General features: G+C 41.1%; 2 protein-coding genes across 3 annotated transcripts; one reads left to right on the top strand and one right to left on the bottom strand.

Annotated features, from left to right (window-relative positions):
• The first annotated feature begins 34,608 nt into the window (after positions 1-34,608).
• On the top strand, positions 34,609-105,205 carry LOC134737809 (uncharacterized). The gene is made up of 4 exons (XM_063648808.1): positions 34,609-34,742; positions 43,125-43,315; positions 84,941-85,026; positions 105,085-105,205. The coding sequence occupies exons 2-4, from the start codon at positions 43,191-43,193 to the stop codon at positions 105,141-105,143; spliced, it is 270 nt and encodes an 89-aa protein (XP_063504878.1). The 5' UTR covers positions 34,609-34,742; positions 43,125-43,190; the 3' UTR covers positions 105,144-105,205.
• A 12,377-nt stretch (positions 105,206-117,582) lies between these two features.
• On the bottom strand, positions 117,583-140,670 carry CDC42EP3 (CDC42 effector protein 3). Of its 2 annotated transcripts, none has more exons than XM_054475356.2 (2): positions 140,288-140,670; positions 117,583-119,570 (listed from the first exon to the last, which is right to left on the bottom strand). In XM_054475356.2, the coding sequence occupies exon 2, from the start codon at positions 119,333-119,335 to the stop codon at positions 118,571-118,573; it is 765 nt and encodes a 254-aa protein (XP_054331331.1). In that variant the 5' UTR covers positions 119,336-119,570; positions 140,288-140,670; the 3' UTR covers positions 117,583-118,570. The 2 variants fall into 2 exon arrangements, with proteins under 2 accessions (XP_054331331.1, XP_054331326.1); XM_054475351.2 differs by lacking the exon at positions 140,288-140,670 and adding an exon at positions 139,631-139,768.
• Positions 140,671-144,179: the final 3,509 nt, after the last annotated feature.

Raw genomic sequence — 144,179 nt, 5'->3', positions numbered from 1 at the left:
CCGGTCTGTTGTTCCTGATCTTAGTGAATTCCCCTTTCATTCTTACAGATTTGTGTAACAATTTGGAATAAACTTTAAAAAATTATTTTATAGAAAATATATATTATCTAGCACCCTTGTATGTCAGGATCCCTACTATGCCGTATTGCCAGAACCAGAAATCTTACATGTAAATTTTGTCCATGTTTAGACAGTAGCAAGTGTTACCATGAATAGTTTGACTCGTGGATTTTATTTTGCATTTTTAGATTTTTATGTACAACTTTCCTCAATAACCTGGTTAAAATATCCTTAGGAAGAAAATAGAAGAATTAAACAATTCCTGGAAGTACAAAATGTTGAGTTGAAAACTTTCTGATTTGGACTTAGGCCAATTATTTTAGTCCTAACTTCCTATCTGCAGTGAATGGTGCAGGGATGGGGATGTGATTTAAGCAGGCCAAGCCGAGTCCTTCTGTGGGATTTTAGAAAGAACACTAGGAAAGAGAAAAATATTCTCCTTTTCTTGCATCTTGAACTGCAAGGATGGGCTTTTCAATCTGCAGGTGATTGCATCCTTTGAAAGCCTGTTTGCATAGCAGACAATGAAGCTGAGCAGAGAAAAACAAGATGAGAGACAGATGGAGTAGGAGACCTGACAAGATGGCTTGAGTCCGTGAATTCTGGTGTTCCCTAGGCCACATTTGCCCCCATCCTTTCCAGGTATGTGAATCAATAACAACTTCCTCCATTTATTTGTTTATAATTTTTTTTTTCGCTTAAGCTGTTTTGAATTGAATTTCTGTGACTTGTAATAAAAAAGTCCTAACCAGTAGAGCTCACAGTCAAAATATAGAAAGGGGCATCTGCCTGTAGTCCCAGCTACTTGGGAGGCTGAGGTGGGAGGATTGGCTGAGCCTGGGAGGTCGAGGCTGCAGTGAGCTATGATCGCACTACTGCACTCCAGCCTGAGCGACAGAGTGAGACCCTGTCTTTATAAAAATCACCAAAAAGAAAAAAAAAAGAGAGCCAGATAGAGTGATATGCAACGGTGGATTAAGTGCTAACAGAGGTTTTGGGAAAGGCCTGTGGAAACAACTAGCCAGACGAGAGATTGGGGCTGGTGATACCATTTGATATAGTCTTGAAAGAAGACTCAGAGAGCTCCATACAGAATGCCAGGGCAGACTCTGAAGGCAGAGAAAACAATTGGGACAAAGGACTCAAAATGTAGAATGGTATGGTATATAAAAGATAGCACTGGTGGAGCATGGAATATTTAGTATTTAGATTAGTCGAATAATCAGAACTTTTGATATCAAACAATTGCTACTAGGAGAACCCAAAGTTGTCCTGAAGTATAAAGAGTTTTCTCCACTCTGCTTCATGTTCTTTAAGGGGAGTATTTTTGGCAGTAAAACAACTATGCACAGTTGGTGCTAGGAGCTGTACAGATGCTGTTTCAAACTGTAGGTGTTCGGGGCCTTGTTTAAGAGTATCTTGGAACACAATAGATATCTAGTTAATTTCAAGGATTGTACAGGGGAAAATGAATTGTCGTGCAGCCACTTGGAATTGGTCCTCATCAGCCTTAGTATTTTCCTATATTCTCCTTGAAATATCAAAGCAAAACAAGATGTGGCTTTATAACTGGTTGATTGAGAAATCGCCCCTCAGTGGAATATAAATACAAAATGATTTTGTTCTGGCACTGACTTCATCCATGCTCCACTGAATTTCTTTTCCCATCATTTGATGATATCTTAGGCAAGTTCTGTAACTTTCCAGTTATATTTTGTAAAAGCTCCAATCACAGTCCTGTGAAAGTCTCCCCTCGCTGCCTCCTCCCAGTGCAGGCTTTGCCCATGGTTCCTAGGGCTGTGCTGGGTATGAGGCATGCTCTGCTCACTCCCTTCTCGTGGCATTCCAGCATTGGCCCAATCTCTGTCAGGGCCACCTCCTCTGCCTTCCTCTTCTAGGCTACAATAGCTCAGCGCTTATGTGAAGAGGGGAGACTACAATAAAAGGGAAAATGTTGTTTTTCTTTTGCCCTGGATAGTGTGGATACCATCTTCTCTCTGATGGTTTTGCTTTTTATAAGTGGAACTTGTTCCAAAGCTGGTTTTCCGTGGAGATCATGGCTGGGGCCCCCACAATCACAATTTCTTGAGAGGGGGATCCAGCTTTTGCTTGAGCTTTTAAGTCTTCCTCAGCCCACTTGGTTGTATTCCCCAAAGCCTCTTTGGTGTCTCTTTGCCTCTCTGAAGTCCTTGAGAAGAAGGGGTGAGGGAGGCTTGGTATTGGACACTTATATTTGGTAACTCTAGAATGGGGGACTCTTGTTTTCAGTAATGAGTTCCAGTCTCCAGTTTTAGCACAACACAACAAAAAGTCCAATTAAACATACTTTCAACTGTTTTATTTCAGAGCATATTGTCCTTGGGTTATGTGAATGGGATTCTCCAATTCAACTGGGTTGTTGTTGTCAGTTCTGGTGCCATGTTTTAAAGGCGATATTAAAAAGGTCTAATCCCCCAACCCAATAAAATTAGAGAAACTAGTTAAGGTTGCTAGATAAACTAATGATAAGATTAGAAGCTTCATCATGGATGGGACATTTAGTAGAGTATTGAATATGCTTAGCCTGGAAAATAAAACATTCAAATGTATGATACATTTTTAGGTAGCATAAAGATTAGAATTTGTTTCCTGGTGATATGGTTTGGCTGTGTCCTCACCCAAATCTCATCTTTAATTATAGCTCCCATAATTCCCAGATGTCATGGGAGGGACTAGATGGGAGGTAATTGGATCATGGGTGTGGGTTTTCCCCATGGTGTTCTCCTGATAGTGAATAACTGTCTCAATAACTGATGGTTTTATAAAAGGGCAGCTCCCCTGCACATGCTCTCTTGCTGGCCATCGTGTAAGACGTGGCTTTGCTCCTCACTTGCCTTCTGCCTTGATTGTGAGACCTCTCCAGTCATGTGGAACTGTGAGTCATTTAAACCTCTTTCCTTTATAAATTACCCAGTCTCGGGTATGTCTTCATTAGCAGTGTGAGAACAGACTAATACACCTGGGAAGTTACAGGACATTAATTTTGTTCTATGTAAGAATTTCTAAAAATCAGAGCTTTCTAAAATAAACAATCTCAGGAGGTAGTGAGCTTTCTATTATTATATTAAGCATTATCTAAATACCACTTGATAGGGATGTTGTCAAGGAGTTTCAGTGACAGGATGGATTGTAAGTCAAGAGTTGAAACTTAAATATCTTTTTCAGTCTTTTGGTTCTTTTACTCCAGAGAATAACACAGAATAGCTAACTACTTTAGGCCATACTTACAATTTGGAAGGTTGGTGGGATCAACACTGATTAAGGTTCTGATTCTCAGCTTTTTATGGAGTCTCGCTCTGTCGCCAGGCTGGAGTGCAGTGGCATGATCTTGGTTTGCTGCAATCTCCACCTCCCGGGTTCAAGCGATTCTCTTGCCTCAGCCTCCTGAGTAGCTGGGACTACAGGTGCGCACCACCACGTCCAGCTAATTTTTGTATTTTTAGTAGAGACGAGGTTTCACCATGTTGGCCAGGATGGTCTCGATCTCTTGACCTCGTGATCTGCCTGACTTGGACTCCCAAAGTGCTGGGATTACAGGTGTGACCCACCACGCCCAGTCGATTCTCTGCTTTTTATCTTTTCAGTTAAGAAAAAACAATATTTGCTGCTTTTCTTATTTGGCAAAAAGACTTACAATATTTTGATTAGCTAGAATGTATATGTATTTATTTTTAACAGGCAATACTTTTTTTTCAGGAAGTATGCTCACTTAGGTCTACTTTTTAGAGCATCATTTTACTAACATCAAGGCATTCTGGAAACTAGTTCATAATCAAAAGTTTTTATTGGACAAAGCCTCAAAACCAAGATAATTTGATGGTTTCAGGAAGAACACTGAGAATTATTTTTCTTCCAATATATGCTATGCCTGGCTATTGGTATTTCAATGCTAATTCTTATGAAGCAGAGTACGATTAATATTCCATTTGGATTTTTTGAACCTGAAAAGTTATTTCAAAGGTTAATTAGAATAACAAACTAGAGACAATAAAAAAACTTTTTGAAAATGGAGAGTTTATAGCCCTATTTATTTATATTTTATTAAAATGCTCTAATAATTAAAACAGTATAAGGCCCGTATAAAGTAAAATGAAAGATGGACAGGAAAGAATAGCTAGCTCCCTTTTGTCTGTTTTGCAAAAGAACTGAATATATTCTTAAGGAAACATCACAAATCATAAAGGAGAAGACTTATTTGTAAATGCTACTTGCATATACCTACATTGCTAAAAATACAAGAAAGTAGAAAAAAAAGATTCAGGTCTGCATTTCATACCATGTCTCAAAATACATCCTATGTGAATTCATGATTACTTTAAAAACTGTAACAAATCTAGACTAAAATAGAATATTTTAAATCTGAGGATTAGGAAAGCTTTTAAATTAAAAAGTCATAGAAGAGATAACATAGGAAAAGAAAAATGTTTTTATTATGTAGAAATATAAAACATAAACAGCTTATGCAATAAAGAGGAAAAACTGGTAAAAATAATTGGCAATATGTGTGACAAATAAGTGCTTAATTTCGTTACCAAATAGAGGTCATTTAAATTCATAAGAAAAATTGCTAAAACTAACTAGACAGAAGGCATAAACACACAATTCGCAAAAGAGAAAAATCAAATGGCAAATAAACATGGAAAAATGTTCAGCCTCATTAAGTGATATGAATTAAAATGAGGTATAATTTTACCTTCTAAATTATCAAAGATTTAATCATTTTGAAGACTAATGATACTGATGAGAGAGAGAGCAGAGGAAAGCAGTTTGTTAGTATTTGTCAGGAGCTTTAAAATGTCAGTATCCGTTGGCCCTGTAATTTGATTTCCAGAAATTATCCTGAGAAAATAATACAAAGCGAGCAAATGTTTTGCACTTTTTGCAGAATATTGGCAATCATAAAAAAATTACAAACAACTAAGAAATTAGGCAATAGTTGAATAAATTATAGCATCTCCACATGAAGGAATATTATGCCAATACAATTCTTTCTGTGAACAGTTTTTAATAATATGGGAAAATGCTTATATTGTAAGGCTAAGCAAAAGGATAATATTATGTAAGTATTTGCAATATGCTTTACAAAAAAGACTAGAGGGAGAGTCATCAAAATATTATCAAAAAATTGTCATCAGTGCCAGAGACAATATCGCTCTACTTTGGACTATGTTGGATAAACCCAGCCAAATCCTTATTCTCTGGCTCTGTTTTCTCTCGACACCATGTGGCTTGCCACCCTTCTGTTAACTCATAATTTCCTCCATCAGATGATAATAAATTTAATTTGATTACCTCTTTCTTTCCATTAGTGATATCAGCAGGTAACCTTGATTATGTGTGAGACATTTTGGCTTCTTAATCAGTTTTGAGACTCTTTAGATTTTTTTAAAAAAACACATTTGCAAACTCTATTTGGATGAAGTTCCTCAGCAGATGACATTTTATTTTTACGTTGGTTCTACTAGCTTTAGTTTTATAGATTATCACCCTCTCGATTGGTCCCCAAATTCTGGGGTTGTGTTTATGTGGAGACAATATATTGCTTTGTGCTGAATACACCATCTGTTATCTCTTGTTCCCCCCACTCACCCACACAAGCTTGATTTTTCCTTGTATTGGCTGTTGTGTTGAATTTGGCTATTTGGAGGGCTACAAGTGTAGGAGGAAATTTTCAAGCAATATGACCTAGTTTAGAAATCTGGCTTTCGAATCAGAAGTGCAGGTGGGAAGATACTCTTGCTGTTTGCTCATGACATGCCATGGAATACATCACTTATCTTTTCCAAGACATTTCCTCTCCTAAGTGACATAGATAGGGATCATGGATACATAAGACCTGCCTCCATTTCCCTGATCCTAATAAGAATGAGGTTAGTTTGGCATGTCTTTTTCTTCGGAAACTCATGCTGACTTCTGGCACTGTGTCCTTTCCGAGTGCTCATAAACTTCTGTTTATGGATCCTGTTTACTAACATTTACCAGGTTAGTTACTAAGATGCAATTGTACTTTTTCCTTGTTTTTGAAAGTCAGGACATCTGCTCGTCTTCGGTTTTGTTCTTGATGTCTTACTCTTCAGATTTCTCAGGGTTATCATTATCACACCCGAGTGTTATTTTAGCCTACTGAAATGGAATTAACCTGGATGTAGAGAACTGAATCCATTTAGCATGATTAGGTGCTTCCTTTCAAATTTACCTTACATCTAGGTCTTCAGTTCCCTACTAATTATGTTTGTTCGCTCTGTCAGATGGAAGATCATACCCGATGGAAAAGATAAAGCCAAAGTGAATGAAGTAATTGTCTTCTTATGTAATCTGTTTACATTAAAATATATTCTCTAGTAGACAGAAGACCTATTATGTTCTTCTTAATCTAAACATAGTTTGACATTTTCTAGAACTCTTAGCTACTTAATGCTTCTCAGAGATTTGTGACAACTTTTTTCTGTGACCTTAGACAATTTGCTTAACCTTGATTTCCTTATCTTTAAAAAGGAAATAATAGTAGTGTTTTATATAATCAAGTGATTATGAAGAATGAATGAGTCAATATTTGTGAAAGGCTTTGAGAGTAAGCACCACCTATTTGTTAAATGATTATTCTTAAAAAAATAATATCTGTGTTCCTTAGAGAACCCTTGTCTCCATTTTGTATATACCATCTCTTATGTTCAGTCATTATAATTATCATAATTGAATGATCAGAATTTATTTCTTCATTAGTGAATGCTAGAGAGTAGCCTCAGGTGTTTATGAAGCACATAAAATGTATTTAATCGTTTGGTGCATTCCTCAGTAAACTCTTTAAATTGTTTAATCACTTTAATTGTAGCTCACTAAATCCTCAGTGGTGTTTATGAATTATAACTTTTGAAAATGTTTTTATAATCTTCATTTGGTCTGGCTTTTGAATACATTGTCTTAAAAATTTTTTTTAAATGATACTATTCACATTCTTAGAGAAAACAATAATGTTTAGTACAAGGCTTTTAAAAATTTTCCCCACTGATATATATTTGAATTATAACAGAATGATTTCACTTTTATTCCCTAGGTTGTATATGATTTATAGCCCTTATTTACAAAGTGATTAGTAAGTTTATGTGCTAGAAAGTTCTGATTTTTTCTGATTAAGTAATATCAATCAATTTCAACTTTTATGTGAAGCATATTTCTTGTCTGACTTTCAAAAACTGTTTATATGTTCCAAACTTTCATTCTTCTATGCTAATTTTCCAACCCTGATTAAATAACTTTATTTAATAACCAGCTTTGGTCCCTTTATTATCAACTTAGAAAAATAAGCTAAAATGTATATATTTAGTATTTATATATTTATAACATAATACCTACATGTCTAAATACAGAAATATACATTTTGTCTCTTTTTCCTTTACAGGATATATAAAACTCAATGCTTGTTCTGTAGAAGAATGCATACAATTTTTAGTGATTTAGAAAATGTATGTTTTCTTGAAGCCCTTCAGGTAGAATTTGGCCAAATAAAGAATAGAGTATCACATAAACTACTTAGGAAATGAATCATTCGGCTGTATAAAAGTAAGGGAGATATGTCTAATTCTAGTTAGGATGATGACATAGGGCAAAATGTGCCTCTTTCTGCTGGCGTTTCAAACCCATCCGAGTGAGCCACAGAGGGAAGGGTTAACTGCACTTAATACCTAACGCTCACTGCATGCTCACGGCCTCTGTGGAGAATTCGTGCAAAAGCAATCCAGGAGCACATTTAAAGGCCTCCTTTTCTTACTCTATTCTACCTCTCTAGTCTTATGTTCTGAGACCTCCCTGCAGGGGCCTGACATTTTGGCTAAAGTATTTCCTACTTTCTAAATCTATCCCATGCCTGCTGCTACCCATAACTTAATCAACAATGAAGCTTTACTAACTAGCGCACTAACGTCAAAAATTTTTTTTAATTGGTGAAACAGGTGACTTGTTAATTAGCATAACAAATGATGGAAAAGGGGGCTTACTGGTGAATTAAAAGTATTCAATATATGTAGATTGGCGAAAATACTTTAAAGACACTGTCTCTACCCTCCCATGAATAGAGTTTCAGAATCTGGCAAGGTTTGTCCTGTCCACTTTGAGATGGTGCCAAAGGCTTGCTCCATAATTGCTTCTGTGTCCAGCCATTGGTTTCAGATAGGGTTTCTCAACCTCAACACTACTGACATTTTGGGCTAGATAATTGTTTGTTGCAAGGGTGTTGTCCTGTGCCTTGTAGGATGTTTAACAGCATTTCTGGCCTCTACCCACTAGATACCAGTAGTATACTGCCTTTTTCTCCCCATGACAATGAAAAATGTTTCCAGACATTGCCAAATATACCCTGGGAGCAAAGTCACCCCAGTTGAAAACCACTTGTTTAAGAGGATTTCTGCTTGAATAATCCTGACTAGAAGAAATAGAATCCTGCCTGGGGTGTGTGGCCACCTTCCTGCAGGAATGTGTCACACAGGGATGGAGAACCTAAAGGATAGCTGTCCCTTCCCAAGTTGCAGAGTAGGTCATCTGATTAGTTTGTGCCTGCTATGTTTATGGATTCTTGTGTAGACCATCTCTGTCTGGCATACTAGATCTGAGCCTTGATTTAATTATAACCTACTAGTGAGGTTGATGGTAGCTAGCCAACCCTCTCCACCACAGACTTCTTTGGTGGCTTCTGTGATTTACCATAAAAAAAAAAAAAATCTAAGAGTGTTGACCAAATTGGCTTTGGTTGATTCACCAAAGACTGTCAATATCCACATAAGAAGTAGACAAGCACTATTTTATTGGAAAGAAATCTTAGTGGAGGCATGCTGGGCCATGGAGAGCCAATCAATGATGTGTTGAGATTTGGTAAACCCCATTCTCACCCACAAGAAGTGAAGGCAGTACAAGGGGACTCCCAGTGGTCTCCTCCAGACCAGGGACTGCACCAATCCAAACTTTGTAGATTCTGCAGATTTGGTGACTTTCCAACTGTATTAGTCCATTTTCATGCTGCTGATAAAGACATACCCCAGCCTGGAAAATTTACAAAAGAAAGAGGTTTATTGGACTTACAATTTCATGTCACTGAGACGGCCTCACAATCATGGTGGAATGTGAAAGGCACATCTCACATGGTAGCAGACAAGTGAAAAGAGAGCTTGTGTAGGGGAACTCCTCTTTTTTTTTTTTTTTTTTTTTTGAGACGGAGTCTTGCTCTGTCACCCAGGCTGGAGTGCAGCTGCATGATCTCAGCTCACTGCAAGCTTCGTGGGAACTCCTCTTTTTAAAACCATCAGATCTCTTGAGACTTATTCACTATCATGAGAGTAGCATGGGAAAGACTTGCCTCCATGATTCAATTACCTCCCATTGGTTCCTTCCCACAACATGTGGGAATTCAAGATGAGATTTGGGTGGGGACACAGCCAAACCATAATATTCCACCCCTGGCCTCTCCCAAATCTCATGTCCTCACATTTTATTTATTATTATTTTTTTTATTTTTTTTCCTTTACTCAAAATTTTAATATCAAAGATTGATAAATACGAATATATCAGTTATTGTAATGCAGCATAAGGTGGTACTATGGGATAAAAACACAGAATGTTATTCCAATATTTACAGCAGTATTTAGAAGCAATAGTAAGCACTTGAGATTGAAACTGACTCTAGACAAATTCTTTTGATGTAGATTAATTTAACTTCATTATTTACTTTAATTTTCCCAAAAAGCTTAGAGACATAATTTATGAATCATTCAATAATTTCTCAAATAATTTGTTTGGTATAAATATTTTGTGGAAGTGATTTTTCTCTTCTGAAAGGAAAGATAATGGAAAATATATTTGCACAAGGTAAAGTCATGTGCCACATAACATTTTGGTCAGATACAGACCACATGTACAAGAGTGGTCCCATTAGAGTATAGCAGAACTGAAAAATTCCTATGATCTAATGCTGTTGTAGCGAGGTAAGGTCTGAGCTCAACTCATTCCCAAAGTGTTTGTGGTAATGCTGGTATAAACAAATCTGCAGCACTGCCAGTTGTATAAAAGTCTAGCACACATAATTATGTGCAGTACATAATACTTGATAGTGATTATTATCGTTATAACTTTCTTTTTTTTTTCCTTTATTATTATTATTATTATTATACTTTAGACTGTATGGTACATGTGCGCAACGTGCAAGTAAGTTACATATGTATACATGTGCCATGCTGCTGTGCTGCACCCACCAACTCGTCATCTAGCATTAGGTATATCTCCCAATGCTATCCCTCCCCCCCTCCCCCCACCCCACAACAGTCCCTGAAGTGTGATGTTCCCCTTCCTGTGTCCATGTGTTCTCATTGTTCAATTCCCACCTATGAGTGAGAATATGCAGTGTTTGGTTTTTTGTTCTTGCGATAGTTTACTGAGAATGATGATTTCCAATTTCATCCATGTCCCTACAAAGGATATGAACTCATCATTTTTTATGGCTGCATGGTATTCCATGGTGTATATGTGCCACATTTTCTTAATCCAGTCTATCATTGTTGGACATTTGGGTTGGTTCCAAGTCTTTGCTATTGTGAATAATGCTGCAATAAACATACGTGTGCATGTGTCTTTATAGCAGCATGATTTATAGTCCTTTGGGTATACACCCAGTAATGGGATGGCTGGGTCAAATGGAATTTCTAGTTCTAGATCCCTGAGGAATCGCCACACTGACTTCCACAAGGGTTGAACTAGTTTACAGTCCCACCAACAGTGTAAAAGTGTTCCTATTTCTCCACATCCTCTCCAGCACCTGTTGTTTCCTGACTTTTTAATGATTGCCATTCTAACTGGTGTGAGATGGTATCTCATTGTGGTTTTGATTTGCATTACTCTGATGGCCAGTGATGGTGAGCATTTTTTCATGTGTTTTTTGGCTGCATAAATGTCTTCTTTTGAGAAGTGTCTGTTCATGTCCTTCGCCCACTTTTTGATGGGGTTGTTTGTTTTTTTCTTGTAAATTTGTTTGAGTTCATTGTAGATTCTGGATATTAGCCCTTTGTCAGATGAGTAGGTTGCGAAAATTTTCTCCCATTCTGTAGGTTGCCTGTTCACTCTGATGGTAGTTTCCTTTGCTGTGCAGAAGCTCTTTAGTTTAATTAGATCCCATTTGTCAATTTTGGCTTTTGTTGCCATTGCTTTTGGTGTTTTAGACATGAAGTCCTTGCCCATGCCTATGTCCTGAATGGTATTGCCTAGGTTTTCTTCTAGGGTTTTTATGGTTTTAGGTCTAACATTTAAGTCTTTAATCCATCTTGAATTAATTTTTGTATAAGGTGTAAGGAAGGGATCCAGTTTCAGCTTTCTACATATGGCTAGCCAGTTTTCCCAGCACCATTTATTAAATAGGGAATCCTTTCCCCATTGCTTGTTTTTCTCAGGTTTGTCAAAGATCAGATAGTTGTAGATATGTGGCATTATTTCTGACGGCTCTGTTCTGTTCCATTGATCTATATCTCTGTTTTGGTACCAGTACCATGCTGTTTTGGTTACTGTAGCCTTGTAGTATAGTTTGAAGTCAGGTAGTGTGATGCCTCCAGCTTTGTTCTTTTGGCTTAGGATTGACTTGGCGATGCGGGCTCTTTTTTGGTTCCATATGAACTTTAAGGTAGTTTTTTCCAATTCTGTGAAGAAAGTCATTGGTAACTTGATGGGGATGGCATTGAATCTATAAATTACCTTGGGCAGTATGGCCATTTTCACGATATTGATTCTTCCTACCCATGAGCATGGAATGTTCTTCCATTTGTTTGTATCCTCTTTTATTTCCTTGAGCAGTGGTTTGTAGTTCTCCTTGAAGAGGTCTTTCACATCCCTTGTAAGTTGGATTCCTAGGTATTTTATTCTCTTTGAAGCAATTGTGAATGGGAGTTCACTCATGATTTGGCTCTCTGTTTGTCTGTTATTGATGTATAAGAATGCTTGTGATTTTTGTACATTGATTTTGTATCCTGAGACTTTGCTGAAGTTGCTTATCAGCTTAAGGAGATTTTGGGCTGAGACAATGGGGTTTTCTAGATATACAATCATGTCATCTGCAAACAGGGACAATATGACTTCCTCTTTTCCTAATTGAATACCCTTGATTTCCTTCTCCTGCCTAATTGCCCTGGCCAGAACTTCCAACACTATGTTGAATAGAAGTGGTGAGAGAGGGCATCCCTGTCTTGTGCCAGTTTTCAAAGGGAATGCTTCCAGTTTTTGCCCATTCAGTATGATATTGGCTGTGGGTTTGTCACAGATAGCTCTTATTATTTTGAGATACGTCCCATCAATACCTAATTTATTGAGAGTTTTTAGCATGAAGGGTTGTTGAATTTTGTCAAAGGTGTTTTCTGCATCTATTGAGATAATCATGTGGTTTTTGTCTTTGGTTCTGTTTATATGCTGGATTACATTTATTGATTTGCGTATATTGAACCAGCCTTGCATCCCAGGGATGAAGCCCACTTGATCATGGTGGATAAGCTTTTTGATGTGCTGCTGGATTCTGTTTGCCAGAATTTTATTGAGGATTTTTGCATCAATGTTCATCAAGGATATTGGTCTAAAATTCTCTTTTTTTGTTGTGTCTCTGCCAGGCTTTGGTATCAGGATGATGCTGGCCTCATAAAATGAGTTAGGGAGGATTCCCTCTTTTTCTATTGACTGGAATAGTTTCAGAAGGAATGGTACCAGCTCCTCCTTGTACCTCTGGTAGAATTCGGCTGTGAACCCATCTGGACTTTTTTTGGTTGGTAAGCTATTGATTATTGCCACAATTTCAGCTCCTGTTATTGGTCTATTCAGAGATTCAACTTCTTCCTGATTTAGTCTTGGGAGGGTGTATGTGTTGAGGAATTTATCCATTTCTTCTAGATTTTCTAGTTTATTTGCGTAGAAGTGTTTGTAATATTCTCTGATAGTAGTTTGTATTTCTGTGGGATCGGTGGTGATATCCCCTTTATCATTTTTTATTGCATCTATTTGATTCTTCTCTCTTTTTTTCTGTATTAATCTTGCTAGCGGTCTATCAATTTTGTTGATCCTTTCAAAAAACCAGCTCCTGGATTCATTAATTTTTTGAAGGGTTTTTTGTGTCTCTATTTCCTTCAGTTCTGCTCTGATTTTAGTTATTTCTTGCCTTCTGCTAGCTTTTGAATGTGTTTGCTCTTGCTTTTCTAGTTCTTTTAATTGTGATGTTAGGGTGTCAATTTGGGATCTTTCCTGCTTTCTCTTGTGGGCATTTAGTGCTATAAATTTCCCTCTACACACTGCTTTGAATGCATCCCAGAGGTTCTGGTATGTTGTATCTTGGTTCTCGTTGGTTTCAAAGAACATCTTTATTTCTGCCTTCATTTCGTTATGTACCCAGTAGTCATTCAGGAGCAGGTTGTTCAGTTTCCATGTAGTTGAGCGGTTTTGAGTGAGATTCTTAATCCTGAGTTCTAGCTTGATTGCACTGTGATCTGAGAGATAGTTTGTTATAATTTCTCTTCTTTTACATTTATTGAGGAGAGCTTTACTTCCAAGTATATGGTCAATTTTGGAATAGGTGTGGTGTGGTGCTGAAAAAAATGTATATTCTGTTGATGTGGGGTGGAGAGTTCTGTAGATGTCTATTAGGTCTGCTTGGTGCAGAGCTGAGTTCAATTCCTGGGTATCCTTGTTGACTTTCTGTCTCATTGATCTGTCTAATGTTGACAGTGGGGTGTTAAAGTCTCCCATTATTAATGTGTGGGAGTCTAAGTCTCTTTGTAGGTCACTCAGGACTTGCTTTATGAATCTGGGTGCTCCTGTATTGGGTGCATATATATTTAGGATAGTTAGCTCTTCTTGTTGAATTAATCCCTTTACCATTATGTAATGGCCTTCTTTGTCTCTTTTGATCTTTGTTGGTTTAAAGTCCGTTTTATCAAAGACTAGGATTGCAACCCCTGCCTTTTTTTGTTTTCCATTTGCTTGGTAGACCTTCCTCCATCCTTTTATTTTGAGCCTATGTGTGTCTCTGCACGTGAGATGGGTTTCCTGAATACAGCACACTGATGGGTCTTGAGTCTTTATCCAATTTGCCAGTCTGTGTCTTTTAATTGGAGCATTTAGTCCATTTACATTTAAAGTTAATATTGTTATGTGTGAATTTGATCCTGTCATTATGGTGTTAGCTGGTTATTTTGCTCGTTAGTTGATGCAGTCTCTTCCTAGTCTCGATGGTCTTTACATTTCGGTATGATTTTGCAGTGGCTGGTACCGGTTGTGCCTTTCCATGTTTAGCGCTTCCTTCAGGAGCTCTTTTAGGGCAGGCCTGGTGGTGACAAAATCTCTCAGCATTTGCTTGTCTGTAAAGTATTTTATTTCTCCTTCACTTATGAAGCTTAGTTTGGCTGGATATGAAATTCTGGGTTGAAAATTCTTTTCTTTAAGAATGTTGAATATTGGCCCCCACTCTCTTCTGGCTTGTAGGGTTTCTGCCAAGAGATCCGCTGTTAGTCTGATGGGCTTCCCTTTGATGGTAACCCGACCTTTCTCTCTGGCTGCCCTTAACATTTTTTCCTTCATTTCAACTTTGGTGAATCTGACAATTATGTGTCTTGGAGTTGCTCTTCTCGAGGAGTATCTTTGTGGCGTTCTCTGTATTTCCTGAATCTGAATGTTGGCCTGCCTTGCTAGATTGGGGAAGTTCTCCTGGATAATATCCTGCAGAGTGTTTTCCAACTTGTTTCCATTCTCCCCGTCACTTTCAGGTACACCAATCAGACGTAGATTTGGTCTTTTCACATAGTCCCACATTTCTTGGAGGCTTTGCTCGTTTCTTTTTATTCTTTTTTCTCTAAACTTCCCTTCTGGCTTCATTTCATTGATTTCATCTTCCAGGGCTGATACCCTTTCTTCCATTTGATCGCATCAGCTCCTGAGGCTTCTGCATTCTTGCTGATACCCTTTCTTCCATTTGATCGCATCAGCTCCTGAGGCTTCTGCATTCTTCACGTAGTTCTCGAGCCTTGGTTTTCAGCTCCATCAGCTCCTTTAAGCACTTCTCTGTATTGGTTATTCTAGTTATACATTCTTCTAATTTTTTTTCAAAGTTTTCAACTTCTTTGCCTTTGGTTTGAATATCCTCCCGTAGCTCAGAGTAATTTGATCGTCTAAAGCCTTCTTCTCTCAGCTCGTCAAAGTCATTCTCCGTACAGCTTTGTTCCGTTGCTGGTGAGGAACTGCGTTCCTTTGGAGGAGGAGAGGTACTCTGCTTTTTAGAGTTTCCAGTTTTTCTGCTCTGTTTTTTCCCCATCTTTGTGGTTTTATCTACTTTTGGTCTTTGATGATGGTAATGTACAGATGGGTTTTTGGTGTGGATGTCCTTTCTGTTAGTTTTCCTTCTAACAGACAGGACCCTCAGCTGCAGGTCTGTTGGAGTACCTGGCCGGCCGTGTGAGGTATCAGTCTGCCCCTGCTGGGGGGTGCCTCCCAGTTAGGCTGCTCAGGGGTCAGGGGTCAGGGACCCACTTGAGGAGGCAGTCAGCCCGTTCTCAGATCTCCAGCTGCGTGCTGGGAGAACCACTGCTCTCCTCAAAGCTGTCAGACAGGGACATTTAAGTCTGCAGAGGTTACTGCTGTCTTTTTGTCTGTGCCCTGTCCCCAGAGGTGGAGCCTACAGAGGCAGGCAGGCCTCCTTGAGCTGTGGTGGGCTCCACCCAGTTCAAGCTTCCAGGCTGCTTTGTTTACCTAAGCGAGCCTGGGCAATGGCAGCCGCCCCTCCCCCAGCCTCGCTGCCGACTTGCTGTTTGATCTCAGACTGCTGTGCTAGCAATCAGTGAGACTCCGTGGGCGTAGGACCCTCTGAACCAGGTGCGGGCTATACTCTCCTGGGGCACCGTTTCCTAAGCCTGTCGGAAAAGCACAGTATTCGGGTGGGAGTGGCCCGATTTTCCATGTGCCGTCTGTCACCCCTGGAAAGGGAACTCCCTGACCCCTTGCGCTTCCCGAGTGAGGCAATGCCTCGCCCCTGCTTTGGCTGGCGCACGGTGCACTCACCCACTGACCTGCGCCCACTGTCTGGCACTCCCTAGTGAGATGAACACGGTACCTCAGATGGAAATGCAGAAATCACCAGTCTTCTGCGTCGCTCGCGCTGGGAGCTGTGGACCGGAGCTGTTCCTGTTCGGCCATCTTGGCTCCTCCAGACCTGTCCTCACATTTTAAAACCAATCATGCCTTCCCAACAGTCCCCCAGATTCTTAACTCATTTTAGTATTAACTCAAAAGTCCACAGTTCAAAGTCTCATCCGAGACAAGGCAAGTCCCTTCCACCTATGAGCCTGTAAAATCAAATGCAAGTTAGTTACTTCCTAGATACAATAGGGGTACGGGCAATGGATAAATACAGCCATTCTAAATAGGAGACATTGGCCAAAGCAAAGGGGCCACAGGCCCCATGCAAGTCTGAAATCCAGCAGGACAGTCAAATCTTAAAGCCCCAAAATGATGTCCTTTGACTCCATGTCTCACATCCAGTTTAAGCTGATGCAAGAGGTGGGTTCCCATGGTCTTGGGCAGCTCCACTCCTGTGGCTTTGCAGGGTACAGCCTCCCTCCCTGCTGCTTTCATGGGCTGGCATTGAGTGTCTGTGGCTTTTCCTGGCACATGGTGCAAGCTGTCAGTGGATCTACCATTCTGGGGTCTGGAGGACAGTGGCCCTCTTCTCACAGCTCCACTAGGTGGTGCCCCAGTAGGGACTCTGTATGGGGGCTCCAACCCCACATTTCCCTTCTGTACTGCCCTAGCAGAGGTTTTCCACAAGGGCCTTGCCCCTGCAGCAAACTTCTGCCTGGGCATCCAGGTGTTTCCATACATCTTCTGAAATCTAGGTGGAGGTTCTCAAACCTCAGTTCTTCTGTGTACCTGCAGGCTCAACACCACATGGAAGCTGCCAATGCTTGGGGCTTCCACCCTCTGAAGCAACAGGCCAAGTTGTACCTTGGGCCATTTTAGCCATAACTGGGGCAGCTGGGATGCAGGGCACCAAGTCCCTAGACTACACAAAACAGAAGGACCCTGGGCCTGGCACATGAAACCATATTTTCCGCCTAAACCTCCAGGCCTGTGATGGGAGGGGCTGCCGCAAAGGTCTCCGACATGCCTTGGAGGCCTTTTTTCCATTTTCTCGATGATTAACATTCAGCTCCTTGTTACTTATGCAAATTTCTGCAGCTGGCTTGAATTTCTCCTCAGAAAATGGGATTTTCTTTTCTATTGCATTGTCAGGCTGCAAGTTTTCCAAACTTTTATGCTCTGTTTCCCTTTTAAAACTGAATACCCTCAACAGCACCTAAGTCACCTCTTGAGTGCTTTGCTGCTTAGAAATTTCTTCCACTAGATACCCTAAATCATCTCTCTCAAGTTCGTAAGTTCCACAGATCTCTAGGGTGGAGCAAAATGCCACCAGTCTCTTTGCTAAAACATAACAATAGTCACTTTTGCTCAGTTCCCAATAAGTTCCTCATCTCCATCTGAGGCCACCTCAGCCTGAACCTTATTGTTCATATCATTATCAGCATTTTTGCCAAAGCTGTTCAACGAGTCTCCAGGAAATTCCAAACTTTCCCACATTTTCCTGTCTTCTGAGCCCTTGGAACTGTTCCAGCCTCTGCCTGTTACCCAGTTCCAATGTCACTCCCACATTTTTGGGCATCTTTTCAGCAGTGCCCCACTCTACTGGTGCCAATTTACTGTATTAGTCCATTTTCATGCTGCTGATAAAGTCATACCCGAGACTGGCAATTTACAAAAGAAGGAGATTTATTGGACTTACGGTTCCACGTGGCTGGGAAGGCCTCACAGTCATGGTGGAAGGTGAAAGACACGTTTCACATGACAGCAGACAAGAGAAAAGAGAGCTTGTGCAGAGGAACTCCTCTTTTTAAAACCATCAGATCTCATGAGACTTATTCATTATCATGAGAATAGCATGGGAAAGACTTGCCCCCATGATTCAATTACCTCCCACTGGGTCCCTCCCACAACATGTGGGAATTCAAGATGAGATTTGGGTGGGGACACAGCCAAACCATATCACCAATACTAGTTAATGGAAAGGACCTGTGTCTTTGAACAGGGCAAAGGGTCCTGGGAGCCAGTTGGCTGTGATTTGTAACCAGGAACAAGAGGAAAAGAATCCAAGGGAAAAGAGCTGGTGGGGCAGCAACAGAGAACTGAGCCCAGCTGAGAAAGGAAAAAATGCCAGAGTCCTCCTGGGCTTCCCCTCTAATTCTCTGCCACACATGAGATGGACTCAGTATCTCCAAGTTCAGTGCTCAAGCAGACTGAGATGCCAGTTTCCAGTTCTGGCAGGTTCTCCAAGTCCAAACCCCCATCACATTGCCTGGGTGATGAAGGTTGAAGGACAAGGGAGGGGACAGCCTCAGCACTTCCCCCAAGCCATCTGCCGCTTGCTCGAGCTTCTCTCATTATCTGCTGGGTAGAGATGAGGAGCAAACTGAGGTGGGGCCTGTCTGCCTCTCTGTATACCCTAGAGGATGAATCTAGACCTTCAAAGTTGATTGTTCTCTGTAGAAAGTAAGATCATTAGCACTTCTTGGTAGTTACTCAGCTTTAGGCCTAAGTTATGGATTTTAAAATAGCAGTTACATCCCATTCAACATCCTATTACAAAAATATCAGAGCAAAAGCTGAAATTCTCCTTCTTCACACACACTCCCCAATCTTACCTCCTTTACTTAACTTTCTTTTCTAAAAAGCTTTGAAAGAACTAAACAATGCAGAAAGTAACATAGTAGGCACTTGTGTACCAATTACCCACTACTGCTCAGAATGACCAAATGTAGCATATTTCCCATTCTCTCCCAATTTTCAAAATAAAAGGAATATAACATTATAGAGAAAGTTGAAATCTCTTTGTTCATCCTAAACCACGTCATATACCTCTTCCTGAAGGTAATTACTGTCATGAAGTTGGTATGTATCCTTTATGTTTTTTTAACTATGCATTAATTAACCAGCAAACCGTACATATTATTTATTTATATAAGTTATATGCTATGTGTTTTGTTCTGCAAATTTATTTTTACTCGTTGCTATGCTTTTGAGATCTTTGTTAATTAAAAAACCTCATTCATTTTAACTTCTATGTAGTAATCTATTGTATTAATATTCCAAATTTTATTTAAGCATTCCCTATTGATGGACAATTAGGTTATTTGTAATTGTCATTGTTACTGTTGTAAGCAAAGGTACAGTGAACATATTTATCTACATGACCCTGAACACACATGCGAGATTTCCTCTAGGACATACAGCTAAAAGAGAAATTATTTGGCCGGATATATGGCCAATTGATTTCTATATTTCAGTAGCAAACTTCTCTTGAATAGGAGTTGTGTGTGTGTGTGTGTGTGTGTGTCCTATTTCCACATGACCCATCTGGGTCCCCTGTGGTGAATACGGTCTCCCACTGGTGACTTGAGGTTCTCCTGCAGATCCTATTTGTGAGCCATTAGGCATCTTAGCTCAATTCATGGTGGGCTGACTGTCCATGTTTCCTTCAGCTACCCTGGACGGCAGCTGTGTGCTGGGTGAGTTAGAGCACGAATTGCAGCTCTGTAATGATCTGTTTTCGTTATCAGAGGAGTCCTTCTCAACTCTCGTTTCTCACTGACTGCTTCTCCTTTCCATAGCCTGACTTGAGTTCTTGCCTGCTTTGACCATTTCTTGTTGGGAAACCTTTTTCACCTCTTTGTGTTTCTGGCTCTTTTCTGCACCACAGGAATGTTTATTCTGTTTTTGAGTGTAGCCATGTCTTTGTAGTGCATTAAAAGTATTTATCTATTAACGCTGTGTGGATTTATTTTAAGGGGAGGGCAGCATATGTAGCTTATGGAGGTATTTTGGCCAGAAGTTTAACATAACCATTTAAAAAGTTTTGGAGTCTGTCTTTCTAGACCTTTGTCCATACATTTACAAACACACACACACACATAAAATACATGTATATATAGTCTTAAAATAAATGGAATTATGTTATACATATTGTCCAGTTTATTATAATAATATACTTTCATTTGGTGCATCTTCTTTTCTTCTGTCTCTTTCTTCTTTCCTTCATTTCTTACATAATATTCCTTGATATTCATATAATATAATTTGTTTAATCATTGCTTTATTTGTCAACACTTAGGTTGTTTTGAAGGCTTCACAATTAAAAACTATGCTAATAAGGAATACATGTTTTGAGTGTGTACTTGTGTATATATGTATATGTTTTTTCTGTATATATACAAGTAAAAATGCTTCTGCCATGTAGATTCTCCAAAGTGAAACTTCTGATATAAAAGTCATGACTATTTTAAATTTGATAAATCAACTAAACTGTCCTTCATGAAGGTGGCACTGTCTCATTTTCCCAAACCCTAGACCAGCCCTACCCAGACTTTATCAAAATGTGACATTCATATAAATGATATTTGTACAGCACCCTGGTATAAATAGAAGATGTTTCTGCACTAGGAAGCAACTGTCTGGGAGCTCTCTGGGCTGCAGGCTCCTCCTCATTGCTCCAAGAGTGGAGGGAGAAATATCTCAGCACCTGCAACCCATTTGTTTCTCACCCAATCATGGGTGAGAAACTCTAGTACAGACAACATATTAACATACATCTTTTAACTTTTGTCCATTTGATGAGTAAGTGTTATATGTCATTATTATTTTATTTTTCATCCTCCTCTTTACCAGTGAGATTGAGAGTCTTTTCATATGTCTTTTGGCTATTTGTATTTCTTCCTTTGTAATACCCGCTTTGCCTTCTCTTCTCTTCTCTTCTCTCCTCTCATCTCCTCTCCCCTTCCCTCCCTCCCTCCCTTTCTTTTTCTTTCTCTTTCTTTCTTTCTTTTTCTTTCTTTCTTTCTTTCTTTCTTTTTCTTTCTTTCTTTCTTTCTTTCTTTCCTTCTTTCTTTCTTTCTCTCTCTCTCTTTCTTCCTTCCTTCCTTCCTTCCTTTTCCTTTTTCTTTTCCTTTTCCTTTTCCTTTTTTTAAATAGAGAAAGGGTTTTGCCATTTTGCCCAGGCTGGTCTCAAACTCCTGGGCTTAAGCAATCTGCTCACCCCAATCTCCCAAAGTGCTGGGATTATGGGCATGAGTCACCATGCTTGGTCCCTATTTTTTATTTCTTATTGATTTGTAGGAATGCATTTTCATATAATAAATATAACTCTTTATCAGAGATATATATTTTTAGTCTGATACCTCTTAAAATTTGCACACAGTATATCTTGTCATAAAAATTTTGAATTTCTGAACCATAATCTTTTATGTTTTTGGCTTTGTTTGGGGATTTGGAAACTTTCCTCTACCATGATATTATTTAAAATAATTGTCATACTTTTAATATTTTTATAGTATTAGAACTTAAAGTCCAACTGAAATTTATTTTAGGGTCCAATTGGAAATTGAAATTTAAGTTAGCTTCTTTTGAAATGGATATCCCAAGATTATTTATCGGCCAACTTGAATTTTACCTTTATCATTCTAAATCTCCATAATTCAAGAGTCTGTTTTGGACTCCCTATTCTTTTCCAAAATCCACCACCTATTTTTTCACCAAGACCCCTAATTTTATAATATGTTTCGGAATCTTGTGACCACTAAGGCTTGTTTTTCTTCTCTTAAAACCATAATGTATTCCCTCTTTCCAAGCTAAGCTGCAGAGAATAAAGGCAGCACACGAGCCCATTTATTGGGATTAAATGGACAGGAGAGGTTTAGAGTATTGTGATTAAGCTGTAAATGGGATTGGTGAAGAGACCAGAACACCCTTCTGGAATGAGAACTGAAAATTGAGGACTAGTAAGTATAAGCCCTTCCTGGGGCTCCTATCACATGGCATGTGCCCATTGGAATGGTAAAATTGAGGACAAATGTAAAAGAAAACAAAACAACAAAACAAAACAAAACAAAACCTTTCTCTAGCACTAACAGCTGGTGGGCTTAAGGATTATTCAGGTTAAGTTGAATTGACTTCAAGTTTGAGCTGACTTGGCCCGTGAAGTTGTATGGACTTCTAATCACCAGAAATCCTCAGATCTGCCTCAATCTAAAATTACCCAGTCCCTTCCCTTGAGTCAAGAAGAGAAGTCAAACTATTCTAGAAAAACCACCATCCCTCTAGGACCTCACGTATTAATGTAGGGTATGGGCTGGGCTGCTGACTCAAACAATATATTCCTCTCCTGTGCAATAAGGCAAGTGGAAGCTTTTCCCCATGGGTTAATCCAGTCACATAATTTCTTCTATTGCATTCTCCCCTCACCACCCCTGTGGAGCACCAAGTCTCTATTCCAGCTCACACACACAGGAAATGGCAAAAAAAGAAGTGGGGAGTGAAAGCTTTCTTTGAAAAATGAGATGTGAAAGTTGCACATATCACTTCTGCTTCTATCCTTTTGCCAAAATTTAGTTATAAGGCCACCCCTTCATGCAAGGGATGCTGTGAAATGTACATTTAGCTGGGTAGCCACTGTCCTGCTAAAATCCAGTAGGAGGAGTGCTCCCTTTTTAAAATGAAGAAGGGAAAACGTATCTTGGGAATATTTAGCAATCTCTGCCTCATCTAGCACTATATTTTGATACCTGCACAGGTAAGAAAAATCCATTCACATAAGACAAAGTCAAACCATAACCTATCTACATATTTAGATCTATCTGTCTAGAGCTATCTATATTTCATCAATTCTAACGCACGTTTTACACTATAGCAGCTCAGCTCTCAAATTGGAATGTCTCTTCACAATTGATGGTGTCTTATGGTCTCTGCCAGCCAGAAAGCAGTAATGGTGTGGTTGTCATTGCCTGCACATTCATAAACTTAGCCATTTAAAGGATAAGCTCTCCACAGGTGAGAAAAAACCCCAAACATTTAATGACTATTTGAGAAAGGAATATGAGTGTTGGCCTCGCCTTGTAATCTTCTGTTGACACCTGAAAAAAATCAAGGATATTCCAGCATCAAAAGTTGCAGAATGGGTGTCAGCTTCTTGGAAGAAAATTCCAGAGAAAAGAGAGGAATGCTCAAAAGAAATGCTGCATCACCAATGCTCTTGATAGCATGAAGAACAGAAATACACAGAAAACTTATAAACTTTAATGATTCTGAGTTGAAAAATAAATTATAATCAAATGTAGATATATAAATTAAAATCAAATGTAGATATATAGAATACTCTATTTAGTGTATGTTTTATGCATGCACAAGACTGACATATGCTAAAAGTCTATTCTAAATAAGCCCAAAAGAGCTTTAAGTAATACAAAAACATTGAGGCTATCAAAATATCATCCCAAACTTGGAAATAGACAAGTGAGATTTATTTTGAGTGCAGTGCTAGGTTTGATGTTCTATTTACTTGGCTATTTTATAACTTTATAGAGGTAGAGTTTAGATTGTAGATTTAGTCCAGTAGAAATGCAAATCATTTCTATCCCATGAAATGGATAAGCCCAATGATATGGCTATAGCTTTGTCTAATATTAATCAGATTTTTGCTTTGTTTTCTTCAAATTTAACCCAACAATCTAGTAAATCACCTATATATACACCCAGCTTCTCAAATCCTATTTGGACTCGTTTAACATTATGCTTGTTCTCTCAATAATTAACAAGTTTAATAAAATCTTTGATGTGCTTACTTTAAATTTGCATGAGAGTTTTGTTCTTCCTTTAACAAATCATAGGACACTTGGCAGCATTTCTTTAGTGATACAGAAAATAATGGCATGACTTGCAATTGATGGCATGCTAAGTTCGATGGATTATGGTATTGCTGCTGCCTCAATTTCTATTTCATCAGCAAGCTAGTGAAAAGGAAATTAGGGTGACCAAATCACGAATGTTGTAGGCATGACATCTCAAAATGTTTTGATGAAGCTTTTGTCTGGAAACACTCTGCAATAGGCATATGTCATTATTTTGCCTGCTCAGCATCAGAAATGGATTCCTATGTTTGGGGAATTTCCTATCTGTGATATCTTGTGGCACATTGAGGTGCTTTCCCACTGCTGAAGCTAACCGTGGCGGATACTTGCTTCCCCAGCCTCCTTTGAAGCTGAGACATAGATATGTTTACACCATCCTAGACTATAAATTAGAAACTTGCCTCAGTCAAGCAGGTTCTTCAGGGAATCCTCTCCAGGGGTGGCACTAGCTGTCACAGACAGAGTTCTTAGGGTGGCCATCGCTGAAGTGGGAGCACTGGGCAAGTGCCTAGGGTGGGTAGTAAAGGCAGCATCAGTTTTTGGCCTGAGTTGATGATCTGAGTCCTCTGAGGTTGTGTGGCTGCTAAATTTGCTTCTCCAGCTACCTTGGAAATGCTGTGAGCCACTCAATCTCCTTTAATAGCTTCTCAATCTTCTTTAATCAGTGAGAGTCATTTGCATGAAACAGTGAACACCAATGGAACAGATATTGAGACTAGGAGAGTCCACAGGAAGCAGTGCTTCATGAGTAAATTTGGTTTTCTACCTGCCCAGTTGTGTTAGTTACTCACACTAATTGTATTTGAGATGACAGATATTTTAAAATTTAATGTAGATAAAGGATCCCAAAGACCTAGAGAGATAGGAATGTTGTAGAGAATTTATCACAGCAACCTGTTTTGCTGTTCCCCAACTATGGCCCTCAAGGTGGCCTGCAAGGCACTCCCTTTGCCAAAGCTTTGAGGGCCATCCTAGCACCTTTAAAAAACACTGCAGTGGGGGAATCAGAGATAGCTAATGTAGCCCGGTTGGGGCTAAAGACAGTGAAAAAACACTAGTTTCCTAGAGTTTTCTCCTGGTTCTCTAACTCTTCCTCTCCTTGATGATTGCTCTCTGGAGGCTGGTGATACAGGTGAAAGATGCTGTCTTTGAAATGGCTTCTTGGTCTCAAAAGGGATATCAGGATCCCCATGGTTCTGGCCTTGACCTAACGGATGATTCCTGGGGACTTGGAATGCTGCTGTATTTCCCTTAGGCAAGGAGTAAGGATTTCTTTGGTCATGTAATAAATGGAATATTTAGTCAAGTGCACTCCATAGTAGGCACAGGGGAGGGGAGAAGGGGAGAGTCTAGTTCTTTAGGGCATAACTGGATTAGGAGTAGTCAGCATCTGGCAGAATTTCCACATCAGCTCCCTGACCTATGGTAAAAGCCATTATGGTACGAAGGGCCAATGAAAAACCTCTGAAACTCCTCCACAGAGAAATTGTAAATCAAAAGGGATATTGGACCCCTGGGGAAATGGCATGAGTTTACGTGGTTGTCCAGCCTTCCTGACAATTCTTAAGCTGCCCTGTATCCTTTTTAAAAATTCTTGTTCTGTTTAAATCCTCTGAAGCCAGTTTCATTTGCAGTGCCCTGATACTGCTATATGTTTATTTTGCCAATGAATTGTATAATTAAACCTAAACATAAGAAAAAAAGAAGTTTTATTCTTGGCAGTTGTTATATCAAAGTTAGGTAACTGCACTTTGAACAGAGAAAACTAGCTCCTGTGATAAAATAGTCATGAGCTTCTGCAGGCACTTAGTAGTTTAAGAAGTAGCCAAGAGACAGATTGGACACCACCAACATATTTTACTTATTTGAACAATATGTGTGCACACCCATTTATTGGACCACAGGCAAAAGCCCTGAGGTTTGGTCAAAATCAGAATGCTACATTATGATGGAACAAGAATCTGGGGAAACATAAACAAATCCAAAATCTCTAGGATTGCCCTACTACAAACAAATACTCGAGCTTTACACTGCCATTTCTGGAAAAATAATAACTGGCTTCTAATAAGCAAATAGTTCTAGGAAGAACAGACATTTGGAAAATACAATTTGCAGAGAGACCAGCAGGCATATATTTAGGGAACCATAAAAGCCTCTGTATAATAAATGCAGTTTAGTTTTTTCAAAAGGCAAAATCAAATTATGCTAAAAGAATTAAAATAAAGTCTCTTGCTGCAGAAAAGACACTTTATCTTTGCTTGTATGATATTAATTTATATATTCCTGGGTAAAAGCAAAAATTGAGCTACAGAGGTTTTTTGTTTGTTTCTTTGGCTTGTTAGTTTGTTTTAAATCAGTCACCAGCAATTATAGATTCTTTCATATTCACACATTTGTTCATCCAACAGTTTTTTTCAGTGCCTCTCTGTGCTGGGCTAGGGAAAGCATGGGATAGGCTGGCATATGAGAAAAACATGGTAAATTTGGGCAGCTAAAAGCAGCCATTGGAGCACAGGAAACATAAAGGGCTACAGATAAGCAAGTATCAGAAGATAAAATCCTTTGAGATGGCATTAGAGAAACCTGACATTATACAGTGCACAATGGAAAGACATTAAAATCCTTTCATTAAGACATGGATGCAATCAGGTTTGGGTTTTAGAAAGATCACAGCTGCCACATGGAGAATGAATTGGAGGGTTCAAGAGTAGGTACACCCATGTTGCAGGAGCTTAGGAAAAGGAATGGAGGCAATAATTGGAAGGATTCAAGAGAAATATAGGCAGTAAAATTAACAGGAATTTATTAAGTAAGTATGTGTGTATAGGGGGAGGTATGAGGCCAGATTCTGACTTGAGAAATAAGATTGTTAGTGGTACCAATCTCAATTATAAATTACACAAGAAAAACAGAGTTGGGAGTGGTGTAAATGATGAAACTGGTGTGTTTTATTCCAAGTGCTTGTGGCACATGAAGGTTGAAATGTCCAAAAGGCTGCTGGATACATAAATCACAAAGAAGAGATCTGAGCTGAAGACATGGCCTCTGAAATCATCAGCATCATCCCACTAGTGGCTGAAACCAAGGGTTGATGGGAGAATAGCAAAGCACATAGAAGAGAACCTTGAGGAACAATAAACATAAGGGCTGTGGCTAGAAAGAGGGGACCATAAAGATGACTGAGAATCAGTCAGAACCAGAGATGTCATGAAGGCCGAGGAAAGAGACTTGCAGGAAGGGGTGGGTAACAAGTAAGTTACAGACTGAGAATTAGCCAATAAATTGAGCAATTATGCTCTTTTCTGTGAGTTTTTTCTGGGGAAGAGAGTTATGTTGCCTATCATAACAAGGCAGTGTTTCTTCTCCTTTTCTTTCTCCTCTACCATCTCTTCTTTCTCCTTCATCTTTTTCTTCCTCTTCATTCCCTTCTCCTCCTAACCCTCCCCTCCTCCTTACTCTTCTTCGCAGACCCCCCAAATTCTTAAGACCAACGGGAAATTTAAAAATTCAACTATGTAATTCACATCCTATAGTTGCTTTTGGTGGAAACACTTTCTCTAATATATTCAAGACAGACTTTCTCATCTAAGATAATTTGCCCTATCATCTGTAGGTGATTATTTGTTCTAGGGACAGAAGAGCTCCTGAATAACAGGAGTATTGGTAGGGAAAGAAAGAAGTCTGTTGCAGTGTTCTAAATGTGGGAGTTGGAGGGGATTCAGACATCAGGTTTTGGGAATAAAGAGTATTTGAGTGTTGATCTGAGAAAGAAGAGGTGAGAGGAAATAGAGGAGATGAGATTAAGAGCCAGGCAACTGAACACATGCAAAAGGAGGATGAATGTGCAGAAGTCTAGATCTTGAGAACAGGGGAGAAAGTTAAGTTTTGAGGGTGCTAGAGCAGAAACACTTGAGCAATAGATGCCAGGCTGGCGGCCATGGTTGGGTAGAAACCAAAGACCCATGGACTTTTGCTCCCCGAGGGCACTGACTAAAACTTCTCTCCTCTCACCTAGTTTCTCTTTGATCTTTGCTGTTTGGACTATCCACTACCTCATTTCAATTTGTTTATTCACTTATTTATTCAAAAAATGCTTGTTGAACATTCATACGCATTAAGAAGTGGTTGTTGAACATTCACTACGCGTTAAGTAGTAGATATACAGATGGAAAGACAGCATCCTTGGCCTCAAGCTATGCTGTTTAAAGTAGAAATTGGAAGACCCATGAACGAGACTTCCCCCTGACTGTGAAAAGTGGTATAGGGGAATTCAGTATAAGTTCTACTGAGATCCTCAACAGGAGGATACCTATGTCTTTCTGGGCCATCAGAGAAGCCCTCAGAGAGGAATGAACTTCTGTAGATCCTTCTTCACAGTTTCAGGTGCCTCTTACTTTGAGTAGCGTCTGGGATGCCCTTGCCTGGAGAAATGATCTCTCCTCTCTGCTGCCCTCTTTGTCTTATTGAGTCTTTAGGGATTATGTCTCTTGGAATTTTTATGTTGATTTTTTGACCTCTCATTTAGATCTCTCATTTTGGTATTTTGTTCTAGTTCTTTATTAGCAGGTTGCAAGTTTTGGATTAGATGATGTCTGCTCTACACCTACTTCTTGGGATATTCCATCTCAGGAACTCATTGCCTCACAACCAGAGAATGAATATTTCATCATTTTAAGTTTGTTTCATACTCGTGGTGGTGGTGGGGAATTCTAACCTCCTTGTCTCTGGCCAAACCTAATGACATTGATGATAAAGGACTTGGAAATAATAAATGAAATACGGTCACTCTGTGAACCAGGATAATGTCCTCCTAGGAATGTCTTCCTCCAGTTACACACAACAAGAATCTGGCTCTTAGAACTTCAAAATTAAACATCCAAGTCTACTGATAATGGAGCATTTTAAGTTAGAGGAAATAGTATTCTTGGAAACTAACCAAAATAGTTAGAAAATAAAATGGGTTTATTAGGTGCTTTCAAAGGGTGTACTACAGACATTAGTATAAATGAGCTTGGACAAAAATCTACTGTATCTGGTATGTGTATGTCACTCCACACTATCCCTTTCTTTCTCGACAAGGAGATTTTGTTATAGACTCTGCCTAATGAGAAAATCAGAAAAAGAAAAGGTGATGTTCTCATTTCAAAACAAAGCTTAAAAATTATATCAATGCATTAGAAAGATATGTTAGTGTACTTTAATAGATTTTATGTGATTCATTCACAGCTATGATTTTATTGTGAAACTGATTTCTTCATAAACTGGGTTCCTATGCAATTTTTCCCAGGAAAATGAAAATGGATGATCAAAATGATAAATACTATAAATTAGTGACAGCCTTCTGGGTAATCAAAATATTATTTTAAACATGTAGAAAATGCTAAAATGGGTCTTTTCATCTCTCAATTTCAAGTGAGGCAACAATATGATAGACATTAGACACCAAAATGGGTGTGAAACAGATTGTCATATGCAGACTTTACAAAAGGAATGCTCAAAGAACAGTTTCATAACTTTGAAACTCTTGAGTGCTTAATTTACTTTGAGAATATAAAAGTGTAAAGAAAGAGGAGACAGGCAGGGACATTATCAGCTGATATTCTGGGGAGAGAATTATGGCTGGCTGTGAGTTTCCACCTCTCTTCCCTACAGGAAAAGAGGGGTGTGGAGGGGCTGTCTTCTAATGTCAGGTTGCAGGAGAGGGAATTTCACGAGGTCATTTGGCAAGTTCTCTGTATACTCCCTTGCGGGGAACTGCAGTTGGAGGGGTCAGGGACTGGTGCCTGGGAAAGCTAAGGAGGCCAGTGGCAGCTAGAAGGAGGTGGTCACTTTGTCTCAGCGTTTGTCAGTAGGCGGGAAACACAAATGTTTCCGGTGGACCATATGTAGAGAGAGATGAGGCCAAACTGTTTTAAGTCTGTGATAGGCAGCTTTCAAAAATGGCCTACCATGATTCCTGTCTTCTGTTATTCATGCCCTTGTGCAATCTCCTCCCTTGGAGTGTACGCTGGACCTAGTGGCTTCTTTCTAATCAAGAGAATATGATAAAAGTGATGGGATGTCTCTTTCATGGTTAGGTTATAAAAGACTGTGATTTCTGTCTTGCTGGGCACTCTATTCCCTTCTCAGCTTGCATGCTTTGGTGAAGCAAGCTGCCATGTTGGAAAGGCCTACCTGACAAAGAACTGAGGGTGACCTCCAGCCAAAAGCCAGGAGGAGCTAAGGCCCTCTGTCCAGAAGTCTGTGAGGAGCTGAATCCTGATATCAACTATGTGAGTGAAGTGGGAAGCAGCTCCTTTTCAGTTCAGCCTTGTGATGACTGTGGCCCCAGCTTTATAAGAGACCCTGAAGCAGAGGACGTATCTAAGCCAGGCCTAGATTCTTGGCCTACAGAAACTGTCAGATAATAAGTGTGGATTGTTTTATTTAATTAATTAATTTATTTGTTTATTGAGACATGGTCTTGCTCTGTCACTCAAACTGGAGTGCAGTGGCACAATCATGGCTCACTACAGCCTTGATCTCCCAGGCTCAAGTGATCCTCCCACCTCAGCCTACTGAGTAGCTGGGACTATAGGCATGTACCACCACACCTAGCTAATTTTAATTTTTTAAAAATATAATACTAGAAATGAGACCCTGCTCTGTTGCCCAGGCTGGTCTCAAACTCCCGGACTCAAGAGATCCTCCTGCCTTGGCCTTCCAAAGTGTTGGGATTACAGGGATGAGCCACTGGGCCTGGCTGACTGTTTTAAGCCTAAAGTATTAATAGTATGGTAATTTGTTATCCAGCCATAGCTAATGAATACAAATTCCTATCCAAAAGGACACCCTGGGGAATGAGGAAGCTCTAACATAAGAGTCTGTGTAGAGTGGACAACTCAATAACCAGTACAGAGTGGGAAACAGCAGCGAGGGGGACAGAACATGTCACTCATGTCAAGAAAGCCCAGCAGAGGAGCCTCCAATGAGCTCTTAGAGGCACCCATGAGAGAAATGATGGATTGTAACATGTGTCAGGCTCAAAAAGAGCAAAGCCATCAGCAAAGAAGACTTCCCTTGGCCCTCTTTTCCTTCCTTCATCCCTCATACCACCCTCAGAGGGGCTGAGGCCCTGGTCAGCAAAGGAGAAGAAACAAAGAGGAAGTGAGTAAGTGGCAACCACACCCCTGGGCCCTTCTACAAGTGGTCTGCTTAAAGCAGCTCCCAGATGAGGAAGGGAAGAAGATTTTGCTCTAACTTCAGTTTAGATATCAATATTTGGGGCTGGCCAATTTCTGCTTGTGAATTGAGCTTGACTTTTGTGACTTAAAAAGACCGGAAAAGCCAGCGCTTTCTTTCAGGGACTGAGGAAAATCATCCCCACGGAGGATATATTTAAAGTTGTGTTTTGATATATCACTAGCTGTGTTGTTTGACATGCTGGTTACAAATATATTTTAAGTCTTTGAAAATTGGTAGATTAGTTATGCTGTCTATAGCAATATTCCTAACTATATCATTCCATTTTCCAATAATTTTAGGCAATAATTTACTATATTATTCTTTATTTTGTTTGTATACCAGGAACATACCAGAATTCTTTAAAGTTCAGGATACAATCTCTTGGGATTTTTAACATAATGTTTACAAATTAAAATCTGGATGAATGAGTGCACAGAGGATGTTTAAAGCAGTGAAACTTCTCTGTATGATGCTATAATGATGGATACAAGTAATTATAAATTTTTCAAAACCCACAAACTGTACAATACCAAAAGGGAACCCCCTGAAAATTATGGGCTTTGGGATGCAGGTCTATCAATTGTAATAAATGTACCACTCTGGTGTAGGGTTTTGATAGGCTGTGCATGTGTGGGGGCAGGGAGTATATGTGGACTCTCTGTACTTTCTGCTCAGTTTTGCTGTAAACCTAAAACTGCTCTAAAAAGTAAAGCCATAGCTGAGCATAGTGGCTCAAGCCTGTAATACCAGCACATTGGGAGGTTGACATGGGTGGGTCGCTTGAGCCTAGGAGTTCCAGACCAGCTTCGGCAACATGGTGAATCCCTGTCTCTACAAAAAATAAAAACAAATTAGCCAGGCATAGTGGCTTGTGCCTGTAGTCCCAGCTACTCAGGAGGCTGAGGTGGGAGGATCTCTTGAGTCTGGGAGTTTGAGGCTGCAGTGAGCCACAATCATACCACTGTACTCCAGCCTGGGTGATAGAGCGAGACCTTGTCTCAAAACAAAATTAAAATATAAAATAAAATAAAACCATAAAAATAAATTAAGATCTCTCCCTTCTTGGCTGTATATGGGACGAGTTACTAAATATGTAATAAATTTGTAATATCCCTAGAGAACAAAGAGAAAGAAGCTTATCTTACCATTGAGTTTATTTGGATTCAGCAATGAAAGTAAAGAGAAGTGAAATCTCTGAGGGGGAGTACTTAGGAAAAAGTAAACAGAACATAACTAGCCTGACAAAATAGAGGAGAAAAGAGAAAACATTTACACAGTTACAGACGGCATCTTTTAATTAGGTGAGGTGGTAAGCCAGCCCAATGCATTCTCTGTCCTCCTCTGCTCTGTGCCCCAAGAGACGGGCCTCACTGGACTCTATTGCCAAGATCCCTTGCACTTTGGTTTGCAGTTGGATTTGGCTAGTGGAGGAAGGTCACATGGCCACTTGTTGTCACACCCCCTTGCCCTGGCACTGTCTTAAGAGCAGCCATGTTCCTCTATGGTCACAGAGTCTGGTGGGCTTTCTTCTACGGTGGCTGCTCTTACCAAGCTCTGATAATATTATTTCCTGTCCCCTGCCTCTTTAGGCCTAGTGATAGCAGTGGCTTCTTGCCACTGGTAGTTTTTGGGTTCCTCAACATCCACTGTGGTTCCCTTAATCCTGCCCACACCTCTGTGAAGGATCCCACCGCTAAAAATGTCCTTCAAAATCCCAGCTGAATGTGCTGTTTCTTTCCTGCCAGGATCCTCATTGACACAGGAAGGAGCCAATTACATTACTGAAAGATCCAGAAACTGCAATGAAATAATCTAATCTGGTTAATAGTTTTATTATGTAGAAAGTATTTGCTTTCTACATCTATCCACATCTTAGAATTACACGACCTGCTTACTTTTGCTTTTCGTATTATTTGACAGCAAGTGCTCCCATAACCTTCTTTCAAGACCTTTTGATTAGAGGAGATTATTTTCAGTTTTTTTTTGCCAGAGTAGACTCCAATCCTTTCTTTCCTTATTGGACTCTTGTCGAGCTGACACTTGCTGTACACATTCCACAAAGGCCTTGAACCTGGCCTCTGACCTCCTGAGATCCTTGGCAGCGGCCACTTTTGTTCCACATGCACCTAACCCTGCCATGTTGGGGGGATTTTATGCTTTGAAGTCTGGATTCAGCAACTCTAAGCTGGCTGTAGGAAATTAATTATATGAAAATAAAGTTGAAACCACAAAATCACCTGCTAACCAAAATTTGCTAAAATGAAATTTCCTTAAAACACCAGTGTTAATTCATTCCGCAGATGAATGCCAGGTGTGACAAATGAATCCTCTATGCTGTGGAGGTTGACAGATTCAGACCTTATGGAAAGAGGAACTATAGCCAATCCCAAACCTGGGTCCTTTCCAGAAAGGAAAGCTGTGCCTTCTGGCACAAGACCAAATTACCCAACCTGGGATCTGTTTGTAGGATTTTGTCTTATTAATTTTTATGGCATTTTGCCTAAAACGAAGGGCACACACAAAAAATCTGTATTTGGTTGATGTTTCAGATGAATGGAAGTTTAAATTAATAGATTAAAATCCATACTTAGAATTCTAACACTGTAAAGATGCAGCTGGTTAATAGCTAATTTAATGTAGCTAAAAGAATAAAACTTGTTTAAAAACAGGAGGCTCTACTTTCCAAAACAAATTTTGGTGGTCACTAGTGTTAGTTACGAATTTTCTCTCTCTTCTTCAGGATTGCACTTCCTGCCTCTTTGAGATTAGGTATGGTCACATGGCTTGCTTTGGCCAATGAAATGTGAGAGAAAGTGTCAGGTGTCAGTCCTGGGTGAAAACTTTATGTATGAGTGTGCTATGAGTCACACTTTCTTTCTTTCTGCTGTTATATCCAGAAAGGCTTGTGATAGTGGCTACTGCATTGGCCTGAATCCCTGAGTAAGGGCTGGGGAAGTAGAGTCCCTATCAACCCAAGGTGATCATGTAGCATGAATGAGCAATATGGCTTTGTTGTTTGAGGCCAGTGAAATTCTGGGATTATTTTTCCCCCATGTAACTGAGCCCATGCAGCAGTGACAAGTTCCTGATAACCTCATGCTAAAACACAAAAAGAATAGTCTCACAAAAATACTACATGAGGAATACAGTACTCCCCCCTCGTCTCTGGGAGATACATTCCAAGACCCCCTGTGAATGCTTGAAACCATGGATAGTACCCAACCCTGTATATGCTATGTTTTTTTCCTATACATACCTACTTATGATAAAGTTTAATTTATAAATTAGGCACAGAGATGAAAAACTAATAAAATAGAACAATTATAACAAGATGCTACCATAATCAATCTTGTGCTTTGGGGCCATTATTGAGTAAAATAAGGGTTCCTCGAAGACAAGCACTACAATACAGTGACAGTTGAGCTGATAATCTAGATGGCTACAAAGTGACTAATGGGTGGGGAGGCAGACAGCACGGATCCCCTGAACAAAGAGATGATTCACATCCTTGGTGGGACGGAGCAGGATGGCTAGAGATTTCATCAAGCTACTCACAGCAGCATGCAATTTAAAATTCATGAATTATTTATTTCTGGAATTTTCCATTTAATATTTTTGGACCACAATTGACCTCAGGTAACTGAAACTGTGGGTAAGGGGGCCTACTATATTATATTTGGGAGTTGCATTTCTGATCAAGGACTAAGCAACAAATAAACCTAACAATCATACATATAACCTGTAGGTGTTATAGTGAAACAATTTTACGTTAGAATAGATATATTTATAAAATAGAAATTCAACAGCTATAAAATTTCATTATAATTTAAAAGTCTTTTTTATTTTTTTGAGACAGAGTCTCACTTTGTAACCCAGGTTGGAGTGCAGTGGTACGATCTCAGCTCACTGCAACCTCCACCTCCCGGGTTCAAGTGATTCTCCTGCCTCAGCCTCCTGAGTACCTGGGATTACAGGCATGCACCACCACAACCAGCTAATTTTTGTATTTTTAGTAGAGATGGGGTTTCACTATGTTGGCCAGGCTGGTCTCAAACTCCTGACCTCAAGTGATCCAGCAGCCTCGGCCTCCCAAAGTGCTGGGATTACAGGTATGAGCCAGCATGTCAGGACATAATTTAAAATAGTCTTATGCAATGCACACTGATTCTGTAAGAAACCCCAACTATGCTGTGTCATTAGTTTTACCTACCAGAAATAATAGAATTTTAGAAACTTGATTTTGTTGTTGTTGTTTCTTTTTGTTGTTTGCCTTGCTTTCCTGAGCTTTGAGGAGCTCTGGTGGAGAGCAGGGAATGGAGGTGGCAGGAGGGGAAATGAGTTGATGCCTTTTTTATCTTGTGACAAATATTCCTGCTAGGTTCTAAAATCATTCAAACTACTCTCAAAATTGCATTTGTCTGTTTCAAGAAGTCATGGCATCCAAATAGTTGAAGACCTCTTTGAGTATTTTCATCCTGCACACTTGTAGGGCAGGGATTCTCGACTTGGATTTGTCTGGTCCACTTTCTTAGCAGGTTTGTTTTCCTCTTTCTTTTTCCCATTAAACAACAGTGGGTTACATTTAAGGTAAAGAAATTGGATCACAGAGTGTCTGAGGGCTGTGGGAAGGAGGGAGATAGCGGCCGTTGCACCTCTGCTTTGAGGATAATTTTGTGTATTTATCAAAAAACCGTTCCGTTTATTTTTTAGCACTAGGTGGTAAAGACTTAGCTCCCACAAGCCTCCCTGAGTTGGTTCCTAGTTCTGGCAGCAGTGGCCTCTCAGGAAGTTACCAGAAACTTCAAAACAGCCAAAAGAGAGTCCTAAGTGTTCTTCAGTGAAGTAAGAGGTTTAATTTTCCATGGGTTGCCTATTTTAAAACTATGCAGACAAGATTAACTTGTGTATTTTTTCCAAAAGAAGATGCAAAAAATTTCTGTCTCATGGAAGAATCATCCCTGAAAATGTTCTTGCCTGATAAGACATGGACCAGTTATTTTTTTTAAATAGATACCCAGATTCTCAAAATTTTTTTAAAAAATGAGTCCTAACATCTTACTGTTTACCTTATTAATTAGTAAGTTAAATAACATATTTGAGTATTCTTTTTATATTTATCTAAGAGTCATGATTGCAGCAAAGGCAGGCAGGGAAACTGCATTGTCCATCTTCTTGCTGGACCATGGCAGAAATTTAAAGCCAACAAAGCCAAATTAAAAGCTGGATTTAAAGCCAACATCGATATATAATTCACATGCCATAAACTTCACCTGTCTTCAGTCTTTTAGGACTGGAAGTAGTTTTCAAATGATCAAAAAACATTCTAGGAAGAGAAAAACTAAGCTATTCGAGAGCAGTTTTGCTCAGTGTCTCAGGACGGTAACACCACCGCTAGGTTTCTGATGGTCATTGGATTAAGGAAGGTGTTTGTGAATCTTTGTTTCCCATAAATGTCATCAGGACTCTTCTTCACACAGGGATTGTATCCAACCAGAGCGTTCTGTTTTATTTGGTCTGAGTTTGCTGATGTTCTGTGACAACCAGCTCCGGATGTTTTATAAACAATTAACCCGACAGTTTGATGGATGAGGGTAACATTTGGGTATCATCTGCACTACAATGAAAGACAGATGATTATTTTTGACAGAAACGATCACCACTCACAATGTGGAAATGGGGAAGCCAGATCCCCGAGTCTCACACTGTCTATATAATTAGGGCCAGGTCAAAACCCACTTGAGAGTAGGCCCAATAGCCTGGGTGACGGACCTGATTTGGGCATTGGATGTGAGCTGCAAAGGCACACAATGTATTTTAGAAAAGCCTATGTTTGCAGTTCCAAATGTGAGTGAAACAAAGAGAAAGAAAGGCAAGTCCAGCTCTGGCAACACTAGAATCAACAGGCCACCATTGGCCCTGGGATTCATTTTAATTCACAACGTAGTTTTTAAGGTTCTTTAAGTTTTGTGTCCTATTTTATTCCTTAATCAGTTTTTAAAAATTGACATGTAATTCACATACCATAAACTTCATCTGTTAAAATGTACAATTCAGTGGTTTTTAGTATTTTCGTAGATATGTGCAACCATCACTCTCTTTCCAGAATATCCTTTCCATCACCCCAAAAGGAAAGCCTGTACTTATTAATAGCCATTTTCCCCCAAACCCTGGCAACATGAATCTACTTTCTATCTCTATGGATTTGCCTATTCTGGAGTTTCATGTAAATGGAATTATCTAATATGTGGTACTTCGTGTTTGGCTTAATTGATGTAGAATAATGTTTTTGTGGTTCATCCATGTTGTCACATGTATCAATATTTTATTCCTTTTTATGGCCAAATAATATTCCATCATATGGATAGACCCTATTTTGTTTATCCATTCATCAGCTGATGGACATTGGGCTTGTTTCTACTTTTTGGCTCTTATGAGTAATGCTGCTACAATTATTCATGCACAAGTTTTTGTGTGAGCATATGTTTTTCCATTCTCCTGGGTACATGCCTGGAAGAGAAATTGCAGTATAAATGGTAACTCTATGTATAACTTTTGAAGGAACTATCCATTAGATTTTTAAATAAATCAGGTGAGTATCAGTGTGTCTTCTCATCTCTGTAAAAAATCTGAATTCTTCAGGAAGAAGATGGTGATAGTAGAAAAATGCATAGACCAAGTGGTTTGTGGAATGCAGTGAGTGGGAACTGTCCCTGCAGGTGTCTGAGTCTATGACAGCAGCAGAGATACTGGTTTCTTTTTGGGAGGGAAGCATATCCATGTCGCAGCCAAGGAGCAGGCACATCTGCCACTAGCCAGTGGGGATGGGTGGGATGACTGATTTTTCCTTTTTTCTTTTTCTTTTTTTTTTTGACAAAGTCTTGCTCTTTCAAACAGGCTAGAGTACAGTGGCACAATCGTGGCTCACTGCAACTTCCACCTCCCAGGTTCAAGCAATTCTCCTGCCTCAGCCTCCCAAGTAGCTGGAATTACAGGCATAAGCCACCATGCCCAGTTGATTTTTGTATTTTTAGTAGAGATGGGTTTTACCATGTTGGCCAGGCTGGTCTCAAACCCTTGACCTCAGGTGATCTGCCCGCCTTGGCCTCCCAAAGTGCTGAGATTACAGGCGTGAGCCACTATGCCCAGCCGATTTTCCCATTTTTTTAAATAAAACATCAGCCAATCCAGAGAAATACATTTTGTACCTACTATGTATGCCGCACACCGTGCGATTGCTCTGAAGGGTACTAAGAAGTATAACACAATGATCTTGGCTGTCTAGGACTGGATGGCTTAGCCCTGGGAACCAGATACACATGTCCTGCAAAAATGTCTTAACCAAATATCAAGTCATATAGTATAGATTATAGGTTTTCCAGGGAACAGAGCATTCAGTGTGGGCTGTGAATATATGTGGGGGTCCCATATTCATAGTTTCATCCAGGAAAGGGTAATGTGAAACTAAACTGGGTCTAATTGTACATATGTGATTCATCTTGCAATGGAAGAAGCATCTACTTAGCTGCCTTTTCCTCCCCCAGGCACTGTCTGTCCCCAAATTCATAAGACCAGTGAACCCTGCTGGGACAACGATAGGATTTGTTTTGATCACATGGTAATTTTGAGCAAGAGGGCCTGGAAGACATATGGGCCTTGTTCCAATGTTCTATGAAGAGCAATGTGTCCCCTGGGCGAGTCACCCGACCTTCTAGACTCTGGCCATAGAAAAAAGTGGGCTTTTCTGGACACCAGATGCCTCCATGATTTGATTTCTTTTTGGTATATGACTCACATGGAATGATTTTAAAAATTGCTGTGGACCAAATAGTGTTTCTGTCCTTTTCTGCAGCTGAATCTGGGCACATGGAGATGAAGCTGAATCAGTATTTTTTCTACACTTAATTCAATTCAGCACAGCAGGATCTGGATGAGGCAGGAAATGAGGAAGCAAAGGAACCCAGGGTGAATGTGAGAGACGAAAGTTCTGGTTCAGCTTAAAGTTAAACCAACACAAGGGTTAGATGGGGCATTGTGTAAATCAGCATTTTGTTTCTGAATCAGAGACAGAGACATTTTGGGTAACAGAGATAGGAGACATTTGAGCTGCTTAGGGGGGTTTTGTTCTAAGTTCATACTTGAATTTCTTAGAAATCAGAGTTCCTATCATTTTCCCAAAGAACACAGTGAGGATTTGGCCTCCTAGTCATTACTGATCAATTTAATACCATGTTAACAGTAGTACAGCAGTTTTGCAAAAAAAGGAAGAAAAATTCCAGAATTCTTTGGATTTAATAACATATAGTAATTTAGAGCAGATACATTTAATACCAGTGTTCAAGGCTAGCTACATATGGCATGGAAAATATTTTTTAAGTTGGTCAAATCCAACAAATTGGAAAGTAAGTGGATCAGCTATAAATCTGTGAGAAGGGCAAAGCCATAGGGGTGGACCTCCAGTTTGTTGGAGGTTTCACATGGAGTGGCCCCCAAGTCACTAGAATTTAAGGTTCCTTTTGCATGTCTGGAAAGGCCTTTGAAAATCAAGCATAAGAACTATTTTATGAGAGCTTACTATGTGAGCCAGGCACCATTTTGAGTATTTTCCATGTATTAATTCCTTTAATCCTCAAAACAATTCTATAAGCATGGTAGATGCAAGTTACTCTCAAATCATTCAGAAAAAAAATTTAAAAAACAGAGAGAGGGAAAGAAAGAGAAGGATAAAGCAAGTGGGGAAAATGCTGCACAGGAGGAAAGTGAATAAAGAATAAATAGGGCTGGGTGCATTGGCTCGCACCTGCAATCCCAACACTTTGGGAAGGTGATGCGCAGGTGGGTCACTTAAGCCTGGAATTTTGAGACTAGTCTGGACAAATGGTGAAAGCCCAACTCTACAAAAAATACAAAAATTAGCTGGATGTGGTGGCATGTGCCTGTGGTCCCAGCTACTCTGGATGCTGAGGTGGGAGGATTGCTTGAGCCCCAAATGTCGAGGCTTCAGTGAGCCGAGATCGTACCACTACTCTCCAACCTGGGCAACAGAGTGAGACCCTGTCTGAAAAAAAAAAAAAAAAAAAAAAAAAAAAAAAAAAAAAAAAAAAACAATAAAAATGAGGAAATAGGATTTCTTTGTACTAATCTAGCTCTAAGTTTGAAATTATATCAAAATAGACACTTCACAAAAGTACCCCTATGAAGAAGATGTTGTTCTCATTTTAGAGATGAAAAAACTGAGGCACAGAGAAGTTAAGTAACTTGCTTTTGGCCCCCTGACACCAAGTGGTGGAGCTGGGATTCTAGATCATGGTTCAGGGAGGTTGATAGGGAAAGAAACACAGATATAGAAATACTATTAGTTATTCAAGGGGTTATTTTGATCTTTGTTGACAACTTCATACTACAGACCGAATATTTGTGTCACCACCCCAACCCCAAATTTACAGATTAAAATTCTCACCCCCAAGATGATGGTATTTGGAGCCCTTGGAGGTGTTTAGGTTATGAAAGTGAAGCCCTCTTGAATGGAATTAGAGACCCCTCACTTCTTCCACCATGTGAGAACACAGTGAGATGATGGCCATCTGTGAACTAGGAAGAAGTCCCTCATCAGATGGCAAATCCTCTGGCATCCTGATCTTGGACTTCTCAGCCTCCAGAACTGTGAGTAATATATTTGTTGTTTATAGGTAACCCAATTTACAGTATGTTGTAAAAGAAGCTCTAACAGACTAAGTCACCCCGGAAGCATAATTTTGGTCTTGTCACCAAGCTTAGCATTTGGGTGCTTGGGCAAATCTAGTGGAGAGGCAGGCAGGCTACGGGAAGTGGAAACTATGAGAGCCAGGAGGTGCCTAAGATATCATCTCATTGATTGCTCTGCGAAGTGTGGTCCTTGTGCTGCTGCTGGCCCAGACACTGTTACCTCTTTATGGCCAGATAAGTACAGAAAGTATGGGTAAGCATTTAGAATTCTTATAGAAATTTGACATTGCTGCACCTTCCAAATATCATTCTTCTGGTAATCCATTTTTTTATTGTATTTCACAAAAAAACAGTCTACAATAGATTGGGGTAGAGGGAAGAAAGGAAAAATGTGTTCCTTCATTACACATTTACAGGTGAGACAACCAAGGCTTGGAGAAGTATTCTGAGAGCTGTTTCAAGGTCTCATAATTATACAGTGGGAGAAGAGGATCTCGAACTGGGTCTTCTGCTTCTAGCTCCGGTGCCTAGCAATCTTTAAGGGATGCCATTCCTACTGAGCCCTCACACATCCTAGGCAGCCGTAAGGGCAGCCTAGGATCCATCTCTCCTTTTTCTGCAAGTTGCCCCTGGGTACCAAAATAGGAGCCAGAGCTCTGACTAAAGACTGCCCATATCAGTCTTCGTTGGATTCAAGCTCTGGGCTTAGGGAGAGAGGACACCTCTCTGGGAACATTGCTGCTGACATCTCATTGTTCCCTGCCTTTACTGCTCACTTGCTAGTTATTACTTGGAAAAGATTGATCACTGGTGAGAAGAAATAGGAATTCAGGTTATTAGGAACGTTTCCCAGGATATAGCACCTTTTTAATCCCACAGAAGTTCATAAATTTTCCAGCTGTGCCAGAGGCACATGGTTGCAGAGCATGAAGGCCAACTGGCACTGTAAGTGGAACAAGTGGAAAATTCTGGCTGTGAAAGCCAAAAGGAATTCTTCACCTTAATTAAGAAAACGCTCTGCAATATTGAAAGTCTAGGTAGAAAAGATAAGACTTGGCGTCTGACTTCTTTAAAATGAACTCTGCTTAATTAGGACTTAGTTAACATAAATTGGAAAAGATCAAGACCAAAGCGCATTGAATTGGGTCCAGTTTAGGAATTAAAACTGTACAGTTCAACTCCTGCCCTTGACAGCAGTTCTGCCTTCTTAGTTTTATAGGTAACAAACTTGATCCTCTTCCTAAGGGAATGTGCATAAGCTATCTGCTTCTCTAGGGGAAATGAACTCTAGTGATTTTGAGAGATTACATTTAAAGGGCAATTTTCATTTACAGTTATCTGATTCAATAAGTGTGGAGCTTTGCATCAACCAAGAACTTGTTTAGGACCACTCTCGGTGTCCAGCTGCTTGCAAAAGTCAAATCAGTAAGCTATGTAGGACAAAATGTTACTCAGGTTGAATCACTTCATATTAATGAAATGTAAATAAAGCCAGAGAAAGGGAAATTTTAGAAATCCAAATAAACACCCTTAATGTGATTTGTCTTCCCAAACAGTTCCTTGGATTCTCTTTTCTGTGTGGTCATGTCTCAAATGCCTTTTAGTGATAACCCTGAATACTCCACATTTCAACAAGATACAAACATTTCTCTCTTGTGTTCTTATTTGCTGTTTCTGTTAGAAACATGAAAGCCACATCAACTAGATGGAAATCCTAGAGGAATTTAAGAAGAAAAGATCAATTGTTTGACAATAAACGTGGTAAATCCCATGTGATCAAATAAATGCTTATACATGAAAGCAAGAATATTGTACTTTGAACTGTTAACTATAAAGTTGGGCTAAAAATGATTGGGCAGGAGACCTGTTGGTAGAAGTTGTATTTCAACACAAAATCTAAAAAGTCTTAGATGACGAGGCAAAGATCAGTGGACATGTGAGAGCTCACATTTTCTACTACTGAGGTTGTTTTGTTCTTGGTTTAAGCAAATGGATCTGGGATAATCTAGTTTTTATAAACTCCTGCAAATGAAGTGGCTTTAGTTATGTTGCAGTTGTTGAAAAGGACTGACCCTTCCCTGTAGCTTTGATGTACAGTGTGAATTTGGCAAAGGGAACTTAAGTTTGCCTTTCAGTGCTGAATGTCACCATTACCCAGGCTCATGTATCTGTCAGAAAAATTAATTCTCTCCTGGTAAAGCCCCTTCTGTCTCAGGATCATGTGAGATTCACCACACAACACTCACTAAACATGGTATCATTTTTACATAATGAGGGAGTGAGAACTGGAACCTGATTTCATATTTTTTCCCACAGATTTTGCTTTCTACTCTTGTCAGTCATATCTGCAAGGCTGACAGTTACCAGGGGCTGTGGCCAGGCATGAGGGAGAATGTGTCATTGCTGGCTGCGTTGGTCATAGCAACGTGTCTGCCTCAGAACAGATCCAGCATGGACGAGCAAACAGAAAAATGTGTAAGAAGGCTTGTGACTGAAACAGACCAAAGGTGAGTGCTGAGACTGTCCATCAGAAACTTTCAATGATCAGTAACAGGATATTCACACAGTCATTTTACTTTTCAATAACTTATCAGGTTGCCAAGCAAATAATTAATAATGGTTTGTCACTGGTTGGCAACTTCTCAAAAAGTCTATGGTTGAAAAGGACACTCATTTCTCATAACCTCAGCCAGTACTGAATTACGATGTCAATCAGCAAATGTATCAAACACCAGAACATTGTGTTAAGAGCAGCTGAGGCATCAATATGAGTGAGACATATTTCTTATTCACAACAGAAGCTCAGAGTCAGTGGAAGAAAAATATGTAAACACGTTTTTCTAATGCAATAAGATGAGGGCTATAATAAATGTACGAAAAAAAGTGCTACAGGAACACAGATGGAGGGTTGATTGATTCTGCTTGGGAAAGTCTGAGAACGCATCACAGGGAAAGAGAATTTAGCTTCCTGGAAAGATGAGTAGAATTTATTAGAAAGGAGGCTATTTTAAGCAAAGAAGTGCATCATATGCGAAGGATGATGTCAAGGATGTGCTTGTCATTTTCAGGGTATAAGCGTAAAGCAGTTTCTTTGTCATTATCTCTGTGTGTTCAAGAGGTATATTCTCCCAATAAATCTAATTTTCAAGGCTATTGTCTTACTTTGGACTCAAAATCTAATTTGCAATGCAAATCTGAGCAATGACCTCTTTGTTTCAACGGTCTCAGACTGCCCCTAGAAATGATGAATGCATGGGTCCCATAGGTGAATGCATTGGTCCACAGGCAGAGAGAATGGAGTTCCAAGTCAGTCAGGCCAAGGTTCAACACAAGGAGCTGGGATCTTCAGACTGGAAGCTGAAGCAGGTTCTATGGTCATTAGCTGCAGAGGCCAGCCCAGAAGACCAGGGAGACTTCACTCCAGTAGAGGCCAGAAGAAGATTCCCACTATCAGCTTCAGATTCCTCTTTTGTAAAATGAGCTAGTTTGACTAGATCTTTTACTGGAAAACTTTGTTTCCTAGGCCCCAGGGTTCCATGAAGGTTCTTCTGTGGCTGGTGATGAGAAAGAGTAAGGCCAAGTTGGGAAGGCTAAATCACCTCCACCCCTTCACTTCACTGGAGTATTCTGATTTCATTTGTTTTCATACTGGCAATCCACATAAGATATAGTTTGAAAATGGTATATTTTACAGTTCAGACAAAAAGGAAAACCTTGGAATAGAGAATTAAGTGCTGATTCTCTATGATTCCAAGCCTCCTTTACTTCCTCTGAAATCCCATAGCACTTGATTTATGGCTTTTTATAACACTCAATTTTACCCTGTGTTATTTTTTATGTTTCAAAGACGTGCACTTGTTTTTCTCTTATGGATGTTTTTGCTCAATGAAGGCAAGTACGTGATGGCTAAACCTTCCCAGACACACTGGCCTTCTTCCTGTTCCTCAGATTCACTAAACTCATACTCTAGGGACTTTGCATTTGTGATTTTTCTCTATCCAGAATATATTTTCCCAGATCTCCATGAAATTTGCTCCTTCACTTATTTTAGGGACCTTCTCAAATGTGACCTTATCTGATGACCTTTCCTAAACACCTTATATATAAAATGTAATTCCTATTCTCCTTACACACTCACACACACACACACACACACACATCTCTTTATTCTGTTTTAGTTTTTCCATAGCACTTAACATCACTTGACGTATTTTATGTTTCATTATTTGTTTCATGTCCGTCTCATCCACTAGAATGTAAATTCCAGGGGCCAGAGACCTTTCTGTGTGGGTCACTGATCTATCCTGGACACCTGGAACAGAGTCTGACATGGAGTTACCACCCAGTCACTGGAAGTATTTAAGACTCAGTTGCTGTCCAGCCAAGACCTCCTATTAGATAAAAATTAGATCCCTCTTGCAGTGACTGACAGTTCAGCCATGTTTTCTTATTGTCTGTAACGTCCAAACCAGTGTGCCAACACAAACCACCTCCTCTAGTACTCACAGTCTGAATAGAATTGTAAAGAAAGAGCATGGGATTTGGAGATGGAAGATTTGGATTTCAGTCTTAACTGTCACATACTAGTGGGGTGCTTTTAGGCAAGTGACTTAATCTTTCCAAGCTTTAGTTTCCCGACCTGTAAAAATGAGGTAATAATTGACCTGTCATATAAGGTTGCTATGAGGATTATCACAAGTAAAATGTGTGAAAAGCGGTTTGTAATTTGCAAATGACCACGTTAGATGTGGCTTCTGGAAAATGAAACAGTGGAGAAACAGGACTCTAAGTTGCCCTTAAGCCAATACTAGTACTTCTGGCAACTACCTAATTTCTCTGGAAATGGAGATAAGAATACCCCTTTCTGTTTGAAGGTGGAGAAGTGAATCAGATTATCTAACTGAAATACCCTCCATTTTTATGATTCATGATTTCATGTTTGTGATGAAATCAGTAAGAAAATATTGAGCACAGAAAGTATTTTTACTGATACTACAAGGTTTTCAAATGAATAGTCCCCCTAAACAGTCTCTCTTAGCCCTGTAGAATCATCTGTTACCATATGTAATGGGAAGGCAACTTTCCATTCAAGATTTATGCTAATTTCTGTTTCCCCATATTTATACTATGTGCCTTAGCCCCATAGATTCAGAAAATAAATTATGTATCTATGGAATGCATTTGACCCTTAGCTTAAATTGCCTTTCCCAGTAAACTATTTTTTGTTTATTACCATTGATATAAAATGCTTGAACACTCAGAAGGCAGTGTGTTCAGAGGCAATGAACACTGAAAAAGGAGTTAAGAATTTAACTTCTTGTCATGGTTCTGTCACTAGCCAGTTAAGCAGCCTCAGGCAAGTTGCCATCTCTCTGGGCCTCAGTTTCCATATGCATGAGTATGTGTGTGTACATATTACATACATATTTATATATACTCTATGTAATGGGGAGGGGAAAAGTCACATGAAGTACCAACTGCAGACTCAGAAAGAGAACTGCCTTTGCTTCAGAACACACCTTATATGGGCATGTTTGGTTATGAAAATGAGACCTACTGACCATAGCTTGACTGGGCTAGGACTGAAACAAAAAGGAACATGTTTCTCTACATTATAGAAGAAAAAGATACTGATGAGGTGACCTGGGAAGAGAGAGATACTGGAGAAGGGGCTATGAGCGGGAGGAGACAGGGGAGGCAAGTCCTAGTAAAAAAAATAACCAGAGGCTGGGACTCGAATGAAGAAATAAATAGACACCAAGAAGCTCTGAGTGATGGGAAAGCTCTGAGTGACGGGATAAAGCAAGTGGGGAAAATGCTACACAGGAGGAATGTGAATAAAGAATAAATAGGGCTAGGTGCATTGGCTCGCACCTGCAATCCCAGCACTTTGGGAAGGTGACGTGCAAGTGGGTCATTTGAGCCTGGGAGTTTGAGACTAGTCTGGACAAATGGTGAAACACCGACTCTACAAAAAATACAAAAATTAGCTGGATGTGGTGGCACGTGCCTGTGGCCCCAGCTACTCTGGATGCTGAGGCAGGGGAATTGCTTGAACCTGGGAGACAGAGGTTGCAGTGAGCCGAGATCACGCCATTGCACTCCAGCCTAGCGACAGAGCAAGATTCCGTCCCAAAACAGGGACAACTGATGTCTGGTGAGGAGACATTTTCCTGATGGACTGGGAGCAGATCCAGTGGACTAATAGACATATTTGTGCTGGATTTGTGCTCTCTTCCTAACACACTTTGTCTCCCTCTTCTAGGCCCTGCTATCTGCTAGATGTTCTCTTGCCTTAGTGTCCTCATGGCTATGCTTGGGGTGCCAAGTCCTTGGCTTTCCAGTTGCAATTGCAATTGCATTTTTTTTTTTTTTTTTTGAGATGGAGTCTCGCTCTGTTACTAGGCTGGAGTGCAGTGGCACAATCTCGGCTCACTGCAACCTCTGCCTCCCAGGTTCAAGCGATTCTCCTGCCTCAGCCTCCCAAGTAGCTGGGATTACAGGCATGTGCCACCATGCTAGCTAATTTTTCTATTTTTAGTAGAGACAGGGTTTCACTATGTTGGCCAGGATGGTCTTGATCTCCTGACCTTGTGATCCACCCGACTCAGCCTCCCAGTGGAAATTGCATTTTTAAGAACAACTCTTTTCAGAAGGAGCAGTGGATGATGTTGGTGCTCCCAATCAGGCCTCCCAAGATCTTTTTTCTTTTTGAGGTGGAGTCTCCCTCTGTCACCTAGGCTGGTGTGCAGTGGTGCCATCTCAGCTCACTGCAACCTCTGCCTCCTGGGTTCGAGTGATTCTCCTGCCTCAGCCTCCTGAGTAGCTGGGATTACAGGCATGCGCCACCACTCCTGGATGAGTTTTGTATTTTTAGTAGAGATGGAGTTTCACCATGTTGGTCAGGCCGGTCTCAAACTCCTGACCTCATGATCCACCCGTCTCGGCCTCCCAAAGTGTTGGGATTACAGGCATAAGCCACTGTGCCCGGGTGATCTTTTTTTCTTTACCATTTTCGTGTACACTCATATACCCCTTTGCTGTGCATTTGCTTCTAACTCACGGCTTCTGAAGCTCTTTCGAGTACTGCTTTCAGGTTGCCAGGGCCTGTGCAGAGAGCCCCTCCAGCCAAAGCGCCTGGGCATTTATTCTCTCCACCACGCTTGTGGCCTTGATGAATGGCCTACAGGTGAGGTAGGTATGAAAGCCCAGTGCTCTTGCTTTTCTTGCCTGTGGTACAAATTGGAGGCATAACTTACACTCCAGAGGTCCCCTGCAGGATCAGGCCAAGACTACCCTCTGTAGGACTTGCCTGCAACGACACCCTTGCTTGGCTTCCTCCCTTTCCTGCTGTCCTCCCTGATTTAAATTTTTATTTTAGGTTTGGGGGTACATGTGAAGGTTTGTTACATGGATAAACAGGTGTCACAGGGGTTTGTTGTACATATTATTTCATCACTCAGATATTAAGCTCAGTACCCAATAGTTATCTTTTCTGCTCCTCTCCCTCCTCCTACCCTCCCTTCTCAGGTAGACTCCAGTGTCTGTTGTTTCCTTCTTTGTGTTCATAAGTTCTTATCATTTAGCTCCTGCTTGTAAGTGAGAACATGCAGTATTTGGTTTTCTGTTCCTGTGTTAGTTTGCTAAGGATGACAGGCTCCAGCTCCATCCATATTCCCACAAAAGACATGATCTTGTTCTTTCTTATGGCTGCATAATATTCCATGGTGTATATGTACCACATTTTCTTTATCCAGTCTGTCACTGATTGGCATTTAGGTTGCTTCCATGTCTTTGCTAGTGTGAAGTGTGCTGCAATGAACATTCACATGCATGTGTCTTTATGGTGGAATGCTTTATATTCTTCTGGGTATATACTCAGTAATGAGATTGCTAGGTCGAATGGTAGTCCTGAGAAGCAGTCTTAATAAATCACTCACTCACAAACCCCGAATCCACATCTCAGGGAGCCCAACCTAAAATCACCCTCTATCTCCTGAAGTGGAGGCTTTTAACCCTTTTTAGATACCTTTAAGTATCTGATAAAAGGTCTGAGCAGTTTTCCTCTTTTTTAAAAATAAGTACTGCTGGGCACAGTGGCTCATGCCTGTAATTCCAGCACTTTGGGAGGCTGAGGCGGGAGGATCACTTGAGCCCAGGAGTTCAAGGCTGCAGTGAGCTATGATTGTGCCACTCTACTCCAGCCTGGGCAACACAGTGAGACCCTGTCTCAAAAAACAGCAACAAAAAAGTGCACATGCCTATAATTGGTTTGCGTTTGTTCTATAGTCTTAGAAGTATGAGAGAAGCCTCATCCTTGATTTTTGCAAATCATATCTGACTCAGCCTTCCGCCCACCAGGTGGTTGAGAAATCCAAGGAGGGCCTTTCTCATTCTTCCTCACTCTTCACTTGGGATCATACAGGAAACCTGGTCCAGAAATGCTGGGAAGGGCAGCAGGATTTCGTTCCATGCTCTCGGGTTTTTGTTCTTCACTCAGGGGTACTGTTGATGATGTGTGGTTCTGCTCAGCGATCTGTGCTCAGGCCCTCAGACTGCAGCACTAGCGTTCAGACTCTCCAGGTGCATAGCAGGAAGCACACACTCAACTTAGATGAGGCCTTAATACATCTGCTGTATTCTATGTGAGCCCCACCACCAGATCTTGCATGGACAGCACCTCTCGCCTCAGTCTCTACCCCAGATCTGTTTTCAGGAACCACCCTGTAGTAGCTTCATGAAGTTACCTCACCCCTACAAACCAGCCATATTCCCTTTGTCTTCCCTCTTCTAGGGCAATTCCATGTCTGCCCTCTGCCTCCAGCAAAGAAATGGATAGAGGTAGTCTCCAGGGCAGAACTGAGTCCAAGGAGCACTGAAAAGTGAAGAACGGCTATCTCTCTAGAAGGAGGAAGGGAAAAGTGCCCTTTTATTCATTTACAGACAAAAACTAAATAAGGCAGACATTAATGACTCAATAAAATATCCCATCCCCATACAATATTGTATATGACCCTAGGAAGTTCAGTGTTCTCAGTACTCCAGGTTGTAAACACCTGACCTAAAGGAAAGGAAGTAAGAAAGAAAGCTGTCACCTATCCTACCTGTACCAGCCAGTGACCAGGATGCTCGACTTTAGAATTAAAATGTCTCTCCTTGATCTAGAATGTCTCTATCTTATGTCCGTGGCTTCCCCCTCATCCAATACCAAAGCTGTTTTAGTTGAAAGAGAAAGTGAGGCAAGGCTAATAGAACCTTTGATTTTACCAAAGTACCTAATTAACATGCAAGGACGTGATGTTGGTACCATTTTTTACCATTGTTGGCATCATGTTGCAATTATGACAACACTTGTTGAACCTGTTAAAAACAATGTCATTCAGAGGCTTGTCTCATGAGTTGGTGACAGGCCTTGGGCAAAGTATTTTGGCCAGGTGATACCAGTGGTAAACATTCCCAATAGTCAGATGGTGGCCAGAGACCATCAGCTTCTCATGAATAGGAAACATGTATTATTCATCTTTATATACCTAGCAAATAGCATAATACCTAATATTATTACTATTACATAGTAATACTAACATTATTAATAAGTAAGTGTTAGGTGGACCTAATTCATCTTAAGTGAATTTTATTTGCTGATTAGCATGAAGGATTATGTTAAAAATCTTTATAAATATCTCCTTTTGGAATAGGAAGATATCTTTATATTTGCACTTGCTGTGTGCTTCACCTTCTTGAATATAATAAGGTCACATCTCTTTAAATATTTAAATTAAAAGGACCCTGAGTCCTATCCCGCTATTGCACAAACATTGCTCGTTACCAGAGTGCTTCCTCCTATAAAAGAACCCTAAACACTTAATCCAGCCACAAGGTGGTTGCTCCAATCTCATGCTTTTATTGGAGTGGGAACCCAGAAACCTCTCTTTGAGGCTAGAGGACTCAGTTTGGGGGACCACATATTTCAGAAGTATCCACCATGTGACTGTTGCTGCCACCACGGCTGGAGGCCTGTTATTGTGGTAGAAACCAGGCAGCTGCTGCCACGGCACAGTGTTCCCACCCGAGTTACTCTTCTTGCTCCTAACTCCTTGCCAGGATAAGAACTTAGATGCACCCTCTTGGGCTGGAGGACCCCATAACCACCACTAGAAAATAGTTATCCCATGTCAAAATTGCCTCATGTGCTCACAATGGTGTAGCTATTTAAATTCACCTTTGTCTTAGTCTGTTTGGGCTGTTACAACAAAATACCACAGACTGGGTAATTTATAAACAATAGAAATTTATTTATCATATTTCTGGAGGCTGGGATGTCCAAGATTAAGGTGCTGGCAGGTTCAGTATCTAGCGAGGGCCCATTCCTCATAGATGGAGTCGTCTTTCTGGGTCCTCACATGGCAAAAGGGGAAAAGCTTCCTCAGTCCTCTTTATAAGGGCACTAATCCCATTCATTAGGGCTCCACCCTCATGACCTAGTCACCTCCCAAAGGCCTACCTTTTGATGCCAACACATTGGGAATTAGATTTCAACTCATGAATTTTAGAGGGACATAAACATTCAGCCCATGCAACCCATGTGCCCACTTCCCCACAGCCCCTGTGCCAGGGAGCTGGGTCAGAGGTGATGCAGCATTGTGCCTGGACTTAGCTGGGCCTCTGCATTGCTCACCTCCATGGGGCACCATGCAGACAGAACACATGCTTACTGACATCTCTCTGGAATTTCCTATGCCTGTCTTCACCTGTCTAATTTTTTTATCTATTTCCAGTGCCAATGCCATACTCAAACTGCCAGTATTACACAATAAATAATGCTGAGATAGCACTTTGTTCTACGACACTTTATGTTTACATAGTGCTGACATGTCTATCATCTTATTTGATCATCTCTTCCTCACACTAGCCTTCTGATATATGGGGACCAGTGTTTATATTCAACCCCGTCTTATAAGGAGGAAAGTGAGAGTAGACCAGGTTAACTAACTTGTCCAAGTCTTGTAAGTGGCAGGCCTGGATTTTGAACCTAAGTCTTTGTGACCGCTATATTCATTCAAGGAGTTTTAAAAGGTTTTGGGGTCAGAACCTTCCTCTAAGGTGAAATTGAAAGCATAATCCCATATATTGAACAGACAAATATGGAGCTGTTATCACTGGAGAAGGAGTATGGGATCCTTGTCCTCCCTAGCAACCCCATGTAATATGGTTTGGCTCTGTGTCCCCACCCAAATCTTATCTTGTAGCTCCCATAATTCCCACGTGTTGTGGCAGGGACCCAGTGGGAGAGAACTGAATCATGGGCGTGGGTCTTTCCTGTGCTGTCCTCATGATAGTGAATAAGTTTCACAAGATCTGATGGTTTTAAAAAAATGGGAGTTTCCCTGCACAAGCTCTCTCTCTCTTTGTCTGCTGCCATCCACATAAGATGTGACTTGCTCCTCCTTGCCTTCCACCATGATTGTGAGGCCTCCCCAGCCATGTGGAACTGTAAGTCCAATAAACCTCTTTTTTGTGTGTAAATTTCCCAGTCTCTGGTAGGTCTTTATCAGCAGTGTGAAAATGGACTAGCCACATAGTTGCTAAAAGCCATTCCAAGTCCATCTGAAAGTCTATGATTCTTAACTAATTTCATGTGTGCAACTGATGTTGTATTTTATTACCTCAATTTTACAGAAAAGAAAACTGTGATTTGGAGGTGTTAAAATGCCTTTGTTTACTTTCCCTCTTTATCTGCCTGGTTGATATTTGAAAACAAAACTCAGCCTTGGCATGACAGGAGGGAGGAAGGGAATGTGTTCACATTTGGTTTGTACATTTGTTACTGTTTTCATAATGTGAAGTTAGTTCACACTAGGCAGGTGAACCAAGTCTTCACACATTGTCCTTTGCCTTTCTTATGCCTGTGATGTTGAGGTTTTAGTGGAAGTCACTCTTCATCAAGTGGAAGCAATGCCTGCTATAAAACAGCTTTTATTCATTTGGTCACCAGAAAGGAAGAATACTGTACTAATATTCCAGTGGAAACTTATAAAATATTAAATGATAACAGTGATGGCTGCAAAGAGAAATCTTGTTGGTCTCAGTGTCACATTTATGATTATAGAGGATTCTTTAGGATTTTATAGAAAAAATATTTAAACTAAAGTCTATTTTTAAATATCTGATTCTAATTTTTATAAAATAGAAATTTGTTCATTGCTCATGCTCTTCAAACATTTGGACCATGTAAGAAAGTGGTTGTAATACTGGTCAAGTGTCCTGCCATCAATTGAAGCACAATCAGAGATCAAGCCCGAATTCCTTCACGACCATCTCCATTTAATTGTGCTGTGGCATCCACTTAAATAGTCACATCGATGGAAAACCTTTAACATCATGCAAGTGAAATGTTACTTTGAAGAAAATTCCTGACATTTGTTTCATTTGGTTTGCTAGTGTCATTTCTCTTGAAAGACTTACTCATTTACCCTACACCTTTTCAAAATGGATCAAGTGGTTCAAACAGTGAAAAACAAACTGTTAACAAAGACTGAAAAAAATCAAACCCATGCAAATGAATCAGTAACACATATGTTAGCCAAGAGGGCAAAACCCATTATTGTAATTAAACATTTATTTTTGTCCCGGGATTTCTGGTATCCAGGGCAAAAATGGTGGCATAAGAGGTGACAAAATTCTTATCTACTTGTATAAAGCATGTCAGTTCTTCAGGAAGGACAGCCTTTTTTCTAGTAATAAATTTAAAAAGGAGTCTATGGTATTGGTGTGACTCAGGCTGATACTGGTCCTCTAAACAAAATTTTAAAATGTTTAAATGAGATTAAATACATTTTAGAAGTTCATGTTTTCTGTGTTAATCAGAACAGACTGAGTCTTGCTATGGTAACAGATCTTCAGATCTCAGTGGCTCAACCCAGGAAATTTTTATTTGTTGCTCACATCATAGCGTGATGCCGGTAACATGGATTTCCTGGGTCACTCTCATTTAAATAGAAACTCGGAGATCTGTTCTCCTTCCACCTTGTAACTCTAATTCTGCCAACTGGTAATCCATCTTTTCCAGCATACAGATAAGGGAGAGAGAGGATGAGGGGGTGGGGAGGATTGCACGAGACACTTTAGAGACCAGGCCTGGAAGAGAGACATATTATTTCTACCCACATACCATTGGCCAGAATGCAATCATATCCCTCTAATATTGTCCACAAGGGCAATGGGAATATATGGTATTCCTCTGTTCCTGGAGGGAAGAAAGGGGATGAATGGGCATCTGGGCAACTTCTGCCGTGTCTAGTATTCACCTTACAGCTTTCCCTCCTCTCATCTTTAACTCTGTTTCAAAACACTTTGGTCCCTGAGGGTTCCGTGGGACAAGGAATTATGTCCACCAATTATGCAAATATAAAGTAAAATTATTATATTAATATAATTTATAATAAAAAAATGTCTTTGTACCAATCAACTGAATACTAAATATTGGGGCAATTTTTGAGCATGTTTCTATAAGTGATGAACTTTTATGCACTTAAAATGAGTCTCTCTCTCTCTCTCTATATATATATATTCAATAAAATGAAATGACTGTTCTCTCTTCGTCATCATCTGAAGCAGCTCTCATTTTAATTGATTCTGTATTGGAGGGCCCAAGTAAGAATTCTTTCATATAAGAATTCCTCTTCTGAAAAAAATGTTTGAGAAGCATCGGATTCACATAGCATGCTCCCTTGGCTCAGGCGAAAGTATCCTCAAGGATCAGAACCATCTTCCACTAAAGCCGGGAGCTAGACAGGATATTTTCAGAAAATCCGAAGAGAGAGTGTCATGGACCTCAGGGAGGAGCAAACCTATTACAGAAAAGGGAGCGTTTTCATCACATCTGTATTATTCTTGGTTTGAGCCCTGAGTCAGCACCAACTGAAGCTTCAGTTGACCTGAAACACTGTGCTCAGCAGAGTTTTGGAAAATTAATCAGCTTACATTCAAGAACACTTACATCCCTACACGTTCATTTTATAACGTTTCACACCCATACATTTGGCTTTGAGGTCCGCTTCATTCAGATACATATTGGAAAGGCCTGAATTCCTATCACAGCCAGGATTTTCTTCAGCTCCAGGGATTTGTTTGGTTTTGTGCCATTTTATCCCGAGTTTTATTCCTTCCATCTGATTCAAATATTTTATTACCCACTCATCGTTGTTCTTAAGGGGGGAAAAAAGAGAAAAGGAAAGAAGCTGCAAAACTGCACCTCTCTTAAAACAGGAAAACGTTCTGGTTTGAATTTCCTGTCAGATTTTGGGCAGGTTAGTTGGCAACTGGTGATTTGGACACATTTCAGATTTCTGAGTACATTTCACAGAGAGCTTTATTGGCTCCCTCTGGACCCCCGTTAGAGAACAGCGAGATGCAGGGCTCAGCTTAATCACCATGCTTTCATTAGCCAGCTGCTCTTCTGTGCACATCACCAAGTGCGTGATCTTCATCATCACACGGCTTTTTACTCTATCTGCGAGCTTGGAAAAGGGACTCATCACCGTCAGCATTCTACAGTTGCGGGGAAATGGAGCTTGCGAAGAAAGCCTGATTGTCAAATGCAGTCCCTGTGATGTCAGCTACTACCTTTCTGTTGTTGTCCTAAGAAGCTTTTTAAAGAGAAGATTTTTAGATATACAAAAAGGTTACAAAGATAGTGGAGAGAGTTTCTATATACCCGACTCCCAGTTTACCCTATTGTTAACATCTTACATCACTATGGTCCATTTTTCACTTTAATGAACCCATATTCACACATTATGATTATTTAAAGTTCATACCTTATCGGGAGTTCCTTAGTTGTAACTAATGTTCTTTTCTGTTACAGGACATCTGATCCTGGGCCCCACATTACATTTAGTTCTGATATCTCCTTTCCTTAGTCTCTTCTGCCACGGTATTTTTGCTTTGGTGTGTGTGCGTGCACGTGTGTGTGTGTTTGTACTAGCTTGTGATGTAATACGCAGGTCTTGGCCTGCCAAATGGAAAGCCAGTGGTATACAGCAAATTATAGTTAACCACTCTTTAAGTTGGTAGCAATAATTGAAAAGAGAATATTAAGGAATATGCTAAATATTAGAAGTATTTTGGATGCTAGTTTGTTACAGTTAAAAAATGAAGAGGAGACAGTTATATTTACAGAAAACTAAACAGCAAATAGAAGGTATCCTAGAGATGCAGAGAATTCAGGCCTAAATACCATTCAGATCTATAGAGACCTATAGGGTTCCCAAAGCAAGCACTAATGTGTTTCTTCTAGTGATTGTTCATTTCTTTCAGGAATGCTGTTTGTCTTTTGTGACTCATAGCAGCCACTTTCACTGATTTTTTTTTTTTTTTTTTTTTGGAATGTCAGATGTGGTGAGCTGCCTGGGCTAAAAAGAGTTTGGTACGTAGATTTGGGCTTCATTGGCTGTTTCCCATGGGAAAGTTAGTTGATTAGATTAAAGATGAAAGACTGTCCCAGTCAGCTGTTTAGGCCATACACAGATGGAAGGAATCGGGGAAGGCAGGGTGTACACATTTACCATGATACTCAGCCCAGATAATTTAATATGAATTTCCCCCCTTTGTTGGTGAGGGGTTGGGAGTGATAAGGTCGAAGGTGATAAGAAATCTTAAAAGTATTTGTTAGTGCCAATGGTGTAACCTCTAATTCAACAAAGTACTGCACGTAGGGTGTCCTTGTAGGCTTTGGGAAAATTTTAGAAGAGAAGGAAAGAGAGAGAGAGAGAAGAAAGAAGCAAAAAGAGAAGAGAGAGTGAGGGGAGAGAGAGAGAGAGAGAGAGAGAGAGAAAGAGAAAGGATTAAATGTTTCTGGCATGCTGAGAATGAAATCCCTATGGGGTCGACAAAATTTGACTGAGATAACCCATCTTTTAAGTTTCAAGTGAAAGTGAACAGAGTCCATACTCTTAGCAGGTGTCAGTAGACAGAATTTAGGTCTGTGTGTTAATTTTAAAAATTAATTTCTTCACCTTAGAATCCAATGGTGGAAGGAATTTTCAAAAACTTTACATCTTTCTGCTTGCCTCCAAGCAGACAACTCAGTCACACCCAGCTGTTCCTTTTTACTCACTGTCTTCTTGATTTCCTAGGTCTTTTTCATTTTCGCAATTAAAATGACACGATCACTTGGATAGATTAGTTGAAAAAATTAAAACAGGACAATGGTCATTCTAAATTGTACAATTCCTTGATTAAACATTGATTGAATAGTTTGTGGCTTATTCAATTCATTCATATTTATTCTCCCTGACTTCCCTGCCAACTTTTGACTATCTTATTGATTTATGAAAGTAGAGAGGGAAAAAGAAGAAAACAGGTGAATTAATTCTACTATTTGCTAAGTGATCTGGTAACTTTGGGGTAGGCAATGGTATTGAAAAGGTAGAATGATACATTTGTATTCATTCTTTCTCAAAATCAGGAGGAGAAGATTATTTCTAATTTGGGGATATCTGCCACCTCCTCCCCCAAGTGATAACAAACACACACACACACAAACACACACACACACTCCTCAAATCTTCAGGTGGAACAGACTTGGCCCTAGTATCTCAGCACCTCTTTGGCTTTTCATATTTACTTTCAGTTCATAAAGACACATGTGCTGTTTCCAATCTGCTTAGGGTTGGTGTTTCTGTTGGGAAAGTAAATGGCAAAAGGACCACATGACTGCCAAGGGTAAACACTGCTGAAGGCCACAGCTGCTGCTTAAGGGGGAAGGCGTGGGCTGGCTGGAAAGTTAAGGCAACATGAGGAGGAGAGGTTAGAGATGGGGTGAGAGAAGAAAGACCTGCCCCTTTCCACCTGCCTCTGCTCAGTTCCTTCAGGAAGCAGACACCAAGATGGAATTAGGAATGCAAAACGTTGACTAGGGGGTGATGCCTGTGAAGGATAAAGGGAAAGGGAGCAGGAACAGGTGGGACAAGGCTCAGACCATGATGCAATTCTCACATCTGTAAAGGCAGAGCAGGAAGGAAGAAGAATCAGGCAGGTAGAGTTTCAGCCTGCAGGGCAGCTCTGAGAAAGTCTTGGCTAGGCTGATAGGGACATCCAAATCAACAGTTTCCCGGTAGAGCAGGCATGCCCAGCCCTAGCAGACCCCTACCTCTGTCCCCTCTCCCCGTGCTCAATCATTGGCTAGGAGCAGCTCTGGAGAAGCATGGCCCTGGTATGGATGTTCTAATGGATCCCACAGCTGTGACAGCTGTAGGCTGGGAGATAACTGTACTTCTCACTAAAGATTATCATTTTAAAAGTTGTTTATATTTTTAAATTCATTGTTTATGTTTAAGGTGTACAACATGATATTTTAATGTGCATATACACACTGAAATGATCACTACAGTCGAGCAGATTCTCTCTTAAAGGGAGATCTGAGCAGCACCTCCTCATGGATGCCACACCCATGAGTCTTATTATAATAGTAATGACACTTAAAAAAGGCAAGAGAGGGCAGCATGCCTAGTCACATTGCTACCATTTACCCTCACATCGCAGATGATCACAAGAGCCACAAAACTGAGTTATAGTTTCCTTTTAGCTCTTAAAATCCTAAGGCACCTTGCAAAAGTTAGCCTGACCCAGTTTAGTTTCTTCTAGCTATCACATGTGGTCCAAAAATCATCTAGAATGATTTGCAGCATGCTGACTCAACTTGTCAGAGCCGGAAGCCCCTTGGCAGACACGACAACTATCTCATCTCTCAGATCTGTGTGGAAAGGGAAATTGATTCACTGTTTTCATTCCTTTTTCTTTTTCTGAGGTTGCTTCTAAGTGCTGGAGGGTGTTGGCTTTTCTATGACTGAGAAGTATAAATCTTTTCCTAAGGTGAAAGATAAATTTTCAGAATGGAGGAAAAAATCCTTCCTAGTTTTATACTTTAAGTATGAGAATTGGTTACACAGGGGCAGTTGATCCAGAATGTTAAATTGAAGGGGGGAGATAGGAGCTTGATTGAACTATAAACCAAAAGGGGGTTTCTGAACACCACTCCGCAGGTAAATTCAGCTTTGGAAAGAGCTTTTCAAAATCATAAGGCTATGATAGTTCAATTTAGCCTATCACAAAAATCATCTGCTTATTTACTTTGACCAACACATTCATATCCCCTCCTTGTTTTCTGCCTCTCTGAGTCCAGAGAATGAAATTATCTTCATGTGAGCAATAAATTGGAGGCTGACAAGTCAAAGGCACAAAGGGACATGAAATTCCACCTGTGGATTAACAATTGGTCTCTCCCAGAGTTTAAACTTTTCCAGATGCAAATTCCAGAGTGGGATGAGATATTCCACAGTCGACATTTGGGACAATAGCACTTGTAGACACTCAGGGAATAAACATTATGTAGTTGATGCAGTCAGGTTTATTTCATTTCAGTAAGGAAGGTGGCCAAGCTTCCATGGTGAAGGGTGGTGAAAGTGGGTGTTGTGAAGATTGACAACTATTCAGTTTTGCTGAGGACAAATTCTGTGTTTTAGATTTCCTGCTGTCTCACTAAGCTTTCCTGAGCTTCCTGGGGTGGGGGGCAGGGCAGAAAGCCTGTCAATAGAAGAGGAGACAGGACTTGCTAAATTTATTTCAAACCCATTGCTTCACTTCTCATAAGCTATTTTCTACCCCTATTTTTTAAGATCAAGGTACAGTCATGCAGGGAATTTGTTCCAAGGCTCCAAAGGATACCAAAATCCTGGGATGCTCAAGTCCCTGGTAGAAAATGGCATAATATTTGCATACAACCTATGTACATCCTCCCACATATTTAAAATCATCTCTAGATTACTAATAATACCTAATACCATGTAAATGCTATGTAAATGGTTGTTGTAGTATATTGTTTTTGATTTGTGTGATTTTTTATTGTCCTTTCCTCCCCACACATATTTCTATGAACAGTTGATTGAATCGGCAGATGGGGAACCACTGATATTGAGGGCCTTGGGTATATGGTCCTATCCTTTGTTTGGCACTGATTCATTCTTTTTGTTTTGTTTGGTTTTTTTGAGACAGAATCTTGCTGTGTTACCCAGGCTGGAGTAGAGTGGTGCAATCATAGCTCATTACCGCCTTGACCTCCTGGGCTCAAGTGATGGTATCCACCTCAGCCTCCTGAGTAGCTAGGAATATAGCTACCACACCTGGCTAATTAAAAAAAAAAATTTTTTTTTGTAGAGATGGGGGTCTTGCTATGTTGCCCAGACTAGTAAAAAACTCCTGGCCTTGAGCGATCCTCCTGCCTCAGTCTCCCACAATGCTAGGATTACAGGTGTGAGTCACAGTGTCTGACCTGATTTCATTCTTAGTGATCGCATGGTGGATATCATGGCTTACAATGGTTTTCATCTTTTTTTAAGTAGTGGAGCTCTTGCTTCGTAGAAATATAAAAGATAGAAAAGTGAGGATGGAGAGTCTGACGCTCTGTCTTTCCAGTTTCTCCTTTAGGCATCTCCACAGACACCCAAGACTTTATGGGACATAGCTTGAAAGTTACTGTTAAAGTGAAAAAAGGTGTTGAATGTGAGTTTAGGCCTAGAACATAGAGTCTAGTTCTAGTTCTATTATTATTTAGTTTTTGTAACCTTGTGTAAATAACAATAGCAATAACAGTAGTAATATAGTACCCTGTAAATGCTTATGGTTATAAGAAAGGTTGTTATAATTAGTAACTAGATATGGGGTCACAGAACTGGTTTGGTGACTCACCAGCTAAGTGAGCCTGAGCAAGTCATTTATAAGGGAGTTACTTTTTAAATTGTGACATGAGAAGGTTGGACTTGCTTCCTTCCAATCCGTTCTCCACTCTCTATCCAGAGTGATCTTTCTGAAATGTGAATCTGATCCATGTCACTCCTTTGCATCCACCTGTTCGTTGGCTCCGCATGATGTCTAGGATAGAGCCTCCCTCTTTAGCATGACATATGGTCATCCTTGCTCACCTTTCTTGAGTGGCATTTTCTTTACTCTTTCCCTGCCCCCACCATACACACTGTATGCTTGGATGCACACTCACTGAATAATGTGAAGCTGCTGTATGTGTTATGCTGTCTCACCTCTACATCTTTGCTCATGCTGTTCCTTATAACTGGAACAGACTTTTTCCTCCCTGTCTTCTTTTCACCTATCAATTTCTTTCTCATCCATCATTCTGGATGTCACCCTCCAGAATGCTTTCTTTGATCCCCCCAAACTGAGTTAAATGCTTCCTGTATGTTTCCCTTTAGCCTGTACATTGTGTTGCATTAATAATTCCTGTCCTGTTCTGGTTTGCCCCAGTTGGCTCTAAGAAACTAGAAACTGTGCTTTAGACATTGTCATATCCTGAGGCCTTAACAGAAGCCCCCCTATAATGGATTCAAATATTTGTTAAATGAATTAAAGATTATTTGATTCTTCTCTGAACCTCAGCTTCCTCATTCCTTATATGAAACTAATATGTATCTCCCAGATTGTGATGAGGATTAAAGGCACAGGATATTGGAAAAAACTTGCTGACAGAAATCACTATACCTGTGTAAGATAGGAGGGGAGGGCTTGCCTACTTTTTGGTCTGTAGTTTCCTCTATACAAGGGTTTGGTGAACTGTGACCTACAGGCCAAATCTAGACCACCTCCTGTTTTTGTACCACCCATGAGTTAAGAATGGCTTTTAGATTTTTAGGTAGTTGGATACAATCAAATGTACAAATGCAGATTGTATGAAATTCAAATTTTGGTGGCCATAGATTTATTGAGTAATGATTAGTCACACTCATGTTTTTGGTTATGGCTACTTTTGTATTACAATGGCAGAGCTGAGTACCTGTAACAGGCTTTCTTACTCTAAACCAAAACTTCTTCTCTCCCCTCACTGTCCAACCCCTGCTTTGGACCTTGGTTCTGCTTTGATTTCTAAGCCTTAGGAACACTTGATAATTCCTCATGCACCTAGAAAGAAACAATAACTTCTTATTTATGCTAAAACTACCATATGGGTACATACGCAGAACATAGGATACTTCTCCAAAGATATTTTGTATTTGGGCATGTATAATATGATGAATTTAGGAACAAAACTACTGGCTTCTCCTGCAAATTATCTCATTATGCAGGTTATTTGTTAAAGGAAGGGCTCCTTATGGTTTTCTCTGATGAATACCTGAGTGTGAAATTTGTTCAGATGGGTATGAATTTTTTCTCTGCATAAGGCTTTTTATTTCTTTTTAAAAAAACTATCAATGGAAAGAAACTAAAAGCAAAAGCAGTTCCCATTTAAAAATGAGGTGTTGAAAGCATTAACATTAGAATAGATTCAGTTACAGAGTTGGAAGTGAAGAAAGAGAGAGAGGGAGTGAGAGAGAGAGAAGCTAAGAAGTGTAATCGTCATCTAGTGAGAAGATGGGCCAGCTAGAAATACTGTTAGGAAGCTGTGCGGAGAATACCTCAGGGATCAGCATGGCTCTGTAAGGGAGAGGCCCAAGGACATTTTTGTGGTAGTTTAATTGCTTCCTGCAGAATCCCTGTAACTGTCTGGCATCTGAACTTCTCCTGTTCTGTCTTTGTTGTCTGTGTGGTATAGCCGGGATTGTATGTGAAACAAAACTTAATACAGCCTATCTACACAGAGGAACATGGTGTCCCATCTCCCCGAAAAGAACCCAATGACCACTTGGACCCTAAGCTGCATTCCTGAGCTTCTCTGAGGATATAGTAAACAAGTTGTCAGGATCCAGAGATTCATGAAGAGAAGCTTCAACATTGTGAAATACTGTTGACATCTTGGTTGCTCCATTTGGCACCAAATCACACTTTGAGAGAGAACAATGATTTTGACAATGTTATAGACTGGTCTAACCACAAAACCCACCACAACTCCTCCCCCCTCTGCCTTCTAAAATTGCTCCAACAAGATATAAAACCCTAACAAATGCAATATTCTAAAATGATGGAAAACCAAATACTAAGGTCAGAGGGGATGGTATAAAGCACATATGTGAGCTTTCAGTCTGACCAAGTTCATAACACATGTTCTGTGTATAAATTCACAATTTGAACCGATAAACTGAAGTTATGCTACTCTGAGTTGGTTTTGGAAAAATTACATATATTTACATGTATCTGCTACAAAGTATTTAATTTTTTAACTCCTTAATTTGAGGGTTTCTCTTTGATTTTGAGGGTATGCTTAACCCACCTTGAATATTTCTAGTATTCTCCCACCTTTTTTTCCTTTTTGCAATGCTTTTAAAAATAAGCTTACATGTTTAAAAATAAGTTTACTTATTTTTAAAATAACTTATGTAAAAAAACTTCTTTTAAAAATAAGTTTACATGTTTAAATATAAGTTTACTTATTTTTAGAAGCATTGCAAAAAGGAAAAAAAGGTGGGGGAATACTAGAAATATTCAAGGTGGGTTAAGCGTACCCTCAAAATCAAAGAGAAACCCTCAAATTAAGGAGTTAAAAAATTAAATGCTTTGTAGCAAAGACTTGGAACCAAGCCAAATGTCCAACAATGATAGACTGGATTAAGAAAATGTGGCACATATATACCATGGAATACTATGCAGCCATAAAAAATGATGAGTTCATGTCCTTTGTAGGGACATGGATGAAGCTGGAAACCATCATTCTCAGCAAACTATCACAAGGACAAAAAACCAAACACCACATGTTCTCACTCATAGGTGGGAACTGAACAATGAGAACACATGGACACAGGAAGGGGAACATCACACACAGGAGCCTGTTGTGGGGTGGGGGGAGCGGGGAGGGATAGCATTAGGAGATATACCTAATGCTAAATGACGAGTTAATGGGTGCAGCACACCAACATGGCACATGTATACATATGTAACAAACCTGCATGTTGTGCACATGTACCCTAAAACTTAAAGTATAATGATAATAAAAAAAGAGAAAAAAATAAGTTTACATTATATCAACTAGAAACGTGCTTCAATTTCATCTGCCTTGGTACTTCTCCTTACATAGAATATAGTAAATTTTTGGTGCCAATAAACATTTTCCTTTTAGGGAAAGGGACTAGATTTATGGTGCAGAATCCCGTTAACCTATATTGAAACCAAGTATCTGGGAAATGCTTCTTATGTAGTGTATCTGTTCACTGGAAGAATTTCTTTGTTTTATGTGTCCAATTACAATTTAGTTCTTAATAAAATGATATTTTTCCAGATATCAGCTTTCCAGAACCCATTGTTTTCTTTTTGCTAATGTAAACTAAGTAGCATGTAGTTGACTGATTATTAACCAGCAATTTTCAGATGTTGCTTCTTTTCCCTCCTAAATGAATCCCTATCTAAACTAGAAATGGGCAACAATTTTTCTATTGAAACCCAGAAAACCATAAAGGAAATATCAAATAAGAACACCCCCCTCTGAAAAATTAAGACAATAAAAGAAGAAAACTAGAAGCTAGTTTATTAATGCATTTTTAATGTAAACAACACAGAAATGTACAAAAAATAGCAAGCATCCATATTTTCAGTTCCCAATATTAAATATTTACCTTGATATATTCTTATGCTTAAAAAAAATACTAGGCTGGGTTCAGTAGCTTACTCCTGTAATCCCAGTGCTTTGGAAGGCTGAAGCAGGTGGATTGCTTGAAGGCCAGGGGTTCTAGACCAGCCTGGGCAACATAGCAAGACCATCTGCAAAATAATCTATTATTTTTGTAGAAACATGTGCTTATTATAACAAATTCAAAAGACAAAAAAAAAAACCACTCTGCATCCTACTGCTCAGAAAAAATTCACTGTTATCATGAGAGGAACATCATTTTAGAGTCCATCTTTTTATGCATATATACTGTTTGACTTCTCCAAACCTCAAGTTGAAATTTGGTCCCTGGTGTTGGAGGTGGTGCTTAATGGGAGGTCTTTGGGTCTTGGGGGCAGATCACTCATAAATAGATTAGTGCCCTTCCTGGGAGAGAGTGAGAGAGTTCTCACTCTGTTAGCTCCTACAAGAGCTGGTTGTTAAAAAGGGCCTGGCTCCTCCCCCTCTCTTGCTTCCACCCTCACCATGTCCTCTGCAAAATTACAATGGTTCCCCTTCGTCTTCCACCATGAGTGGAAGCAGCCTGAGGCCTTTACTAGAAGCAGATGCTGGTGCCATTCTTCTTGTATAGTTTGTAGAACCCTGAGCTAAATAAACCTCTGTTCTTTAAAAATTACCCAGTGTCTTTATATAAAGGTATATATATATAAAGGTATTCCTTTACAGCAACACAAAACATTCTAACATATAACACACACACATGCACACACACACACACACACAGGTTAATTAGAAACACTTTTATTAAGATGGAGACTTACTACAGAAGACACTTTAATGCAAAAGGTATAATTTTACTTAAATTTAATAGAAGAAGAAACTGAGAGAATTGTTGAAGTCTAAATAAATATTTCTTTAGAATACACAAGATTGGCCAGGTGCGGTGGCTCACGCCTGTAATCCTAGCACTTTGGGAGGCCAAAGCAGGTGGATCACGAGGTCAGGAGATTGAGACCAATCTGGCCAACATGGTAAAACCCCATGTCTACTAAAAATACAAAAAAATTAGCCTGGGGTGGTGGCACGAGCCTGTAGTCCCAGCTACTTAGGAGGCTGATGCAGGAGAATCGCTTGAACCTGGGAGGCAGACGTTGCCGTGAGCCGAGATCACATCACTGCACTCCAGCCTGGGTGACAGAGCGAGACTCAGTCTCAAAGGAAAAAAAAAAAAAAAAAAAGAATAGACAAGATCTATTATTTCCTAAAAGTTTTCTTTCAGATTAAAAAAGAAATTAAAAAAACCATAATAATTCTTCAGCTACACATTTCAGTCTGAGCATTCTCAAACTTTCTCCCACTGTTTTCCAAATTTTGTTAATATTTTTATATTGTCTAAAAATGTAATCTTTATGTTTTTTTCTGTAACCAAAATTCTCTTTGTTTGATTAGTTCAGTATTTAGCTCAATATATAAATGGATTTAATGCCTATCAGCTTTTTAAAACTTGGATGATTTTATTTCTGTGCTCTTTATTTTGATTCATATTTTAATATTTTTCCCCAAGAGACGCTTATGAATGTTGTATTTCCTAAATTCTGTCATGTTTGAAAAAGTCCACCTATTGTTCTCCTCTAGTCAAATGGCATTCTGGCTGGGTACGATGTTCTTGGATCATACCTTCTTTGCTTCAGAACATTGTGAGCATTACTCCTTTGTCTTTGGCATTTACTGTCATTATGAGGAAGCCTGATTTTTTCCCCAGTGTACATGGTTTTCTTTTCTGGCTTATTACTTGAAGAATTATTTCTTTATCTTTGAATTTTAATAATGTAACTTGGCTATGCTCAGAGTAGAGTGTTCTGTATCAAACTTTTCTGGAAACTACAGGAAAAAACAGCTGCATATGCAGGCGTTATTTTTTATTTATTTATTTTTTAATTTTGCTCTGTCATCAGGCTGGAGTGCAGTGGCGTGATCTTGGTCCACTGCAACCTCTGCCTCCTGGGTTCAAGCAATTCTCCTGCTGCAGCCTCCTGAGTAGCTGAGACTACAGGTGCATGCCACCATGCCCAGCTAATTTTTGTATTTTTAGTAGAGATGGGGTTTCATCATGTTGGCCAGGATGGTCTCAATCTCTTGACCTTGTGATCTGCCTGCCTCGGCCTCCCAAAGTGCTGGGATTACAGGTGTGAGCCACCACGCCTGGCCTTAAGTGTTATTTTTAACTCTTTGCTTCAGGAAAGGTCTCTTGCACTATGTGTTTGCCTTTATTTCTGTTTATTTGTTGGGTTTGTTACCTTGAGGGCACCAATTATCCTTGTTTTAGATCACATTTTTCTCTCTACCATATCTATTACATCATTCCTAAATGCTTTGATCTCTTTCTAAATGTTATTCACCATGATTAGTTCAAGTCTTTCTGCTATGTCGGTAATTGTATTTACAGCAATAGCCACTGTGTTTCATATTGTTTCTAAAATATTAATTACTTTTATATGAGGTTGTTTGGGACCCCGATTGCTTCCTCGGGTGTGCAATCACTTTTTACATCTTGGTAGGTTGTTGTTATCATTGGGCCTTTGAGACTTTGTTTTTTGTTTGTTTGTTTGATATTTTAATTCTTTTTTTAAAAATACTTTAAGTTCTAGGGTAGGTTTGATACATAGGTATCAAACGTGCAGGTTTGATACATAGGTATACATGTGCCATGTTGGTTTGCTGCACCCATCAACTTGTTATTTACATTAGCTATTTCTCCTAATGCTATCCCTCCCCCAGCCCCCTACCCCACAACAGGTCCCAGTGTGTGATGTTCCCCACCCTGTGTCCAAGTGTTCTCATTGTTCAATTCCTACCTAAGAGTGAGAACATGTGGTGTTTTGTTTTCTGTCTTTGTGATAGTTTGCTGAGAATGATGGTTTCCAGCTTCATCTATGTCCCTGCAAAAGACATGAACTCATCCTTTTTTATGGCTGCATAGTATTCCATGGTATATATGTGCCACATTTTCTTAATCCAGTCTATCATTGATGGATATTTGGATTGGTTCCAAGTCTTTGCTATTGTGAATAGTGCCGCAATAAACATCTGTGTCTTTATAGCAGCATGATTTATAATCCTCTGGGTATATACCCAGTAATGGGATTGCTAGGTCAAATAGTATTTCTAGTTCTAGATATTGAGGAATCGCCACACTGTCTTCCACAATGGTTGAACTAATTTACACTCCCACCAACAGTATAAAAGCATTCCTATTTCTCCACGTCCTCTCCAGCATCTGTTGTTTCCTGATTTTTTAATGATCGCCATTCTAACTGGTGTGAGATGGTATCTCATTGTGGTTTTGATTTGCATTTCTCTGATGACCACTGATGATGAGCATTTTTTCATGTGTCTGTTGGCTGCATAGATGTCTTCTTTTGAGAAGTGTCTGTTCATATCCTTTGCCCACTTTTTGATGGAGTTGTTTTTTCCTTGTAAATTTGTTTGAGTTCATTGTAGATTCTGGATATTAGCCCTTTGTCAGATGCATAGATTGCAAAAATTTTCTCCCATTCTGTAGGTTGCCTGTTCACTCTGATGGTAGTTTCTTTTGCCATGCAGAAGCTCTTTAGTTTAATTAGATCCCATTTGTCAATTTTGGCTTTTGTTGCCATTGCTTTTGGTGTTGTAGTCATGAAGTCCTTGCCCATGCATATGTCCTGAATGGTATTGCCTAAGTTTTCTTCTAGGGTTTTTATGGTTTTAGGTCTAACATGTAAGTCTTTAATCCATCTTGAATTAATTTTTGTATAAGGTGTAAAGAAGGGATCCAGTTTCAGCTTTCTACATATGGTTAGCCAGTTTTCCCAGCACCATTTGTTAAATAGGGAACCCTTTCCCCATTTCTTGTTTTTGTCAAAGATCATCTGTAGATGTGTGGTGTTATTTCTGAGGCCTCTGTTCTGTTCCATTGGTCTACATATCTGTTTTGGTACCAGTACCATGCTGTTTTGGTTACTGTAGCCTTGTAGTATAGTTAGAAGTCAGGTAGTGTGATGCCTCCAGCTTTGTTCTTTTGGCTTAGGATTGACTTGGCGATGCGGGCTCTTTTTCGGTTCCATATAAACTTTAAAGTAGTTTTTTCTAATTCTGTGGAGAAAGTCATTGGTCGCTTGATGGGGATGACATTGAATCTATAAATTACCTTGGGCAATATGGCCATTTTCACTATAATGATTCTTCCTATCCATGAGCATGGAATGTTCTTTCATTTGTTTGTGTCCTCTTTTATTTTGTTGAGCAGTGGTTTGTAGTTCTTCTTGAAGAGGTCCTTCACATCCCTTGTAAGTTGGATTCCTAGGTATTTTATTCTCTTTGTAGCAATTGTGAATGAGAGTTCACTCATGATTTGGCTCTGTGCTTGTCTGTTATTGGTGTATAGGAATGCTTGTGATTTTTGCACATTGATTTTGTATCCAGAGACTTTGCTGAAGTTGCTTATCAGCTTAAGGAGATTTTGGGCTGAGACGATGGGTTTTTTATATATACAATGACGTCATCTGCAAACGAGGACAATTTGACTTCCTCTTTTCCTAATTGAATACCCTTTATTTCTTTCTCTTGCCTGATTGCCCTGGCCAGAACTTCCAACACTATGTTGAATAGGAGTGGTGAGAGAGGACATCCTTGTCTTGTGCTAGTTTTCAAATGGAATGCTTCCAGCTTTTGCCCATTCAGTATAATATTGGCTGTGGGTTTGTCATAAATAGCTCTTACTATTTTGAGAAACGTTCCATCAATACCTAGTTTACTGAGAGTTTTTGGCATGAAGATCTGTTGAATTTTGTCAAAGGCCTTTTCTGCATCTATTGAGAGAATCATGTGGTTTTTGTTGCTGGTTCTGTTTATGTGATGGATTATGTTTATTGATTTGCATATGTTGAACCAGCCTTGCATCCCAGGGATGAAGCCCACTTGATCGTGGTGGATAAGCTTTTTGTTCTGCTGCTGAATTTGGTTTGCCAGTATTTCATTTAGGATTTTCGCATTGATGTTCATCAGGGATATTGGTTGAAAATTCTCTTTTTTTGTTGTGTCTCTGTCAGGCTTTAGTATCAGGATGATGCTGGCCTCATAAAATGAGCTGGGAAGGATTCCCTCTTTTTCTATTAATTGAAATAGTTTCAGAAGGAATGGTACCAGCTCTTCTTTGTACCTCTGGTAGAATTCAACTCAGAATCCATCTGGTGCTGGACTTTTTTTGGTTGGTAGGCTATAATTATTGCCTCAATTTCAGAGCCTGTTATTGGTCTATTCAGAGATTCAACTTCTTCCTGGTTTAGTCTTGGGAGGGTGTATGTGTCCAGGAATTTATCCATTTCTTCTAGATTTTCTAGTTTATTTGCATAGAGGTGTTTATAGTATTCTCTGATGGTAGTTCGTATTTCTGTGGGATCAGTGGCGATATCCCCTTTATCATTTTTTATTGCATCTATTTGATTCTTCTCTCTTTTCTTCTTTATTAGTCTTGCTAGTGGTCTATTAATTTTGTTGATCTTTCCAAAAAACCAGCTCCTGGATTCACTGATTTTTTGAAGGGTTTTTTTGTGTCTGTATCTGTTTCAGTTCTGCTCTGATCTTAGTTATTTTTGCCTTCTGCTAGCTTTTGAATGTGTTTGCTCTTGCTTCTCTAGTTCTTTTAATTGTGATGTTAGGGTGTCAATTTTAGATCTTTCCTGCTTTCTCTTGTGGGCATTTAGTGTATAAATTTCCCTCTACACACTGCTTCAAATGTGTCCCAGATTCTGGTATGTTGTGTTTTTGTTCTCACTGGTTTCAGAGAACATCTTTATTTCTGCCTTCATTTCGTTATGTACCCAGTAGTCATTCAGGAGCAGGTTGTTCAGTTTCCATGTAGTTGAGCGGTTTTGAGTGAGTTTCTTAATCCTGAGTTCTGGTTTGATTGCACTGTGGTTTGAGAGACAGTTTGTTGTGATTTCTGTTCTTTTACATTTGCCGAGGAGTGCTTTACTTCCAATTTTGTGGTCAATTTTGGAATAGGTGTGGTGCGGTGCTGAGGAGAATGTATATTCTGTTGATCTGGGGTGGAGTGTTCTGTAGATATCTATTAAGTCTGCTTGGTGCAGAGCTGAGTTCAAGTCCTGGATATCCTTGTCAACCTTCTGCCTTGTTGATCTGTCTAATATTGACAGTGGGGTGTTGAAGTCTCCCAATATTATTGTGTGGGAGTCTAAGTCTCTTTGTAGGTCTCTAAGGACTTGCTTTATGAATCTGGGTGCTCCTGTATTGGGTGCATATATATTTAGGATAGTTAGCTCTTCTTGTTGAATTGATCCCTTTACCGTTATGTAATGGCCTTCTTTGTCTCTTTTGATCTTTGTTGGTTTAAAGTCTGTTTTATCAGAGACTAGGATTGCAACCCCTGCTTTTTTTTGCTTTCCATTTGCTTGGTAGATCTTCCTCCATCCCTTTATTTTGAGCCTATATGCATCTCTGCACATGAGATGGGTCTCCTGAATATAGCACACTGATGTGTCTTGACTCTTTATCCAATTTGCCAGTCTGTGTCTTTAATTGGGGCATTTAGCCCATTTACATTTAAGGTTAATATTGTTGTATGTGAATTTGATCCTGTCATTATGATGTTCACTGGTTATTTTGCCCGTTAATTGATGCAGTTTCTTTATACCGTCAATGGTCTTTACAATTTGGCATGTTTTTGCAGTGGCTGGTACTGGTTGTTCCTTTCCATGTTTAGTGCTTCCTTCAGGAGCTCTTTTAGGGCAGGCCTGGTGGTGACAAAATCTCTCAGCATTTGCTTGTCTGTAAAGGATTTTATTTCTCCTTTACTTATGAAGCTTAGTTTGGCTGGATATGAAATTCTGGGTTGAAAATTATTTTCTTTAAGAATGTTGAATATTGGCCCCCACTCTCTTTTGGCTTGTAGGGTTGCTGCCGAGAGGTCTGCTCTTAGTCTGATGGGCTTCCCTTTGTGGGTAACCCGACCTTTCTCTTTGTCTGCCCTTAACATTTTTTCCTTCATTTCAGCCTTGGTGAATCTGACAATTATGTGTCTTGGAGTTGCTCTTCTTAAGGAGTATCTTTGTTGTGTTCTCTGTATTTCCTGAATTTGAATGTTGGCCTGCCTTGCTAGGTTGGGGAAGTTCTCCTGTTTAATATCCTGAAGAGCGTTTTCCAACTTGTTTCTATTCTCCCCATCACTTTCAGGTACACCAATCAAATGTAGATTTGGTCTTTTCACATAGTCCCATATTTCTTGGAGGCTTTGTTCATTTCTTTTTACTCTTTTTTCTCTAACCTTGTCTTCTCACTTTATTTCATTAATTTGATCTTCAATCACAGATAACCTTTCTTCCATTTGATCGAATCGGCTTTTGAAGCTTGTGCATGCATCACAAAGTTCTCGTGCCATGGTTTTCAGCTCCATCAGGTCATTTAAGGTCTTCTCTACACTGTTTATTCTAGTTAGCCATTCGTCTAACCTTTTTTCAGATTTTTAGCTTCCTTGCGATGGGTTCGAACGTGCTCCTCTAACTCAGAGAAGTTTGTTATTACTGACCTTCTGAAGCCTACTTAGTCGAACTCGTCAAAGTCATTCTCCGTCCAGCTTTGTTCCATTGCTGGCAAGGAGCTGCGATCCTTTGGAGGAGAAGAGTCGCTCTAGGTTTTAGAATTTTCAGCTTTTCTGCTCTGGTTTCTCCCCATCTTTGTGGTTTTATCTAACTTTGGTCTTTGATGTTGGTAACCTACAGATTGGGTTTTGGTGTGGATGTCATTTTTGTTGATGTTGATGCTATACCGCTCTGTTTGTTCGTTTTCCTTCTAACAGTCAGGTCCGTCAGCTGCAGGTCTGTTGGAATTTACTGGAGGTCTACTCCAGGAGCTGTTTGCCTGGGTATCACCAGCGGAGGCTGCAGAACAGCAAATATTGCAGAATAGCAAATATCGCTGTCTGATCCTTCCTCTGGAAGCTTCATCCCAGAGGGGCATCTGCCTATATGAGATATCTGTTGGTCCCTACTGGGAGGTGTCTCCCAGTTAGGCTACACGGGAGTCAGGGACCCACTTGAGGAGGCAGTTTGTCCATTCTCAGAGCTCAAACACCATGCTGGGAGAACTACTGCAGTCTTTGGAGCTGTCAGACAGGGACAGTTAAGTCTGTAGAAGTTGTCTGCTGCCTTTTGTTCAGCTATGCCCTGACCACAGAGGTGGAGTCTATAGAGGTATTAGGCCTTGCTAAGATGCGGTGGGCTCCGCCCAGTTTGAGCTTTCTGGCTGCTTTGTTTACCTACTCAAGCCTCAGCAATGGCAGACGCCCCTCCCACAGCCAGGCTGCCACCTAGCAGTTCAATCTCAGACCGCTGTGCTAGCAGTGGGCAAGGCTCCATGGGAGTGGAACCCGCCGAACCAGGCACAGGAGAGAATCTCCTTATCTGCCGGTTGCTAAGACCTTTGGAAAAGTGCAGTACTTGGGTAAGAGTGTCCCATTTTTCCAGGTACAGTCTGTCACAGCTTCCCTTGGCTAGGAAAAGGAAATCCCCTGACCCCTTGCACTTCCCGGGTGAGGCAGCGCCCCACCCTGCTTCAGCTCACCCTCTGTGGGCTGCACCCACTGTCTAACCAGTCTCAATGAGATAAACCAGGTACCTCAGTTGTAAATTCAGAAATCACCCGTCCTCTGCTTCGATCACGCTGGGAGTTGCAGACCAGAGCTGTTCCTATTCGGCCATCTTGGAACCGGTCTGAGTCTGTTTTAGCCAGATCAAGTACTTGGTAAGTTATTCTGTAGTGTGAAGCAGTTTTCCTTTGGGTACTTGATGTTTTACTATTATTTAGTTCTTTGTCCTTTCTTTTCTCCCTTTCTTCCTTATCACATAAAATTTATATAATTGCCTGCCATATCACTACTTTTTTTTTTTTTAAGTTTAGGTGGTTCTGTCTAGGCATTCTATTTGCTCTGATGTACAGAGGGTTATATATGACAATTTTGTTTGCTCCTCAGAGCTATAGGTTGGTGCCTGAGTATCCTTGTATTCTACCCATTCTTTTATACACCAAGAGAATAGCAACAGAAGGAGAAATCTCAGCTGGGTTAGGTTATTTCCAGTCTTTGTTAAAGAATTGAGCCCTGCTCATTTTCTGGAACTTTGTTGATGGTCCTGTGTCAAGACCTACTTGAGGGATATTTTCCTTTCTTGTGGAAATGTAGCCTTGGCTCCTTAGACCGTACAGCTGTGGAGCTTTCTTTTCTGTAGAGTCAGCCCCTATTTCATTCTCTTTTCCCCACCAGTATCTTCTCCCCCAATTCCTCATTTGGAAAGGAAAAAGATATTGACTCAGTTAATTTCTTTTGAGATTTCAGTTCATCAATTCAGAAGTACATCTTCTGGGGGTTTGGGCACAAGTAAAAGCAAGGCTGTGTACCCTCTCTGTTTCATTTCACAGTCTTCAGTATCTTTCCTTATTTGCCAGTTTTTGGAGTTTATGCATAAGCAACCCCCCTTTTCTTGTTTTGTGGCTGCTAGTGACTTCTCCTTTAGCTTTTAGGTTTTATAATTTTTAAAAATTCCTTTCTCTTCCATTTTGTTAGATACTGGAAAGGGAAATACTGTGACCCAGTTTTAATCTGCAATCTTAAATTGAAGGCAGGCTATGCCAAAAATTATATTCAAGAAATACAACAGATAATTTAGTTGTAAATTCCATATCATAACCAGTTAAAAGGGAGGGAGTTGGAAGGAGAAATATGATGAGAATTTGAGAGACTATAATAAAAAAATCAAGAGAATAAAAGAATAACAGAGAAGAGAGTGAAATAATTTAAAAAGAGGAAAATTCAGTTGGTTCTGATGATGCTTTGGTTGGTAATATTATCTTTTTAGACTGAGGGCATTGGTGTTGGTAATGCATTATCACTGTGCTTTGAAAATGTGGTAGGCTTTTCAACTTTTGAAAAATGATCCTTCCTGTTCTGGGAAATAGTTTGGTTGTTTTTATTCTAAAACTTTAAAGTTTATGTTTGAAATAAAGTCTTATTTTTCTATGTAACCTTGAAATCTTTACAGATGTTTGAAGCAATGACTTGGATTTTAAAATTTATTTTGTAATCTGAGATTCGTTGACCAACGTGCCAACTATTCTGAAAGTTCCTGCTCTCCTGTATCATAGACTGTAGCATTAGAGAGTACTAAGAAAGCAGTGAACAGCTAAACATTGGGAGGGAGGAAATGGTTAGGGTGGTAATGGAATCAGAATCAGGGAGAGAAGTGGGACCAGATACTGGGTGCAGGCAAAAGGTGGGGTTGGGGACCCAAATGGCTTGAAAACATCTACTAAGGGATTTTATGGAAACTGCACAAAGAAGAAAGTCAAGTGTCTAGGTAAAAGTCAGCAGCCAGTAGAGCCACAGAGAACAGGAAAATTGTGGACTGAAAATCCGTGCCTATTAAGAAGGAGTGAAACCTGAGATGGCTTGTTTTCTGTCAACTTTATTCTATCTTAACTATGGGAAGTATCAACCATGAGATAGAAAACCTGCAATAATAAGATATGATACTTCTGGCTGTGTGGATAGAGACAGAGAAACAGAGAGGGAAAGAGAGAGAAGGAGAATGCACATCTTATTCCTTTGATGTCACCAAACTGTCTGACGTATTTCCCTTCTCTGACATGTAGGTGTGTCTCAAGATTACATTCATTTTGAATCAGCATTTATGAATATTTGATTTTTAAAATTTTCTTTTTGAATTTAGTGTTTGAGATTGAATTTAAAGCTATATTGAGGTAAAACTTACAACCAATAAAATTTACTCATTTAAAAAATGCAATTTGATGAGTTTTGACAAATGTGTATTCCTGTGAAACCAACATAATCAAGATACCATATGTTGCCATCAAGACATGGAACATTTCTACCTGCTTTGTAACTTATTTCTCTTTCTACATCCTTCTCAATGTATTTTTTAACTATTCCTAATATTGTGGTAACAAGATATGCCTGGGATTTGAAAAAAAATGGAAAAACATGTTTGGCAATTTAAACATATTAATCACAGTTGTTTTCACATTTGTGCCTGATAATTCTGATATCTGAATTAGTTTTGTCTTTTTCGCTCTGGTTTTTCAGACACTAGTCTGATATTATGGTTTGTTTTGTAAATTTTGATTGAGTCCAGACATTATATATGAGAAAATTAAAGTGACAAGTTGAAAGTGGAGGCTCACAATAAGGTTTCCTTCCTCCAGTGAGGGTTTAGAACAGAAAGTGATCAACTTAATCCAGTTTGGCACCATTCTGATTTGAAGCAAGGTTTTGGTATTACTAAGGGCCAGTCTATTTCTAGTTTCACCTTTATTCCTAAGGTGAAGCCCTTCAGAGGTCTTTTCTGAAAGCCTGGGTTTATTGATTTATCCAGGATCTTCCATCCTGGTGAGCTCTGAAGTTCTGTTATTTGTCTCCTCATTCTTTTGAAATTCTGAAAGTGCTATTTATCTTCTCAATATCTCTACCAATGCTTATGAAATGGCAAATGCCTTGGGTGAAACGTATCACTGACTATCTGGTTCACCTCAATATTCTTCTCTTCTTTTTAAAATCTTGGCCCTGGAAGTCCTGGCTGCCTTGGTAGCTCTCTGATTACTTCAAATACACACACACACACACACACACACTTGAGCTGTTTTCTTTTTTTGTATTTTCTTAATATGTGCTTCATTATTTCATTATCAATCCAGTTATCCAAACTAGGAATCTGGGTGTCATCTTTCCTTCCTCCTTCATTGTCTGTATATAAGTAATCACCAAATTCTGTTTTACCATCTAAATATTTCTCGAACCTCTCCCCTCCCCTATATCTCTACTACTAGGTTACTATTTCAATTTGGAACTCAAAATTTACTTTCTTTGAGAAACAATGTCTAAACAATTGGTAAATTCTCAGGCAAGCCTACAAAAGTCATTACCTATTTGAAATGCTATCACAGCATGAGCCATAAACTCTCCCAACTCCAAGTTCTGAGGGCTCTTGATCTCTCAGTCTCATATCTTTTCTAAGTCTAGAACTCTAAGATCCAGCACAAACATAAATACCATGAGCCAGTTGGATGAATGAATAAAGGGAAAGGAAGGGATAGGAACTTAATGTAAACACCGGTAATATGAAAGAAAATCTGGCTGAAGAAGGGCAAAATAAAGCATAAGTACTCTAGCCTTCAGAAAGGGTTCTTGGCTAGGGTTGTCAGATAAAATACATGTAACATTTGGGACATACTTATAATAAAAATTATTCATTATTTATATGAAATGCAAATTTAACTGGGCATTCTTAATTCTGTTTGCTAGATCTGTCAATCCTATACTAAGTTGAAAAAGCAGGATTAAGAAACTAAAGTGTGTAGAGAGTATATAGATAAGAACATAGATATAGATAGATAGTTGGCAAGTGAAGAATTTTTTTAATGCAGGAGCTTTATAGACTAACACAGTGCACAGATATGACCAAAACTGAGTCTTCCATTGCCACATTGTAATTTTGAATGTATGGGGGCATCTTGGCATTTCTAAGAGATAATGCTGCAGGTGACATCAGCAAGATGGTAGAATGGGCGTAGTCAATGGATGAGGAGTCAACCTTCATCCCTCCCACAGAAACACTAATTTTGCCAATCACCCACAGGCGAGAGAACCTTTGTGGGAGTGCAGAAGTCCAGCAGAGAGATCCTAGCACCTTGTTTGGACCAAAAAATAAAAATAAAAAATAAATAATAAATAAATAAATAAAAATAAATAAATAAATCCAAGACTAGATGCATTAAAGAAGGTAAGAACAGTTTTACTTTACCTGTGTCACCCCTCCCCCAGTGTGGCACAGATCAGTGCCAAGAGAGACCACTTCAGCCCGATTTTTTCCACAGGGGAAAATGAGAACAGTGAGTGCCCAATTTCCTCAGCTGTAGGATGCTGTAGAAGAGACCCACTTCTGCCTCACCCAGTTGAGAACCCTGAGGGAGTCAGTATGGCTGAATAATCTGGTGGTAGCTAGGAGCAGGGAAAAGGGGCAGAACTCACAGCAACCTGAGTATGGAATTCAGCAAAGAGCCACAGTTTCTATTAACTACCTCCCAAATTCCATCAACAGGGCCAGCCACAAACTACATATGATGCATAATCTGCAGATCCCCTGACTAGCCCATGTGTGCTTCCAACCTTCTGCATGCCCTTCCCCATGTAGCTGGCACCCTGAATGCACCCCCATGGATAGCATGTACAAGCTTCTGCAGATTGTTCATGAGAACATGAAGGTAACTAACTTGATTCAGGATTGGAAGGAGGTGACTAATCTTGAATTTTTCAAGGCACTTCCTAGGGAAGATAAACAGGAGGCTTACATTGCACCTGGCCTGACTTTTGCAAGATCAAGAGAAGGAATATGCTGTAATTTGAATGAAAATTTAAAATTTATGTTGAAGCTGAATCCTCAATGCAATAGTACTAAGTAGTCTAACCTTTGGGAGGTGATTAAGTCATGATAACTCTTCTCACCTGAGTGGGATGAGCACTCATAAAAGAGGTCAAGGTTTATGGGAGTTCTCTTTTGCCCTTCCATCCCTTCTGCCAGGTTAGACTTCTCCTATGGAGAATGCAGCAAGAAAATACCATCTTGAAGCAGAGAGCAGCTCTCATCAGGCATCAAACCTTCTGGAGCCTTGATCTTGGACCTCCCAGCTCCAAAATAATAAGTAATAAATTGTTATTGCTTATAAATTACACAGTCTCAGGTATTTTGTTATAGCACCACAGAATAAGACAACATATTAATATAATCTTGACACTTGTCTACCCCACTCAAGAGGGAGCAAGGGAAGTGGAGCATATGCATCTATAGAAAAGTTCTGAGAGACCATCAGAATCCCTATTTAAGCTGACTAATGAAAGTCTTTATCTTTTGAAGTTAGTCAGTAAAGCCTGGAAGAGGTAACTACTTTTTCAAATGCGAAGACTGGAAGAGGTAACTACTTTTTCAAATGCGAAGAAAGACTTCAAAGAATGCAAAAAATCAAGGAAACATGACTTCACTAAAGGAACACAATAATATATCAGTAACCACCCCAAAGAAATGGAGATCTATAAATTGCCTGATGTAGTATTCAAAATAATTGTTCTAAGGAACCCCAGCAAACTACAAGAGAAAACAGACAACTCAGTGAACTCAGAAAAAATACATGAACAAAATTAGAAGTTCAATAAAGTGATAGAAATTATAAAAAAGATACAAGCAGAAATTCTGGAACTGAATAATATAATTAAATGAAAAATTCAATAAAGAGCTTCAGCCACAGACTTAAGCAGAAGAAAAAATCTGTGAGCACAGACAGATTAAATTATCCAGTTAAAGGAGAAAAAATAACAATAAAGAGTGAAGCTGATTAGATTTATCGGACTTCATCAAATAAATGAATTAATATATACATTATGAAAGAGAGATAGAAAAAGGGGACAAAAGCTTACTTAAAGAAAAAATGGCTGAAAACTTTCCAAATCTTGAGAGGGATATGAACATCTTGGTTCATGAAGCTCAAAAATCCACAGACAGGAAAACCCAAAGAAGATTATAATGAGACACATCACATTATAACAAAATTATCAAAAGTCAAAGCCAGAATTTTGAAAGCAGCAAGAGAGAAGCAGATTGCAACATTCAAGGGAAACTCCACAAGGCTATGAGTAGATATCTTAGCAGAAACCCTGCAGGCCAGGAGAGAGTAAGATGAAATATTCAAAATGCTAAAGGAGAAAAAAAAAAAACCCTGCCAATCAAGAATACTATACCTGGCAAACCTGTCCTTCAGAACTGAAGGAGAGATAGACTTTCCCAAGCAAACAAAAGCTGGGCTTCCTCAGCTTTGCTACTACACTTGCCTCACAAGAAATGCTAAAAGGAGTTAAGTTTAAAGAAAAGGATGCTAATCAGTAACACAAAAACATAAAAGTGTTCATATGTTTACTCACTGGTTAAAGTAAGTTTATGGTCAAATTTAGAATGCTGTAAGATTGCAATGGTGATACATAAATCACTTTTCTAGTATAAAAGTTAGAAGACAAAGTATTAAAAATGCAGTTGACCTATTGTCCAAATAAATTGCTCTATAAAGAGGAAGTGCCTCCTTATATTCAAACAAAATAAAACAAAAGCTTAGACAACAGTTCAGAAATATAGTCTGATAGAATAGAAAGTCTTAGACAGGGAGGCCTGGTTCTGTCTTTTTCCCCTGCTAGATACTGTTTTCCTGTATTGGATGAGTTCTTTAACTTTTCCTGGTCTGTTTTCCCATGCATAAAAGAAAGGAAAAGATTCAGAAGATGGGTGCATTCTGGGGTCTTGTTAAAATGCAGGCTCTGACTCAGAAGGTCTAGGGTGGGTCCCAGATTCTACATTGCCAATAAACTCCCAGGTGATGCTGGTCCATACTTAGGTTAATACTACTACATATTAATCCCATTCCTAAAGGAGATTGATCATACACAAATCATGGCATCAGTAGTCCTGGCTGATAAACAATTCTGGACAAAGAAAGGTTGTATTCATTCAGTAAAGGCAATATCACAAAATGCAGTTGACCTTTGGAGAATGCAGAGGTTAAGGGCACTAACTCTTCCCCCATGTTGTCAAAAATTTGCATATAATTTTTGACTCTTCCAAAACTTAACTACTAATAGCCTACTGTTGACTGAAAGCTTTACTGATAACATAAACAATTGATTGACACATATTTTATATTTTATGTGTATTATATACTGCATTCTTACAATAAAGTAAGCTAGAAAAAAGAAAATGTTAATAAGAAAATCATAAGAAAGAGAAACTATATTTACTATTCATTAAGTAAAAGTGTGTCAGCATAAATGTCTTTTCATCCTTGTTGTCTTCATGTTGAGTAGTCTAAGGAGGAGGAGGAAGAAGAGAGGTTGATCTTGGTATCTTAGAGGTGGGAGAGGAGAAAGAGGTGGAAGAGGCAGGCACACTTGGTGTTACTTTTATTGAAAAAAATCCTCATTTAAGTAGACCTATGCAGTTCAAATTTGTGTTGTTCAAGGGGCAATTTTAACTATATAGCTATAATAGGTTAACAGATACACCATATAAAAAGATGGAAATTTTGACATCACTAACATAAAATAGGTGGGGTGGAGAAGTAAAAGTGTAGAGCTTTTGAATGCATTTGGAGTTTAAATTATCAGCTTAAAATAGACTGTTAAAACTATAAGATGTTTTATGTAAGCTTCATGGTAAACCACCCCCCCCACACACACACAGGCTCTAATATATACACAAAAGACAGAGAAGAAGGAATTAAAGCATACCTGTACAAAATATAATCCAAACAAAAAGGAAGAAAGCAAGAGAAGAAATAAGTGAAGGAAAACAAAGAAATAATTAACTAAATGGCATTAGTAAGTCTTGTCTATCAATAATTATTTTAAATGTAAACAAATTAAATTCTCCAATCAAAAGACATAGAGTGGCTACATAGATTTTTTTTAAAAAAATCCAAGAATATGCTACCTACAAGAAACTCACTTTAGCTTTAAGAACACACATAGGCTGAAAATGAAGGAATGAAAAAGGTATTTCATCAAAAGACAGCAGGGATGACTGTACTTATATTAGTCAAAGTAGACTTAAATCATAACTGTCACAAGAGACAAAGAAGGTTATTATTTAACATATAGTGATCAAAGGGTCAAGTTATCAAGAGACTATAACAATTGTAAATATATATGCACCCAGCATCAGAGCATGTAAGTAATAAAGCAAACATTAACAGAACTGAAAGGTGATATAGACAGCAATGTAATAATAGTAAGGGATTTCAATACTCTGTTTTCAACAACTTTCAACACTTATCAAGACTGAATCATTAAGAAATAGAAAATATGAACAGGCCAATAATGAGCAAGGATATTGAATCAGTAATTTTAAAAAAGTCTCCCAACAAAGGAAAGCACAGGACCAGATGGCTTCACAGATGAATTCTACCAAACATTTAAAGAAGAATTAAAACTAAGCCTTCTCAAACTCTTCACAAAATTGAAGAGGAGGAAACACTTCCAAACTCATTTTATAAGGCCAGCATTACTCTGATACCAAAGCCAGAAAAGGATGCTACAAGAGAAGAAAATTACAGGCCAATATCCCTGATGAACATAGATTCAAAAAGTCTCAACAAAATATGAGCAAACCAAATTCAGCAGCATATTAAAAGCATACATACCATGATCAAGTGAGATTTATTCCTGGAATGCAAGGTTGGTCCAACATACAAAAATCAATCAATGTAATATAACACATTAACAGAATGAAGAATAAAAATCATATGATCATCTCAATAAATGCAGAAAAAGCATTTGAAAAAATTCAACATCCTTTCATGATAAAAACCCAACAAATTAGGTGTAGAAGGAATGTACTTCAGCATAATAAAGGCCACATATGACAAGCCCACAGCTAAAATAATATGGATTAAAATCAATATGGATTAAAGACTTAAATATAAGACCTGAAACTATGAAACTACTAGAAGAAAATATAGGACCAAACCTTCTTGACATTGGTCTGGGCAATAATTTTTTTTTACATGATCCCAAATGCACAGGCAACAAAAGCAAAAATAGACAAGTGGGATTGCATCAAACTAAAAAGCTTCTGCGCAGCAATCAACAGAGTGAAGAGACAATCAATCTATGCAATGGTAGAAAACATTTGCAAACCACATATCTGGTAAAGCCTTAATATTCAAAATATATAAGAAACACAAACAACTCAATAGTAAAAAAAAAAAAAAACCTAGATAACTTGATTTTAAAAATGGGCAAAAGACCTTTATAGACATTTCTCAATCAAAGACAAGCCAAGAGATGGAAACAACCTATGTGTATGTCAATGGATAAATTGATAAAGTATGGTGTGTGTATATAAATATATATATATCCCATACTTTATATGGTGTGTGTGTGTATATATACACACATACATATATATATATATACACATATATAAAATGGAATATTATTCAACCTTTAAAATGAAGGAAATCCTGCCATTTGCTAAAACATGGATGAATCTGTAGGATATTATGCTAAGTGAAATAAGCCAGACACAGAAGGACAAATGCTGTATGATCTCACTTATATGTGGAATTTTTAAAAGTTGAACTAAGAAAAGCAGAGAGTAGAATGGTGGTTCCCAGGGTGTAACGACAATGGGTGCATTGTAGTCAAGTACAGGCCGAGGTACACATCTGGCACAGCATGACACAGTGGGATTGGAGTGCAGACATGCAATCCCATGCATTGTGTAATCATAGCTATGTAGCCATAACATGGGAAGGTTCATCACCTGGCTCTGAGCCACTGTTGTCTGTGAGGTGCATAAGTGCAGCACCAACAGTGTCAGCGAGCTGCTGAATAAAGCCATGTCTCACCTACCTGTGGTCTCTCAAGTGTTCTTTCAGCTACCTGCCACCCCAGCAACTCCCCTCGGACCTCATCTTGGACTGGAACCTAATACAGGGGCTTTGGGGGTGGTGGTAGGGAGATGCTAGTCAAAGGGTACAGAGTTTCAGTTTTGCAGGATGAATAAGTTCTGGAGATGTGATGTGCAGCATGGTGACTATAGTTAATGGTGCATTGTATACTTGAAATTTTCTAAGAGAATAGATCTTAAGTGTTCTCACTAAAGAAATGAAAAGGTAACTACATGAGGTGATAGACAAATTAGTTTGATTGTGGTAATTATTTCACAATATATACATATATCAAAACATCATGATGAACACGTTAACTATATATAATTTCTTTTTGCCAGTTATACCTCAATAAAGCTGAGGGGAAAAAAGAATAAGCTGCCATCTATTAAATTTTCTCCCAAGTAATCAGTTGCAGGTTTGTGCTAGGAAAATACGCCACTGTGAGTTCAAAAATCATGCAAGTGAATTGAACTCTGCTAGCATAATCTGATGAGTAGAATCCATTTTATTGTATTAAGAAACATTTGCGAAGGCTAATGAATGAATAACTTGGAGTAGGTTTTCCCTAGCAAAAGAAACTATCACCTGAATTGTTCTCTTAGTGTTGTCCTTGTCTGTTTTTGTAACAGAGAGCTGGTCAAATAGCTGAGTGATGTCTGAAAGTGTTATCTCTCACCTCAGCTTTATGGACAGCAGAATTAACACAGGAACTCAGAGGGGGAAGTGATCAGACCTTAGAGTGAGAGCAAAGAAATGTCTTGAAAGATGCTTCTGCCACTGTCAAGGGCTGTAGAATCTTTTAAAGGCTCCAGCTTTAATTTATGAGTGAGTGCAAATCAGATATTATTTTTAAGTGTCCTTTCAAGAAAACTTGCCAGGAATTCCTTCATAAAATAGAGATTCCTCTTGTAAAGCAAACCACTCCAAATTTGGGAGAAGGCAATGCCAGAGAATTTCAACAGTCTGCCAAAATCAAGTTATTATCTGAATAACTTGGCCCTTTAGTGAGAAGACTAACTTGTATTTAAAAAAATCTGTAGCCCTAATTAGAAACATTTACTAGAAGTCAGCTGGTCTCATAGCAGCAGCTAATTTCTGGCCTGGGCTAACTTTGTCATCACGCTTTAGGGAGGATAACTGAAGATCCCTGAGGATCCTGGAAATTGATCATCAGCAAACTGGTGGCTTCTAAAAGTGAAAAGAGTTGACAGCAGTGATCTTCAAATGGTTGCTGTACATTACAATCACTTGTAAAATCTTTTAAAACATGATGTACAGGGACTTTTAAGGGCCATAGCAATTAAAACAGAATATCTGAGGCTAGGACACCAGGCAGCAGATCTGAAAATCCCCCAGGTGATTCCAGTGTGCAGCCAAGATTGAGAACCAGTGGCTTTAAGCAGAGCAGGGATTCTCATCCTAGCTACATGTTAGCATCACCTGGAGAAAATTCAAAGAACTATTGATGATCAGGATTCACTAAGAACAATACTAGTTAAAGTGTGCAAAGGCTTAGGAGGTGTTCAACTGATGGCTTAGGGAGCATAGGCAGTAGTTCTCAAAATGTGGTTCCAGAACCAGCAGCATCAGCATCACCTGGGACCTTGTTGGCAATGCAAATTCTCAGACCCCGACCCTACACCTACTGAACCAGAATCTCCAGGGATGGGGCCCCGGTTTCTGCATTTTCACAAGCCTTTCAGGGGATTCTGATACAGGCTGAAGTTACATAACCACTAGGATAGTGAATAAGAACATGTCCCTGGAACTAGACTGCCTGGGTTCAAATCTTGCCTCTGTTACTTGCAGAGTAACATGGGCAACTAAGCTTTTCTGGGCCTCAGTGTCTCCTTCTGCCAAATGGGGATAATAATTGTTGTCTCCACAGAAGGTTGTTAAAAGGGGCAAAACAGTGACATGTGAACAGGGCCTGGTATATGGGAAACACTGCATAGTGCTTGTTAAATAAACATGTTGATGTGTTCTTGTTCTAAAGAGATGTGCGTCTTGAATGATATTCAGTAGGTGTTATTTTTTACTGCAGCAGACACTTGAAGAAGCATCTTTCTTGTGATCTCCTGGCTGGTACCCTGAAGTCCTGTTATGCCAATGGACCAGCAACCCTCGCAGGTAGGAATTTCTACTAGAAAGACTATCCTCTCTGCAGGCTAATTTCTGGAAGGATACTATTTTATGGGGAAAAATATGAACAACTGTAGGTAATTTCACAGTCTGTAAGGCTTGTCTCCTATTTGTAATTTCTTACATGTTTACTCCTGGTGGAAATGTGGAGGTGGCTAAGTCAGGTCATAGGAAAAAGCAGGCCAGCTGTGTTTCAGTGGCTTTCAGAGAAGGTGGCGGGGAATAGTCTCTTCTCAGCAGCAGCTGAATCCCAGTGTTAGCAGACCGAGCCTTGTTTCTTGAAAGTACTTCCCAGGGATTCCCTTGAAAAATGTGAGAGATCAGCTGGAATGAAACTGGATGTTTTAGGGTCCTGAGGGAAATGTAAATCCAGCAGCTTATTCTCAAGATGTGGCTCCAGAACCAGCAGCATTGATTCTTCTAAAGAGTTGAGAGTGCGTTTTAGCTGTGATATCTTTGTACTCTTAAGAAATCCTACTCAACAAGACAAAACTTGACTAAGAGCATTCAGTTGTCTTCCAGAAGGCTCCCTTGAGGACTGGGACTCTTCCTGGATGCACCCAATTAATCTATTGAAACAATGACTCGTGATGGCAGCCCCTCACCTGACAAACTGGATTTTCCCCAGAGATCATTTGTAATGTTTTTCCTGAATCTTAGTTGTGTTTCCCTATTAGCAATGTTATGTATTTCTATATCGCAAATACTAAGTGCCGCCTGTAGAACCTAACCTCCATTTATAGCATGGAACAGGCAGCCCATCACGTATCCTTGCCCTGGCCTTCAGCCTCTGAATATTTTAATAAAAATCACTCTTTCCTCCTTAAGGAGAAGGACCATGTTCTTTAAAAGCTTAACACACAGTTCTTGATAATTGGTTGCTTTACTTGATGTTTCTCTGTTTATCTTGGCTGCCCAGAAGTTCAGACTTAAATGTAAGAGTCTACTTACAGTAACAACCTTGTTGCGGATACAATTAATTCTTCCTATCTTTTATGTGGTTTCCGTTGTCTTTATTTATTATCTTTATTTAAACCTTTAAAAGAGTATAGGATATCAATTTATGAAAAGAAAAATATTTTTTTAGTTCAATTGAAATCACTGTTTTGTACCAAACTATATTTAATGCCCCATATAGTTCTAAAACTCTGCATGATTTAAAGCAGGGGTTCTTATTCTGGCGTGTGTGTGTGTGTGTGTGTGTGTGTGTGTGTGTGTGTCTGTACGTACATACCTCAAGGGAGTCTATAATTTATATATATAATTTATATGTATATATACACACATATATGCACACACACAGACACACACACATATATATACTTGATATGTAATATATATTAAATATTATATATGTATATACATACTACACATATATATACACATAGTGTTTGTGTGTGTGTGTGTGCACTTTTGGAGAGAGAGCATCTCTAACTTTCATTAGTTTATATGAAGAATTTATGACCCTTCTCTTGCCCCACCCCCAGACCCAAAGTTAAAAATTACTGGTTTAAAGGGACCTGGAAGTAAATATCCAAGAATAGGAATGCACACAGCTCCGCCTTCAATTCTTCCTCCCCAGTCAGTAAACATCATTGTCATTTATTTTTGGCCTCTTTTAGGAATTGTTCTTCTGACCAAGCAAGTAGATGAATTGCTATATATGGAGCCAGTTCAAAGCAAGGCACAACTCGCTGGTTTTAGATGCCAAAGAAGTCCCACAGTTCAATTATGACCTGGGGGAGGTCAGAGCTCGGCAGGTGAATCTTGCTTCTGAATGAAACTGAGGCAGAGGGAGCTGACTTGCTTCACCCTTTCCCTCACTGGTTTCCCCCAGGGAGGCCTGGGTAACAGGCAGGGTGCAGCTCCTAGGCACAAAGATGCCTACTGATTGTGCTGGGCCAGGCTGTGGATAGGAGTTGATGGGGCAGCAGGATGCTGGGCTAGAGGCAGCAGTGGGCACCCATGACACTCAGGGAGCTGGATGTCAAGCCACGGAAATGAAATCTACCAGAGTATCAATGAGTCACAGCTGCAGCATGTTCTGAGTCCATGCACAATGCTGTTGCCAGGAGACCCAAGATAGTGTTTTCCAAAGATGCTTAGAGCAAGTCTCCTGAGCTGGCTAAGGATGCACCATAGGGTAAGGGGCACAGAGCACATGCGCCATCACTTTCCTCCTCCTCTCCAACCAGAGAAGTACAGCAATGATCTGCTTAATAGTAAGACATGTGGCAGCAACAAGTACACACTAAGTCACTGTTCCTCTTGTTTCCCTGTAAGAGGAACTTGGCAGTTTTTACATTTCTGTCCCCTCATTCCCTCCTCTCCAGAGGAGGAGTGGCTTCCCTGATTGGGGACCTTGGGAGCGATGCTTGAGAATGTGGGCTCAGTCTCCTCCTCTGCCCTCGAGCTTTGGGAACAGCCTGCCTCAGAGGCTATGTATTCTGGTGTCTTTGATTCCTTTGTACTGTAGTTTTCCCTGAGAGGACTCCTTCATAGGAGACTTCTAGCTATCCAGCACTGCTGTGGATACACTTAATTTGGGGATGTAATGCCGGTATGCTCATTTGGTCCTCACATCTAAGTCACAGTCTCCAGCAGCTTTACCAGTAATAATACTGATGTTTTGATCTCCACTTCTTTCTATTGGTTCTGAACATAGGCCAGTAAGGCAGGAATGCTTTGTATTGGTCTTCTAAAATTCCAACAATTTCTTCTGAAGAAAGGGCTCTCCTAGTCTGAAAAATCTTAATACAATCTGATCTCAGGCCCTGTGGGTGGTTAACAATATTTAGGGTCATAAGAGCTGGTTAACATCAGCAGGCAAGAGATCTTGGAGAAATGAAGGGACAGAAGTGGAGCAGACAAGGAAAGGGTCACCCTACCCCAGCAGTCACAGAAGTCACCAAACTTCACCAACATGATCTTCCAGCTTGAGCGGCCTCTCCATGTCCTCTCTCCCCGGCCAGATCTGATTCAGAGAGATGCTAACCAGAGAGGGCCTGGGCCAATGAACATCTAACTGATATATTGAACAAATAGAGTTTAATCTGGTATGATCATGAAGTCATGTTTTTCTCATCACTGCTCCAGCAAATGCCATCTTGGCTCCTTTCTGCTGACTCTTGCCTTTGGATGAAATCTCACAAAGACATCCTCTTTTTGGTTAGTCTTAGATAATAATGGAAAAGTCATTTAGTTACATCTAGCCACAAAAAATATGTATCTTATTTGTAATTAAAATGTCCAGGCCCATATAATAGTAACATTTGGAGTAGAAGCCCTGTTATCCTCCGTGCAGGCTGGCTTTCTCCTAGAAATTTGTATGAAGTCGGGGAGGGGAAGCATACCTACTTTCTATATTTCTGTGGAGCACATTTACCATTCTCCTTTACTTACTAGGTTGTCTTGGATGACCCAGGGCTGAGGCAGGGGAACAAGAAGGGGTAGGGAAAGTTCTTGCTTGATGGTCTGGTGCTGGTCTCCTCTGGCTATGGGTCCTTAGATTCTTTTGCTGGGTCCCACTAACTACAGCTTCTAGCCTTTTCGGCTGAGGTCACTATACTATTCCAGAAGGTACTCCTGAGTGGGGGTCACCTTTTAAATGACCCAAGTTGACAGTCCTACTATGAGTCACACATCTTGGAGTCACATGCCAGTGGCCTGGCATTTAAATCAGAGGAGGCTTCAGCTAACATCCTCTTGCAACTAGTGGCAAAGGGTTGGTGGCCTGGGTGTGGCTGGCTGCTAGAGTGTGGAGCTGGCAGAGGGTTTGCTGGTGAGATGCTGCCGGGGTTTTGGAGGAGGAAGTGGGTGGAAATGTGGGCCTTGCCCTCTCTCAGCTTGTGACAGCCTCTCTCTTTCCTGCTCCTGTTCCTTGCTGTTGGCTGTCTACTTTTCCTTTGCATCTCTCAGGCCTTGCCTTCTTCTTTGCAGTCCCAACATCCACGTCATCTTTTCCTTTTTTTGTAGGATTTTTGGCTTCTTGGTGGTTCCAGCCTTTCTGTTATTTTTGTTCTAATCCAGCCACATCTTCCCCCTTCACTTGCTAGACTGAGAGTATTCTGGGTGACTTTGAATTGAGCAGAGGTTGCCTTGGCAATCTGTGTACCCAGGGATATTGATTGGGACTTCAGGAAGTTCATGTGAGCTGACATGCAGACATAAGAAGGGGTCTGCTGGGCAGAAGGAGCCAGGGCAGGACAGAAGCTACCAAGAAGATGGGAGAAGGGAGGAGCTGCCTTAGAGAAACACAGGATCTGCCTGCCAGGAGTCCACAGGGTTCAGCAAATGGCCCAATTGTGATAGACAAGAATTACACAGAGGGAGTAAGTTCTAAAGCATTTAAACATTCCAAGCAAAACAATAAGGGCTGTGAATATCGACTCAATAATCCTTCCTGTTCTAGGATTTTGGGAAAACCCATTTTACGAATTCCCTACAAAAAGTTTCCAAATCACTCAGAGAATAGTATATTTGCCTGAAAAACATCCAGTCATTCCTTATCAGCAGGCTTATGCCGCCAGCAGTGGTAACACTGTGCTTTCCCCTAAAGATGTGCAAGATTATGAGCCATGGAACAGATGTTTGAGGTTTATGACTACCTCTGCTTAAGCCTGATTTCTTAAACAAGTAGTATCTTTCAGGTGCCTTCTAATATGCACTGACTGCATTTGCTGGAGGCTCTGTCTTAACACAGTCTCTTAATTCCCCTTCCTTTTGACTATGTGGTTCCAGGAATGCTTGGATTTTAGTAAAATCCTGGCCTTTGATTAGGGCTGAAACTGTGCCTACTGCCCTAATGGTACATGGCAAATTAAATATCTCCCAACTTAGGTTTCGATGTGTTTGCTCTGATGAACTTTTCTCATTATGGGTTGATATGGTTAGGCTTTGTGTCCCCACCCAAATCTTATCTTGAATTGTAATCCCCATAAGCCCCATTTGTCAAGGGAGTGACCAGGTGAAGGTAACTGAATCATGGGGGTGGTTTTCCCCATGCGGTTCTCGTGATGGTGAGTGAGTTCTCACGAGATCTGATGGTTTTATAAGGGACTCTTCCTCCTTTGCTAGGCACTTCTCCTTCTTGCCACCTTGTGAAGAAGGCTTCTTGCTTTCCCTTCGCTTTCTACCATGATTGTAAGTTTCCTGAAGCCTCCCCAGCCATGCTGAACGGTGAGTCAATTAAACCTCTTTCCTTTATAAAATTTCCCAGTCTCGGGCAGTTCTTTATAGCAGTGTGAGAACGGAGTAATATGTGCATCGAAGGGCAATTCATGTCCTTTCTCTCCTGGGTTGGATTTCTGGAGCTAAAGTCAGGTTTGCAGGAGTTAACATTACTTCTTCACCATGGAAAAGAAAAACAAGGACAGGTGGTTGCATAAAGGCCCCAGTGATTAAATCAAAGCACCTGTGAAAACTCAAAGTCAATATTTTCTTTAAAGGAAAGGAGTGTACACAATCATGGTTGTTAGCTACCATAGCAGAAATGACCTGAATATCAATGATTGGCTTCAGCTGCTCAGCACGTCCTTCGGGTCGAAAAGTTGGGCAGTGGCCTCTGCCAGCTTGTTTTTAACGAGATATCCTAATATTTTGAACAACATTGCTATGCTTCTACCTTAATGAAAACAATGATATCACTTCTTAATCACTAGCCATGCATCCAGCACAGAACTAAATATTTATATGGATTATCTTGATTAAACTCCTCACAATAACCCTTTGAAGTAGCTGCTATTTTCATGAATAGATGATAAAACAGAGGCTTAGAGACAATCTGCCCACAGTCATATAGTTTGTAATTGAGTCAACCCATGGCTGTTGTGACTCCAAAGTCCATGCTCTTACTTAGTATTGCCTGCCTGTCTTCATCAGTTGAGTAGAAGGTAACTTCTAAGTTTGTGTGTGTGTTGGTGGCAGGCGTTGGTGTTTTTTTTTCCCTTCCCAGGTGTTTGTTATCACAATGATTTTCACAATTCCATGGGCTGTTCTGTGCTCTCTGTGGTGTTGACTGCATCAGTGGGAGCTTAGCTGGGGCACCTGAGTTCTCCTCCAGGTGTCCTCTGTGAGTGGTGTCTCATCCTCCAGGGCATCTCCCCGTGGCTTCTCTCCAGCAGAACAGCCTAGTCTTCCTCACAGCATAGCAGCTGGGATCCAAGAGGGAGCTTAACCAAGAAAATAAACCCCTTTTCCAATTGCTTATATTAAGCCTCGCTTGCTAAAGTCTCATTGGCCAAATCAAGTCACATGATCAAGCCCAGATTCAATGCAGGAGAGAACTTTACCAGGGGGTAAATATCAGGAAGTGTCATTCATTGGTGAAGCCACAATAGAACAGTCTATCTCATTAGTAATAATAGTAATGATATCTTTCATATATTGAGCACTTACCATGTGCTAGTCAGTGTGTTATGGGCTTCACAAAATTATTTTAATCATCATAGTAACCCAACCTATCAGCTTGGTTTTATTCCCATGTTACAGGAGAGGAAACTGAAGCTCAGACTAACCTGATAAAATGACAAGAGTGAATTCAAACACTGATCATTCTAAGTTCCTGATCCAAGAGATAGAAATATGGTATACAGAAAATGAAAAATTTTTTTTTTTCGTGTAATGATAGCCCTTGGAATTCATAAGGGAAAAAATAAAGGTACTAGTCAATGACTTTCATGCTGAGTAGATAGCATGTTTAGGGGCCTTCCTGCCTCAAGACTGATTCTCTTGTATTTGCAGCCAGCCTTTCTAATTCTGGTATTTTGAATGGAGAACAGTTAGTAAACAGAATTGGGTATAATTAGGCTAATCAAAATGTGAAATAATATAGTGTAACTTTTCTTTTAATCAGCCTCTTGTTTTAATCTTTGGCAAAATGAGCTGGTCTTTCCTCTGGCTGTGTTTTCAAAAAGTTCTGCTCCAAACCATTTGGGAAGCAGTGAGCTGGAGAAAGAACGAAGGGGAAGGATCTATACCCTATAATGATGCAGATTTCAAAACATAGCTTAGATTTTTGGAAAATCCCTTCATGAGCATGAAAAATACAACAACTATGTTCAGATGCTTTTGCCAGCTGAAAACCACCATGACACTTGAGATCAGTTGCAAACGTTCTCTCCTTCCCCACCAGCACCCAGGGCTGTGGTCCAGGCGGTGAACACAGTGTTTGGCCTGTCCCAGGCCTAAGGGTGTATGAAGTGTGGGCATTGTTGGGTGAGCTTGGCTGGGAGGGCAGTGCTTCAATGCAAGGGAATCATGTGGAAAGATTCATGGAAACTTATATTAAAATATGATACCTCCAAAAATAATTTCTTGCAAGCAGCAAGAATTAACGCATTGTGAAACAAACAGAGCTTTCACTATTAACTTCAGGGAAGAAAAAAAGGGGAGGGTGGCTGGCTCAGTGGAAAATATCGGCTGTAAGCTGTGATTTTTTTTTTTTTTTTCTTCTTGCCTTTTCCATGCTAGATGGCACTAATTGAAGAGCTCAGTTGTTTGGGGAGGGGGTTTTGGAGGAATATAACATTTGATCATGTGATTTTTGGTGCATCATGGGGTCCCTATTTTATTTTCACTGTTTACTCCACCATTGTTTTGGTCTTTGAGGTAATTTTTAATTTTAAGCTGATTGCATGATTTTTCTGGAAGTCAACACTCGGAGAAAAGGCTGATTTGGAGGGCCTGCAGAAGTGCTGGGGTGGGTGTTGACAGATCTGACATTTGCATGGTATTTCCCTGTGTCCCCCCACCCCTGCCACCCTTAATCACCCTAGTGGTAGTGATTTAATGATACAAAGATCCTGGAAAAGAGTGTTTCTCAACCAGTTTCTTTCAAAGGGAAGCCATGGAGGAAGGAGCCATTTTATCTGAGCAAACAGCAAATTCTTACAGGAGCTTGTAATGGCTGTCCATTCTCCCACTCCACCACCCAAAATAGAACTTGTGGTGTGAAATGAGGACAGCAAATGATTCATATGTAGATGGGTTTATAATTCATTTTAGAAATAAAGCTGAGCCTGTAAATGACATTCCAGGAAAAATAAGAAAGAATGAGTGGCTTTAAGGGCACACCAGACTACTTAGGCCAAAATTAAAATATTTGGTAGACTTAAAATAAGTATATTTATTTTTTTGAAAGGTAATATGTAATTAAAATTTCCTCTGTGGAATAGTCACTTAAAATAGGTTTGTAATATTCATATTGTGAATTTATGGAGGGATTGTATGCTTTGATCTCATCAATGGTTCTATAAAGAAGCTTTGACATGTAATGTTGATAGTGACAGAACAGAGGCTCAGATTCTGTCACTTTCTAAAGGTCACACAGGTTGTAAGTGACTTGAACTTGGAAATTATGTCTCTAAAGCTTATTCTCTTTTCATTAAGTTATACAGCATCTCACTGTATAAGGCTGTGTAATGATGACAGTCATGGACCTGCTCACTCATGATCTGGGTGGTGAAGAGTTTTGGATTTAGAATTAGAAGAGGTAATTGGATTAGATTTGAGTCTCACCTGATATTACTTAGCTGGGTGACTTGAAGCACATCACTAAAATTCTCTGAACCTCAATTTTATTATCTGTAAATTTGAAGGAGATATCATTTATTTATAGAGTTAAGACCAAAAATCATAAGTGTAAAAGTTCTCTGAAGATGGTACAGTGCTCTACCATGATATGCTATTTCTTAGGCACAAGCTATTATTTATTAGGCACAACAACAGACTAGGAGCTAGGAGAAATTCAGAAGGCTTTTTTATAGCCTGCCTGACAACCTCTTTAATTATTTTCCATCTGCTCAAGAAGCTCCAAGCCCTAGTCACACTGAACTTTTTAATTTGTCCTTACACGATTTGCTGTCTCATATCTCTGTGCTTGTGCATAATACCCCTCTCCTATGATCTCTTATGCATCTTTCAGAGGCTCTTTTCAACTCTATTGGGTAGTTTTTCCTCTTCTAGGTGCCTATGCATTTTGTACACAACTCTTATAGCATTTCCTACAGTGTGTTATAATTCATCTGTTTATATATATGCGTCTGCTCCTTCCTAAGCTATAAGCTTCTCAAGGAGACAGCTGCCATCTGTATTAAGTGTGCCTGGTACATAGTGGACATCCAAAGGCTTGCTCAATGAATGCATGACTAGAGGTGTAAGAATTACTGTCCTGACCCTCATATACATTACAACCTAATTGAGGATCATGACAAATAGACATGAAACACTAGCAAAATAAACAGGAAAAAAGATTCTCTCATGTAGGTGCAAATCCTTAGCATTGCATAAATTCAGAGGAACAGGAGACCTTTGAAAGCTAAAGGAATCAGGGAAAGTTTCTGTATGTGGAATTGCTTAATGATAAGTGATGAATGGGGAAATCATTAAACCCACCAGAATTCCTTCAGGGAGAAAATCCTGTTAATTTGGAAGGCACACTGTGGTAGATGCTAAATACTCAAGGCATCTGCTTAGGGGCAAAACTGTACCATAGGAGGAAGAGCATTTAGCTATTGTTCTAAGAGATAAGGATGAGGAAAGGGAGAATGGAGGTGGATTGAAGATGATGGCTGAAGACCACACACCCAGCAAATCTCAATGACATTGACTAAATCCTGAAATGCTTGAACTGAATGGATTTTTTTAAAATGGAAACAATGAATGGACTCAAATTATCCATTCCATGTGAATATAGGAACACGGAGACAAAGAGGGAACCAAGGCACAGCTATTCAGAGAACATGAGATGGCCTTCTCAGAGTTCAAAGACATAGATTTGGGGTTTGGGCCAGGTTTAACCAAATCTCTCAGGATTGGAGCTGAGGAGCAAAGAAAAGGGGAAGCTGATAACTGGATGATAATATCGAAATGAGTTGCATCTCCAAAGCAGAGAATTGGCCATGGGTCTTAAGGAATCATCCAAGTTAAAGCAAAATAATACTTCAATCCTCTATATAAACATTCCTGTAGCCACTGCCCCCTAGACCCATAGTTTAAAAATGTCAGTCTACCCAGCATGCTGATGGAGGAAAAGCTTTCACCTAAACACTGTGACAATGTGAGTTGTTCATAATACTAAATTCATTTAACTTACAGAACTATATTTCAAAATGCTATTTTTCTGACATAATTGTTCGTTTTTAAATGAATTGATGGCTTTTGATGTCTTTACATGGCAAAATTAAAATGTGTCAACTTCATGCTCATTTTCTAAATTTCTTAGAGATTTTATTGGTCTATAAAATCCAAAATTTGAAGAACCACCTCTTTTAACATGACCCATAGTATAACTTCAGTTAGCTAATTTGCCCTGAATTAAATGGAAGATTTATTTTCAATTCCTGAATTCATTACTGGTGGTCATGGTTGGTGTGGTTTTTTAAGGCAATTCCTTTTTGAGTCACATCATGCATGGCCTCTTCAAATTAAAATTTGTGAGTAGATGCACTGACACACGTCCGAAGGCTGTCTGCATATGAACAGGGTTTGGTTTTGTAGTCAATATGCCATTCAACAAAATGAACCCCATAGTTAGTAAAAACAATACCTTGCATTGTATTATTACAAAGCAGTGTTTATATAATGATTACATATTTTCACTTACATAATTATGAAATGCACAACTGTGACTGCTGCACAGTAATTAGTCACAAATGGCATACATTTCATGTAAATGGCTGCAATTTCTGTGACTTTTCCTATTAGGGCTAGCTTCATGAGCATGTGACCTATCTAGTCCCACAGGGTCCCCTTGCTCAAGAGGGCCCCATGTTTGGTTTAATGGGCTGTGGCTGCTGTCTTGAAATAGTTCATAATTTTTGACAAGGGGATCCACCCCACATTTCCCCTTTACACTGAGCCCTACAAATTATATGGCCATATCCAACTGCTTTTGCAAGGATTCAGGCTGGGCTGGGAGGTAGAAATAGAAGGACCAGGTAGAGAGGCAGGGAGCAAGACCGAATCCTCTTAGTCATCTCAGGAGCCCCTGCCTCCAATCCAACCAGAAGGGCTTCTCCTGTTACTTAGAAAGTCTTGGCTCTTTTTATTCCACTGGAACAAGGAAGAAGAATTAGCTTTTCAGAAAATAAAAAGTTTTAGTTAGGTCACAGTAAGGGGGAGCTGCTATGGTTTTGATAATGTCCCCGGATTTCATGTGTTGGAAACTTAATCTCCAAATTCATATGTTGATTGGAGGTGGGGCCTTTTGGAAGTAATTAGGATTAGATAAGGTCATCATGGTTGGAGTCCCCATGATGGGACTGGTAGCTTAATAGGAAGAGGAAGAGAGACCTGAGCTGGCATGCTCTTGCCCTCTCACCATGTGATGGTGAGAAATCAATGTCTTTTCTTTATAAATTAGTCATGGTATTTTGTTATAGCAACAGAACATGAACTAAGACAGAAAATTGATACTGAGGAGAGGGGCTATTGCTAGTAAGAAATACCTGAAAATGTGGAAGCAGCTTTGGAACTGGGTAATACATAGAGGCTAGGCTCTGAGAATAACTCACAGTGGTCAAGTGGCCTAGGAGGTGCCTTCAGGGAGACCAAAAGCACTTGACGGGATAAATAGTGGTCATGAGATAGGCAGTGTAACCTACCTCACTCTTCCCCACTCTTCCATAGCATCTGCAGTGAAGATATTGTTTCTTATGGTTTTGTTAGTGGATTTCTTTGTGGAGCTCAAAGTTCTGAACCCAGGTTGATTCAACATGAAAGTAAACATTGCTGGTGCAGGCTGAAGGAGCCAGAAGACAGGGGTGGGGGGATGGAAGGCGGGACAGTGGGCAGCTGGGCTCAGAGTGGTGTGTCCTCAGTGAGAATTCCAATTTTGCCGTAATCTTCCCTGTGAAGTTCTGAGAATGAGTGTACAACGCCATAATGTCCTGGACTATGGTGGGGATGGTGGGTGTTCCCCACACTTGAGCAGAATGAAGCCTGTGTAAGCTGTGAAACTGTCAGCTTTGGAGATTAGTCATCCTTGCTCAGACTCTATAAAGCTTTTGCATTCGTTTGGCTGATGTTTCACTTTTAACTCATATAGTAGACTTCAGACATTATTGGAAATAGTGCTTTTATCATTAGCTATGTTGCCACTTTTATTTTTTCAAGTTTCTCTCTCTCTCTCTCACCACATAAGTACGCTTAAAGCTTTACCCTTCCTATGAGGTTAACCTAAGGCAGAGCGTGTGTTGCCAGCTTTAGGCCAAAACTCTGGGTAGGCATGCGAGAAAGAAATATTTTGGTAGCAATATAGCTTAGGAAGTCAATATTTTTTTGACATAAGTGACAGTAAATATTTACAAATTCAGGCTCCCGTGGGTGTTCAGATTCTGAGTGAAAAGCAATCTCATGCACCGATATTTACTTTGAATATGTTCTCCTTTTTTCGGTAAGCATGACTAATTCCCCTTTTCACAGGGTGAAGAGCAAGTTGGCTGTTGATCTAGCCAGAAAAAAAAAGTTTTCTTATACTTCTGGTAGTAGGCATATGGTTAGAATACAGGAGTAAGAAAACAGATGTGACTCTTAAAATTATAGTACAGATTAACAAATGAACTAAACATCTAAATGTTGCTAAAGTGACTGAACCGCAGATCCACTGTTTCTTACTCTGGTTTTTGCTAGAGGGGCAACGAACCTGTAAATTCGGGGTATAATGCAGCAAATGAACTAACTCAGAGATGTTTTTTGAGTATTGTTGATGCCAGGAGAGATGAGAAAAATAAGACAAAAACCTTGCCTTCAAGGAACTTACATTTGTGAAGAAAATATATCAACAATGCAAAGTCAAGTAATCATAAAATTATGAACGACACTTTAACAGTAGAAGGGAAGGAGAAAGCTGAGCATGGTTAATTTGTACATGGAATGTATGAAGTTGTTTCAGAGAGGCAAGAAATTATTTGCCTCTCAGTCTTCCTGGAAACAGTCTCCCTGGAGGAGGTAGGTTTGTGTATTGAAAGGAGCATTCTAGGCAGGCAGAAGGCATGAGTGGAATCACAGAGGTGGTGAAAGATCCATGAGAGTGAGATGAGTAAGCCAGGCTGGCTGATGTGATGTTTTGGGATGGTGAATAATTGGAGACTGTGCTGGAAATAGCTAGTGCATTGGACTCCAGAGGGTCTTAATTGGTGGGACAGGAGCTTCTCCATGCACCATGAAAGACCTGCTCTGACACGGTAAAAATCTCTGCATCTCCCTTTCCCACTGAGTCATCTTAGGTTTCCCTCTCTTCTTTTCCCTTGAAGCCAGGAGTCCATTCCCAATGGGCAGGCCCATCCTTCCTGAAATCCAGTGCAAGATGAGGCTTGGCAAGTGAGTGTGCAGGGCCATGGTGCAGACTCCTCCAAGCTCATCATTACTCCAGCTTGGTCAGGGTCTGTTTGGAAAATGGAGTGGTGACATCCTCTTGCCTCAGGATGTGTGGAAGCTCCTTCCATGTATACAGTAGAAACAGAGAGGGCATCTCTGATCCTTTATTACCTCCAGAACCCACTCTCCTGGCTGCTGGCCGAAGGGCCTGAGAAGCAGTTGTAAAATTGGCAGCTTGCCCAAAGGACCAGTACTATATAAAGATTCATTTCAAACCCTGAGCAAGGCGTTATGGATGCAGACCTGATAATGAGCCATTATGAGAAAATGAAAAGCACAGACTTTGTGGTGGTGCCCTGAGAGCTAAGTAATTCTGGAGAGTAATTATGAAGCAGAAGAATGATTATACAAACTGCAGACTAAACATTTAGGCCCTGTGTGTGAGGCCAGCTGACAAAGCAGAGGTAATTAATAGGCAGTTACAATGTGGAAGATTCTGGAAAGTGGAGTTCTGTCGTCTGAAATTTAGTCTGACAGAGGAATATTAGCAAGATAAATGTATTTGGACCAAGCACTCCCGAGAGGAAGGGCATGCTCAAATCGTTTTTGTAAAAAGTCCCTGGTGGTGTTTGGCTCCCTTCTGCGTCCCTCATGAAACAGTTCTCCTTGAGTATTACGGTTGGCAAGCATGTGGGTGGGGGAGATGTCACACGCACCCGCTCCAGCTGTACAAGCAAGCCACTGCGAGGATTAGACACTTGTTAGTTATGAACTTAGGTATCTGGTCTGTTTCTTTGCCTTTCAAAGGCACTTCCTGGCAGAGAGGTACAATGGTGCTTTGCAGGAAACCGTGTGCCCACAGCATCTGTTCTGCAGCTTGGCAGACCGCAGCTGGCCCTGAGCATGGCCTACTAATTTTCTGGGTCAGGTGTGGCTATGGTGAGATGGATCTCAGCCAGGTAAGACCCCCTAATCTCTGTTCTCTTTCTCCTGCCATAGATGCACTGATGATTGGAGGGTATGACAAGAATTCTTGCCTGCCTTTGGGGCGTGAGGGAAATGTAGAGAGTGCAATGGGCTTTTTGGAGTGCCAGGAGCAGAGTCCCCAGAGTTCATTCTTAGAAAACTATGAAGCTGTTCTTTGAACTCCAACTTCTTTTTCTCCTATATTCGTTCGGGGCTCTTTCCTCTATAACCCCCTCATTCTTGCTGTTGATAGATGCCTCTTTCCTACTCTCTAAATGTCCAATTTTATCTTCCTTTGGAATGCCATCAAATTCTTCCTCAATTTTTCTGTACCCCACCTCCAAAAATAATCCCAACCCCCACCTCGTCAGAGTGTCCATTTATTTCCTCAGGGCTAATCCCAGAAGGAGCGTACAAGTTGGTGAACTCATACTAATATGTGAATGATTGTTGCCCTTGGATGGTTAGAAAATCAAGGTAGTTGTCCACTGTAGAAGATTGTTTAAAGCCAAGTGGTTAAGAATACTCCATATCCTTCCTTTTGCATATATTATCTCGTTCATCCTTGTGAAGCAGATAATCTCACCATCTCAATGTACAGAAAAGGAAACTGAGGCTCAGAACATTTTGAGTAGCCTACTTAAATAGTCTAGGCAGAGATTGAACCCACATCTCTGGCCCCAAGAGGTCTTGATAATTCCCTCACACCTGTTGCCTAACAGCAGATAGAAATATATTTGGATTCTTCTCACCTTTAAGGAAACCTAGTAAGTTAATCTCTAAAAATCGGCAATCTGCTCAGGGGATACAGGGAGAACTAGGACCATTGTCCCAAACGTGTAGTCATATTTATCTGCTTACCAAATGACCATGTGACGAATCTCTGAAAACCATGGGAGAACTACAAATTTAAAAAAAAATCAGAGTTCTGTGACTTCTTTTTTACTAGGTTTCCGTAAAATTATGTTTTACTACAAAACCCTGAGTATAGACCACATGCTATGAGATGATCCATGATATCTCTTAGCCCAGTTATAACAACTTAGAGTTTTCCTTTTTTTTTCCTAATTGAATACAATGTTCCCAATTACATTAGTTATAAAAGATAATTGCAAAAACCATGCCTGGTCATTTAAAGTCATCTTCTTCTTGAACCAGTTGGTTCCATCTGGTCTTCTTGGATGAAAGAAGTGGAAGACACTGAGCTGAGTTCTGCCCTGGAGTGAGCTTTGTTCTCCAGAAGTTACTTTCTATGATGCCAAACCCACACATCTGGTGAGAAGCAGATGAGGAAGTTTCCCTTGGGATAACCCAAGTGGAGGTGATTCACATCACTCAAGGGTGATGCCATAGTCAGAAAAGGAAACTTGACTTAGGCAGAAAAGGAATTCTTGTCTCTCATAACCAAACCATGGGAGCATAGGGTTGTGGCTGGACCTTAGGAATAATCTGGATGAGGGAGGAGTCAATGATCCTAAGCCTTTGTCTCCCCATCCCTGGCCTCTGCTTTTCTGTACTTGTTGATTCCATTCTGTCTGACAGACATCCTCCTGACAGCTGAAAACAAGACCAGCAGAAGCAACCAACCCTCATTGTTCACAGCTTGGGCCCAGTGCTCAGCGCCAGGACCAGCTGACACTGATAGTAGCTGTTTTAAACCACAGGAATAAAATGGAGGAAAAATCATCTTCCAAAGACAAGAAATGCTGCTTACGAAAGAAAGGTGCTGTGTAGATTCCCAATAAACAATATTATCTGTAAATGACTCTAGGAATCACTAATAAGTGATGATAAAGCTGATTATGCATTACATAAACGTTTAGATATGAAAAAATTAATTTGTGGCATATAAAATTTCATTATGTTACTGAAATAGAAATATGAAGGAATGGAAACATTTTATTTTAAAAACATAAAGTTACACTAAGACATTAGCTCCTTTGACTCACATATTTCAAAAACAATGACGGTTTTCAGTGGAAAATAATGCTAAAAAGTTCTGAAAATAACAGTAATAAGGAAGAATTTGAGTAATGAAACATTTATTCACTCATTTTCCTTCAAGTATGTACAATATAACTATAAAATAATTAGATTAAAAAATGGCAGGCACACCAGAACCTTAAACCAACCAATTTAAAGTATAGTCATTTTGTTAGTATAATAATAGCATTAATATATATTGAATGTTTACCAAGTGCAGGTAACTACTATAAAACCTTTATTGGCATGATCTGAATTAGTTCTCAAAACAAATAGTTGGCAAACTAAGGCCTGTGGGCCAAACTTGGCCCACCTTCTATTTTCGTACAGAGTGTTATTGGAACACAGCAACACTCATTCAATTATGCATTGTCTATGGCTACTTTTATGCTACAGAACTGAACTGTAGTGGTAGAGACTGTGTGGACTACAGAGCCTGAAGAATTTGCCATCTGGCCCTTTACGGAAGAAGTTAGTTGATCCCTGCAAAACAATCCAATGGAGTAGGTACTGTCATTTCTGCTTTACCCCAAGGTCACAGAATGGTAATTGTCAGGGTGGTGATTCAAATCCTGAACTGTCTGACTATAAAGTCTATCATCTTTTTAGGTAGATTTATAGCACAGAGCACAGGCCCTAGAGTCAGACTGTTTGGGTTCAGATCAGATTCTACCATTTAGTAACTGCGTATTGGACAGTTTGCTTAACTGCCCTGTACCTTGGATTCCTCCATAACTCTTCCCATTGGTAATAGATGTGGCTGGTCATCCTTCATGTCAGTACAGGCCTTGGACCTTGGCTGTCTGTCCCAGGCCCTGCATCTCAGGGCCTCCCATGCTTTGGAATGCCTCCTTCAACATTCTCAAATTTCCTCTGGGAACTGCTGGAGTAGCAGTGCCATCTGGGCAGGGTGCCCTGAGCTGGGACCAGTAGGTATCCTGGTCCCCATTTCTGCCCTTTGGATTGCTCTTTGATCTCTACTTCCCAACCCTCATGTGGGGCTGACCTGATGCCCCAAGGAGCTCCAGGACTTATATCTGTGGGTTTATTTTGGGATCCTTGACCTGGCCCTGATTCCGGGTGGGTGACCAGATGAGCCGCTGCTCCCTAGAATAGCCCAGTTTTTCTTGTTGAGTCACCAGGCAAGTGCAGACATGTTGATTTTGATGACTCTCACTTACATAAAACCCATAAGTTCAGGGATCTGAGGTTCTCATGGCCCACTGCCAGCCCTTGACTAGAGCCATATGTGGGGTCCATGTGTCAGGTCTCACCGCTCCATGTCCAAATAAATAGCGGCTTCCATTCTATAGCACCCCAAGGCAGTGAAGGTGGTATCACTTACCCTCTCCCCTGTACCCCTCCCATCACTAGCACCAGGAAAGTCAAACCCCATCCCTGAGCATTCTTCCAGAGCATTGTCTGTCCCCAAAGAACATTTGACACTTGTTCTGCAATGCTAGCAGACCCTTCTGCTTGAGGCCCTCCAATTAATGTGTTGCCTATGTCAATGTGTTGACATGAACCCTCTGTGCTTAAGCCATGTTGGGGAGAGGTGGACATTTCTTGCACAAATAGGACCACTCTTCTTTTTCTACCCATAGGTTCCGCCCACCTCCCCATGGCGATAGTGTGTGGAAGGCAAAGGTGCTGTCAACATTGAAAGAAATCACATTCTAGGAATGCAGGAATTACCGTAGGGAGTTCAAGAGAAGACATGGTCAGAAAATGTGCTCTTCTATATTTATGCTATAAAATTTCAAACAGTGAATTTAACATTCTCAGAAAATGAATTAACATTCACATCTTCCTGCATATTCTGGGCAAGACTTGACTTTGTGTTCATCATCTCCAAAACACAGTAACCGCCCTCCCTTGAGAGCATCATTGGAAGCCAGGATTCATGGGTGGCAGCAGGGATGACACAACATCATGATTGATGATATAACCAGCATTAAATAAATGATATTAAGGAAATCCAGAGGCTAGAAAATCTGTTATTTCAATAAAAACAAATGCTGAAGAGCCAGTGTTGTAATAACAGCATTGCTACCCTTTTCTCCCAGAGAGAAATGTGGAATTAGCACATCTAACAATAAAAAACACAAAGAGGATTCTGGCATCTGCACAGAAAGTGATGGTGCCTAGACACTACGAAAAAATCTTCCCTTGCACTGATTGAACAATAAGCAAATACAAAAATACCTATTCTTTACCCATTATTCTAAATCTTCATTGATAAATCATTACTCAGATAGGCCTACGAATTTTGTAAAACATTAAATCAAATTCTTTATACAGACAGGGACTTGGCAGAAAATATTTTCCAGGGACACATACCATAAAGATGCCCTGCTTGGTGTTACCTCATTTTTTTTCTATGAAGTCACTCTTGCTTTCATTTGCAGTTTCTCCTGTCTTTCTTCACATTGGTGCTTTCCCATGTTTTTTTTTTTTTTTCCTCGTTTAGGGTGTTCTTTCCTTCTTTTCAAAAATCACTTTATGCTTTGTAATATTTGTAGCCCTCAACTTCTTTCCAAGCAGGTAATTTTGCCTTTCTCTCTGTCTCTTTGGACATCTGCCTGTCTTAGCCTTTCAGACATTCTCACACTCTAATACACACACGCACGTGCACACACACACTCTATACATATACACTATGCACATATCACGTATACACACAACTGATAAACATTTTGTTTTAATGTACAAGCAGCATGTTTACACAGAATTTGTCCTTGGCTTTAGTAACTATACTCACCAAATAGAGGGCTACGTATCTGATACAGGAGAGTCAGTCCAGGATTATTTGCTTTCATTCTCAATCTTGTCTGGAGAATCAGGTTACAGTATGCTAAGGACACCAAGATGCCCAGGATGGCACAACTGGAAATTCTTTTAGATGCCTTGTTGTGCGCTCTTGAGTGTCTGTGGTTAGAACTTGATTCTTTACTGGCCTATGGATCAAGTGTCCTGTGGTTTGTGACAGCTGCAGCATTGGATGAGATAACTGGGGATGCTAGGCATAATTCATCCCCGTATGTCCACATTCTGACTATAGAAAGCTATTGACCTAAAATAACATTTTATATCATTTAAAAATATTTGGGTAGCCTAAGATCCATTTTTTGTTTTGGATCAGGAGGCACTACAGCCAATTTTTACATGTCGTACCTCTTTGTTTTCACAGATAATTTATATTTCTTTATCTCTGACACTATTTGGCTGTCCTAGAAATAGCTGATGACACCAATTAGGATATATGCTCAGTCGCTGATGACGTCCTATCCTATTATGTGTTCATGCACAGCAGGGCAGGGTATCTGAAATGCATTTGCTTTAGCACATTTAGATAATGTGTGGGAAAGGTGACAGGTTTTTATTTTGTTTTTTGCCAATTTGTACATTAGTGTCTCTTAAGTGGCAGATTAAAAATTTCTTAAAGCACTAACACTGATTAAAAATGTTTGTTTAGGCTTGTTCGGAACTCTTAAGTGCTTGCAGGATCCAAATCACATTCTCGTCCTTTAAGCAAACAACATTTTAAAAGCCTGTAATGGCTGTACCTTATTGAAGCAAACGATAGTAACTTTCTATAGGGCTATTTTCTTTTATAAGGTAAATAACTAAAACTTGTAAATATGGAAAAACAATCCAGATCCATAGACATATTTGTAAGTATATATTTCTTAAAAATGTTTCAGTCCTATTAGTCTCTATCATTTTAATACACTGGCAAAATGTATAGTACTTTATTCTTTTCTCAAAACTCTTTTTCAGAATTTATGGCATTTCTCGTACCAGTAAAGACTACTGATAAGCCATTTCTTGTGGACTAATAAAAAAAATTCGTGTTTGGTAAGCATTAATTTTAGTCTCTGCTTTTTATCTGTTTATTCATTCTTTCATCCTTCATTCAGAAACAGCTTCTGTGCTGGGCTGGGAGTCAGGTTGGAGGAATGTGCCCTCTCACCAGGAGGATGGACTTGATTGTATCACTGTGGGGGACCCACTGAATAGAGGGACCTCTGCAAAGTGCAGTGCAGCCCAAGAGGAGAGAACAACTGATTCTAACACAGGCTTCACAGAGAAGGTGACAGAGGTTTTAACGGGTTAGGAAAAGAGGAGTTCATGGCAAAGACAGAAAGGCTGAAAAGACTGGTATTTGGGGAGTTCTGCAGTGGTAAATGAGGGAGAAGATAAATGTGTGTGGCTGGTGGCATAAGTAAGGTGGGATGTGTAGATTGAGGCCAGAAGGCGAAGGGACTTGAGTGCCATTTTCAAGACTTTGTTTGGACTTTGTCTTCTAGCTATGGAGACCTCATAAGGACCTTTAGTCAGGGTGGTGACTTAAGAGTGGGCACTATTGGAATCAGAGGCTCTTACAATAACTGTGAGAGGGAATAAGGACTTAAGGCAAAGACCTTCTTTGTGATTATAGACAAATTTATTATGCAATACAATAGATAAAAAAGATTAATGCATAAGTCTTCGTAGCCCCTCTTCCTCTCCTTCCCCATACCCACCAGGAAAATTCTAGCAGAGCTATGGATTATGAGTTGGATTTTCTTTGGAGTTAAGAGAAGAATATAAATATTCTAAATGCTTTAGTTCTTCTTTGTTCCTACATCTTGATTTGTTTGTTTTTTTCACTGTAACTGCACTGAGATCAGTCCCCATGGAGCTCTAGGTTATTAGGGCTACATAACATGTTTTTTTTAGGAGAGCCAGTATAATGTTGGGTGACCCAAAGGTTAATGCCTACTTGGGGGCAGTTTGAAGACCTACTGGTTAGTCACATCTACAAAGATAAGATAGGCAAGATCTTAAAAACCCAAATGCTGTCTGGTTTCCTGCTACCACAGTAATTTCCTGAGGAATACTCCAGGATAAGAACATGCTATTTATTACCAGCTAGGGCTTTGTCCTTGACACCTCACAAAAGTGCGTATTCCAGGTCATGAACCTGGGTCAATCTGCGGGCAAGATGTAAGAACCCTTTGCCTCCTCTGAACTCGGAAGCAATTGAGATGACGTCCATCTTTGGGTATTCTCTCCTGGACTCTACCTGGTTCCTGCTTGGTTTTCTAACAGAGGGAAAAAAGAGGATGCTGCTTTCCAACCATAAGGAGGCCTCCAACCAATCTTATCCTATCAGCTGCTAGGAAGGGAAAAGAGAGAAGTGATCTCCATTCTAAGAAAGTTGAACTTTAAAGGAAGAAGTTCTGAATGAAGTACCCCAATCAGGAGCAAGGATGCGTATCTTCTTTCCTCCTCTGATAGGGTTTGGCTGTGTCCCTACCCAAATCTTACCTTGAATTGTAGTTCCCATAATCCCCATGTGTCATGGGAGGGACCCAGTGGGAGGTAATCGAATCATGGTGGTGTTTACCTGCATGCTGTTCTCGTGATAGTAAGTTCTCACGAGATCTGATGGTTTTATAAGGGGCTCTTCCCCTCCTTCTCTCTGCACTTCTCCTTGCTGCCTCCATGTGAAGAAGGATGTGTTTGCTTCCATTTCTGCCGTGATTCTGCTTCCTGAGGCCTCCCCAGCCCTGCAGAAGTGTGAGTCAATTAAAGCTCTTTCCTGTATACTTAATAAACTATCTAGTCTCTGTTATGTCTTTATTAGCAGCGTGAGAACAGACTAATACAGCTAGCCCACTTTACCCTTAGCAGCATAGATTCAATTCCACCTTCTTTGTGGAATTGAATTCCTAATTCGTATTAGGGTGTTGGGCAGAGTGAGTATTTGACTTTCATTTATTCATTGGATTTTACATCCTGGTCGTGCCACTAACACAAACAGTTCCTGGAGGGCCTTGTATACCTGTTTAGGAGTTTGGGCTTTGTATGGTAAAGGAGAGTTTCTGAAGGTTGTTAATTTGGGACTTTATGGGTTTAGATGTTCAGTTAGAGAAGCTTAAAATATTTTTTAAAATAAAGTATCTAAAAAATATTTTTAGAGCCCATCACTCAAAAAAGAAAAACATTGGCAGGGGTCATTCTAAAAGTTAAGTAGCTAGGAAGCTGTTGCTATATAATAGAAGCAAGGTATGATGAGGGCCTGAATGAAGTCAGTGGCAGTGGGACTGGAGAAAAGAGATTGGACATGAGAAATATTTAGGAGGCAAAAGAAGAGGGTTGTATGGAGAAAGGAGTCACTTCCCGGGTTTTGTCCTGAGAAGCTGGCTGGATGGTATTGTCACTCACAAGCACAGGAGAAGGAGGACAGAAGCATATTTCTGTTGGTGGTGAACTTGATTTGAAATATGGTAAATTGGGGGTTCTGGCAGGCCAAACAAGCAGAGATGTCCAGGGCTCATCTGGATATTCAGGTCTGAAGCCTAGGAGGTGTATTTGGGCAGGAGATAGAGATGTGGGAGTCATCAGAAAATAGATGGCAGTTGAAGCTCTGAAACAGGACATCACCAAACAGAAGAATGAGAATGACCCTAGGGTGCGTGGTAGCAATGGGGTCAGTAGCCGAAGAAGAACTGGGAAGGAATCACAGTGGTGTAGTTGGTGGGAGAGAAGGAAAACCAGAGAGAAGGGAGTGAGAGGAGCAGCAGTGCCCTGGACAGTCAAGTGCTGCAGAGGAGAAAGGTAGGTAGGGTGGGGAACATCTGTGACTTTAGGAAAGTGGTTCATTGGTGACTGCTGAGAGCAGCTTCAGTGAACGGTGGCAGTAGATCTGGAGGAAAGTGACTCAGTGAATGTGAGGTGAGCAAATGGAGACATTGGTGTAAACTCCCCTCTCGAGGTTGTGGAAACGGCTCACGTTTTTGAGGCAGAGCTGTGTTGGTTTTTCAGAGGTAGGGACTTGAGCATATTCTCTGCAGAAGCCCCGTCAGTCAGTGAGACTGGTAAAGACTGTTGTCGTGTAGTCAGAGGCAGAGTCTCAGTTCTACTCCTTCTCTTCTCTCTGTCACACTGAATACTTTTGCTCTTTCTTAAATCACCGGTTGGCTCCTGGGGCTCCCAGGCCTTTCTGGGTTTGCTCTTGGTTTATTCACCTCTTGCGGCAGTCTGTTCTCATGCTGCTATGAAGCAATACCCGAGACTGGGTAATTTATAAAGGAAAGAGGTTGAATTGACTCATAGTTCTGCAGGACTGGGGTGGCCTCAGGAAACTTACGGTCATGGCAGAAGGGGCAGCAAACATGTCCTTCACATGGCAGCAGGAGAGAGAAGTGCAAAGGGGGAAAACCCCTTACAAAACCATCAGATCTTGTGAGAATTCACTATCATGAGAACAACATGAGGGTAACTGCCCCCATGATTCAGTTACCTCCTGCTGGGTCCCTCCCATGACACGTGGGGATTACAGGAACTACAATTCAAGATGAGATTTGGCTGGGGATGTAGCCAAACCACATCGCCCCTGTTAGAGGTGGAGGATTTGCTGTGCCCCTGTTACTGCCACCCCCACTGCCACCAGGGCAGTCATGTCTCACGTGGTGTGACATTTGGTATCCCCACTCCTTCACCTGCTTGTGCCTTCAGAGAGGACTCAGAGCCCTCAGGAGAGCTGCAGGGTAGCCCTGTAAATAGCCAGGGGCCAGTGAGATGATGTACTCTGAGGACAGGCTTCCCACAATACAAAACTTAGGTGTCAAATGTGCTATGAGGACACTGAGGCATTGTACCCTCAGCACCTGTGGCAGGTAGGTGGGGCCCAGACCAGCCACAACAGCCCTTTCATTTCCCCATGGTGCTGTCCCAATGTCATAATTTTCTTTGTCATGATGTGGGAAGCACTGCCTGATGGGGCCCCACCTCCAGCACATTGGCTGTCTCTCTGTCACTTGGCTTCCTGAATGGTATTTAAATGCCCCCCCATATCACTGTTGGGTCTCAGCAAACTCTCTGGCCTCTTCTTCAATTTGCCCTCTGCTTACTGGGAAAGCCTATTTAACTTTGCCTGGCATCTGTGTGGAAGAAGCACTTCTTAGGCAAAGAGCTCCTGGAAGACAATCTCTCTAGCAACAACGAAGCATCCTCTCTACAGTCTTTTCTGCTTCTCTTTTGTTATCTGGATGACAGGGATTGAATCTGGCCTCTGCCCATATCAAATGCTGTCTGGGGCTGGAAACAAGCCTCAAAACATGTTTTAAATATTTTATTTCCCCCCATCTCCCCTAAATCTGCCCACCATGCATATGCTTGATTAAAGTTATCCCCCAGCGATCAATTGTGAGTGACAGTGACCCTCCTAAAGGTAGTCTACTTAGCCTCTGGGCTCAGGCAACACACCTGTGTCTGATTAGACACTGTTACCCTGCTTTGAACATGTGCCACATGAAAGCAGCTTTCTCTTGTGCTCTCGTAGTGGAGATGCTTTCTTGTAATGTTAATGCAGGGCTAGACTTTTCTCCTGCTGATCCTTTGCCTGGAATGTTCTCCTCTTCCTTGTCACCAGCCAGAGCACCACTAAATCAGTGTAAACTCCTTAAGGGAAGACTAAAGTCCTGGGAAGTGGGGTCATCCTGGCCTTATCTCCTTAAAGAACCTAACTCTTCAAGGGAGTCTTCCCTGTTAACCCTCTGTATTAGTTGGCTAGGGCTGCAATTGCCAATACAATGAACTGGGTGACTTAAACAACAGAAACTAATTTTCTCACAGTTTTGGAGCTCAAGATCAAGGTGCCAGCAGGTTTGGTTTCTCCTGAGACCTCTTTCTTTGGCTTGCAGATGGCCACCTTCTTGCTGTGTCCTCCCACGGCCTTTCATCTGTGTGTGTGCATCCCTAATGTCTCTTCCTCTTTTTATGAGGACATGAGTCCTATCAAATTAGGGTCCCACCCTTATGAGCTCATTCAGCCTTAATTACTTCTTCAAAGGCTTTAGCTCCAAATATAGTCACACTGAGGGTTAGGGCTTCAACATATGAATTTTAAGGGAACACACTTCAGTCCACCTCATTATCCTTAACGTTCTCCATTTTTCTGTATTCTCTCCAGTGCTTGGGTATTGCATCAGTTTCCTATAATTGCTTTAGCAAATTACTAAAAACTTGGTGGCTATAAACAACAGAAATTTATTGTCCCACAGTTCTAGAGGCCAGAAGTCTGAAATCGGTGTCACTGGGTTGAAATCAAGCTGTCAGCAAGGCTGCACTCCCTCCAGAGGCTCTAGGGGGAAATCTGTCCCTTGCCTTTTTCACTTTTTGGTGGCTGGCAGCATTCCTTGATTTCTGGATGCATCAATCCATCCTCTGTGGTCACATTGTCTACTCCTCTTCTGGTCAAATTTCCCTTTGCCTCTCTCTTATAGGGACAATTGTGATTGCATTTAGGGTCCACCCAGATAATCCAGAATAATGCCCCATCTCAAGATCCTTAACTTAATCATATCTGTAAGGTCCCTTTTACCAAATAAGGTGACTTTTATAAGTTCCAGACATTAGAATCTCCTATCTTGGGGGCCATTATTCCACCAGCCACAGGAGTATTGTTCATAATATATCATTTGATGTTTTAACAAATGATGTATCATTTGATGTTTAACAGCTGACCTACAAGAAGAGCCCTTGTTGCAAGGGCAGGAGACACAAAGATGTTCTTGCTGGGTGTGTTCAGACAAGATCACATCCTTCATACCATCATCTAGATCCTTGGCTCTGTCCTCCCACATGACCTTCGCCTGAGGGGAGGGGCTGGGGATGAGGGGGGCCAAGGAGTCTCCCTGGGGAGATGAGGTTTCAGATGATCCGGGGGTTGGAAGAAGTTTCTCCCATGCATTTTTATCTCATGGCTGGTTAGAGGGGTGGGCATCCCACTCCCAGAAGCCATTTCACTTTGAATACTTTGTTTACTTCTGGTTAGAAGAGTCTCCAGGAGTGTGGGCTCTGGTAAGAAGGTCCCATTTTCCCTGGTCTTATACAGCCAGGTCTGCTTCTTGTATTTTGCTATCGTGACACTTTTACAATTTTTCCTCTCAATTACCTAAGGTACCTGATGAATATTCAACATGTTTATGAAGTCCAGAGTGCCAGATGTATTGAAAATGAGCCATTTTAATCAACGGTGAACCTACCGCTTTATTTTTATATATTTTTTTAAAAAGAGGGTGATTACTGAAGCTTCACAAACAGTGCTTTATTTAGTCATAGGAGCCATGATCTAGTACTAGGATGGGAGGACTTTATTGGCTGCTAATCTAAGATTTGTTTGTCTGTTCTTCCTTCTTGCCATTTATGGTGAAAAATCTTCCAGAGCACCACAAGTGTTTTGTTTCTTGTTTCTAGTCCCATCCCAATTTCATTTTCATGCAATGGGAGTCAGGTTTCCTTTTCCTTTTCCTACTTTTAACAATGCCCCTGCTTACTGTACAAAGTTGTGTCTGAACATTACTGCTTATTCTGAAAAACTCAATATGTAATTTTTAATGTCGTTTCAAGCCTTTTGAAGTTTCATCTGTTTCTGGGGCATTGCTAATGCTTTACCTTAGAACGCAGAAAGAACTTATAAAGGAGATGTCAGGAGAAAATAATAATCTCCTCAATGCAATCATGTCATTAAGATGCTATTGTTAAGAGTGGGGGATGAGGCAGAGGAAAGACCAGACAGTGACTTAGAAACCTGAGCATTTGGCATCGAAGGCATTACTGTCTTGAAGCCTTCTGGCCTGTAGGGTGTACGGAAACATGTCAGTTATGGAGAGTTTTATATTAATCTCCTGTACCATCTAATTTGGTTGATTCAAAATTAGGTGTAATTACAAGTACTTTTCTGGCACTAGGGAGACCAGCCAACAATAACCTTCATTATTTCTTCTGGTGAAGGCCACATTAGCTCTCAGGTAAATCTCTTAGAAAAGCTCATCACTGCCCATTTTTCTTTGGTCCCAGGCAAAATTATGCATTACATGAACTCACTCTTCATGCTTTTCCTGGTCTCTCCTGCTACCTTGTCCCAGGCCAGTTGCTAGAGACTTGTGCTCCCACAGTGGGCATCTGATAAGTGAGTTCACTTTTCATTGTTGGTGGCTTGCAGATGTTGTTACTCCTGGAATTATTCTAAGGGGACTCCATGCCTAATAGAAAGCCTCACCCAAAAAGGAACCCATCTCCAAGGGTAGATTTTTCTAGCCCTGGGGCAGCTGAGTGTAGAAAAAATTGTTTTGAGCTATACTGTTTTTCTAGGGTCACACAAGTTCTGCCTATTTCACTTGTAACAATGCTGCCCATGGGTATAAGGATGACATCCTTTGGAGTTTTAATGTACATTTCCTGGGACTTAGAGATGGGAATTTTCTATGGACACAGTACCTCAAAGTGTTTCTTTGCTGGAATTTTCAAGACCCAAATATAATGAAAGAATCTTTTCACTACAGATGATCCCTGACTTATGATGGGGGTTATGTCCTGATAAGCCCATTGTAAGTTAAAAAATGTAAGTAGAAAATGTGTTTTCAATTAAGAGCCATCCTAAGTTGGGAACCATCTGTACTTTTGTGGGTATTTGTGGTGCAAACATTGGGGGACCATGTGTTATGCTGATAACGACCATCTTGCTGATGTGCCTTGTAGGGTAAGGACTCACCCTGGGAGAGAGTGTGAGTTTCCCTGAGGGGTGGACTGTCCACACATCACTTCTGGGAAGAGGCAGGTCCTCGGAAGTCTGGGGCTTCTGCTCCTCTCTGAGCCTCAGTTTTATGAGTCTGGACTTCAAGGAGTTTGACAGAACTTCCAGGGCTGTTTGTTTCTACTCAATTGAATTGTTTTTCCTACTTTGTAAGCCAGAACTCCTGGCTCTCTTGGGTTCTAATGACCCAGGAGACTCTCCAATGACATTTGGATTCTGTTTCCTGGGGAGCTTTCTTCCCTAATCCTGGGGATACTCAAAGTGTAAGCCAGCCTGGGAAAAGATGGATTGAAAGAAGTTCCGAGGCGGGAGGATCATGAGTTCAGCAGATCAAGACCATCCTGGCTAACAAGGTGAAACCCTGTCTCTACTAAAAATACAAAAAAAATTAGCTGGGCATGGTGATGGGCACCTGTAGTCCCAGCTGCTAGGGAGGCTGAGGCAGAAGAATAGCATGAACCTGGGAGGCGGAGCTTGCAGTGAATCCAGATGGCACCACTGCACTCCAGCCTGGGTGACAGAGCGAGATTCTGTCTCCAAAAAAAAAAAAAAAAAAAGTTCCTGGGGCTGGGCACAGTGGCTCACGCCTGTAATCCCAGCACTTTGGGAGGCCAAGGTGAGTGGATCATTTGAGGTCAGGAGTTTGAGACCAGCCTGGCCAACATGGTGAAACCCTGCCTCTACTAAACACAAAAATTAGCCAGGCATGGTGGTGAGCACCTGTAGTCCCAGCTACCTGGGAAGCTGAGGCAGGAGAATCGGATGAAACCAGGAGGCGGTTTCTCGGCAGTGAGCCGAGATTGCGCTACTGCACTCCAGCTTGGGTGACAGTGAGACTCTGTCTCAAAGAAAAAGTTCCTGGGGATATAGCTGGTGGGACAACTGCCCAGTGCGTTCAGCCCAGGGACTGTAATACCAGCTTGCTTCATCTGGAGTTGTTTCAGGAGACACTTAGCCCCTCTCACTTCCTTCACCTTCCTAACTGACTTTTCCTGAGCACCTCACATCAGCCTCACTATTGAGGTGTCCCTACTCTGGCCTTCAGGTCTCTGAATGAGCACTATATACTGGGCATGAGCTTTCACAAAATGCTGGCTAATTTTATACAAATATCTATCCTGGGAACCACCTGTTTAGCAGTCTGATTCTAGAATCTTCTTCTACTGGAGTCTTCTCAGGAGTGGATCCCAATCTTGAAGACCTAGAAGTGGGCATTTTTTACTCCAATCCCTGTTTCTGGACTGTTTTGAATAGAAGCACTACTAGGATGTGAGTGTATCCTTTGGTTAGCTCATAATATTCTTTCCCTTCCAAGAATGCCCCCTCTCCCTGAAATGATCTCAGCAGACCCTCAAGGTACCTTTTGGGTCCTTCTCTTCCACAAAACTGCCCCAGGTCTCTCCCTGCTGAGAACTCAGAGCTCTTTTTTCCCCCAGTGATCCTTTTGGCAATGAATCACGTGCATACTTTGTGACATACTCCAATAATCACTTTATGGTGAGCATAATACCCACTTCACTGACTCAGCTTTGCTCATTTTGATGTATGGCAGACATCTCTGTCTGCGTGATGAGTCTCTGGAATATTAACTCTATTCTGCACGATGGCTTTGCTTTGGGCAGATGTTTTTATCTATCACCCATGTCGATCTGCTTTCCATGAGGGAAATTTGGCTGACCTTCAGAGGATGGATTACTGACCTCCCGGGAGCCAATGGGAGTGACATCATTAACGGATTTTTTTTTTTTTTTTTTAACAGCAAAAATGGAAGATAATTAAATGCAGCACAGTAGTTGTAAAACAGATTTCATTGTGTTATACATCACTTCATAAAGTAAGCATAGTTCCCATTCTTCCACATGATGCTTTTTGCAGCATTGTACCACAGAATAATGACTCCCTAATAACTCAGCTGAAAAATATTTAGATCTACTTGCTCTAAGAATAAGGTCAACATTAAACATTCTCAGATGAAAAGCTTGCTGGATGAAATAGTGCACCATCAGAATAAAGCATGCAATATATTTACAGTCAGATGAAACAAGTGTGTCCATAAATCTACCAAAAGACCATCTCCTCCTTTAGGAAATACATGTATTGCTTAGCCAGTACCAATAAGTTAACGTCATGTGAATAATTTTGGGTATTCTGGCCTTCCTGAATCTCATACAGCCAAATCAACCAGAAGCCTTCCCCACTGGGTTGATGGTGGCTTATCATTTGGCATCTGGAAACTTCTCTTATTTTGCTGGATATGGCTCTCTAGTGGGTGGCTTACTGACTTGCCTAAGAAAAAATAAGTCAATCATATTCAGATTAATCTGGGAGGCTAATTCTAAAATCGGATTTTATGAGAATTGCTAGATTTGGGACTAGGTTAACCTCATTTCCAAAAGAAAAACTCTTACTGGAGAGAAACCATCATGTTGGCTCATTCTATTGTGTTTATGTATTTCACAGTAAAATGATTCAGTCTTGCCAAGTTCCATATTAGAAGGAGGATTAGAACTACATCACTCAGTATTTTCTTTTGTCTGTTCTAAAATATTTATCAAGTTAATTTATGGACTTATGGATTTTTTCCATTCCAGGACTTCATTTGCGGGGAGTCTTCAGAAAAAACAGGTCACTTGCAGTAATATATATAGAAGGACTAAATTGTGATTCTGGAGACCCAGGTTTCTGTTTGCTGTTCAACCAGTGTAGTCTTTTGTGTGCTGTTAACAGTGATTTCTGGCTCAGTGAAATGTGATAATGACTTCATATTTGTGAAGAGCTAAGTATCCTGATATTTTGATCTTTTCAAGCAGATAATTTCAGGCAGAAATAATATAGCTTGTCTTTGTTAGGTCTCACTAGGGGAAAAAAATCGCTCACAAGAGCCTTGCCTACCTCAACAAGAAGGGTCTCTACTTATACAAATGGCAGGGTTTCTTTTCTGGTTATTGGGTCACAGGTGGCTTACCATTTGCTTTGAGTTTCCAAATAAGGTACATCTTGGGTTTCCTTATCTTTAAACAAGTAAAGATAAATTAGGTTAAAGTGGGAGAAGGTTCACAGGATGAGAACATCAATTCAGCTCACAGCAGGTGTGGGTATAAAGTGCCTCTCTGCAGGAAAGAAAGCCACCACCAGCTGTCCACCTGCTCTCCGGGGAAGGGACTAGGCATTGGAAAGGCTGCCTTGGGAGAAGTGACTCAACAAAATCATAAGCCGGATGTAGCTTTGTTTCCTCTTTCTAACACAGGCATATTTATTGCTATGTCAATTACACCTAATTCAATTAATGGAAGAAAATGTACATGAAAGGACTCCCAGAAACTAAATTGGCTAACTGTAGGCAGGATGTGTGATTAATATGTAGACTCTATCAAACCCAGTACTGGCGGGGCTGTTCTCTCCCCAGTACTTACCAGAGAGGGAGCAGAGCTAATGCACAGCCATATTCCGCCCACTTTCATGAAATAGTTTCATCCTTACCTTGAGGTCACGCTACAGATGAAGAGTAAAATGAAAGACTGAATATGATCAATACTAATTAAAATGGGGGGGAGGTATTGAAAGAGTCTAAAATTGGCTACAAATAATGAGATACATAGGACTCTTCGTCATTAACAAGATTTAGAATAGGCTGGGAAATTTCTATTTGCAACTGTTAACTGTGACGGGTGTGGTCCAACAGAAAAAACAAACACTGGAGAGTCATGGATAATGAAATACAACTGAGAAGTTAAGGAAAGCACGCAATGCCCTAGGGCAAGCTTGCCCAACCTGTGGCCCGCATGAAGCCCAACAGAAATTTTTAAACTTTCTTAAAACAGTCTGAGTTTTTTTTGTTTTTTTGCAATTTTCTATTTTTATTTTTTTAAGCTCATCAACTATGGTTAGTGTTAGTGTATTTTACATGTAGCCCAAGAAAATTCTTCCAATGCGGTCCAGGGAAGCTAAAATATTGGACATCCCTGCATAGGGGAACTTGTTTCGTCTACTTGGTTAGTTGTCCTAATTGCATTTCACCTGCAGTCCAAAGGCTATTTTAGATGATAGAATTGCAAGAACCCCAAACCCAAAGAAAGAATCGTTGAAGTGGTTGGGAGAGGAGGTCATTTCTGAGATACATTTCCAGGAGAAATACAAGTTTGAGAGAAGGAGCTGGTAGTTACTGTGTGCAAGTGTTTTTCTTTGATGGGGAAGGAGTGGTTGGCAAAGGGACAGGAATCTGTGTGTACATTTCCTGCTCCTGTTTTCTTAACCACCATCCTCAGGGCATCTCTGGCACCTTGGGGTCGGGTAAGTGCTCTCTACTGCCCTCGCTTTAGCTGCCTTAATCTTGTCTATATGGCACTTTCTGCGTGAACAGACATTTGCCTTACAGGGATGAAACTGGACTTGCAAGAGTTTGCTGTAGAAGGTGTTCAAGTCAGGAAGATGCTCAGAAATGAGCACTGAGAGGGTGGCATCAGTGTTGACTTAAAAAAAAAAAAAAAAAAAAAAAATTCTGACCTCACATGTTCATTTTTCCTAAAGTAGAGAGGCTCAGTTTCTAGCCTCTCAAACCATAAGGAAGTAATCAAAATGAGAGTGGATGGAAATCATCTCTTACCTTAAGGGCTCATGTACATTTCAGAGAAGCAATTTCTCTAGCTACACTTACTCTCTTACGGTCTTGTTTATTACTATAAACAAGCAAGTTCACTTTATCATTTACTCTTTATTGTGTTGTTTGAAGTACCTATGTAATGCAAGTATGTACTGTACTAAAATACCTATATTTCCAAATAACATATGTGGTGTAGCCCACAGTCTCTGCAGAAGCATCATGAGTAACCTGTGCCTTTACACTTTACAATCTGTTATTGGTTGCTGTTAAAAGTATGATAACAGATGAAGAAAAAAAAAAAACTAAGTATGAATACACTTTTCCAAACACACACATACATAGCTTACAATGGAATCCCAATGGAAACAAGTGACATCTGATGTAGAATCTATAAAATGTAGACTCTGCAATAAAAAGCCAAAGGCACGTAAAAATATATTTTAACTTTAAAAATAACTTAGTTACAGTAATACTTTGCCTGTGTCTTACCAACATGTAGCTGACAGTCAAAATTTTGCAATATAGATATAATATATAGGGATATATAAGAACTACAAGAAAATCCCCAAAACCCATAAAGTTCAAATGTGAAAACAGAAAAGTTTTAACACTGGAGAATTCGCTATGGTGAGCCCAAGCAATATATAGAAAAGAGTCTACAAAAAGGCTTAGGTGTTAAATAAATTTTGACTTCCTCTTGCTCAGAAAATGTCGGAGTGCTATAAAGTTCCATAAAGTTCCTTAATGTGACTCGCTCAGCCCTTCATAGCTAGTGCCAATCCTGGCCAAGCCAGATTTCTTGTGTGTCTGCAAATAATATGTGAGCCGAACATCACCAATGCCTGCTGAAAATGGGCTCTGACTCACTTCCTCTTTTTGCCAAGATAGGTTTTGCTTTGTTGTTTTTTTCTAAATTGTTTTTGCCAACAGGGCATAACAGGTAAAAAAATACTTTGTAAGAATATTATTTTAGAAAACCCATCACAAAACTGCAAATACAGCTCCGGAAGCCCTTCTCTTCAACTGTGGTTAGTTTGTTTTTGTACCTTTTACCCCAAAGGAAAGAAGTTGGCATCTTGTTACTTATTTTTATCCATTACATTCAGCACCTCATCCAAAAGTGAGGGCCCAAGATCAAGCTGCAGGGAGAGGAGGGAACCTGTAAGGTCAGAGAGGGACTCCTCTGACTTAGTCTTTCCCTTGATGAGCTCACATGGGGTGGGATGGTCAAACATGTCCTCGGCTGGCCAGTCGGGGTACTGTTCGGACAGGCTGGAGGAGTGGCTGTCCCTGCCTTGGCTGGACTGAGATGCAGAACCGCTGGAACCCCACGAGGTGTCTCCCGGGTGGACTGTCCCGTTCTCCAACAGACTGCTTTTCTCCTGAGCTTTTTCCTCCATGACGGGCTCGCAGCTAAGCCTGGGCAGCTTTGCTGGCCCAAAGGACTCCTGTTTGGAATTAAATGTCACCGGTGACAATAAGGGCAACATGAGAGCTTGGGATCCTCCAATGGTCGGGAGGGAGATGGCATTTTTGAGCACCGGGGAGGGTGTTTCTGTGAACACAGAGTCCGAGGTGCTGTTGGCCCGGAAGAACTCATTATGCCCAGGGAACTGGCCCAGGTGTGCTTTCTCTTGGTTTCCAGGTAAAAGCTCATAGTTCCCTTGAAGAAAGGAAATATCTCCAAAGACATCGTGCTGGCCCTCTTTGCCAATGTGGATGGTGTGGCGAAAGTCTCCAAGCGGGGGACTGATCATATCAGGAGACAGAATGTCCCTCAGTTTAAATTTCTTTCCTTTCTTGTTATTGGCTGCTTTCAGGTAAATTGGGGTCTTGGCTGGCATTTTGGAATTTGAGAATGTCTATTTTGCAAGTGGGAGAAAGGGCCACTTTCTTCACAGATGGTGTATGTTTCTGAATCCTTTTTGATAGGAACTGTCACATCATTTTTGTCAAGTGGCTTCAGAAGTGGCTTCGAAATGAGATGGGGTCAAAGAGAACCTTCCTGAGGTTACGGCCAACTGAGGCTTCCTAGAGAGCCAGTTACATCATCCAGTCTTGACCACAACCAGGAGAAACCTGCAAAAGAAACCAAAGCAGGTTATAATCTAAAGACCCTTTTGGGTGTCCTAGGGCCTCCCTTTTCACAAGAGCCTGTAAATAATGGCGGGGCCAGTTCCAACTAATGCCGAACTGGATAAAAATTTTCATCTTAGAGAAAACAGGAAAGAGACCTAAAAACCCCAAATCTATGACACCAGTACTTTTTAGACATAGCCATGGACACATCTTCTGGACATGTCTGTGGTTTTAGTCATTTTCCTCTAAGAATTGCTGTAAGCATAGGATCAGTGATTTCAGCTCTTTAAATACAACTGGATTTGTTTTAAAATACATTTTCCTTTTGCTTTGATGTGCATACTGGCAAGACTAATATTTCATTGTTGAGTTCCATATGTACATAAGTTAATGCAATGAAATGAATAGTCCTAAAGGAACAGTGCTGGAATTATTTAATAAGTGACAATAACTATCATATGCTACTGTCCTACAAAATATTAGTGGAATACATTCTAACAGATAAGAAAACAGAGATTCAGGATAAGCCCTTCCCCCAGAAAGTTACCTTTTCTCAATAACATATAGCCAATAAACAAGAGAGCTAGAGTTGTACTGGGCTGTAGAGGATGTCAGGATTTGAAGGCATTCTGAGATGGGAGGAAATGAACAAAATTGCTTCACTTCAAAGAGAAAACATTGTGAATCTCTATTACAGGCTGGGCCTTCACTTGGGAACACTTCTGAAACATTACTGATAAGGTTATATCCTCCCTGCAGTAGGCAGAATTCGAAGGGAGCCCCCATGATCTGCCTCCTGGTGTTAATGCCTTTGTGAGTAGAACCTGTGACTGGCTTCTAACCAAGGGAATATGGCAAAGGCAATAGGTCCCTGATTAGGTTACATTATGGGAGATTTCATCTGAGCTGACAAGGGAGAAGACTCCCTGACTCCCTTTGCTGGCTGTGGAGAGGTGAGCAGTTACACTGTGCAAGGGCCTATGGAGATGAAATCTGCCAACAATGTTAGGGAGCTTGGAAGTAGATCTTTTCCCCAGTTGAGCCTCTGATGAGACCACCACCCTGACCCACACTGAATCACAACTCAGTGAGATGCTGGAACTCAGCCCTGCCCAGATTCCTGACCCACAGAACCTGTGAGATGGTAAATGTTGTAAGCTCTCAAGTTTGTGGTCGTTCGTTACCAGTGTAGAAAGCAACACATCCTCCCTGCACATATTATATGATAAGATTAGGAGGGATGAGCTATAAGAAGGCATTGGGGATGTAATGTCCTCTTTTGCCAAAGAGATGCTCTTATCTTTTGAAAATAATCCTCCACCTCTGATGCTGACACAGAGAAGCTAAACCCTTCACCACTGCAGGAACTCCCCAAATGGCTCTGCCATGACCTCTTCCCTCAGGAGCCCCTCCCACTGGCTGCAGAGCCTGCAAAGAAATACTCCAAGGGCTGGGTGGGTTAGCTGGTGTTTTGAAGGGGGCCACATTTGCTTGTAGCAGCTGGAGGCTGTCTGCATCTGCCCCATATTTCTTTCCTTTCAGCAAGAGTTTTAAATTCATTTACCAGTGGCAGGTGACAAGAACTGTGCTCCACCACCCACTGGCTCAGTAACAGCTAACCCAATTTGGGAAGCAGCTAGCTCAGCATGTCAGCATGCTGGCCAGCAACCCAGGCCTGAGAAGGCTGAGAACAATGCACTGGAGACAGCCAGCCCCACTCTGGCTTTGGGTGTGGGGAGGAGGCAGAGAAAGTACGAGGAGGTTTGCACTCATGCAGAGTGGGCTGACCATGGGGCTGCCAGCGATGACATGATCATGGGTCCTGACACTCGTTCTCATAGTTTTAGCTCTAATTTGGGTCTTGTTGTGGTAACAAAAGTTGAAGCCCATGTTCTTCCTGTTAAAACATCAGAACTTCCTTCCCGTATGAGTGTACAATGCCTAGTCCTGGCCTAGGGCCCCCTGCTGTTCAGAGGCGGCCTTCCTGCCCTTTGGGCACAGTGTGGCTGACTGTCTGCAGGAGCAGCTGGGTGGCCTGAGGAACAGCTGCCCACAGGAGTGCTGTCCTCAGCACACATGGCCAGAAAGGCAGCTGCCATGGAAAGATACAGTGTGTCCACCAAAACTCAAGGGCATGCCAGGGCTGCCTGGGGTCAGCTGATGGAGGCAGGGTTATGCAAGGCCAGGTCCCAGGGCAGGGTGTTCCAATTATTAAAAAAAAAATCGATCACTTAAGGCCTGGAGTTTGAGGTCAGCCTGGGCAACATAGCAAGACCCTGTCTCTATGAAAAAAAAATTAGCTGGGCATGGGGGCGCCCGCCAGTAGTCCCAGCTACTCACGAGGCTGAAGCAGGAGGATTGCCTGAGTCCAGGAGTTTGAAACCAGCCTGGGCAACATAATGGGACCTCATCTCTACAAAAACTCTCTTAAAAAATTAGCTGAGAATGGTAGCACACACCTGTAGTCTTAGCTACTTGGGAGGCTGAGGTGGGAGGACTGGTTGAGCCCAGGAATTCAAGGCTGTGGACAGCTATGATTGTACCACTGCACTACAGCCTAGCAAGGCCCTGTCTCAAAAAAAAAAAAAAAAAAAAAAAAAAAAAAAAAAAATCCCATGAAAATGTAGCCGGAGAGCAGTTCCCTGCCACTCTGACTGGATCATTCACATACACCCTTGAATTAAACAAGGATTTGGGACAATGAGGAGGAAGAGCAAAGGGGGAGAAAGTGCGTGCTGCTGAGGGTGCAGGGGAGGGAGGGCCCAGTCCGTAGGCTTCCTGGCTGGGCACCCACCAGGGAGCAAGATGCTGATCAAGCCCCAGCCTTTGGTCAGTCCTTGCCCAGCCACAGGCACCAGTACCGGGGGCCTCCAACCAGAGGCTCACTTGTCCTGCTTGAAGTTGGGCTTCATGTCGGTGGCATGGAGGCAAAGGTTGGAGGGAAGCAGCAAAAAAAAGGTAAGAAAAGGGTTGGTGGGGAGGCTACCTAAGCTGTAGTGAGATTCTGGTGAGTGGGAGATACTAGAGAAGATACCTTCAGAGGCATTTTGCTTTCTTTCTACAAATATTTACATCATATTTACTGCATGATGGGGCATAGGCTTCTAGGACTGTAGAAAAAAAAATTTGAATTGAATCTGAATTGCCAATTCTAACAGCTCCCAAATACTTTGAAAGTTAAAGAATTTTGGGCAAAATGTCAGTTTTACAACTCTAGATAAGTTGACGTTTGTGCTGCTGGGAAAGTATCTGGCAGCTCTGATCTAGTCCTTCTATTGCATCTGTTCTCTTTCCTCCCCAGCTCAGAGGCAACAATGATTGATCCCAGGAGAGTCAATCCAACGCTGATAATCCAATGCCCATAATTTCTTGAACTGACCACTTCCTCCTCTCCTTTCTGAACATTCTGGGCTAAGTCCATGCAGCTTGATCAGTTTCCCCTTCTGCTTCCTGGGCTCACTGCTCTTTCAAAATCTTTGCCAATTACTTATGCAGAAACCTCATGGGATAGTTTCTTCCCTAGCAAGAAGTGGCTGCTCCTAGAGAGGGTATGAGCATCTCCTGGATACCAGCAGTACTTGATACAAGTCAATATTTGTTGAGGGCTTCTCTATGTACCGAGCATTGTTCCAACCCTTGACATGGACTAGCAGAGGAAGCCATGAGGCTGTTCCTGTGACTATCCTCATTTTACAAATGGATCACTACTGACGAACTGATGTCCAGTCACTCTGCCAAGGCTGCACTGCTACCAAGTACGAAGCCACATGGCTGGGCTCTGAGCTTTGAGGTCTTGACATGATATTTAATGAGCACCCTCCCTGGAAATTCTCTCTGCTCCCTAATTATGAAAGGGGTGCATTCCAAAGCCTGTTTAAAACACAAATGTGTGGCAATGTGCTGGGCTGATGAGGATGGGAAATAGGCCCTGCATACACTGACAGCTGAAGTACGAACAGGTCCAAACTCAGTAGAGGCAGTGGGGTAATATCTATCAAAACTGCAAATCATATGCTCTCTGACCTCAGATTGCACTTATAGGGATTTACCCAACTCCCACGGAAATAACAAGGCTGTTCAAACCAGCATAGTTTATAACAGTCAAGAGTTGGAAACAACCTAATTGTCCACCTATGGAGGACTGGTTCAATTAAGCGCATCCTTACAAATGAATACTGTTCAGATCTAACAAAGGATGAAGAAGCGCTTAATATGCTCATCCGAGAAGAGCCCAAAGATGTACATCATCAAAGGAAAAAAAAGGGGTGCAAATGTATGTATTTATATTTATACTGGCTTATCTATAAAGTATTTCTGGAAACACACAAGTAATAATAGTGACTGTCCACAGAGAGGGGAAGTAGATGGAAGGGGAACAGGGTGGCAAAGAAATTTCACTATCCTTTTATGATTTTGGATTTTCAAATCATGTTAATGAATTGGCTGTTTTTTTTTTAAATCACAAATAAATGTGTATGCAGGGTTCAGATTAGGCTTTCTTGGAGAGCCAATTTTATACATGGCTGTTAGGTCCTGAAAAGCCTACTATGAGTTACTGATCGTAACACAAACATCAGGAAAATATGTCCAAAAGCAGTATCTGCAATGGCAAGTGTGTGGGTATATGAAGACTTCAAAAAAGGCCTGAGCCACATCTCCCCTGACCTTGGCTATGGGACAGATCACTTTTTGCTTCTGTGATCAGGCCTTCACCAAAGAGGCAGCATGGATCTGTACTTTGTAAAAGGGAAGAGATCTCAGAAGAGAAACATTTGTAGTCGGAAAGGAAAGTGAGAAAATTCAACAGGTGGGAGAGGATGCAGGAGGAGCTGCTGGCCAGGGCATGAGCGAGGAGGAAAGTGCAGGCAGGTGGTATCGCCTGGGTCCGTGAGGACAGCTCCTTGTGCAAGGGTGACTAGTGACACACACAGATAACCTTTGATGATGGAATGGGCCTATATGCTATGACTTGAAATCCCATCCCTCCTCATCATTTTAAGAAGACACCTGGGGCCGGGCGCGGTGGCTCAAGCTTGGGAGCCCGAGGCGGGCGGATCACAAGGTCAGGAGATCAAGACCATCCTGGCTAACGCGGTGAAACCCCATCTCTACTAAAAATACAAAAAATTAGCCGGGCCTGGTGGCAGGCGCCTGTAGTCCCAGCTCCTCGGGAGGCTGAGGCAGGAGAATGGCGTGAACCCAGGAGGTGGAGCTTGCAGTGAGCCAAGATCATGCCACTGCACTCTAGCCTGGGCGACAGAGCAAGACTCCATCTCAAAAAAAAAAAAAAAAAAAAAAAAATAGAAGACGCCTGGGTTCCAGGAGACCGCTGGTGGATGACCAACACATCAGAACAGTCAGCATGAGTCAGGGGAACCCCAGGGCTTTGCGTTCTGCCCAGAAGGAAGAAGGATCTGCTTGGAGGAAGGGATGCTGGGAAAAGAGAAAAGGAGGAGCTAAACAGGAAGGGCTTACAGGCCGGAAGCGAATTACCAGACTACAACTAGGGAGCGGGCCCTCCTGGGTGTTCCACAACCGAGATGAGAGAATTTTAGCTTTCTGTCTCAGTCAAAACTCTTAACGCCAGCATTAACCTGTGGGCACTGAGCCATCCGAGGGTGCTGAGCACACTCACTCGTCTGTCCTTTCCTCGTCTTGAACCCCTTTCCTGCAACCAAGGGTCAAGTCATGTGGTCACCCAGGCTGGAGTGCAGTGGCATGATCACAGCTCACTGCAGCGTCGAACCCCTGGGCTCAAGCCATCCTCCTGCCCCAGCATCCTGAGTAGCTGAGACTACAGGTGCACAACACCATTCCCAGCTAATTAAAAACAAATTTTTTTTTAGAACAAGGGGTCTTGCCATGTTGCCCAGGCTGGTCTTGAACTCCTGGCCTCAAGTGATCCTCCTGCCTCAGCCTCCCGAGCAGCTAGGCTTACAGATGAGCCTCACCATGCCTGGCTCTCTAGTTTTCTTGCATTTCTCTACTCCCACTATCTTACCTAAATCTTAAAAGACAGACAAAGGTTCTTATAGTTAGCCCTTTCTCAAAAACCTTGACCCTGAAATTTGAACTTTCCACAATTATTCCTGGTTTCTTTCTAGTTCCACAAACTTTCTCCTAGTTCTGGGATCATGGTTTGTTCCTCTTTCCCTTCATAGATGACACTGGAGATATAATATTCATCTCAGAAGTTAGATTCCTTTAAAAACAAATGCTCTAGTTCCTGGGGCACTAGAGAGAAAAGATCTGCCAATAAAAGGGTCCAGCTTGCCAGTCAGTCATGTGGCAGGTCAGAGAGAACATGTGGCAGGCAGACAGGTGGGCATAGTGCTGCTGAGAACGGACATGCTCCCTTACAGGTTGTGTGAGAAATCCAAGAGTTTCAATACACAAAAGGACCTGAGAGGAAGCTACGGCCATGGTTTTTTATAAGGAAGGAAGAGAGCTGGGTTGCACTAGGCCAGACAATTCTAGTTTCTTGTGACTGACTGAAGCGTAAATGACAGTGATAATAATAGAAATAATCACAGCAGTAATAAATAATTCGGTTAAGAAAAAAACTGAAGCGGTGCTTTGCTTCATTTCTTACCATGTTTTTGGCAAACAGAATGATGCTGAAAATACCCAAGCAGACAGGAGGAAGGGAAAATCAAGGGGTTTTGAAAAATGGCAGACAGAAAAATCAGCTCCTAAGTTACTTACAGTTGATGCATTGGCAACTTACAGGACTCTGAAAAGAACCAAGGGGTTGGGATATTTTTAAAATTCCATTTATTTTAAAGGAATGTTTGGTTTGCCTACTAATTGTTTTTAGATTAATTCTTAGCGGAGAGAAAAAGTAACAAAAAAAAAAAAAAAATTTGCATCCTGCAAAACAGGTTGCAGTGTTAATTTAAAACACACGTGTATAAAAATAGGCAGGTGGGTTGAGGGGTGCTACTGTCCCCAGGGACCTGCGGCTCTGTTCTTTTCTCCTCCTTGCAGGAACTGAGCCTGCATCCGACTTCCCCTTTCTGGCTCGGTTGTCACATCCTTCAAGGACATTCCAGCTTCTGATCACTTTTCGCTTTGCCTCAGCACAGTCGCACGATGCAGCCAGTCACGGCACCACTGCACTACTGCACCATCTGAGCCCCATGCCAGAGTATCCAGTGACTCTTCCTGCATGTTGGAACCAACAGTCCTAGGGAAGGATGATGACTCGGCCAAGTACCCTCCACCACCTCCCTACCCCCAACCATCTGTGGGCTATGTCCCTCTGCTGCCAACCAGAAGATAATAATTCCACTGTGCCAAGCGCCCAGAACATGATCCTGGGCTCCACATTTAGAAGGGATAAAGGCTACCTGGAACATGTCCCCGCATGTTTAGAGGGAGGCAAATGGGAGGAAGTGAAGGAGCTCGGTCAGTACATGTGAGAAGAGGCTGAAGGAATAGAGCAGCTTAAAGATAACTCATAGAAAGAGAAAACTAATCAGAAAGGGATCTGAAGGATTCATTTAATTGTAATGAGAAAGGAATTAACTTGTTCCGGGAGGCCCTAGAGCTACCAAGCAGAAACTACACAAGGAAAGATTCTGGCTCCTCCAAGTAACAACTCAGGTTTCCCAAAAGATGGAATGGGCTGGGGTGGGGAGAGGACAGCAAGTATGGCCATGGGATGAGGCTCTCACAGAGGGGAGGGCGGATACCCTGCGCCTCCCTGACAGTGCGTGAAGGGAGGTGTTCACGTTCCCATTTATTCTGAGTTTCCTGTATGGGAACACGATCACTGCCAATTTCCTTATGGTCCCATGTCACTTTCCCATAGAAAAACACACACAGACTTTCCCTTGAAGAGGCTTTCTGTTTGAACACGGCAGTCTTACTAATATAGAAATGACCAGCCAATCTTTGGGATCAGAAACACTAAAATATTATTACAACGTGGGCGTTCATGTCAATCCTTTTACAAACCTCTGTAGGAGTGCTTCTCCAAATAATTTTAAAATTGAAGGGGAAAAAAACCCCCATAGTGTTAGATTTTCATTTAAGTTCAATGCTGAATTTCTAAGGTGGAAATCAGTGTAACCAGAAGCACCCAGTAACCCGAAGGGGATGCTTTTCATATTTTCAGTCTGTTTAACTCCACCCATTTGAGAAGATAAGAAGATGCCTTTTCTATTTTTAGATTCTTACCCTCTCCCCATATCATCTAAACTGAGGACATAGCTCTAAGCTTCAAGACTGTGAAACTCTATTAGCTGGCTCCTCAGCTGCTGAGCTCTGTTATGCAAATGAACTGAGCCAGAATGAGCAGGCGGTATTTTACAGACCCATTCAAAGTCTGATACATCTCACCTTCCATTATTTTAAAAGGACTTTCATTTGTGATTCAGCTACAGCTTGAATTTATTGTTCTTTTACAACCCTGATTATATACAGACCCACAAATACCATATGTGAGACTCAGTGCTAATTTGTGTACAGGTCTCATTTTTATGGGATCTAATTTGAAAGATCTTTTAGAAGCAAAATTGGAAGACAGAAGGTCCACCTCACATAGTACCAAGTCTGCACTTTTGAACAGAGGCCATTAGGGCCTTTTTTTCCTATAAAAATGAGTTACTGGGGAAGACTCAATGTGGACATAGATCTCTGGCAGTTACAACAAGGCAGGAGGAGGGCAAGTCCTCTCATGCCTGGTTCATTTATCAGGATGCGTTTTACATGGCACCAGGGCTGGTCAGAAACACCCAGGCAGGCACTGTAGTTTCATGAATGTGAATCTCTGATAAGGCCATTGCTGTGAACTGCTCATGTGTTTCCATAACTAATGGATCTGACTTGGTCTGTGATGCTGCAAGGACAATATCAATACAGGAAGAGAACTTGACTCTGAAGTTTTCAGCAATATTCAGCCAGGATATTCATTCTAATCTCTGCTCAAAAGCAAGGAACTTGCTCTCAGTTGCTCACAAAATATTAATATTTAAGTCAGCAATTATTCTATGCAGTACTCCAGTTCTGGTAATGGTAATTTCAAATGATCCCAAATAATAAGCTGACACTGTCCAGAAATTCAGATTATGGTCATTTGACCCACACTACCTTGGAGGGCAAAGTTCCTAGCCATTTGACTTTATGCCACATTCTCAAGTTCTGTGATGGGGTAAAGGGACAAATACAGGACTTCCATGCTATTCTGCCACCCTGTTAGGGCTGTCTACAATAATCCATGTTCCTTGGATGGGCTGAAACATGGCTTTTCTGTATGATACCAGCACTGGCTATATGTGGAATCTGGTAGTCGTCATTCTACTCTCAATCTACTTCCACTGCCGACATCCTTGCGTTATTTGTATATGTGTTAGTACAAATATATTTGTTGAATGATTTCCCTCTAACTAGGCTGAAAGCTCTTCCGTGAGCATGAGCTTATTCATCTTTTGCCTCCCACAACACATGGCCCACAGTGAACTTCAAATTCACAAGTGTTAAATCCATAACCCCTGCTAGACTTTCCATCATGAGAGCCAGGCTGACTTGCTCCCAGGGGCCAAACCCTAGAGCAAGTCTACAGAGGCTCTCTGGAAAGTGACAAATCTGAAATGCTTTGTTCTCTAAAGAATTTACACCTGTGATGAGTAATAGCTAGCATGAGTGCCTTCTGTGGGCCAGGCAGGCATGTAATGCTCAGAGCGTACCTCTTAGGAAGCAGTCTTAGATGAAGCCTGTGTCTCCAGTCAATCACCCAAAATGTGGAGGAGCTAGGATTCCAGCCATAGCTGCATTCTGTAGCCACTGCCGATTTCATAACTTAAGGACTGCCAACCTGAAGACTATGTATCTTGAAGTCTGACAGCACCAAGAGGAAATGACACACCAAGAGCACAACACTGATGAGAGGTGGAGATGCTAACCTGACCTTGTCAGAAGCCAAAAATGAGTAGAAAGGGTCCTAGACACTGGTCCCTCCATCTCTAACTCACTAGGACTTTTCAGTATTTTTGCTATTGTCAAAAAGAATCTCAAAAGAGATTTGACTTCGTGGTAAACGTCAAAAGATTTGAATTGTAAAGTAACAAAGGCCCCCTGATCCTTGAGGAGAAAAACAAACATCCTGTTCTTAGAAAATCGTGTTAAGTGCTGTTCATTCTTTTCCCAGAGGAAGCCCATTGCATGCGACAGTGAACAATCACAGGCTTTCACTGGGGACAATAGCTCCCTAGCTTCCTAACTGACACTTCATTTCCCTCCTAACCTGAAACTAAGAACCTTGTGTTCCCTACATGGAAAGCTCTCCTACCTTCTTACCATCAACCTCTATTCACAACATCCTCTGAGACCTGCTCCAGACTCACTTCCTTCCTGGAGGAAGTCTACTCCAATGCACCTCACGTAATCCAGCCTTGCTACTGCTTTGCTTGGGGGTTTTCTTGGGGGTTGTGGAGGGCTTGTATTATGTGATTTGTTGTTTTCCTGTTTTGTGGTTTTAATGCCTGATATTTCCAGGTGGCTGGTGAGCTCAAAAAGAATAAGGTAAGCAAAAGGACTACAAATGAGTGTTACTGTTGAGAAAACTCTTTTTATGCTGAATCACTTACAGAGCCTCCTCTTGAGCTGGGGACACAGAAGGCCCTCAAATCTTACTGAATAAGCTCTTCTAGTTTTCTTTCTGACCATCCCTTAAGGGATCTACAAGCTACAGGCGGGCCAAATCCAGCCCCCTGCCTGTTTTTATAGATAAAGTTTTATTAGAACACACCTATGCCTATTCATTTATGTATTGTCTACAGCTCAGTAGGGTTCTCAACTGAGGGTGATATTTGTTCCCTACACGATATTTGGCAATGTCTGGGAATATTGTTGATTTTCATGGCTGGGGGTAGTGTGCTCCTGGCATCTAGTGGGTAGAAGCCAGGAATGCTGCTAAACATCCTACAGTGCACAGGACAACTCCCCAAAGCAAAGAATTATCTGGCCTCAAATCTCAGTAGTGCTGAAGTTGAGAAATCCCAGTAAAGGTGCTTTTACTCTATGAGGTCAGAGTTGAGTAGCCTGTGACAGAGACTGTATGTGGCTCTCAAAGCCCAAAGTATTAACTGAGTCCTTACAGAAGAAGTCTGAACCCCTGTCTTAAATGTTGGCATTTTCATAGGGTTGGATGGCTGCTGCCCATCCCCCACTCCTCAACAATTCCCCCAGCAATCACATACCACCTCTAGGGATAACTTCCAAGTCAGTACCTTCAACCCACATGCATCTACTTAAGTCCAGACCAGTGCTACTCAAAGTGGGTTCATACAGTCCATGATGAGATAAGAACAGAAGTTGAAAGCAAGATCTATGTTGACATTGCCATAACATCAAGCATGTGACCAACAGATTTTTTTCCTACTGAACAGGCTATTGACAAGTTTGGGAGCTGTATGCTGTTGAGCTTGCATGGGGGTTGTGTGTGGCCCAAGCTCCATATTCCTTGTGCACAGTAGTATTGTATAATGGATTGGAAATGGAAACAAACAAAAAGACAATGGCCTTTCCCAGAGAGTCTGAAAAGCACTGATTGGCCTTTCCCAGAGAGTTTGAAAAGCATTGATTGGCCTTTCCCTTCTCTTATATTCCAGACTTCTCTACTTTGCTTCCCTTGTCCCATATAATACTCATAAACCTTGTCCCAGATGGGATTTGCTATCTTTCTTCCCCCTGCCTGCCTTAGGCATCTGCCTTCCAACCTATGCTTTCTTCGTAAATGGCAGACGTCACTCAATTCCAAAACCTAGCTATCATCCCAACCCTTCTCCCCGCCTCCGTCTCTACATCAAGTCCTATAGTCCTATCAGTCTGTCTGGACTGTCTCTCCTCATTCATCCCTGCTCCATCAGCCTTACTCCTGGCCCCCATGATCTTTCTCCTGCACAAGGACATTTGCCTTTCACCTACCTCCCTGCCTCCCCGGTCCCTCCACCTCATCTTCCAGTCTACACCAGAGTGAGGTACCTAGAATCCTCACGTAACCTTATCACTCTCTGCTTTAAAACCCTTCAAGGGTTTTAAGGCTACACCTTGGAGATAAGATAAAATAGCTTGTGAAGCCCACTTCAGCGATCTGGGGGGCCTGCCACACTTGCAGCTGAATCTCTTGCCAGTTCCCCATGGCATCCTAAGCTCCCATAGCATCCTGTGTACACCTCAAACCTAGTAACTATCACACTGGATTGTTATCACTACTTATTTAACTCTTCCCCAATCAGGCTATAATCTGGGAGAGAGAGAACGGAGATCTTATTCATAGCACGTATTGAAAAAAATGTTGAATGGATAAACAAATGAGAAAGCTTGAAAGACATTACTGTGCCTCTTCCTCTTCAACCCTGCCTGCTCTATTGAAAATACAAGATGGAATCTATGATTCTTACAGAAGAAAACAAACATGTAACAAGAAGCTGTCTCCTCTTTTCTCGTGGCAAAGGCTATCTTTCATTTTTCCATCTGTAAGCCATTTTAACCTTCCTCTATCCATGCAGGGTAATAATTTAACAGTGTATCAATGCAAGCCAGAGTAATTCTACAGGACCATACAGATCTTTGGCAAATATACAGATAAAAAATATAGATCTTAAGGCAAATATTTGTGGACATGCTGTTTGAAAGAGATACGACTCCTATCCCTGAATGCAATGTGCAAATAGTGTCTTAGGTAAGACTCAAAGAAAACTTGACAATACAGTCCTCTGAATTCAAACTCAGTGATTCTACTTAAACTTAAAGAATGAGGCCCTGGAGAAACAATGAACTTGGTCTTTTCTCTTTTCAAAAGGAGATGTTAAGGGAGAACTTAGTTAAGTTCTAAGCAGGCAGAGGAACGTGGAAGGACTAGACTTTCTGAGTCTTCTGGCCTTCATCTTTCTCCCATGCTGGATGCTTCCTGCCCTCACACACCAAGTTCTTCAGTTTTTGGACCTGGACTTACACCAGTGGTTTGCCAGAAGGCTCTCAGGCCTTTGGTCACAGACTGAAGGCTGCACTGTTGGCTTCCCTACTTTTGAGGTTTTGGGACTCGGACTAACTTCCTTGCTCCTCAGCTTGCAGACGGCCTATTATGGGATTTCACCTTATGATCATGTGAGTCAACACTCCTTAATAAACTCCCCTTTGTATATACATCTATCCTATTAGTCCTGTCCCTCTAGAGAACCCTGACTAATACAGCAAGTAAGTGACAAAGATTTCTGACCTGACAACAACTGAGGAGATACGCTACAGAAAGAATCAGATAGTATAGCAAGTACTATACTGCCCACCTTGTCATTAAGTCCTATTGCAGCAAAGATGAATGACAAGATAAATGAGATTCAGTCCCTACCCTTGAGGAGCCAGTACTCTAATTAGGCAGCCACTTGCGTCAATCAGGAACATAGATGGAGTTGGAGGCCATTATCCTTAGCAAACTGACGCAGGAGCAGAAAACCAAATACCGCATGTGCTCACTTATAAGTGGGAGCTAAATGAGAACAAATGGACACAAAGAGGGGAACAACAGACACTGGGGCCTACTTGACGGGGAAGGGCGGGAGGAGGGAGAGGATCAGAAAGAATAATGATCAGGTACTATGCTTAGTACCTGGGTGATGAAATAATCTGTACATCAAAACCCGTGACATGAGTTTACCTACATAACAAACCTGCACACGTAGCCCCGAACCTAAAAGTTAGGCCTATTATTGGATTTCACCTTAAGATCATTTGAGTCAACACTCCTTAATAAACTCCCCTTTATATATATATATATATAAAGATAATTTAAATGTAGTAAGTGTTACAATAGGAGAAGATACAAGACACTATGGAAATGCCTCTGATATAAAAAAAGGAACAGAATCACAGTTTAGGGCCAGGAGAGGGCCTGGAGAACATCCACACACTTCTCTGGCCTCCCTTCCCATCCCCACCCTCCCACTCTGCCATTTTTTTCACAGGTGATGAGACGGAGCCTGCCCAGAGAAGGAGAAGGATTTGTTTTCTGACTAGCCGGTCAGCCAAAGGCTTAGAGCCTCATCTCCCGCTGTGTTAAAATCAATGTTTTAAGTCTGAACTGACCCTTGGCAAAACAAAAGTTTAAAAAATAAATAAAAAGGTTGAGAAATCAAAAACATTCTGAATGGCAAAGCCACATTTCACCAAAAATGCCTCTGCTTGTTTTAAAAAATGTATGTAGCCTAAATGATTATGATGTATTTGGACAGAAAAGCTCTTTTTCAACTAAACTCATGACAACGATCTATCATTGGCATGATGTGTCTACAAATAGGACCTTCGGGTTGTCACCAGAACATGACGGATTCCCAAATGTGGAAGCTGTCTAAATAGAGGCCTGACTTTGAAGTTCCCTGCCTTCCATGCTTGCTCAGGCTGCTCTGCCAGAGATCTGCACGGGTCTGTTTTTCAGCCCAGAGTCTTACATTATTGGTAGTAAGATAGCTATGCTAATAGGTGCCACTGATCCTGGCTCACTGATTCTGGAGCCAGAGATTATCTGAGATCATCTCCCGCCAAATGCCACGTTTTAGGGATGAGAACAAGAAAACCCCAAGAGGTCAAGGTTATACAATTTGGGTCAGAGCTAAGACCAGAACTGGTATTCTTTTTTTATCTCTGTTCTTACACACAGACACACACAGACACCCCTTTTGATTGCCCTCACTTAATTCTCCATTAGGTTTATCAGCGTTTGCCAGGATCTCCCGGTACATCCTCACGGCTCTCTTCCTGTAACGCCTGTGGTTCTCTAAAATGTCACCGGGTTGCTTCAGCCCTGTAGGACATACTGCGGTTATGTAGCTTCTGTTCTGCGTTTCCCAGAGTGTGTTTCCTGCCAGGCTGGTCCTGCAGCTGCTCAGTGGGCAAAGTTATTTGAGAAACTCTGGACACTACCTCCCTGTGGAGATTCACTGTATACACTGGCTTTTTAAATGTTCTGAAAAGTCCTGTAGAAAGGGACCTTCATCAAACTGGGGTCCCACAGAATACTTTTATGCCATTCATGGCTCGAGGTACACTTTAGGCGGTACCCTGTTACCTAATTGCAGGTGTGTGATCTCTGCAACATGGTTTAACAAAGGGCCAGAGGCTAGAAGGCTAATAATAACTTTATCCAATATGGAAATAAAACCCAATTCACTGAAAATCCTTTTTAAAAAGTTTTAAATTTGGGATTCTAGAATTCATGACTTAGGCAAGCAGTAAGGACTAAGCAAACACTAGTTTGGAACTCAACAGCTTTCACACAGTTTACTTGGCTATTTAGAAATAGTAATCTTTTAAATCTCAACATCATGCTTTGTATTATAAAACTGTGTGGTTAAAATTTGAAAACTGCTTTTCTACCAGAGGTATTGTCAAATTCAGTCCATCATCATGTGACTCTGATGAAACTTGGCACTGAAGTATATCAAGGCGAAGGCTTTTTTTTTTTTTTTTTTTTAAGGAAAGAAACGTACCTGACTATTGCTTTAGAACTACATGGCTACTTATTCTGGTTTGTGGGGTATTGTTTTGTTTTGTAGCCTTTAACGGGTGGGGACAGGAGATTTCAAGTGGAATTGGACAGCTCCAAGACTGTAACTTACACACTGGCTTTAAGGCTACCTGAGTTACTTCGGACTGTCCTTTCCAGAACCCTGTTTCCATCTGAGAAGTCTCTGGAGCTGATCCCCATAGCTAATCACAAACCCAGAGCATCAAACCCAGTGGAGGCCAAGGCAGGCCCTGTGGGTTTTCCGCGGCAAGCAGTAAGGACTAGGTTTCAAAGGTTTCCTTGTTCTGTGTTTCTTATCTGGCAGGGCCCAGGGGATATGCCGAACTGTAACAGGGCTTGACTTCTGCCATGGACAGAGCCCAGTGCCTTTCTGTTCACCTTACCTATAGCTCCTCTTCTGCTGAGTTCTTGCAGCAACATCACCAACAAACATGGACTAAAACACCCACTGAGGGCCAGGACTGAAGGCCCAGGTAGTGTGGTTCCTGCCTTCAAGGAGGGGATTGTCCAGAGGTGGTTACTGGACTCTGCAACCCGTGGCTCCCCAGAATTTTGAAGCGAGCACACGGTCTACGCTAGAGCTTCACTTCATCCCCAGCCACCAGAAGTCCTTGTCCCTGGCTGTGGCTTGGCTTGCTTTCTCACCATAGAGTCCCACATTTTCACCTAGTAAATCTCTTCATTTATGGCATAAATTAAACTGCTTATGTTAACCCTAGCAGTGTTCATGCTAGATCCACTTTCATACCATGTATGTGGGATTGAATCATCTTTAATAATAAAATAATTTACACAGTGCTCCTCAAGGCTGGCAATTACTGTCATCTTCAACTGTGAGATACGGGGTGATATGAAATTATCACCTTGCCAGACGCCAAAAGTCATAACAAAAATCAGATTTAACAACTTCTCTGCCCCTCCTCCCTGTTGGTGGGGGTGTGGTATTTAGTATAAGGTCAAAAAGACCTGAGTTCAAACCCTGCTTCTGCTATTTAGCTGTGTGACCTTGGCCATGTTACTAAACCTTTCTGAGCCTGTGTTCTCATCTGGAAAAGAAGAGCAATATAATAGTCTGCCTTATCCTCAAAGGATATGTTCCAAGACCCCCAGTGGGTGCCTGAACCTTGGACAGTACTGAACCCCATATATACTTTTTTTTTTATACATACATACCTGTTATAAAGTTTAATTTGTAAAGTAGGCACAGTAAGAGATTAACAATAGAATAATTATAACAATATAATAAAAATTATATGAATATGGTGTCTTTCTCTCTCTCTTAAAATGCCCCATATTCACCTATTTTCAGACCATGGTTGACTATGGGTAACTGAAACCCTGGAAAGGAAAACCACGGGTAAGTGGGGACCACTGTACTATCTCTCTCAAAGAATAGTTATGAATACTACATGACAGAACCACTATTAAGTACCTAGGAAAAAAACAAAAGCAACATTGAAAACCTCAACCTTTTATTGTGGCTACTCTGGGCAAGGCACTGTTCTGAGTACATAATCTTTTTTAAGTCCTTTAATCCTCAGAGAAATAATATTATCCCCATTTTACAAAGGAAAAACTGAGGTAAAGGTGAGGTAACTTGCCCAAAGTCACACAGGTGTTAAGTGCCAAAACTAGGACATGTGCCCAGGCAGCCTGACTCGGAGGCTTCAGAAGTTCAGTTTTGTTTTTTTCCCATCCCCTTAACCCAAAGAGCTGCTGACTTTCACATAGGATTAGCCACTCATGCCTGCACATATTGTGTTGTTAAACTGTACATGCCATGTTTAGGTTTTGCTTACTGCACAACTTTGGGTAAGTTACATAACTGGTCTATCCTCAGTCTCTACACCAGCAAAATGGGGATACAAACGGTTCTTTCATAAGATGACTGCTAGAAACAAGTAAGATAATCAAGACAAAAGGCTGAGAAGAGTGCTTGACACATAGGACAGGCTTCACTTAGGAAGTGCTTTTAACATCCAAAGTAATGAACAATGCAATATATTAGGAAAATTCTTGGTCTTCTATGGCTTGGTGAGGCGCACAAGATTTTGTGGCTGGCTGAATCCAGTATTTTCAAATGGCTATCCTTGTTCTCTGGCAAACACTGCATTTAAAAAGAGACTTCTCATTCAATCAATGAAAAGAAAAACAGGTTCACAGGATTCTGGTTAGTAAGAAATGAGACTGGGCCTAGATAAAATCAGACTGAAAGCAAGAATCTGAATAATAATAATAATAATACAATCAGAGCAGTCTTCTTGGAGGTTTTTAGGTTATGAATTATATTCCACCCACTGGATAAATGTTACAGTTAATGGGCAAAGAATTTGTGAAAAATCTATGGCCTGGCTAAAAAAAAAAAAAAAAATCTTTGGGTGATACAGGTTAAAGCAATTTTATCCCCAACACTGTTGAATACCAGGAACTTTATACATGAAAAAGCACAGCTTTTGTGAGCATGTTGGACATAAAACACCACATTAAAAGAAAGGCTGGAGCGCAGACAGGGCAAATGAACTCATGTGAGCCCTTCTGCAATCATTGTTACGGCTTTGTATTTATTCATCTTGCACCACACTTAAATGTGCAATAAAAAGCAAAAAGTGTGCAACACTTATTACTCTAGCTGCTTTTACTTGTTCCATAGAGATATGCGAAACAATTTCACTGCTCAGATTGAGGGAAAGACGAGCTCATCTTATTTCAAGCCTGTAGCTGCTGCCACAGCCTCAGCACCATGTTCTAATCATAGAATTCATCATGTAAATCTCTAGCAGATGATCCCATTGGAAAACAGAAACTGCCATGGATCCAGAAACGCTTCCAAATTTCTCCTCTAAAGTTCTTATCTGTGAGCCCAGAGGCTGGTGCTGTTTTATTCAAATGGGTGAGGCCCACTGGGAAACCCGCATTCTTTGGGAGACTTTATGAAGAATTTCTACCATTCCTTGACTATATAAAGGGCCTTTATCATTTATTTCACACATGAAAATGCTAAATATTTCACAACTACTCCAACTTATTTCTGAGTGTCTAAATCTATTCTGAAAAGGGTATGCATCACACACATACCTGTGTAGCTTATCAACTACCAATAAGAGCTCACACAATTTGCAGGGGGTATGAAAGAATAGACTTCTGGAACTGTCCAGAAAATAAGAGAAGGTACATTTCCTGGTTTTAAGATGAAAGATCTTGTGTAAATTAGAACATTACAGGAGCCTTTTAAATTGTCTCAGGGATACCTTTGGGGCATCATCGCTGGTTCCTGGCGAGTCTTTTTTCTCCCTGTGATGTTAAGAGGAAGTCCCTAAAACTGGCTTTGCTGTTAAAATACAGACATCTGCTGCTCTCCTAATTTTTGTTCTTTTTAAAAGGCAGTACTCCCAAGAAACTCTTGGATATTGTGAGAACTAAGATCTGGGAGATGGGGATGGAATCTTTGTCTCCCTAACACATTCATCAGTTCCCTCCCTAGAGCCCTCCTACACCCTCAGCACACAGCAGCAGCCCACTCCTCTAAATACGCCAGGGCTGGAAAGATTCATGTTGAAATACCCTCCTGACATTCCTCATTTTAATTCGCTCACTTTTTTTTTTTTTTTTTTTTAAACAAAATGTAATTACTTGACTGTCAGCCTGGGCTGCACTCTGGGGCTTTTACTCCTTTCAACACAGCTGCGCTCCCGGCTTTGATGCTGCTGTCCACGCAGCTTGTCCCAGCCACAGCCTGGCTCTCAGTAATGTAACATTCAAGTGCATATTTATTTTTAAACTGACCTCTCCTAGACTGCACAGTATAAAGGAGATCCTGCCAAAAAATATGCTACTTTCTATTTATAAGATGAAACACATGCCTCCCAAAGTTGAGAGGGGGATAGAGTATAATAATTCATAACGAAAAAATGGCCAGATCCATTCGTCCTCACATGTCTGATACTTGTCTGTGTCAAGCTACTTAGTTTCAAGGAGAAAGGGAGGAAAACAAAAAACAAAAAACCTTGTAAACGTCTCAGCTGTTCACCGTCAAAAAACAAAAAAGTCAATATCCAGATCTGCAGGTTGGCGCCCCACTAACAATGTCCTCCATTAAGAAAGAGGAGGGCACCGGGCAGGCGATACCACGGCAGAGCTGTGCGATGCACCCATGTGCGGCCCTGGTATCAATCCATGATGCAAGGGGTGCGGTAGCCAAGTGCGGCTTGTTCTCAGATGGAAAAATGCTATACGCGCCCAGAATGGCCCTGTCAATAGCTCGGAGGGTGCAATGTGGCCGCGCAGCCCCACCCTGAAAAGTGGTGGGCACAAATGGTGGAACTCTGAGTCCTGGTCGTGCCGCCCGACCCCCTCCTGGCTTGCTTTATGTCCCCTTCGTTCCGTTGGACACTAGATGGGAAAGCGATGCCCTGGGTATCCCGACTCCCTGCTGGTTTCCCAGCCTAACACCAACGCACGCCGGAAGCGGCCACGGCCACGGGCGGGACAGACTCACAGACAGGTAGAGAGGAAGGAGCCCTGGGCTGCCCCGACTCACCGGCCGCCGCTGAGGATCCCAGCCGCTGCCCCGAGCCTCCCGCGGACGCACGCAATCCCTGCCGCTGTGCGCAGATCCAGCCGAGTCTGCCGGCGCGGTGCCTGCTCACCGCATTATCCGCTCCGAGACGGCGTGAAGGCGCCCCAGGCCGGCAGCCGGGTCTCCGGGCTAGCCCCGCGCTGCGGCCCCTCGGCTGCGAGAGAAGGTGCGCGCGACTGAGCGCGGGGCAGCCAGACGCGAGGACTGAACCTGCGGAGGGCGGGGCGGCGTGGGGCGGGGCCGGCGGCGCGGGGACTGACTGGGGCGGGGCGGAGGGCGCGGGCAGCGGGGCCGACCCTCCCGGCCGCGGTACCTGTGCCCTGGCCCGGGGCCAACCGGCGGCCGTGCGCGCGCGCAGGGGGTTCACCGTTGGACCCTCGGAGGACAATGGGCGCCCATTGTTACCTCCCCAGCGCCACCCCCCAGTAGGCGACTTCTCTCGGAGAAGATGCCGCTTTCGACTCCCTAAGCACAAAGAAAGGTCGCCGGACGCTCGGTTTAAAGAGGGACCCGGAGGTGCTGCCTTCCGGGTGCACGGGGACAGTAGGACTCCGCCCGCACCCCGGACTCCCGCACTAAATCTCGTGCGCCCACCTCTCCCGATCCCAACAGGCCAACCTAGCTGTGCGAGGTTCCGGCGTGGCGGGCGGTGACCCTCAGGGAAGCAAGGCCACCTGAGTGTGCCGCCCCGGCCAGGCCGCAGCTCCCCAGGTCCCTCTCAGCCCTGGCTCCGGTGGGCGCGGAGGGGGAGGGTCGCGTTATGTCAGTTTCTAGCTCGCTCCCCTCGGAGCTGCAGCCAAAACCCGGAGAGTGGACTTAGCGCCCTGAAGATGCCGGAGTTCCCGGCTGAGCAACTGGACACGCGACGAACGGCAGACGCTACAGGTTCTCCTACCCAGAGGGAGGCGTTTCTTCTCCCTCAGAGTGTTTCAAAAGGATTTGCCTAAAGCTGGGGCAAGCCGGTGGCGGCTGCCCTAGACGCGCGACGAGGCGCAAGTGGCGCAGCTGCCGGCCCGGGAGCGTAAAATTCCGCCCGCGGTGGCACCTGCGCCCGCCGGTCACCCGGCCACCGCCAGCGCCGCCGCCCGGCGCGCCCCTCCCCTCCGCCGGGGCCCAAGCGTGAACCGGGTTAATGAATGCTAATTTTCTTAATCGGCCTCCGTCTCTTCCTCCCCCGCGAGTCGTCGGCCTGGGGAAGGAGTAGGCGACAGGAAAGGGCGGTGTTTTCCGGCTGGGAGGTCCCAGCCCGCATGGTCAGCCAGGGGAGGGGGCTGGGACCCCTGGGAGTCGGACGCTGGGGGCCTGGCCTCTGCCCTGAGACTCTCGGGTTGGATGGAAATCCTGGCACAACGCGGAGAACCTCCCGAGCACCTTGGCTTTGCCGAGAGATACCAGCTTCAGGTCATCACCGCGGTGCCCTGGGTCTGTCTGAAACCTTAGAGGGTGCACCTTAAGCCGATGTTGTAAACCCAGGCTGACTTTAAGGTGAAGTGAAAAGGAAACGGACACAATCTGGAAAGCAAAATACTTGGGTGGGGTGTTAAAAGCCTCAAAGAAAAATAATAGTTGGCAGGTCAAATGGCCATGAGGTTGGAAGTCAAATACGAAACTCGGCTGAAGTGATGTTAGAAGTTTGACAAGCAACAGTCCGTGAAGATAAGAGACCCAGCATTGTTTCCCTTCTTCAAAAGACAACTCGTCCAAAGTTTCCTTTGGCAGATACCTGGATTCTACTCCAGATTCCTGAGCATTTTACTTGGGTTTCATATTTCAAAATATATGTTCCATTTGGCACTAATGTATATATTTTATATATTAATTTATTGAAAAATATTAAATGTTCCTGGCCTACTTAGAAAAAGGTATTTTTATAAATATTTATGCATAGTTTTCATTACATATGGTATTTTATAAGTCCAAATAATATGTGTATATATATAAAATACCACATGAGAAATTCTTTTTGAACACGTAAAGACATTCCTGACACACGTCTTGTATGTAATTTTTTTCACGTGATCTATTGTTAGCTGCTGTTAAAAGCACTTTATTTCCACATGGCCAAATAAATAACTTCTTTTACAGTTTGTGCAAATACAGAGTGGCAGGTTGTCTGAAGTGGCAGTTTTATTCTAAAACCTATTTTTACTTTTCTACATTATCCCTTGCCTTTTAGAGGCTTTCTCTCCCTCTCCCGTTTTTAAATGAGACTTCACTGCTGGACTCTAAACAGTTTTATCCAGGACCTGCTCATTCAAGGACCTGGTGGTTTGACTTATCTTGGTTCCTTTGGCCTCCCCTCCCCACCCCTCCCCTCCCCTTCCTTTCCTTTCTTTTTTTTTTCCCCCCCAGGGTCTCAAACTCCTGGCCTCAAGTGATCCTTCTGCCTCAGCCTCCGAAAGTGCTGAGATTACAGGCATGAGCCACCATGCCCTGTGCCTCACGTTATTTCTTTGTATTGAACATCTTCAGTGAGTAACTGATCCCTCATATAGTGAATTATTCTTCCAAATGAGTGCATTTCCTGTGCTAACTATGATAGCTTGTAGAGTTGATGGATTTAGGTTTCAATATGTTATGGGACTCTACTACCGGAAGAGAGGAAAAAGCTTTGCTTCAGGAGGATTTTAGGGGTTTTGAGATTCTGCTGTGAATTTTGGAAAGGTTTAGCCTTAAACATTTGATGGTAACCTTAGAAGCCTGGTATCTGTAGAACACCTGTCAGGCCCAACAGTGGGCTGTTTTTCTATTAGTCCCTACTTGGGAGAAAAGCCAAGTAGTATTGTCAGTGCCCTTGCTGTCCAGAAACCTGTGATCTACCTAAGTGCAGAGAGCACCTTGCCAGTGTACACAAGCAAATGCTGACCACATTCTAGTCTCTTGCTACCAAGTATGGTCCCAGGACCAGCAGCACCAAGCCTCACTCCAGGGCTACCAAGTTGGAATCTTCAGTCTAATGAAATGTGGATAGTTTGCGTGCAGATTTAATGTTTGAGAAGCACCGTCCATGAGTGCTTGGTGGTTCTCCACCTTTCAAAGCTACAAACTCATTTGAAAATCTCATGGGATTTATGAGCACCCTTGGAAAAGCATATTGATCGATACACAAAATTTTTCATATGCAGTTTCAGAGTTCCTGTAAATAATCTATTGATGCCAGGGAAGTCCTAGGTTAAGACCCCCTAGTCACAAAGAAGTCACAAAGAAGATTGACTCAGTGTCAGCTGGAGGAGTTAAGAGAAGATTCTCACAGGGGGCAGAGCTTAAATTAAACCTGGGGAATTTGATAGGAAGAGGAGTAAAGAAGAGCATTTCAAGTTGTTGAAATGCAAAGGTAAATGGTCCTGAGAGGGAAAACAGAGAATGTCCTTTTTTGTATGTGTTCATGTGAAACTTAATGAGGAGATTGTTGTTTGATAGCAGGCTTTCCTTGCAATTCCTTATCATCACTTGAACATCCAGAAAATGAAGCCAGACTGTGGACTCAGTAGTCATTCCACTTTGGGTATGCAAGAACCCTATGACATGGGGGTTTCACATAAGATCTCATTTCTTACTACTTTGCTCGCCTCTCACTCTGCCCCAGCCACATTGGCCTTCAGGCTGTTCCAGGCACTCTCAACAACAGAGCCTGGCCCACTCTGTCTGCGTAGGGATTCTTCCCCAAATCAGCAAAAGGCTCGTTAAGATCTTTATTCAAATGAGACTTCAAGGGAGAGGCTTTCTTTCTAAAATAGCAGCCCCTCCCACATTCCCTTTCCCTAAATAAAACAGGAAGAACAATTGCTTCACTACTTGCGTTATATTTATTTATAAATTCATTTATGGCCTGTTTCCTTAAATGTATGAACTTTATTTGCTGCTGTATCTCCTGTGCCTAGAATAGGGCAGTAGGTACTCAATAAATCTTTATTGAATAAATGATCTTTTAACTACAACCAGTAATGAGTATAAAAGCCATGTTTACAAACTCTGTAGCTACGAAATCATAATATATGAAACATTCTTGGAATATACCGCATATTTGCTGAGACTGAATTTTCAACCACTTCTCTTTAGTCTAATGAAACAAGAAATACTAAACACATGGAACATTTTAAGTTTAAAAATTCAAACATTTTAAAGTAAGACTTACAAAAAATGTCTGTACAGTCCATGTATAATGCATAACTATTTTTCTTCTGGCAAAGCTGAAACACATTCGTGTGTACTCAGCTGGGGTTTTCCTCCAAAATGCCACATCCAGGCTGAATTCATGTGTGTATGGTCTGGATTATCCCCCTAAGTTAGATTTAAGGAAAATGTAGGAGAAGCTGGAAGGTTAGAACATTTTGAATGAGAATTTCCTTAAAGCTTGAGTATTCTCCTCCTTGCTACCCAATTAAAATTTCACCAGTCCTGGAAATATGTCAACCTGTGCTAATGAACTTGATTGACTAATTGCCAAGGCTAAGGAATTTTCTAACCAGTGATTTCCTTGTAAATAAAGAAATTTAGGTCACATCTTGGT

The sequence above is a fragment of the Pongo pygmaeus genome, chromosome 12 (assembly GCF_028885625.2).
Source record: "Pongo pygmaeus isolate AG05252 chromosome 12, NHGRI_mPonPyg2-v2.0_pri, whole genome shotgun sequence".
Taxonomy (NCBI): Eukaryota; Metazoa; Chordata; class Mammalia; order Primates; family Hominidae; genus Pongo; species Pongo pygmaeus.
Note: the sequence above shows the minus strand (reverse complement) of the source record. Positions and strands in the feature narration are given on the sequence as shown.

Excerpts from the sequence above, each read along its gene's own strand:
- CDC42EP3 (XM_054475356.2), bottom strand. The coding sequence starts at position 119,335 with ATGCCAGCCAAGACCCCAATTTACCTGAAAGCAGCCAATAACAAGAAA.
- LOC134737809 (XM_063648808.1), top strand. The coding sequence starts at position 43,191 with ATGAGGGAGAATGTGTCATTGCTGGCTGCGTTGGTCATAGCAACGTGT. Across the intron at positions 43,316-84,940 it reads GTGACTGAAACAGACCAAAG|CAGACACTTGAAGAAGCATC; the intron begins GTGAGTGCTGAG and ends TTTTTACTGCAG. Across the intron at positions 85,027-105,084 it reads TGGACCAGCAACCCTCGCAG|AATTTATGGCATTTCTCGTA; the intron begins GTAGGAATTTCT and ends ACTCTTTTTCAG.